Source organism: Homalodisca vitripennis, chromosome 4, assembly GCF_021130785.1.
Source record: "Homalodisca vitripennis isolate AUS2020 chromosome 4, UT_GWSS_2.1, whole genome shotgun sequence".
Classification (NCBI taxonomy): Eukaryota; Metazoa; Arthropoda; class Insecta; order Hemiptera; family Cicadellidae; genus Homalodisca; species Homalodisca vitripennis.
The window spans coordinates 148,196,514-148,318,409 of record NC_060210.1 but is presented as its reverse complement, the minus strand read 5'-3'; the positions used below and the strand labels follow the sequence as shown (position 1 = coordinate 148,318,409).

The 121,896-nt window shown below is 33.5% G+C and overlaps 2 protein-coding genes across 3 annotated transcripts; one reads left to right on the top strand and one right to left on the bottom strand.

The window, feature by feature from the left end:
• Positions 1-744: 744 nt before the first annotated feature.
• LOC124360292 (PAX3- and PAX7-binding protein 1) lies at positions 745-43,484 on the bottom strand. Its single transcript, XM_046813796.1, has 16 exons — positions 42,876-43,484; positions 40,159-40,355; positions 38,911-39,037; positions 34,668-34,770; positions 32,856-33,001; positions 31,716-31,792; positions 29,125-29,297; positions 21,600-21,789; positions 14,524-14,647; positions 10,877-11,053; positions 8,980-9,182; positions 7,628-7,778; positions 4,747-4,942; positions 4,021-4,222; positions 2,679-2,800; positions 745-1,001 (listed from the first exon to the last, which is right to left on the bottom strand). The coding sequence occupies exons 1-16, from the start codon at positions 43,063-43,065 to the stop codon at positions 956-958; spliced, it is 2,424 nt and encodes an 807-aa protein (XP_046669752.1). The 5' UTR covers positions 43,066-43,484; the 3' UTR covers positions 745-955.
• Positions 43,485-51,195: 7,711 nt separating this feature from the next.
• LOC124360291 (protein abnormal spindle) lies at positions 51,196-118,870 on the top strand. Of its 2 annotated transcripts, XM_046813795.1 has the most exons (16): positions 51,196-51,320; positions 55,139-55,208; positions 59,085-59,249; positions 64,193-64,405; positions 67,257-69,492; positions 74,091-74,177; positions 81,017-81,167; positions 82,750-83,015; positions 84,771-84,988; positions 86,393-86,515; positions 91,290-92,474; positions 92,718-95,075; positions 97,991-98,171; positions 101,610-101,794; positions 114,985-115,119; positions 118,110-118,870. In XM_046813795.1, exons 2-16 carry the CDS (start codon positions 55,170-55,172, stop codon positions 118,335-118,337), a joined length of 7,770 nt encoding a protein of 2,589 aa, XP_046669751.1. In that variant the 5' UTR covers positions 51,196-51,320; positions 55,139-55,169; the 3' UTR covers positions 118,338-118,870. The 2 variants fall into 2 exon arrangements, with proteins under 2 accessions (XP_046669751.1, XP_046669750.1); XM_046813794.1 differs by having other exon boundaries at positions 91,290-95,075.
• The last annotated feature ends 3,026 nt before the right edge of the window (positions 118,871-121,896 follow it).

Below are 121,896 nucleotides of genomic sequence, written 5' to 3'. Positions count from 1 at the left end.
AATAGCATTAACAGAATTAAAAAACTCATTCAAACTATAAATTGTAGAGTTTATCAACAGGCTGTGCAGTCTTTTCTTCAGAGTTTTAGAGTCACATGTTTTGAAGTTTTCTGGAAGCATGTTAAAGAGTCTTGCACCGCTATAGGAAGGCTTCTTGGTGTAAAGGGTTGTTCTATGCGCTGGAAGGGATATATCATTTGCCCGTCTTGTTGTGTAGCTTGTGACATGTGGCATAACAACATGAAAGGAACTGTGACTATATTTTGTACTGGTTAAAATACTATTAAGCCATTTTGTGCCTTAATGGGCACCCTGTATACTATTATACATTATGTCTTATCATGCGTTAATAACTATTTCTTTTCAAATATACTAAAATCTTTTGTAAATTTGTGTATACTTTTTTGCATACAATAAATTTAATTTAGTACAAAGCTTATTCTAATGAAGGAAAAAGGACGTCTATAGTGTTTATCCTTCATTATCAAGGCTGCTGATATCACCAGTCAAAAAAATATTAAAAGGTTTTTTCATGGAACTTTCAAGCCTGAATAAAAATTGACACTTTATTAAATGTTCAACAATTTTAACCACTTCCAGTAGAGCAAACTGAGGAGGAAAAAAGTCCTCAGTTATTCCAATCTGTCTTATAGCATTCACTTACCCGCCAAAAGTCAGTCTAACCTAAATAACAAAGAAGATCTCTTGGCACATCAATTAAATAAGGAAGAGTAAAGAAATCCATTGCATTGTTGTAGATATTTAATTAAAAATATCCTACAAAAGGGTGTCAGTAAATGTTTTTATGGGGACTAAAACAATAAATATAATTTACATAAATATTTACATAATTATTAAAACATCCATGCATTGAGAAGTACAAACTTATAAATAAAACATCACACTTTTTACAAAGAACATAACTTTGTTATGCAGGTGTCTGAGGGAAAGATGGTCAAGGCGCAGCTTTGAGTAGTCCACTCAGTTTTTCTAAGGCATCCCTGAAACAGAGGAGTCTTTCATCAAACTCATATTTACATGATCACATAAATTGTAACTATCTACAATAAGATAACCTTTTAAGATCCAATAAGAAAACCAGTTAAATGTGAGACAATCAGGTCTATCTTGATTTTTAACAATGTAAATCTATTAATTCTCTAATTATATTTTTGTCTGTCTTTATAAGTATAATTAAATCACAGTGAAGATGATATAAAGGTTAAAGACGAGATAATGATTAAAATAGGTTTGATTGAAAACTTTGACCTAAGAATTTGAATGTTTTATTTTAGAACAGTTCACATTTTTTCTGATTGTGTAGATACTGTACATTATTTTTTGAACATAAACGAAAAGGTAAGATGTACATTTATTAAACTTTTACTTTTGTTAGTTTCATTCAATTATGTTGTAAAGGTAATAAATAATAATGATAGGTCTAAAATTATTAGATAAGAAAAGTTCAGTTATGAAACATCTGCATACAACTGCATACAGTTCAAACAAATGCATACAGATTTTAGGATTCGTGAAAAAGCTAAAAGGGAATATGGGACTCAAACATACATTTCATTTCATTTAATCATTTTTATTTGCCACAAAAATGTACACCATTGACAAAGTATACAAAAAGCTTTGAAATAAATAAGACATCTGAAGAGGAGTTGTTGTGCTCAAGTAAGATGGTTGAGAAATTAATTAGCTGTTTTATTTAGTATTATTCGCTTTACAAAATGTCTCTTCAGAACTTCGAAATCATACAACAACGTTTACAGACAGTGATGTTGGAACTTTCATTACTAGTAATAACAAACTAATAATCAGATATGATTACTAAAAGATAATTTATTGAAAATGAGTGGGTGGGTTTATATGTTCCAACTTTTCAACTTGAAGTATAGGGATTCACTACCTGGCACAGTTCTTATTCCGTAGAAAGAGTTTTTGTTCTTTTTTATATGTAAAAAAATGCTGGAATAAATCATTATTTCATTTTCAGTGCCACGAGAGGAAAACTTTTCCACCACCACAAACCTCTCTTCTCATGGACTTCTTCATTCTCCACATTGCCAGTTCTTAAAGAGTTATATTATTTGAATCATTCAGATCTTTAATGAGGATAAAATTATTCAGTTTATGCTGTTTAAACCAAACATAAGCTTGGATTGTTCACATCAGATATGATATTTAAGAAAGAAATAAAAGGTGTAAAAACCGATATAAGCCTATAAATTAATTATATTACACCAATTCTGGAATCAATAGATTCTTAACAATATAAATTTATCTGCAATTTTCAGTATTTCCTCAACTCTTTATGCTCAATTAATAATACTTACTATTTTTTAAATACACATAGTTATTTGGATGAACTGATTCTAATTTAACATATTTAAGCAAGAAACATGTGTTAAGTTACAAAAATTAAAGAATTTTAGTGTTGTTTTGATTAAAATCTAAGGATTACATGGCTACAAAAATGCCTGTGTGAGAAAGATGAGGTAGCTTATTTATAATCCTGGTGTTTTGTGCAGGAATCTTGAAGCAACTATACTATGACCCACTGTAGCTGTCTTTGTATGATATATTAAATATTTAAAGTTGTGGAGTCACAGTTTGAGAGAGCAAGTCAAAATTTGTTTTAAATTTACATTCATTTGAGAAAAGGTACCTACCTGCTGAGTGGTTTATTGATGTCCAGCTGTTGAGATATTGTTTTAACCTGATTGAGAAGTGGCATCAGCTGAGATGGGGTGTGTCCGACGTGTAACCATACTCGTGGTAATACACTTCCGACCTGAAAACAACATTTTCTTAGACAAACTTCTAACAGTAAAGTTTATTAAATTAAATGCAATATACACAAAGCATTGAGAATATATACAAAAGTAAAGAAACATAATGAAGATTCTACAAATAAATCAAGAAATGTAAAAATCCGTCTTGACACTAATACCAAAATTATTTTATGTTAACAGAAACAGTTAAGATACTTGGTAAATTACTAATGTACTTGTACTTAATAAGTAATTGAAAACAAATCAATTAATCTATTGAATTAACCTTTTCACTTTGGCTCATACCACTAAAAGTAGTTATGTTAGTAAAATAAACTTTAAAGTATAAACTTCTCACTGTTGTGAACTAATGGATGTCAGTATACAGGGTGTACATAAAGTCCTGCACAGGTATAATATTTTCTGAACGATAACTGATAAATCAACAAGATTTGGTACATCAACACTACACCTAAAAATCTACTTTTTGAAGGAACTATCAGTTTTCTGTAATATCATGGGGACGTCCCGCAAGGAGTCAGAAGGAAATCTTAAATAAGAGCATAGGTCAATATGCACATCATTTTAAAGGGCTTATCTAGCAGAGTTTAATGCCGCAAACCGCACTCAAAAAGATTGATCCAGTACAAAATGGCGGCTGTTCAAAGGTTTTACTTGGTTACATTTTATTAGGAGCCATAGCCCCAGTAAAGCAACACTGCAACCAAACAGCACATAGTATTAGTTTTATGTTTATGACAAATCACCTGTCCAAAAATGAAATTCTCAAATAGTTTATTAGCTTCAAGGTTGAAACTTTATCGATTTGTTATTCATCTCAAGTAGGTCTATTGCATCAACAGAATATCAAATCGTTTCCATATTTTGAGCTTCACCTCTACCAAATTCACAGTATTTTAATAAATTGATAGGCTACATTACGGCAGCTACAGTAACACTGACAGTTGGATAAAAAACAATTTTGAACAATGTTTACTCTGGTACTGCAAATAGATAAATATTAATTTAGTTCCTTATTTGGCCGAGAGATTGCAGCACTTTTCATCACAACTGGATAAATATTTAATTTAATAAATGCGCAATATAGTGGACTACACATCATGGCTTGACGAGCTAAACAAAGAACTGTTATTGAACCTAAAATTAAGTATCTAAGAGGAAAAAAAATGTTAAATTTAAATTAGTGCCAGACAGAAATATTGTACCAATTTTTACTTACCATGTGACATTTGACAGCAGCCTCTGTAGCATCAGATATTCTGATTGCCATGAGAAGATAGCGGTTGAGCAAAGAGTCCAGTGCTATCTCACAGATAATCTCCTCACTCAGTAGACCCTGCCATCGCACAATGTTGCTCAGCAGCTTCACTGCACTGGCAAATTGACGTTGGAAGAAAGCACTCATCCGTCCATCCATTATCCTGAAACATAGATCGTCATTAACTGTTTGTAATGAAAGATATAATTTATTACTTCAATTAAGTAAACTTAGATTCCTCAAGATATATCAGTCACTAAAAGCAATACTAAAGAATAGTCTCAGTTTTTGAATTCTACATTTATGGATTGGCAAATTTGTAACTAGAAACGGAGCTTGCAAAATTTATTCTTTTGGTCTTTAATTTTTCAATCTAAAACTTGAAACAGATTCATAACCATTCAAAGTTTTTAATAAACACCAGGAATCTTGTTTTATAATAATTGGAATAGGATATGCATGGAAGCTTACATACAAAACACACATATACTAATCTGAAGCTCTTTACTGCTTAACTTCAATATATTGGAATTTTGCCTCCATATGTTTTAATATTTATTTTTTACACAACCAAACTAAGAATTGATTAACAAACCCAATTATACTTCAGCTTTAGACAAAGAAAATTAAATGATTCAATAATGTTGGAATCTGTCAACAATTAATTATTCTGAAATCATAACTCACGTCCGGGGATAAATTGGAATGAAGACATCGTTATCTACAGCTTCTTTCATCTTCTCTGCGATGTTGTTGATCAGAAGTGTGAATGCTTTGCTGTTTGGACCAAGTGTGGGGTAGTCTTGCAGCAGTTTAGTTACTATGTTTACAAGAGTTAGGCTTTGTGATCGTGACATCGGATCCCACTGAACTCCCACAAGCTCTGACAACAATAACAGTACAGCATAAACTACCAATTATCCAAGATATCAGACATTTATATCAAAGTAATAACTTAATGGGAATTGAGTAGGGCTGAGCCGGTAAAATAAATTCAATTTCAATATTTATACTTGCCATAATTTGCCAAAATCCCAATTTACTCATGAGTTAGTGCAATATTGGAGTACCTGACAGGGCCTTCCTGAAATTGTGTCAACTCATTTATCTGTGTAAAAACTCTTGTGGAAAGGTAATAGCTGTTGATGTTGGGGTCAAGGTCATGGGACAGTCCATGTGTCTGTGTTTTTGTCTACCAGTTTTGGTGACTCTTGTTAGAAAGATCTTACAGAGTTGAAATTTGGTACATTGATATCTCTTGGTCCAAGGAATAAAGAATCAATCCCATTGATTTTCAGTTCAAAAGGCCAAATTGATAGGAAAGTCATAGAGACTTAAAAATTTGAGTATAGTTTCCTTTTGATACAGTTGAAAATTACATTCATTTTGGTGTCAAAGGTTAAATGGAAGTTTTTCTGTTTTAACCCATGTCATGCAATAACCCATTTGTTACATTCTTTGGTTCCTTCGATACTACGTTATATCAGTTTATTTCAATATGTAAAAACTCAAAACTAACTGAAAGCAAGTTCTACGTTTATAAACAACTACTTTGGTACAATTTGCACAGTTAGAAAATGGGGTACGTTCTAACTGCATACTAAGGGCATGATGGTGGCTGGAATAAATACATAATTACATCCATGCTAAGTTTACATCAACAACAACATTTTTTTGGAATATTAGTATCTATTAGACAGTTTTGTTCAGTGGAAACACGTATATAATATATTTGATGGAGTTTTTTGTGTCATGTTTAAAGAATAATAGAAATAAAGTCAACACTTCAACTAGATAAGAATTTATGGGTAGTTGGGAGAGAAAAGATTTAAATTAATTGAACTTTAAAATGTAGTACATTAGACGTCCTAAAGAACCAAAAACAAAATTGATAAATTGTGCATGTTTGTTTATAATGATACTGAAATAAAATTCTGCTCATTCTGGCAACATTTGTTTGAGTAGGTTTTACTTCTTTATTTCAAATTGATCCCTGGCCACATCAAGAAATCACTCATTTTATTCAATCTTGACACAAAGTCCAGTTTATAAAACAAACGGTTTACAAAATATAATTAAACTTTAACTACGAGGGGTATCCAAAAAGTAAGTTTCCATTAATTATGAAAAAGTTAAAAAGACTCAAAAAATAACTGAAACACATTTATTCAACTTTTTACATCATACCTTATTTTTCTACATAGTTACCATCCCTTTCTAAGCACTCTTGGTATCTAGGAAGTAGTTTTTTTTATTCCAGCATCACAAAATTCACCCGCCAAATTTTTAAGCCAAGTATCCACCTCATTTTGAAGGTCATCGCTGTTGGCAAATCGCCGACCGCCAAGGTGTCTTTTCAGCTCCGGAAACAGATGAAAATCGCTAGGCGCAAGATCGAGTATGGAAGATGACCAAAAACATCCCACTTAAATTTCCTCAAAAGTTCCATTGTTGCACGAGCAGCGTGTGGTCGGGCGTTATCTTGAATAAGCAGAACCGTGCGCGACAAAAGTCCGCGCCGTTTATTCTGTATTGCCCGCCGAAGTCTGGTGAGAACTTCACAATACCTTTCTGCATTTATGGTTTCGCCACGAGGAAGATAGTCAATCAATAACACTCCACGGCAGTCCCAAAAAACTGTAGCCATTACCTTTCCTGCCGACTCAAAAACTTTGGCTTTTTGAGGAGCTGCCTCTCCTTTTTTTTGCCACACCATACTCTGGCGTTTGGTCTCTGGAGTTGAGTGGTGAATCCATGTTTCATCACCAGTGACTATTCTACTGAAAAGGTTTTCATCTTCATCGTCAAACAATCGCAAGAAAGACTGGGCAGCAGCCATTCGTTGTTGTTTATGGGCATTGCTCAATAAGCGAGGCACCCATCTTGCACACACTTTTGCAAGCTGAAGATCTTCTGTCATGATATTGTGCACAGATGACCGGCTAACTTCAACACTTGACGGCAGTTTATCCATAATTTCATCGAGAGTCACTCGCTTATCATTGTCAATAACTGCTCGTACAGCATTAATGACGTCAGGTTGCCGAGAATTGGCCGGTCGGCCACTACGCTCATCGTCATGAACATTTTTTCTTCCTTCCAAAAACATTGCACGCCAACGACGGACCATCTGAACGGACTTAACATGTTCACCATACACTTGACACAACTGACGATGAATTTCAACGGCAGTTTCGTTTTTTGGCGGTCAAGAAACGAATAACACTACGGACTTCGCAACTGGCGGCAGAACGCAGTGGAGTCTCCATGATGTTTGGGCAGCAACTGACTGAGAAGCGTGACAATGGGCTAGTGCGCCGGACCTGTTGCCAACCGAACCACGCTACATATCCCCGCCCACAGCTGCATGCTGTGTTACGTACGCGTCTTTTTACAGAACAGGGAAACTTACTTTTTGGATACCCCTCGTACATTGTGCCCATGTTTGATTCAGTTTACTGAAACTGAAATCAGGTTCATATTTAGTACAAGATCTTCTCATCCCTTCAAGTATGTTAGTTAGATTTGTGATATGCATTAAAATGGAACAATGACAATAAATACTTACGGTCTAACTTTGGAATGATTACTTTTTCAACACATTTTGGAACAAGCTCTAAATCAGGGTCTGATCTTAACAGATCTTCCGTCTCATTATCTCTAATGTTGTACAGCAACAGTTGTTGATTCCATCTTGTCTCATCTAAATCCAAACCTCCCTGTAAATATATAAGAATTAATTATTTATCTATTCAGTGCCTACATTTTAATTTTGTAAAACCTTTTTTTGTTGAAGACATTGAAGCTAGGACAAGAACAAATAGTTTGGTGACATTCTTAAGAAAAAGGTGCTAATGACGGTCTGATGTCGATGGATAGGAACATGTATACCTGTTCTATTCTATTTAATTTGACAATACCTTTAGTTTAATTTTACCACTAATATTAGCTACTCGCTACAAAATTACACTTACCAGATTGATGTTTACTCTATTCATCTATCCAACAAGCATCACTCTAAATCTCATGTAAATTTGAATATTAAATTTATTAACACACTAGCTTTGCACGCTTTTTGTAAGCTTTGCTCATATATGGGCACTTCTGGTTCAAGTGAATTATATTTCCAAAGCCAACAGAGTAGAGTTGCCTTGACGTCACAATCAAGAAAATCTGGCATAAGTATATTGTATACGTACATGTACTTTATTATAAAGTGATCTAACACTCAAGCTTGAAGTTCAACCAGAAATTTATTTTAAAGACAAATATACATCATAACTTAGAGCCTTCAAATAATGTTTGGCTGTTTAATATACATAACTATCTCGTAATTGGAGTTTATAATGTGCAGGCACTTTGGAAACTTTTATATTTTGCAGCGCTACCTAGTGGCGATTTACATCATAGGGTATACCCTTCTCCGTGGAAATATACACATATATACAAATTTTCATAATGATCAATCACATAATTTACGATTCAATAAAGGACATAACAAACAAACATTCATTTATATATATATAGATCAGTCACATTGGGCTGAGAAAAACTGTTAGTTATGTTTTGTCTTTCTAGCCCATAATTAGAAGCTTTATTACAAACAAATTTACAACTTAGATAACCCATATATTGATAAATGACAAAAGCAAAATATTTCAATTATCAACTAAAAATGACCATAATCCAGACTTTAATAAAGAAGTTAGCTCAGTTTGAATTTTATAAAATGAGGTTTAGATAAAATGTCAATCAATTTTTGATGGTACACTGAATATTATTCTGCCAAATGATTTTCATCATAAACAAATAACTTTTGTGTTAGGTAAAGAAATGTCTAATTTTGCAGTTTGCTTAATACCCAGTATTTTCCATCTTGAGGGTAAATAATTAATCTCAGTGTCAAATAGATTACTGTACCTCATTAAAAGGAGACCAGAATAATATTTTGAGTCTAATGAGAGGTCCTAATGCTTTAGGTAAGCACAGATGAACATATGCTTCACTATAAGCATCACGATCAGTTCGTTTCCACAAGTCAAAACGTTGTAGAACCCCAGGTATTGTTGAAAATTCATCTAGGGCATCTTCAAACACATGACGAGCATCATTTTCAATTTGTTCTGAAACAAATATTATCATAAAAATAAACAAAAATAAAATTAGTATAAAAAGTAGCTCTTTTATGATCAAGAGGTGTACAAATACGTCTCTTTATATTGAATAAGAATTAAAAGATTAGGTACAAGGAGTATTAGATAAGGAAAGATAACTAATTTTTTACTTAGGGTACCAAATGGGTTGAAAATGTAGAAGAAATTTTGGATGCCTAGACAACGTAAAAAATATATACTATTCAAAAAACAAATTATTATATATAATATAGTTTAAAGTCAAAAATATATCCTCTAATAAGGTGGTAAGCATACAATTAATAGAATTATGGAATTTATTTCTGCATCAAATCCAATAAATCTGTCAGTATCAGTTCTTGTTAGAAGTTAGAAATTATTGAAATTTGACACTTAGCCCTCGAATTACTAACCAAACTAACTAACTGGTAGCCTAATTGATTTAACATTTGTGAGTTTAGAAGTAATTTAATGTTTTGTGTGTTTCTTGTTATATTTTGTCCTCTTATAGGGGTTTGACACTTTCATTCTTGAAAGTTGTTTAGTAACTTATATAAAAACCTGAGTAATTTATATCCATCTATACAATTTTTGGGATCCAAAAAATATAAAAAATGTAAAGTTGTAAAAAGCTTTTATAGTTTTTTATTTCAAAACAGTTGCAATATAGTCTTAAAGTGCAGGGATTGCTATTTGCTATTTCTACGTATTTTGTGTAATACAACAACATAGTTATATAATGTTACTGGCCGCTAGAAACAATTTCCTGTTCCAATGTTACGTTTTGATTTTCACACTCATTGTTTGTGAGCTGTTTACATCTAATGTACGTGAGTAAAGCCGCTAGAAACAATTTCCTGTTCCAATGTTACGTTTTGATTTTCACACTCATTGTTTGTGAGCTGTTTACATCTAATGTACGTGAGTAAAAAAGTAAGTCATTCGGTTTGCTTGGTTCAGCTGGAAAAGAAACCTATTGTATTGTAATATTTCAGTGTAATAAATTTAGATTTATGTTATTTTGTGTATAGTTATAATTATACATTTACTAAAATATTGTTATAGCTGTTTATTTTTCATTACATTTGGCACAACAGTAATTATGTCTTATTATTTTTTCATCTTTACTTTTTAGATAATTTTTGTTGTTGTTCATGTTTGTTTTTAGTTATTTGTTACAAAGAACTTAGAGAAAAATTGTTAACAAATATTTACATAGCAGTATTTTACATGAAATGTTTTATACATTTATCTTCCCTATGGATGAACAAAACAATGAAATAGGCCATTTATAATTTCTTTCCTAAGCCACTACATAGTTTGGTTAAATTGGCAAGCACTTTTGGGTATGACAGATGCTGTAGTACTAAAAGGTTAAGACTCTTACTTCAGATACAGTTGTAACTACTAATTTAGTTTTAGCAATGACTTAATTTGTAGCTTTTTGAGTTAGTTTTAGATTCGGGTCTCACCAACTCAAATTACTTTCTAAATTTACTTCCAAAAATTGTGCTTCTGAAATTTTACAAATCTTTCCATTTGTTTTTTTAAATCTTAATTATAAATATTACTCTTGTTATATTCACAATACAAGATGTTATATGGAGAAGACATTTTAATTGACCACATCAACTCTTTCACTTAGCAACCTTTCATATACCTAAGCATCTGTTTCTTTATAATACCTTTCTGAGTTCTAAGCATTGCAGATTCCATTTCAGTAATTTCGTCATCACTGCTCATACCCTCTACATGTTTCTGTGTGGATTTTGCTTCCCGCGCCTTCATTCGACGTATTCTTCGGCCTTCTCTTTCAGCTGCTCTTCTTACTTGCAGATCATCCCGCTTAGTTGCAGTATTTTCTGAAACATACATACAATATAATAAACAATTTAACAATTGCAATTTTTATTATAAAACTCTTTTTAAAAAATACCGTTGGATTTTATTAGTTTAAAACGATAATTTTGAAAACTATTTTGTTTTACTTGTAGAACTGTATAACAATAAGAAAAACTTATTCAACTTAACTTTTATGTAGGCAAACATTAAGCTTATTACAAGTACTTACTTATTAAAGAACTTGATTATTATAATAATGAGTACGGGGACCAGTAAATGTTTTTTAATGTTTCATACATCTTTACTGTTCTTGAAGCAGTTACCTGCAGCAGACACATTACAGCGCAGAGACTGAGTTCATCTGTCCGGACTCACTCAGTACAGTCCAAAAGTGAAGCTAATGATTAAATATTTATTAGCTGTCTATCATTAAAAAAAGTATTACATAAATGTTTTAAAAAGTTCAAATTTATTACTAACTAAACAAAATTTCCATATAAATATTTTGAATTGACTATAACCAAAAATGTTAATGAAGGTCATTAAGTTTATTTATTACATCCAAAGCTTTTATACAAGAGCTATAAGGGGGTTTCCCAAGGCTGAGTACTTGGGCCATTTCTTTTTATTATTTTTACTAATGATCTCCCAACTTTCTTATCCAGTAAGTGTGTTTTATATGCTGATGACACAACACTGTTAAATGTAGGAAAAGATCTTAATCTATTACTCGAAGACAGTGAAACCGCATTTAAAAAATCTTGCATTTGGCCTGAAAATAATAAATTATTACTTAATAAAAATAAGACAGAAAGAATTGTTTTTGGGCTTAAAAACACTGAAAATAAATCTGTTAAACTCCTAGGAATACATCTAGACTGCAAGCTTGAACATACAAATCAATTGTGTAAAAAATGGGCTAAAGTTCTTATCTTATTAAGAAAACTAAAAACATGTACCAGTAAGGAACTTATTTTAAATGTTTATTACTCTTTTTTCACTGTCACCAATTATACAGTACAACTCTTTAGGGGAACCCCTCTGGGGCTCAAAGTTTTTATATGGTAAAAGAAGGCAATTAGATGTATTGTGGGAATTAGGGGCTTTGAATCATGTAGACCTCATTTTATTGATCTAGGTATTCTAACATTACCCTGTGTGTTCATGTTTCAGTCAATTATGTATGTTAAAAACCATGATGTAGAATATAATTTAAGAAATAGTAAACATATATACAACACCAGAAATAAAAACCGTATTCATGAACAATTTGTATGTGTAAGTCAGATGAAAAGAAGTTACATACATATTGGCATAAAGCTTTCAAACAAATTACCTCTAAACGTAAAGTATTTGTCTGTAAATAGTTTTAAATTAATTTCTAAGAAAAGCTTTTTATAGTTTAGACAAATTTTACAATGTTTCATTAGATAGTATATTACCACTTTGTTTCTCAACTTTCTTTTCACAAATTTCAGAAAACTTGAATTATTTTGTGTTTGGAATGGAAATGGTATCTGATGATAAGTTACTTGTCTTGATATAGACTGTATATATTGCCACCTGACACAGGGTTAAAATCATTTACTATAGCCAGTCACATGCTGTTATTGAATAGGGATATTTATTTTTTATTTTCTTAATTGTACTAGATGATTGAACATAATGACAAGCCTACACAGACTTAAATATAATATATTTATAATAATTAATAATGTTAATGATCATAATGTTTGTAACACTAAATAGAAGGCATGTGCATGTTTGCAATTATTATCTTTACTTTGTGCGAAACATTTCTGATATTTTGAGTCCTATGTGCAACCTGCTACTTATGTTTCCAAACTTCAACTTATTCAATTTTTGGTTCTTTTGGTGATTGTAATAATCCTCCATATTCAAAAATTAATGAATCTTTCACTAACATGTCATGTATGTGTGCAAGTTGTGAAATAAATGAAAATTTATTCATACAATATTATATGTACCAAATGCATTTCTTTGTATATTTTACAGAATTTGAAGTAGAATATGTGTATCATTTTATAATTTGTTTCATTGTAAAACACTCCAAATATTTTTATGCAACTGCACAATTTTTTTAGTAAGAGTCGTTACCACAGTCAATATAACTAGTTCCTGAACAACTGCTCCATCAAACAGCATTGTAAGAACCATTCCGCAGAGTTATATTATCAGTTAACACTAACTAACTTCTTCTATATATATATATATATATATATATATCTTGACTTTGACTTTGAATGTAGATTGACACAGAAGACTAATCTGGAACTCTTTGCTCAGTTGGTCTTGTTATACATGGGAGATATCACAATTTGGATGTGCCCTGTTAGTAGATTTTTATCCATCCCACAACAGTTTACTCGCAAACTCATCCTTAATAGACTTTCTTGGATTCCATTCATCCTAATGAATTCCAGTACCTGAACTGTCAAAGTGCCTATACTATCATCGTCCTGGATTTTCGCCAGTGAATAGCACATACAGAGAATTGCACTCAGAATGGTCCAAGGCAAGTACGAACACTCGAATAAGTGAGTTTCATGGCAAGGTGGGAGTTGGCTGCACAAAAGTGTCCTGATTCCATAATCAAAATCGTACTATACTCTTAATTGTACGCCTGATCTAATACGGAATATCCAATGTACTGTTTGTTATTGAGCACTCTTTCAGCCAGCAGGTCAGGACCTGACTGCAACAATTGGATGGCAGTTGTCACAAATAAAGCTGTAAATATCACCTTTCCTTTCTCATTAAATAGCTTTGGAGGTCATTCCTCAAATCAAATTATCCCTTCTCATCTGCAACTCGACTTGGTTGGAGGGTGCAATTCCTTCATCCACTTTGTCCCACTACACCAATACCAGAACTGTACAAATTAATGACGGGCAAATCCAGAATTTTATAATCTCAAATTAAAAAATTTATTAAAAATCTATTCCTCATTCTTTAATTTCAAATCCTAATGGCATTTTTTACCTTAAGTATGATTTACACAAAATGATCAAATTTGTTAAGAGACCGTCCAATAATATTAAAAGTATTCTAAGATACCACCATTTTAAAGGGATTTGCAGAGACTCAGAGAAATAGCTACATTTAAGTCATATACCCCCTATCTTCTACTTTAATTTGATATATTATAATACGGGCTGTTATATTATGTCTCTAATCTGTAAAAAAATTTGGACATACATCTTTATCACTTATAAAAAGTATTTAAACATGTTACACTTTTTCATGCAATTCATGACACAGCAAATCTCCGCCGATTTAATTGCTGAATCCCGCCAATCGATGCTCGAATCTGAATATTTGTTGAAGATTCAGTGGATTCGAGATTTGGCTTCAAACACCACTACTGTACACGCTACATTTCAAAAGCACGATAAGTCTAGCCCTCTAGCTAGTTCTTCTCAAAATATGTATTACAAAAATTAAGTATGGCTGTAGCAAGTTTACTGACTGGTGGAAACAGCCAATTCCTCAGCCTGATCACGCATGTCCTGACGTCGTCTGCTAGTCAGCTCAGAGGCCCGCCGTCGGTACAGACTCAGCAGTCTCTGCTCCATAGCCGATATAATCACCACCTGCAAATTAACTGCAATTAGTCTATTGTTTCTAAATGCTTACAATTTAAATAGCTATAACAAATAGTGAATAAGGTTTTATAAAAACGTCTTTTACATTAAAAATCAGAAATAAACAATCTGAAATCTGAGTTCAACAATATTAAATAGGTTACATATTGTTGCAACTGATTTTATATATATTCTGATATTTTTTTATGAATGCAATGTGTTTAACCATCTTTGTTATGAAGTCTACGATGCTGAGGCATCTTGTCAAGTTTCAAATCCTCCAAACAAACCTTTCTTATTAAACACTTTCAACCTCTTACTTAAAGAATCTCCCTTTGTTCCTGCTTGCTGGGACTTGCCTGTAATCCATGGATAGACAAATTACTTCTGAAGAGAAATATAAAAATTGATTTTATCATTTCCTTTTGCCCTAAATTCCAAGTACAAATTAAATTACCTAAAATAATTAAAAATTCATCTCTAAATTTTTGAGATCCTGTATTATTTATAGAACAATTTTAATAATATAATTGTAAACAGAGACTAGTGCAATAAGGGGTGTTGTATTTTAAAGGTAACATTAATGGAACGAAACAAATAAAATGCTAAAGTAAAGAACAGTTTTACATATGGGCGGCTGAAAGGCAAAGTGGTCTAAGTCACTTTTTTTGTCATTTTGAGTTATGGTCCTATATTTGGATTGCCAGCAGCTGATTTCATTTTATGGCAAAGAGACCCAAGTCGTAGTTCGCCTAAAAATCCGCTAGAGCGCAGAAGCTTACTGTGCCTGACTGATGTCCAGCTGTATATTCGTACCGGCAGAGTGGTCTAAGTCAGACTTCACTTGTCATACCAGCTGAGGCTTGAAACAGTTGCTTTCTTTTGCCAATTATTGTTGTGTTTTATAAAGTTCACGGTGATGGAAGACGATGATACACCTAGTGAGCCTAGCGTTTCTTCAGTACTCAGGATCAGATGACTTCCAACCTTCTGGTGAATTTAGTTCAGGTAAGAAATTAAATAATTATGAACCTAACCTCAAAACTTGTACCGGGCTGGGCCTAGATCTACACATTACTAGGTACTTTTTTTAGAGCGTACAGCTATAGTTCAATCTGTATAAACGAATATGTGTTTTTTTGTTACAGATGACTCTCGGCACTCTGGAAACCCTGAAAATTCTGCTGGTGATGGTGATGGCGAAGGACCATGATGAAATGATTCCCAGTTGCTGTTCAAGAAGAGCCACCCAAAAGGACAACGAAAAAACGTCAAAGAAGAGAAAGCAAGCGACAAATTAGAAAGAAGCAAAGGAATTCTGGTTCGTCCTATAAAACAGAGAAAGGTAAAACAGTTGTAGCAAAATTATTTAGAAATACTCCGTGCTTGTGCAAAAAGAAATGTGACAATAACATTGATGAAGAAACAAGGAAACATGCTTTTTCAGTTTTTTGGAAGTTGGGATCTTTCAAATTGCAAAATGCCTATTTGTGTGGCTTGGTTTAAGCAAGAAATCCCAAAATGTCGTCGGCCAAGGGATGGTTCCCGCCCAAACAAGAGCTCGTCCAACCATTTTTACATTCATAATGTGATGGCAACAACATCAATGTTTGTAGACACCTTTCAGATCAGCCACGGTCGATTGACGCGATCCTTGAAAGAAGCTAAAAGATGGAAAAGCACCTGGATTGGACGAACGTGGCTGTCATGTTCCAGCCAACAAAATTGCTGTTGATCGTATGAATGTTGTTAGGGAACATATATTCTCTTTTCCTGCGTACCAATCGCATTATTATACTAGGACTCAAAACCCTAACAGAAAGTATTTACCATCACACTTGACCATCACTGCTATGTACAAAGTCGTATTTAGAATACTGTAATGGGAAAGGCGATCCTGTCAGTGAGGCGTGTGTATCGTCGCACATTTAACACTGAGTTCAACTTACATTTTCATTCCCCTCTAAAAGATACTTGCGGAAAATGCGATGTGTTTAAAAAATAAATTGAACGTATTACAAAATGAGCAGGAAAAACAACATTTGAAAGCAATGCATGAACTGCATTTTAAGAAAAGCAGAAGCTGCTAGGTCAGCAAAAGGACGAAGACGCAAAGCAATCAAAAGATGATCCAAACTATTATGCGTTCACATTTGACCTAAGAAAAAGCTTTACTATTTCCTAGACTTACTACTGGTATAGCTTATTATAAGCGAAACATGTATTTGTACAATTTAGGGTGTCACGAACTAAAAAATGGGTTAGGGTTTATGTACAACATGGGACGAAACCCAAGCTTCCCGTGGTTCCCAAGAGATAGTTCCTGCGTAACCAAGCACTTGCTATCAAGGGCTAAAGATTGCAAACATATTGTTATGTACAGCGATACATGTACTGGAAAAAACAGAAATTGGAACTTTGCTCTTGCTATGCAAAAGTTGACACAGATGGAAACGTCTATCGATGTAATTGATTTGAAATACATGGTAAGTGGCCATTCATTTTTTACCAAATGACACGGACGTTGATAAAGGAAAAAATTCAACTGGCTGAAAACCCAGTAGATCAGATTTATCAAGAGAAGAACCTTTTGTCCTTTTCTACAAGGAAACTCTACAGAAAGATGTACAGTTTGAATCAGTGTCTCTCGCTTGGTTCGAAACAAAAGACAAAGAAAATCGAAAACAATGACCAAATACCTGTTGGGTTGATTGAACAAAGTCACTTGTACAATGCTCCCCGTCCTGTGACTAAAGAGAAGAAAAGGGATATGTTTAGACCTTTTGGACTATATTCCACCCGTTCATCATGAGTTCTACCATAACTTGATCACAGGTGGTGATGATGTTGAGGACATTGGACTTCTGGAAGAGGTGGCTGAACCAGAGCAAGACGAAAACATTGATTAAAAAAAAAATCATTTATCTGATGTAGGCCTATCATGTCTTTTTATACAAGTTGAACTGTAATAAAGTAAGCTACTTTTTATTATTACCAGTTTTTTTTTTATTTTTCATTTTTTATTTTTTTCAGCTAAAAGTATCAACTAACGTAAGCCAAAGTGATCTAAGTCACGTTTTACAGTTAAGTGGTCTAAAGTCCTGACTTAGACCCACTTTTACCCATCTAATTAATTAAAATTTGGTATTAAAACTTACTTAAGGTAAAGTGGTCTAAGTCAGTTTTTTTGGCTATAGCGTTAAGGAAAAACACGCTAAAAAAAGTTATATGCTTTAAAAATAAAAGATTATTGTACAAAAGTAACTAAAAAAATAATTGTTTAACTAAAGTCAGTCATTACAAAATTATTGCAAAAAATCTAAAACATCAATTATCTCAGAAACAGGTTTGTATGACTTAGACCACTTTGCATTTCAGCCGCCCCATATTGACTACTACAGAACTTTGTATTGTCCCAAATGCAACATTGGTTACATCTATCCAACACCATATTTACAGATGTCTTCTTGACAGCTTTATATGACTGGTAACTGTAAAATGCATGGTCGTTGTAGATTATTTTTGCCTGGAATGTGTTGTGATATATGGTTATTCTGAGGAAAAATCTTTGAAAATTACTTTGAACAAATACACTAAAGAAATACTCTGAAATTGATCCGATTAGTAAACAGAAATGACCGAGAGAATGCTAGAAACCGATATTTCATTCCAGGGATTGGCTACATTCTTTTCTAACAAGTAACACAGGAATTATAACTGAAATCGGAATCAACACCAACATTTTTGTACTAGAATCAGAATCAATTTTTTTCAGAATTTGTAGAATTTAATTTTTTTTTATTTAATTTTTTTTGAGAATCTGAATTTTTTTGTAACTATTACTATATAAGACTAATACTCTGATGAGATAACAAAAATAATTTTAATACAGACGAGGAAAAACTGCTTGTATTCAACACAGCAAACATAAGGTAAATAATTTTTTTACAAAATTTGACTGAAATTTGTAGTCAGATCATCTTTCTATTAAGTTAGTTTAAAATTAGTTAGATATGACAGTCATAGTAGCTAAAGTATTAACTAATTATGTTAACTCATTAAGGTCAATCAGATAATAGTTGGTTGTATACCTGAATTAGGATTAAATGGGTCCTAGATTCATTGTTCACAGTTTATCTTCAACCCTGTACTTTCCTCACTAGTAGTATAAAGAACACATATTTACTTTGAAGTGCACCAATTGATACTTAAAGCACGGTATACGGATATGTCTCTACTATCAGAATTGCACTAAATGCGGTATACAGGAATAATCCTTATTGTCTTATTTTGGTTTATTGTGTACATTATAATTCACAAAAATGTCAATATGCTTGAATGTATTGGTTTATAACTTTCAAAAAGCAAATTAGATTGCGTGTCATGCCAAAAATAAACCAATAACCAGAACTACTCTTTTATTGTTGGTTCATCTGACCATACGTGGCATGGCATACAGTTGTATCCAAACAGCAAGTGTGCATGTAAAACACTGTTGCCAGTACCCAAGGCCAAATTTTCTTCAGCAATTGAGGGGTTTATAGTTTTACATAAAATTCTTATTGCTTATGATCCAGAAAAACACAACAACAGCTCAAAACTAAGAATCAGTAAAGTGTTTTTATAAAAACTGTGTAAACAAACCTAGATCCTCAAAAAATTCATGTGGATTTACTTTGTGAATAAGGATAGACTCCTCCATCTTTGCAAAGTATTTAATGTTAAACCTTAATAGTATGCTATAACTGATTTAGAGGAAAAATCACTCTACCTTTTCAAAAAATGTATTCATACAATATAGTTTGAATACCTGCAATGTTTTATTGTTCACTAAAATACCATTGATTCAATAGCAAAATAAACAATCAAAATCTAGTTCTGTCTATTTTTATCTTTAGAATGTAAAGTTTTTTATATTTATAGCTGATTGTTTAATAATTTAACCTATACTCTTCTGTTGCATATAAAAATTTAAAACATCGCAAAATATAATAATCATCATTATCATCTGTTTTTGCTAACAAAATTGAAAACTTAAAAAACAGTCTGATACCGGCTATATAAGCCTAACAACTACGAATATTATAAACAAATTACCTACATGCATAAGAAACATTATTTCATTTTTTATTATTGTTACTAATTATATTAAACAATACTAGATGACTCAATGACTATTTTAAACAAAACCCTTTAGTTTTTTAGGGTAATTAAAAAAAATTTTCTAGATCTGAAAAGTAATTGATCTAAAAAAGATTAAGAAAATTTACAGGGAACCAGCTAAACTGAAATAAATAGAGATCTAGGAATGTGCATTATGTGTTACCATTTTTCCATTTAAGTGAGTCTTTCTACTTATCCATTATTTGAAAAAAAAATCATCAATACTAGTTGAACATCATTTTCATGCTTTTGTTTTTCTTGTATGTCTTGGTTGAGTATCTGTGTTTAAGTACAACTCTTGGGTTAAGTAAGCTAAATACCGTAACAGTTCTAGATTTTAAATATATTTCTATCCACAAATGGGATACAGAGAAGATTAAAATAGCCCCATGCACCACAGGCATCAGTCACTTACTCCCTGTTAGAATTCTTTATATGATAAATTCTCAAACTCCAATGTTACACAAAACTTCAGAAGAATGTATGTAGAGATATGTGTATTGTACTTGAGTTTTCAAGTAAGTATGTATGTCAATTGAACAACTGATCAGAATTCAATACAGAAAGTACAGTAAACACAGTAATATGGGCAACACAACAGAGAACTACTGCACTGTATTGACACAACTGATGTTGCATAAATAATGTATACATCCTACCATATAACTACAGAGGTAATATGTGCATCACAAGGTACAATTACACTACCATGGAGTGAAGGGAAGAAAAGGTGTTCAGGAAAAAGTCTAATAACTGATTTCAAATGTGATTGAATCCTATATAAGGGATTTCAGTGATACCCTACTGAAGACCTCAAACTTTAGTGCCCTATACAATAGGATGGAAGATATGATTAAATGCATAGATAAACACATTTTCCAATGATCTCCACTCACCTCAGAGATTCTGAGAATATCTCACTGTCTCTCAGATGTCACATAATGTTCCTGGAGTGTTTGATTGCTGTTGAAGATCATAAACTTCTTGGCCAATGCAATCGAATGGGAAAGTTTATGGTGATGGTAATATTGAAAAACAATAACCACTCATCTTAAGTATGCTAGGAGGATGGAATGGCCATAAATGTAATTTGTTTAGTAGCAGTTATATTAGGGACTACAAGCATAGAGTACTGTAAAATATTATAAGTAACATATAATATATTACTCTATGCTACAGGCTTCAAGATTTAGGCTGCCAGACAGAATAACACATTTTCCAATGACCATCATTGACTGTAGGGATGTTTCAGATCATATCACAATCCTCATGATATGCTTATTGGAGGCTATGTATTTACTTCAGAGTGCTATGATGCAGTAGTAGAAAGTGTGAGTGGAAAGTATGAGAAGAAAATATGAAAGGTGATCAAGTTTTCTCATAATGACAATCAACGATTACAGGAAGATTCAGAGCATCTTGGTGACTATGTGGGAGTTCCCAATGTTACTTAACTTTTTACTTGAGCCCACACATCTCTATATACTACAGGTTAATAAAGTTTTAAAAGAATGTACTACAAAGTATATAATAAAATGAATTTTTATATAATTTGCAATAAAATTAGTTTTTGTATTATTGATGTAATTAAATATTTTAACACTTCAAACATCTGTAAAGGTTTAAATGTTGAAATACTACCAGATGTACTAATAAAACAAGAATAAGTAATATAAATAAAAAAACAATACAGTAGAGTTATTTATGTTGAAGTAATTATAAATTCTACATGCTTGACTAGGTATGTAAGTGCCTGATGTAATGGCTAACCCCCCGGAAGACACTGTATGCTACCCACCTTCTCATCAAGACACTCTACCAAGTCAGTGACATACCCTCGCAAATCTTGGTAGAACCGGAAACGATCTGCTAGGGTTGGAGCCTCCTTTTTTATCTTTGTACACTCTGCACGCAAGTCTTCCAACTCCTTCACTTTCTCATCTCTGTCCAAGGTGTGCCTTCTGTGAACTTCTTTTAACTCTTGTAGCCTAACAAATATACACAAAACAATAATAACACTTACCATGAAAAACTAATTTATTAAATGATTATAACCATCACATTTATTTGATTGTTAATAATAATCCAAATTGCTAGCCTCCTTCCCTCTATTCACTTCAACTTCTTTCAGTTAGGGTCAGACTTGACAGTATCACTAATAGACATCTGTACATAAAATTTGAGATCAGTATGGTTGGTTGGTTGGGTACAAACATTTAATCTCGGTTTTTCACATAGGTTTTTTTTTGTATAACATAGATTTTAAACAAAAAACAATTAAATACTATTATAATTCTATATGAAAATTAAAATCTGACACCTTAATTATGCAATTTATAGCCTGTAAATCAATTCAAATCAGTTTTAACTATATTTAACTACCCCTCAAACAATCTCCTTGAATCGCCACGACAAAGATCTTGGCAATAAAGTTCAAAATTCTACAACTACCACCAAGTGCTATAAAATTGCTCTCTACTTTGTGATGCCATTACACAGTAATTTTTTGAACTGGTAATGGAAATGTACATTGGCAGTATTGTTTTTCTTGTAGATTGTTTTTATGCCTAGGGATGCCTTCTAGGAGTAACATATGAAACTTTTTTATCTGTCATTGACATTAATAATTTTTCAAATAACGCCATATTATAGAAAATTTTAAAATCTTAACAACGATGTATATTAATACGTGACAATTTTAATGTTGAAGATGGTGCTTATATTGGTTTCTTATTGTAATCACTACATTAAAAAATCAACAACCAATATTTATAACTTTTTATTCTGTGAGGCTTCTCGATAGCAAGCTTTTAATACTATTAACTTGCTCATTTAAGTTTCCCTGTTCCATTTTATAAGCATTTAGAAATTAATAAAAATAAGAGCTGATAAAACGTTTATGAAATACATTTACACAAAAAACTCTATATTTATGTTATAATAGAAAGGATTTGCTGTTGTAAAATTTACATACTTTAAAAAATAATTGTTGGATAAAATCTTATTAATACCATTGATTTCACTTGTTTTCTAGAGTTATGTCTAACTACAGATCATATACTAAATTACAAACAGTTTAATGCATTAAGTATCATTCGCAGATAGTAAGTAAAGAATTAATTTAATATAAAAAATATATTCCACTATTCTGTAAATTTTTAAATTTTAATTGACTGACCATATTAGTTACCATTCATACAATACCAAAGAATCAATCAAAACTGGAATCAAAGAGCTAATTGATTGTTTATGGCATACTGACTAATAAAATATAATAGTAAACATTTCTAGTTCATTATGCTTCACTTATTTATGAATAGAATCCTTGGAAGGGGCTATTTGAGAGCAATAAGATAAGAAAATATTTTAAAACTCTTGTTGCCTACATGTGAGATTAATGTCTGTTGGTTGTTTCCAGAGTTTAAGCTTTAATTGTATTTGTTGCATTTTTCAAAACAACCTGAGAAAATGCGATGCTGTTTAGTTTAGAAAAGCTCTTGTAAAATTGTGACAAAAGTAAGAAAGAACAACTAACCATGAGCAGTATATCGCATTTGGAAAATAAGTTTACAATGTTAAAATACTGTTTTTCAATGATACTATACGATCAAATATAAAATATTAGACGCCACGCCACGCTGCGCAGCTGGCGTCTTGGAAAGAGCCTGTCTATTCTCGAATCAAGATAACGGAGTTTGAACGTTAACTACAAACTAATACAGCTAAAATTACAGGAGTTAAGTTGGTTTATTTATGTGTTTAGATATGTAAAGTAAATTATTTACATACAAAAGTACCAATTTTTGAAGGTTTACTACTAAACTGCAACTTTAAAAATTAATTATTCATTGTTAAACCTGCCACTCGAGTTTTAAAACCTGTATAACAAATTATGATGAGAATTGGTAAAATATATTAAAACAATTTTTAATTTATTGCAGCTTCCTCTTGCAGTCAATGACGCGAGCGAGTCGCGCACGATGTGAGAGTAATGTCCAACGAACGGCCATGCTTTTTTGCATGACAGCAGTACTGGTGCGCTGTGGTTGACACACATACGGACGAAAACGAACATTGTACGCTTCTATATGTCTTGTCTTGACGCCTGAAACTAGTACTGGAGAATTTTTGAGGTAACGTTAGTCAGATTTTATTTGGAATGACCGATATTCGTAAAAGGTTAAATATAACCAATTTAATAATCTAATAGAAAGGAATTAATTTCAATGAGGTTTAAACATTTGTGTTTACAAAATAAAAAAAGACTACAATTTAACGAGACTGGTTTTTAAGCTAGGATCTTTTAAGCAGGGCGGCGTCCTCTCTCCTCTTCTGTGGAACCTGGTTGTGGACGACCTGCTGAATTCTTTGAATAGCAGCGGTGTCTTTGCACAAGGGTACGCAGATGATATTGTGATTCTTGTGAGTGGCAAGTTCAACACAACAATCACGGAACTGACCAATGCTGCTCTGAACATGGTGGGAAACTGGTGTGATAAGGTTGGCCTCACCGTCAACCCCACCAAGGCTGCCGTGGTTGCCTTTACCAGGAGGCGACAGATGGAGGGCATTGGTCCCTTTCTATTTAAAGGCTCACCCGTTGAGCTGAAGCCTGAGGTCAAGTACCTGGGCGTGATCCTAGATAGGGTTCTAAACTGGGGACCTCATCTAGAAAGGGTCATTGCCAGGGGTAAGTGGTCTCTAATGCAATGCAGACGTGTGATAGGTGGGCCCTGGGGACTGAAGCCGAGGCTCTTGTATTGGCTTTATGTTTCCGTTGTCAGACCTGCACTAATGTACGGAGCTGTCGTATGGTGGCCAAAAACGGAAACCAAGACTGTGGTAGCACGTCTGGCAGGTATCTAAAGGATGGCCAGCCTTGCTATCACGGGGGCCTTTCCTAGTGCGCCAGGCGCCAGGCTCTGGACTGTTGTCTTAATCTCGCCCCCCTGGACATTGTCATTCGAGCTATGGCCAGGAAGAGTGCCTACTGTCTTCAGCAGACGGGATTCTGGTCGGGCTGCAGAGGTGGGCACTGCAGAATTGGCACTCTGATACAGGAGGATGTTTTGCACATGATCTCTGATCAGATGCCACAAAAGTTTTCCTTTGACAAACCCTTTAGGATAATTTTGCCCTCAAGGGATGATTGGTCAGAGGGGAAGCAACCTCTTCCACCAGCGGAGCTCGAATGGTACACAGACGGCTCTAAAACAAAAAGCGGCACGGGCGCTGGAATTCTGGAAGTGAGACCATGTAGGGAGCTGGTGGTTCCTATGGGTCCGTATCCGACAGTCTTTCAAGCGGAGGTCGCAGCCATTATGGAATGTGCTCGTGAGAATCTTCGTCTGCGATATAGGGGCAAGACGATTAACATTTTCACAGACAGTCAGGCAGCACTGAAGGCGCTGGATTCCTGTGCAATCAAATCCAAACTGGTTTGGGATTGCTATCAGACCGTTTCCTCCCTTGCCAGAATCAACAATGTAACCGTCTGTTGGGTTCCTGGTCATGAGGGGATTCTTGGGAACGAAAGAGCTGATGCCCTGGCCAACCAGGGCTCAGCAACAATTATGACGGGCCCTCAACCATTCTGCGGTGTTCCAAGGTGTGAATCCTCTAGGGTTGTCTCGAAATGGATTCGCGCGGAGCATGGTAGAAGGTGGAGGTTGCATCCGGGTTTGAGAGTGAGTAGAATGGTATTACAGTCACCTTCCTCCAAGGTGGCCTCGGACCTTCTCTCATTAAACAGATCAATGTCTTCTAAGGTCATTGGTCTCATTACGGGGCATGGTCACCTGAAGAAGCATCTACACAGAGTTGGCATCCTTCAGGAGGATCCGCTCTGTGGAAGGTGTAATGAGCAGGAGGAGACTGCTGAGCACCTGCTCTTTGATTGCCCAGCAATAGCAAGAGAGCGGTATGCCATCTTTGGTAGCTTGAACAGGGGTGGCGAGTTTTCCCAGGAGGACTTGATAGGTTGTTTTCGGCGGTTTGTTGAACTGCTGAAGTTGTAGACTGGAAGTCCTCATGGTGTTTCCGGGGTGCGCAAAAGGCCCTTGAGGCTTAAGTGCATGGCAGTAGGCCGCCCCAGGAAAAAAAAAAAAAAAAAAAAAAAAAAAAAAAAAAAGCTAGGATCTAATTAGTTTTGTAAAGATAAACTGATGTTAAAAGGCTACTTTGGTATTATCTGGAGACCACTTTTGTGTTACCATAAATATGTTACTAGTAGTACCAGTTAAAGTTAACCTTTATGAGCGCTCACGTGATCTGAGCTTGAATTTGGGTATTATCTTGAGGGATGGCTTTCTTTCTCCGCCAGAAATGCGGTTTGGCGCTGCAGAAGACCGCACTGATGGCCAGTGGCATTTCTGATCAATCCTTTCCTGATCTAAGATCACGTGCCAGATTGTCCAATATGATATGACATCAAAAAAGTTACATGATCTGGAATCGGGCTTCGGAGGTGCCTTCTCGCACTCCTAGAGAAAAAAGAAATACACCCCTCGAGATAGTACCTAAATATAAGTGCAGATCACATGAGTGCTCGTAAATGTTACTTTTAACCTTTAGTAGTACACATGTAATTACCTACTTATATACCCTGATAACAATTAGTAAATAGAGACAGAATGGCCTCCGGATAATAACAAAGTACCATTGAAAGTAATTTTATTATAAAAAAGGCATTATACTATTAAATTTCATTTTGCTTTTTAAAAGACTTTTCATATTTTTTTATGTATATTTTTACAATAAATTTAATTTGTTATTTTGTAATTAAAATGGTTTTAATCAACTTCGAGACTACTATTTACTCATTGTCAGACTTAAACAGGAATAATGCTACATAGGTAAACGCTTTAAAATATATATTTTCAATGTAGTAAAAACATATATTATGTACCCAAAATTCTCTTTTTTTATAAATTGTTTTCTAATTAATTTTTCATTCTTCTAAAACTTTCTTTATCACAATACAAAGTTACCATACTGGACAATATGTATCAGTACAATATAATATATATATAATTCTATTTATAAATCTGAGAAGGGGAGTGAGCTGGTATACGCTGTCAATGGGTACTGAGGAAACCAACTTCTCATCAGACTACTAGTTGCCAAACTAACCCATAACTTAATTAATGAGCTATCCAGAACAATGTTTTGGTATAGCGCATTTGACAATTGATTTAAAGCTCAGACCAGAAATAATTTACATTTTATTTACAAACCTGTAATATATTTCTAAATCCACAAAAAAAACCTTCTAAAACTGTAAAAATACTAAACCTACTGTAACAATAACCAATTTCTTTATTTTGTAACATCAAATCAAAAATATATTTATTTCTATAGAAAAAGTATAACATAAATTACAATAAACTGTTAATATTTTATATACTTGGTAAGCATTAAGTAAAACCAAAATAATAACTAAAATATAAACAATTATTTTAAAATTAAACTTCAAACTTTAAAATAATTACAAAAAATTCTAAAAGAATTTTGAAACAATATTATGTCATAAAGTTACATAAATAAATGTGAGCTATGGGAAAAAGTACCCCCCTGCAAAGGTTTTGAGTTGTTTCCAGTTCCAAGAGCCTTTTACATACATTTAAGTTATAAACAAAAAATAAAGTTAAAAGAAAAGAACATAGAGGATACATGACAGCATAGTTAGACTTTGAATTCGAGTTTAGATCAACTGAGAACAGTGAAAACAAAAATTTTTTAAAATGTAGTAACCATAATAGAGACAGAGAAGAGTAATTTATTTAATGAATGATAACAGCTCAAACGATCATCACTCAACAAAATAATGCTGATACAACATAATAATAATGCTGATGGAACATACAATTTTAATATGCTCTAGCTTAAAATAAAACCAATAAATAATAACCATTGCTGCCATAAGGTGTGTTGTTGCATAACAATTCCCGTCCCTGCATACTGCTGCCCACAGTGCTGAAAAGCTCCAGAAACTAATGTTGAAGTACTGGCTCATCCTCAATACAGTTTCAATCTAGCCCCTTCTAACTATTACTTGTTTGGTCAACTCAGAGGCATTAAGGGGCCGTCGTTTTACGTCGGACTAAGTATTGAAAGAAGTGGTGAATGTTTGGCTCGCAGCTCAAAACAAACCTTTTATGAGGGCACCAGGAAGCTTGTACGATTGAATAAATCCGTTGTAAAGCAAAGGGACTATGTTGAAAAATGATGTAAATGTTTTCTACTTGATCACAATAAAAACTACATTGCGGATAGTAACTTACTTACTCTGGTAATTTTAATTTTAATAGATATAAAACAATGAAAAGTTAAAGAGACACTGTGAATTACAATTTTTTTAAATATAGTGTATACAGTAAAAACTTACTGTAAATACCTCGGTGTTTGATTATTGTAAATTTTTATATAAAATGTTGGATATTTTATTTATAATGTAAGGACTACACCAAGTTCAAAACAGTATTGAAAGTAGATATGTTGAACAATATTGTGTAGTAAAGGTTATGCATACAAACATTTTACATTTTTTTAAAGAAAACATGATGACTACATAATCTGTATGGATTGGAATAGCAGAAATTTTGTTCTGGCAACGCCCACTTCCCTATCAGAATGCTTTATTTAGTTCCTTATATATTTGTCAAAAATCTCTTACATCTAGTTTTTGTAAGCTCTGTTTACTTGCTTGTAGGAATGGAAATGAAGCATTATACTTTTAGATAGCTCATTTGCAACTATCGATGAAAGTTACTCATTTTCTCAACTATTGGTGTTTTAATTTATTTTTGAATAAATACTATCAGCTATATTTTGGGAGGCTACTTTTTTCTTAAATGGTTATCTACACTGTGTCATAAAATATTAATATCCAATAAATTATCCAATCATGAAGTGGTAACCATTTTGCAACTACTTGATATATTACATTTTACACTATGTTAGAAGCCAATAAATGAATAATCATGTACAATAACTACTATGCTGAAACGAGATAAAAACTTTACTGATGAAATACGTTTAGATAGAAAGTAATTAAAGTCCTTGAATTATGAATGAAAGTGCTGTAAATGTAGTATTTCTCTTTAAAATGTTCTACTGGTAATATCAGTTCATCTATTTGAGAGACACATATTACAGTTGGAATATTTGGAAAGATTTATCTTGGATTGTTGGTTCTTTAGCAATCACTTGTTATCATACTTACCTTAACCTTATACAAGGTTCTTACCACCACACAATTGAAAGCAGATTCTCCAAACTGCTGGCATAATAAGGTGTATAAAATGAGACTACTCGTACCGTACCTTTCCTTCAACCTGTTAGCAACTGACTGGGGGGAGGCAGTGTGCATGTCAGGGATGACTGGGGTTGCTGGGAGTGTCTGCTCCATGCTGACTGTTGCTCCCACACTCATGTCTGATGGCACTTGAGGCATGGTGTAACCGTAGTACATGGTCTCCTGCTGTGCTGCTGCTAACTGTTTTGTTACAAACGTCAATCAGTCATATTACTACATTGTTTGTTATTGCTACAAGTGAAATGGTCAAAAAACTAATTACATTTTCCAAGAATGTACAGCAGCTAATTTTCTATTTATTTCCCTCAATAATTGCACATTAACCCTGGATCCAGTGAGACGATACTGTATGTGATCCTTTATATTTGCCAATAGAATATTTTTTATAAATGCATAAAAGAAAGTACCAAAGGAAAGAAGAAAACCAAAGTGTAAAATACAAAAGTGGGTTAATACAGATCTAAATGACTGTAATAGAAAATAAAGTTTTTTAATGCGTTAGTTTGCAAATCTGTGACGCACAGGTGAATGATGAAAACCGGTACTGTAAAAAGACAATACTGTTTTTTTTTTTCTTTTAACTACTATAATATAATTGTATCTAGCAAAGTAGTATTTTGTTTGTGCAATTATTGTTTAGTTCTTATTACGGAAACCTTTCTGTTATTGAAAAGTATTGTATGTACTGAGTATACCCTAATAACATTTTCCTATGGTGTTATGTTTTATCCCATAAAAATAAACACCCAATACAAATTATTAAACTGTGTACAAAATAAATATAATTTACTTATTTACTACTTTTAATTCTATCAAATTGTTCATATTTTATAAAAATTATGATTACATTTTTTACTATAGCAAGGAGAAATTAAAAAAAATGTACATATATACAATTTTATATGAGGATATATAACAGATAGCAAAACCACCCTAGCCAATTTTTTATGACTATAACAACAAAATGTAAAACAGAGATTTCCATTTTACAAAATCATACTTTCTTAGTGTATAAGAATAATTTTACTTCATATAAACTGCTTGAGTGCCAAGAGCTGATTTAATGCCTCCAAGTAATTCTGAGAAGTGTTGAGAACCAATTAGATCAGCATTTTGAGTATTTATTATTCTGTTACTGAATGTTTACATATAGTATTGTACTTAATCTCATTTTATACATAATAAATCAAATAAAAATAGATAATCCATCCTGATTTAATTTATTACAGCTGGTAAAAGCTATTTGCCAAATATGAGAGTCAGGGTGGCCACTCAAAATTTCTTTTCAAATTCCCCGTTTTTCCCAGTCGAAAATTTCCAATTCTCTAGTATATTTTCAAACCAAATAAACAACTGTAATATTGCATTTAGCTCTTACGCAGAGTGCAACAGCGACAGTTCACCTTCACCAGTATTTGCGAGAAATCTACAAAGCTGCGGTGCTCTAGCAAAATTTGGCGCTAGCAATATGCGAAAAACTCTATGACGATTTATTGCTATCACCTATTTTAAGCTCCTTAATTTTTATAGTTTTTTCCTCTTAACATGTCTGTAAATTTACTTAACCTACCGAACTGTCAACTAGATTACCTTTACTGACAGGTCATTTTCTAATAATTGCTAGAGTGCTTAACAAAAGAAATCATGAAAAATAGTATCTAATTATACATTACCATGGATTGGTAATGTATAATTGGAAAAGCATCTCCATCTTTTGGAAAAGCATATTTTATGGCAAATGTTTTAATTATATGAAAATTAAATTATATAGAAAAACTCTCATGTTTCAATTCGACTTATTTTTTTATGTGACAAATTTAAAATTCACCAAATTAGAAGCATTGTTCCAATTTATTTTACTTTAAATCAGTTTCTAAACCATTTCACTAAATAATACTGCAAATACTATTATTTATTTACCAGAAGAACAAAAATAAACAGACTATTGACAGAGTAACAAAACAGCAACAATGGAAATTCAGAAAAATGTATTGCATCATTCATCTTTGCATCTTGTTAAAGACAGTTGAATATCAGAAAAATATCAAACTTACAAATTGACAGATCGATTCAACTATAATCGAATGCTACCAATGCTATCTATAATTGAATTTAAATTTAAATAACCCAATACTCATTTCAACAACTTACAACACTAAAAAGATTATATGAGTTAAAAATGAGAACACATAACTCTGCTAAAAGAAACAGATAGTGTTCAAAGCTATAAGATAACTAATGTATCTTATACATTTGCAATCAAATGAATTTCAGAATTAATTTGACATTATTATACAATTTAAAAATAATTCATATAATATCTTTGATTTCTTGTATCACTGAACAATAACAAAGTCTGAAAAAAATCCTGTACCTTCACAATCCTTCCATATGATAATTAAACTGAATGAGCAATTCATTGTAAAAATATATTGACAATGGAATCTATTAAGAGAATAAAGCAAACATTCATATTATTATTCTAAAATCCAGTAATTTTAGTCAGATTTATAATTAATGGTAACTACACCGATTTATTATAACAATGTTATATATTAAAATAATAGTTATTTAAAAAACCAGTTCCAATTGTGATACCTGAGCTCCTGTTACTCCCTTCCTTATTTGCTGTTTTTCCCACTCTTCTTCTTCTCCTTTGTCACTTTCCTCCGATCCTATACAATTTAATTGAATGCATAAACATACGACTCTTGACATTGCATAATAACTAAATGCATTTTCCATCAAATTTAAACCAATACTACATGCATAATATTAATTTGTGTGACCAACTGTTTGACACAGCTGCACTAAATATGAAATGGTGCAGTCAAATATTGTGTGACCAGAGTGTAAGATATCTTTGCACTGCTTAAGGCACAGTCCAATCATGGTGCAATCTTTATTTATGTGAAAAACATTGTGTGAATAAGTGTTTTCATACAGTTGTACTAAATTTAATACAAATGGTCCAGTCAAATATTGTGTGACCAGAGTGTAAGATATCTTTGCACTGCTTAAGGCACAGTCCAATCATGGTGCAATCTTTATTTATGTGAAAAACATTGTGTCAATAAGTGTTTCATACAGTTGTACTAAATTTAATACAAATGGTCCAGTCAAATATTGTGTGACCAGAGTGTAAGATATCTTTGCACTGCTTAAGGCACAGTCCAATCATGGTGCAATCTTTATTTATGTGAAAAAACATTGTGTCAATAAGTGTTTCATACAGTTGTACTAAATTTAATACAAATGGTGCAGTGAAATATTGTAAGACAAGAGTTTAAAATACTTTTGCACTAATTATGACATGGTCCAATCAAACATTGTGTTGCTAAACTAATTTAATAAACCAGTCGGAGTGCTATGGTTTAATTTAGAACAGGTCTACGATAGTGAAATTACTTACAAAATGTAAGCTTAGATAAACTGTAGTCATTCTTAGCAGTGGTTTTAATGCTGGTCAGGATTAACAAATAACACTTCCTATCTACAACCAAGCTTTTGAACCTCTCTAAGCAAAACATTTTACATGTAAAAAGTGTTATTATTATTAATATTGTAGAGTTAGAAACTTATAAGATCAATGATGAAACCTATCTTGTTTCTTTATCAAAAGGTGAGGAGCATTTAGATTTTACATTCTATGCTTTCTGAAATTGTCAATAGAATTTTGTTTTTAATTATCCAATACTTAATATTTACTTATTCAATCAATTCTGAATTACAGCTTACCCTGTTGTTCTATTGCAGCATTAAATGCCTCTCTCCGTCGTTCCAATTCAGTTGCAGCAGTATTCACTTGCATGTTGATACGAATATCATCATCACACATATCGTTTTCATCTTCTCTCACTAAACGGGAACCTTTCGAGTCATATCTAAAAAAAAAAACAGTTTTGAGAAATCAGTACATAAACTATATTAAATAACATAATCACATTAAATCAATACAAAGAATAATCATATAGATTAATGTATAGTATTATTATCAGTAAAAATTCATCTTACATCTAGATAAAGAGTTATACAGTGGAGTCCTGCTAATCCAAATCAATTGGGACCGAACTTATTTGGATTAGCTGGAAGACGGTAAATTGCAGTAGGAAACAGGAGAACAGGTTTATTGTGTTGTCATATCAGCATATAGTACTACATTAAGACACATTTCCTGACTACAGTGTACTCAACATGACATAAAATATAATGTACTCTGCACATATAACTGTTGCAGTAGTTCATTACTCATTGTTATGTGATAGTTCTATTGCTACGTAACGTGAGCAAAGCAGGACACATGATTACTGTTACTGTTCTGGCTCAGACTGTACTTCCCCTTCTTCAACATGTCAAAAATACACAATGCACACTGCTGTATTGGCTAAATATGCTCAGTAATCTCTGTATGAGACACAGTTCATAATCCTATTTAGTCTCATCCTCAGGTAAAAGTGTCACAAAATAAGTTGAATTAACTGTTGTATAGTTTACTTACTAATCATAACAACTAAGAAATTATCCTCTAATGTTAGTCCAGAGTCCAGGTAATGATTGCCTGATATTCAAAGCTCTCGGAAATCCCCATAGAACTCTTCTAACACCACTAATAAAAATGGAAAAACTTCCATTTGCCATATTTTGTTATGAGAAAAATCTAAAGACAGCCAAAAAATATATTGTATTGTTCATTAATCGGAAATGAGTACGAGGAAGATGTATAAAAATCCTTAAGTATAAAAAGTTATGATTTCAATTTTAAAACGCTTCAAAAATGATGATGTTTTAAATGAAAAACATCTTTCCTTTAACTTTACATAAAAACATTTAGGCCTAATTGCTAACAAACTCAGCATTATAATTTTATCATAAATATATTTTTCAAAAATTCACACGCACACACGAGGTATGTCCACAAAGTAAGTTCTGTTTGGTTATATAAAAAAGTATAGATAACATAACATAAAGTAAGAAAATTCAAAACATTTGTAAGAATTCCTTAGCAATAGCACTAATTGTAAAGTTACATTTTTCTTTAAGCTTCTCTTCAATTATGTGAACCAGATCAGCAGTAACCAAAGAATCACTCATAGCATTTTGTCCGTAAACATTTTGGCTACGAATTACAATTGGTTTAACTTTCTTTACATTTAGAAAACAAATCAAGATCTGATTATATAAGCTCGAGCATTTTCAGTTAATGCTGACATTATAAAGAAGCGCTACTAACCACGTGTCAGCAGCAGCAATCTCAAAATGGCATATGTTTCTTCTCCTTGAGTCAGAATAACAGCCGCGCATGTACGGAACTGCGATTGCAGCAGTGCCGTGGATAGAAATAGACAGAACTTACTTTTGTGGACATCTCGTGTGCGTGTGTTACACTAAGGAATCCAATCTTCGAAACATTGTGGTGTCGGAATGATGGCAAATGTCAGAAATCCTGTTATCCTTTCAAAAATTCTAAAGTCAATAGCAAACTTTAAACAAAGAATATCTCTAATGTTTAATCAAATAAATTCTTAATATATTTGTAATTTTTGCACTTACTTTGAATCTTTATCTTCAACAGGAATAAAATCTCCCATTTCACGTGCTTGTTGACGCCGTTTCCTTGCAGCGTGAATCATAGCAGCATCAGGAATTTTTCCACCTGGAAAATGAATAAATATTTATTTTTGTAATACATTTTTTTTAATTCATAGTGTCATAATTATTTATATAATTTGTATTAAGGGAAGCTGTCATTATTTAAGAAAAGTGTTATATATATTTTGCTTATAATACATCGTTCAGCTTCTTAAAAACAAACTGTAATATTTCCAAAAATATTATCATATTTGTGATTTGAGCACTGCATTCCATCTGGCAATTGAGCCTTAAATGCTTATCTTACTGTCCAGCTCAAGTATAGAAGCTCCAGGAGTCCACAAAAGTACAAGAATTACTACGTTGTTGTAACGCCCATCTGTAAATTGTTACTGCTAGCTAAAATATATGTTAACTATGAGTTCAGAATTAAAACAATTTATCGTTATTGGTTATGCAAAATAATTTAAGTTTATAACAAACACATTTTCTCAATTATATATATACAGGGTGTATATTATGTCTGGAAACACCCAAATATATCCTTTAATAATTTAAATATAAATTTGAAACCTCTTACAATCGTGATAGAGATTGGGCATCTACTTTTTGGAACAATGTTTTGTTATGTCACACCAACGGGGGACGTCCTGCCGAGGGTATCGTGAATATTCTTAATGGAAGCCTATACCTTGTGATACATAATTTTTAAAGGTAATAGCTTACTGAATTGAATGCCACAAACCGCATCTCAAAGGAATTATTCTATCAGAAAATAGAGCATTTTTAGTATTGAAAATTTACTGATGTTCAACAATGTAATTTTAACATGGTTCTTGCCACAAAATGTGTTACACTAATTTTTTAGCATTTTTTAAAATGTTCAATTAAAATAAAATAAACAATTTATTTTTAAGCTGGTTTCATTAGTACAAATTTACCAGTTTTTATTACAATGAATAAAACTTATGAGTCACTTTCTCTGATTACTTATGAATCTGTACTTGGTGTTTTTCCAGTCAGCAGGAAGGTTTAAAGAGACAAAGGTCACTAGCCTATGAGAAACATTATTGTGTTATTAATCATTCTGGTCTACAGGTTTCAGTTTGTTGAGCATGGAGCTTTCACTAGACAGGTCTAAGCTTGGGAATTACAAATGGACAAAGGTCATATCATTCCTGTCGAGTAATTCAGTGTCTCTGAAGCATTGCTGTCAACAAGTTATCTAATTACAGTAGTTCAGTTTTTATTTGGCATTTTAATGGAATTGTCTGAAAGAGAACGAATTACTCTGTTGATGATGCGAGGATATGGCGATCGTCAAAGATCTTATCGGGAAGTTTGTAATTTGTTTAATGACACTTTCCCAGAAAGGAATCCCATAAGTGTTTCAACAATATCAAAAACTATTGAGCGTTTTGAAATGACAGGGAGTGTACGTAATCGGCCAAAGTCGGGTAGGATACAATCTGCAACAGATGAAGAACATGCACTAGATGTTTTGCAAAACATTTATTGAAGACCCACATACATCGCTCAGAAAAGCTGCACAGCAACATGATATGCACCCTATGTCTGTGAGTAAGATTTTGAAAATTAATAAATACAAAACCATTTAAAGTTCATTTAGTCCAACAGTTAAGTGAGGATGATTACGACAGAAGAGTTGAGTTTTGTGAACTTGTGATGCGCAAATTGTGATGACAATAGAGATTTTTCTGACCAACATACTATTTTCTGATGAGGCAACTTTTTTCCTAAATGGCAATGTTAACAGGCACAATTGCCGTTACTGGGCTAGTGAAAACCCACATTGATTACTGAGTCCCATTCACAGCAACCACAAAAACTGAACGTATGGTGTGGAATTTTAGGTAACAAAATTGTTGGACCCTTTTTCATCAATGGAAATTTAAATGCCGAACTTTACTACAATATGCTCCAAAATGAAATAATCCCAGCTATTCAAATTGCATCAGGAGAATACTTTGATAATGTATGGTTTCAGCAGGATGGTGCTCCACCCCATTATGGGAGACAAGGTAAGAGAGTATTTGGATTTAAGGTTTCCTCATAAATGGATTGGCCGAAGAGGAGAAATCGAATGGCCTCCAAGATCTCCGGATTTGTCACCAATCGATTATTTCCTATGGGGTCATTTAAAATCCAATGTTTATAGAAGAAAGCCTCATAATTTGGAAGACCTAAGAAACAGGATTATAGAGGAGATTGCTTTGATAACTGAAGAAATGTTAGGCAACTCTGTCGAATCATTTTACACAAGATTGGCTCATTGTTCAAACCGTAGAAGGAACACAGTTCGAACAATTGCTTTGACACCAAATGCAGGTAAAACGTTTGTTGTAAGACTTTTCTAACAGCATACATTATTTTTTATTTGTAATAAGAAATCAATAACATAAGTATTTTCCATAATTGTACTGTAATAAAAACTGGCAAATTTGTGCTAATAGAACCAGCTTAAAATGAAATTTTTGTTTTATTTAATTGAACATTTAAAAAAATGCTAAAAAATTAGTGTAACACATTTTGTGGCAAGAACCATGTTAAAATTACATTGTTGAACATCAGTAAATTTTCAATACTAAAAATGCTCTATTTTCTGATAGAATAATTCCCTTGAGATGCGGTTTGTGGCATTCAATTCAGTAAGCTATTACCTTTAAAATTATGTATCACAAGGTATAGGCTTCCATTAAGAATATTCACGATACCCTCGGCAGGACGTCCCCCGTTGGTGTGACATAACAAAAACATTGTTCCAAAAAGTAGATGCCCAATCTCTATCACGATTGTAAGAGGTTTCAAATTTATATTTAAATTATTAAAGGATATATTTGGGTGTTTCCAGACATAATATACACCCTGTATAGTTAATCTAACCCATAAAAAACCAAGTAATTTAAGGCTTTGAGCCCAAAAACTGGACTTGAATATTATAAAAATAGAAATAAATCAAAGTTATGGAGCTGTAATTGTGCAGCTAGCCTCGTGTAGTACTGGTACAAATTACTGACTCCATGGCTAGCCAGCCTCTCACACTGCCCTTAGTCCTTTTTGATTGGTCATGGTTGCTGAGGTGATGATCACTGCTAGACCTGCTAAGCAGGTGACTGTCAGTCTTGTTCAAAATTATAGGTAGGTAACATCTCGGTCTGCATCCTCTCTCTATAGTTAAAATCATCTTCTAAATTTAGATTGTTTCTAAATTAATCGGTATATTATTTTTATATTAATTTAAAGACCAATTGTGTAAGTGAGTAGAGATTCGTACTTGAAATTATTTAATTAAATTCAATCGCCATGTGAGTAGTTTATTCACCTGAGTCAAAACCATCAAAAGTTCCAATTAATTATTTAAGTTGGATTAGTGGCATTCACAGTGTAGTAGATGGTAAAGAAGTAAAAACTACCTCCTATTTCGAACAGTCTGTAGCAGTAACTACCTAGTGATAACATTTGGTTATTCATTTGATTTCAGTAACATGCTCTTACTTTGCAGCAGTTACTGTGACTATTTAATTATTTTTATGCTTTACCCATTACGCTTTCAAATTTATAAATTAACTTCTTCGGATGATATAACCAACTTTGGACTAAATTATGAATTCCACTAACCTTCTCTTTGAATATTACTACTGCCCTTCTTCAGTATGAAGCTAAGTATTGTTCCTATATTAACATAGCTATGGTGTGAAAAGTTGATTCAATGCAAATGTTGAGTTTTGAATTTATCACTGGCTTTATTTATATCTCTTCAGACATGGACCTCCAGGTTTCAAGAGTCGAGTCTGTGACACTGTCAGATATCAGATGCTGCACTCAGCAAATTGTGAAATGGAGCTAAACACAACATTCGCATATTTGTGTGTTTAACATTTTCACTCATTTCTAATACAAAGTATAATTATTTTAGCGTTCATTAATTTTAGTTTCTGTATATTAACTGAAAATATACAGTATAAAATTAATTTAATACAGTATTAGTAATACAAAATTAACAAATATTTAAGGTAAAATTATTATAAGGCTATAATTTACAATTAGTATCAAAATTTTTACTATTCACTAAAATTAACCTACGAAACTGTTAGGGCATCATTAATTTAATATTTAAAAAAATATTACCCTGAAATATGCCCTTTCCCCAGATTGGTATTTTAATTTTATTGCATTCACTCACTTTTTAAAACTTGTTTGACATGATCAGGATGAGAAAATTTGTGTCCAGTGCCTTTTTCATCTTCAGAACTTGATCCGTCCTTCTCTGCCATTTCTGCTTCTCTTCCATTTAAAATTGGATTTAAGGGCTGAAACATTTCAAATTTGATTAAAAATTAGACAAAATAAACTTATAACCAAATGAAGGATGAGACCTTGCAGCATTAACAGGGTCATTCCATGTCAAATCAACCAATAAAAAATAGTTTTCAATTTGGCTGAAAATTGGTTTATTTGTACTCTCTAAGATCCTGAACTACAATACGATTTTTTTTTATCTATCCCCCATAGTTTTTTAGATACAAATTTTCAAATATCACAAAATGCAGTGTTTTTAACGTGTGCTTAAATCTAAAATCTGTTTATAACTATAGTTCTATTAGTGCTGAGAGATAGCTCATTTTAAAGAGGGTTTTACGGACTTAAATTTGATACCCAACTTGAACACTTTGGGTAAAAAGAAAATTTTTTGTGAAACTTTTTGATGTTTTAATGCATGATTATACCATAAAAAATTTCAGAGTGAGACCATACATAAGGAAGTTTTCAAATTTACATTCCTACCACAACTCGTTTTTATTTTATAGGTAGTTAGAAAAAAATTGGCATTTTTACAATCATATTCCGAGAACTTTGGACGAGCATGTACCTTCATTTAAAACATTTGTATCCTTATCACTTATAGTGTAAGGAAAATTTTAAAAATTATTGATATTCAAATATTTTTGATAATTTTTAAGTGATTTTAGAAAGGAATAGGTGTTTTACTAAATTATAAAAACATACTTGATGATCACTCTGCCTTTTACAACAAGAATTACAACAAATATTTGTTTGTAAGCACATACATAAAGATAGCTAGGGTTTATATTTTTTCAGCACAGAAATCCGTACAGTTTCTTAATATTGTAAATTTTCCTTATATTTACACTATAAATGATGAAGATAGAAATTTTTTTTAATTGAAAGTACAAGCTTGCCCAGAGTTCTTGGAATATATAAAAATGCTGATTTTGCCTAAACTTTAACTGCCTATTAAACATAAACGAGTTGAGGTAGGAATGTAAAATTTCATACATTTTTTTATATATATGGAAGGATAAAAATGTAGTTTCTTCAAAATTTGAGGTAATGACATGGCCTGAATTATTTTATGTGGAATGACCCTATATATTTTTGTAACATATATATCTTTCAATATTTTACTTACCAAATTATGTCGAATTTTGATTGTGAGTTCATCACTAAACGTTATTTTTTTAGTATTTTCAGACAAATCTACTTCCATCCCATTCTGATCATATTTGTCCTCTTTCTTCTTTTTTCTGTCCTTTTCCTTTTCTAATATTTTTTTTATCTTCTTGCTGTGAGAAGACTTCTTCACTTGAAAAACCTCCCCATCATCAGCTAAAACATATTCATAAACATATAAATTGGAAGCAAATGTTGGGCAAATTCTGTTAACCATTTTATATATATATATATATATATATATATATATATATTCATTTCAGTTATATAAATGCAAAAATTCTCAATTATAAACATTTATTAGACTTCTCGGTCCAAATGTCTTATAATATTTCTGCATTTGCTGACTTATGTTAATTTTGTTTGTTTGCTATATTATTTAAAATTATTATAACTTTTTGAAAACGGCAAATGCCGAAATATTAAAGGACATTTTGTCCGAAAAGTCTAATTAATGTTTATATATACAGAGTGATTTAACGAAAAGGTTTAAACATTTGATTTTATATTACTTACTTGCTCATTTATGCACCAAACATTTTCAAATTCGACACAATTAATAAAGTAGGTTTTAAAAATATTCTGTGAAAATTAAAGCTCCCTAACAATTGTAGAAACAAAAAGGTCACATATTAAAAATGTTACCATTTTAATTCCTATCAAAATTCATTTCTTGGATTACCTGATTTGATTACTGCGTTGAAGTTTTAAAAAACAGCTGTTTTTAATAACAACATTCATTGTTGAAAACAGCTGTTTGATTGAAGAAAATTGCTTGTGTTATAAAAACATAACGTAACCTCCTCCATTACAGTTTTACTGCTATTGAAGTTCAAGAAATGGCTTTCAATGTTGAACAAAAAGTGAAGTAAACTGGAAGTGTCATATAAAAGTACTCTAGAGGATCAAATGAGGAAAGAGAAGTACTAGTATGCACATCAATGATCCACTCTCCAGGTAAATCGAAATCACTGAGGAAGGTTGAACTTAAAACTGGTGTTCCAAAGTCTTCAGTACAGAGAATAATCAAGAAAAACAAAATTAAAATTCTGTCAGTGAAAAGGGGACTGCCTAAAATTGCTAATATACATGGCCGCAACATTAGATTTGCTCATAATTACAATCTCCCTTACCATCGTACAAAGCTCTTCAAGAAAAAGCCGTCATACCTTGGAACAAAGTTCTTCAATACACTGCTCAAGGAGCTCAAGAAGCTGCCTGATCCGGTCAATTTTAAGACTTTTCTGAAAACCTGATTGTCTGCACGGCCATTCTACACAGTTGCTGAATTTCTGAATTGGAGAACAAGCTTTAATTGGAATGAGGCCTTTCGTACTCAATGGAATACTGAATTCAGTTATGTGGGTCTGAAGATGTTCTCATTGAGTCTGAAAGGCCTCACAAAAATAAAAAACCTATATTATTGGAGTGTTTGTTTTAAATTAATATGAGTTGACGTAGTTGATTGTGTATATGGAAATAATTGTAAACTCTAAGTTATTTATTTAACTGAAATAAAAGTCTCAATTTTAAATAGTCTAAGTTGTAAATCAAAAATCCACCTACAAACTGTTAGCCTATTATTGATTTCTTTCATTTTTATATATAACATATTAACAACTGGTAGTAATCAATTGTTTTAAAATATTCATTTTTTGGTTTTAAAATTGAAAAAATAACAAAATAAGAGTAAAAAAAGACATACATTTTAATATTTCATGTTGTAGAGCATACTACTGTATCATAGAACAAAACCAAAAAAAAGTCGTGATTATTTTTTTACTTTTTGTAGATATCTCATTTTTCGTAATATACTAGGCCTACTCTGCATTTCGTTTAAAAACTTATTTAAATAACACTTAACATTTTTTTCTTGGCCCCGAATGAACAATTGACAGTTTTATTTATTTTTACATTGTTCCTAACCTTTTCATGTAGGTCTACAAATAAAAAAATGTCATCTAAATTGACTGGTAAATAAGAAAGATATGTAGGCTATATTTCCCACAGGAAAACAAGTTTTGTTTCTCACGGCTGGGCAATAAAAATCGTAATATTCCTAAAACTTTAAGACCCTGTAAAATCTAAACCATAAGAGATACAAGGAAAATATTTGGCATGGTTACCTATATAAGTGAATGGAACAACCATGCCATCAAAACTTTCAACAAAATCTGAGAAGTAACATTTGATTATTAAAAATGGCAGTCAATTTTAGAAAACTACACAACATTGCTTTGAAAGATGATAAGACATATTTTTCATTGCTTCAACATGTTGGAATCGTACTGAAAAACCCATTATGTGAAATTTGTGGGAAAGAAACAACTGTAGCCTAACTGTGAGAGGAGCAAATATGGTCGTCTTCAGTTTTCCTAATTTTGGATATAACAACTTGTTTGACCACTGTAAATATTAAATTCATATTTTAATTTAAAACATGTGAATTGTTATTGTGGACTATAGATACTGCTTGATTGTCTAGGATTTGAGATGCGAATATTAGGTATCGATGGTTACAGTCTTCGATATAAAAACCGGGTCCGCTTATCGTACCCTTCCTAGGTACTTAGGTACTTCCATAATCTTCATTGGGCCCATGGGCCTACTAGAGATCACACTGTTACCAAAAGTTTATAACATAGGTCTACTTAAAGAAATAGTCTAATTACTAACCATCATTCCATTCCTCTTCAAAACTAAGAACTGAATGTTTCTTCTTTTCTTTTTTCATTTTCTGTTCTGATGACTTGGACATAGCTTTCTTCATTTGAATATGAGTTTCTTCTAATTCGTCTCCTTCATTTTCTTCATTATCAAAATCCCTTCTGCGAATGTTACGCTTCGGTTTCTTCATGACAGACATTGTATGTAGGCTACAACTAACAAACCGTCAACACCGTTTCCCTGTAGCTTAGCCCAGCAATAAAATAAGGAAGTTTTAAAACCAAATTATTATTTTATCACACTATATTACACAAATCACCAATTCACTGAATATATTTTCCTTTCAATCAAAAATTAAAATAAATTAAACTGTAGCAACCTTATTCAGGAAATCAGCATAAATTAGAAAAAGACACAAAATCCACAAAAAATATCTGTATTTATCGCGAGCGATTTAAAAATATTCCAAAACAAGACTTCCTAAAGACGTCACTGATACTCCAATCCATTCTATCATCAACGATTAACCAAATCTATTGTTATTTACCCTATCCACTTCACAAACCATTGCATTCTCATTCCATCCAAACCCTTCCACTCTCCTGCTTAGTGCTTAGGTTTTACATATAATTATTATCATTACAATATTACAATACCAAGTTGGCTTCTTTCTGTTTTCTCCAAGAAAAAAAACACTCTCCATGGAGTTAAAAATATTGTAGTGCTGTCTCGGCCTAACGAGGCTTTCTTTTGGTTGTGACCAATGACGAGGTTGCAGGCGCTACTTCCAGAATAGACAGCATACACAACTTGCTCAGTCTGCTAAGATTGGCTAAATTTATAATCTAATAATTTCTGTATTCTAACATGTCAATTATACATAAGTTTGAACGAGGGATGGGCGGAGAGTAATTTGAGTTCTAGGAATCATGTTCGATGAAGTTAGTTAGCTTTCAGTGAGTTTTACCATGAGGACAGTTGGAATAGGCTGATTTAATATAAAGAACCCACCTAAAAAGTAAGGTATATGACTATGACTACAAGGCGGGACTGTTCGAAGTACGCTCAATCTTCCCATTACATATTAGTGTACCTTCTCTTCTTAGTTTACATTCCATAAACAAAATATAAAATTATTTTTTGTTTCTTTTCTTTTTGCACAATGTATGATATACATGATTTATTACTTGATATATCGCCATTACAGTAATAAAATTCTACGTTTTTTGCAATTTATCGCGTATACATGGTTGACCATACTAATATAAATTGTATTCTTTCGTCTAATTTCATTTTAATACCAACAATATGAGACAAAAATGTATTATTGAATACTAAAGACATATAAGTAAGATTTATTATTCAAAATATTACATTCATCTAAAATTTTTCAAATGAGAGCCCTTTTATACATGCGTTTTCGTACGGACGATAAAAAAACGCACGTTTTTAAATACATTGGACCATATGAGCGACTTTATGCACTGTCGTCCGTTTTTACAGCTCTTGCGTATGTCGCAGTGTTTTAGAAACGGACGTCAAACGCAGGGACGGACGTTTGCTCAAAGTACACGGTAGTATATGGCCGCATTTATGCAGACGCACGTCAAACGCGCGTTCCCCACTCCAAGCCGCAGTGCAGCCAACCGCCTGCACTCGTGTTTTCTGCACTGTGGTAGTTCTGCCAGGCTGTCACTTTGTCTTGTCTGACCACGTTTTCTTATGTTGCGCGTAGTTTAGTGTACAATGGAGGGAATTAATACAGAGTTATTAATGGATGAAGTTAAGAAGAGAGAAGCGATTTGGAATTCTTCTTCGGAGACTTACAAGGACCGAGTACTGAAGAAAAACCAGTGGTCACAACTATGTTCTTCTGCTCTAATTTCGAAGACCAGACTCCTAAAGAAAAGGCTGCAACATTTAAGTTGCTCCACAAGCATCACACAACTCATAATCTTCCCACAGTGGAAATACTTTCAGTGAAATGAATAATGGACCCCAGTCTACTCTGTTGTCTTCGCAGACTGCACCCATTGCACAGGTTCTGGAGAATTGCACCCGGAACATTGAAAGTCCTATTAGTTGTTCTAATATGTCAGTTGTAGACTCCAATTTTAGTGAAAATAACTTTAATTAAAATACTTGGAAGACATTTAACTGTAACTGACTTAATAGTAATATTGAATTAAATAAGAGAATAAAAATAGTAATTTTATTAATTATTGCCACCTTAAATCTCTATAAAATAATAATATTATTATTACAATAATATTATTGTGGTAGCACTGCTACCCCCACCATCAATCTTTTGCATACGCACGACAGAAAATTCAAGACGCACGATATAAAACTGAAACGCACGTTACAAAATTTACGGTCCGTTTTTTTAACGTCCGTACGAAAACGCATGCATAAAAGGGCTCTGAGTAAGGTAAATATAACTTATCAAATTACAAAAAAGATGCCAAATATAAAATCTACGTATATAGGTACCAACTCTTGGATTAAGAAGTATATATATGCGAGTGTGAAAATTAACCACCAAATCAGTAGTAGAATTATAATAATAGGATTTATTAACATGTTGATTATTTATTTCTGCGTTTAGACAAATAAAGTAAAATAAAGAATGAGACGGATCATGAGGTGGCAACTTCAACTGTTATGTTACAGCTATGACATCATTTAAATGCCTGGTTGAAAAAATGTTGCTGCTGACAATTTAACACGTGCCATAATTTTTAGTTCTATTAATGGAAAACTTGATCAGCCTAGAAGTTTACTTAATTTACTGTGCCATCCAGGTGAAACTTGAATGTATCACTGGGTCTGGGTAATAATTTACTGTACACCCTAGAAGAAATCAAGAAATTGTCATCTTCTTGTAGAGTTTGTGCAGAAGTAAAACTTAAATTTTTCAGAAATAAAGGAAAACTTGTTAACTCAACTCCATTTTAACGACAATGTTGACTTCAAAGGGCTCTTACCCTTTAAAACATCCGATACAATCTTATAACTTGTAGACGAGTATTCCAGATTCCCATTTGCATTTCTTTGCCCAGATCTCTCATCAAAAACTGTAATATCAAAATCTCAAGCAACTATTTATAAGATTTGACACAGCTTCATTAATTCATTTTTATTCGGCAACGCGATTGCCGCTAGTCGCACTACCCCTTACAACCCTCAAGGCAATGGGCAGGTTGAGATCTATAAAGGAATTATGCGGAAAAGATGAAGCCCTACATTTAAGACATTTTATTTATCCTTCAGCATGTTACATACATTGCAATATATATTGTCATTCTCGGTTTTTATCCTTAGGTATACTCAAGGATTAGAAATTAGATATAATACAAGTACTAATATTCAGATGAAATGTTGTACAACTTTTACAACTTCTTACTGGTACTTAATAGGCTACAACTTCATATCATATCTTTTATGGCTTTATAATATTCGTCTAATTTATAGAATGGATTTCTAGATAGCCAGTCATGTAACACTACTGAAAACTTTTTCTCTGCTAGATTTTGCCATGCAGCAGGTAGACTATTGTACATTTTTAAGCCCTGATACTTATGGTAATTCATGGTTCTAGTTAACCTATACCTTGGTAATTCAAGCTTATTACTATTTCTGGTGTTATGGTAATGCGTCATGTTTCTTAAAAGGTATTTGTTAAAATCTTTCTTAACTAAAAGTAAAACGTCAAATATATACAAATTTACAATGGTTAAAATACTGGTTTTTACAAAAAGTGGTCTACAATGAGTTAATGGCTTAGAGCCAGTTAATATTCTTACTGCTTTTTTCTGCAGGATTAAAATCTTCTCTATGCCTACCCCATTCCCCCATACCACTAAACCATACCTTATAATACTCTCAAAAAATGAGTAGTAGGCCATTTGTACATAACTGGTAGTTACATGATTCCTTAAATTAGCAAGTAAAAATATTACTCTAGACAATTTTTTACAAACACTATCAATGTGACATTTCCATGAAAGTTTAGAATCAATATTTATTCCTAACAAGGTAACTAGATTATTAACATCATGTTTTATATTTACAGATTTCAAAGAAACAAGTAACTTTTGAGTTTTATCTTTGTTTAATCGAAGGCCATTGATTTCAAACCAAGAGGTTGCCTCCAACAAAGTGCCCTCAGACAACAAATCAAGCTGTTCCATATTTTTATGTACATTAAGGAAAGAGGTATCATCAGCATAAATTGTGGTAAAGTTTAACAGATTGAAACTTAAGTCATTTATTAAAATTAAGAATAGTAATGGCCCCAAAACTGACCCTTGAGGGACTCCAATATTTATTTCAACAATTTTGGATCTCTTTCCTCCTATCTCAACTAATTGTTTACGATCTTTGAGATAAGATTCCAAGACAGCTAGGTTTGCACCATGAAAACCATAAAATTGCAATTTTGCCAACAATACGTCATGCTGCACAGTATCAAAGGCTTTGCTAAGATCACATAAAGTGACCTGAGCTGCACAACCGCCTTCTAAAGTTAATAAAATTTGTTCCACAAGAGTATCTATGGCCTGTACAGTTGATCTTCCAGTGCGGTAGCCAAATTGACTGTCACTAAATAGATTATGGGATTCAAAATAGTGACAGATCTGAATCTTGAGCACTTTCTCATAAATTTTAGCCAACACTGGTATACATGAGATCGGACGATAACTACTTGGTTTGATAGGATCCCCTTTTTTGAAAATGGGCACCACTCTACTTAACTTTAAAAAATCAGGAAATGTCCCTTCTATAATATTACGATTTATACAATATGTTAGAGGCTCCAATATTTCCAAAACAACTTCTTTTAAAAGATCACTGGACATACCATAAACATCTCTCGTTGCTGAACTTTTAAGAGATATAATTATATTATACACCTCATTCAAAGACACTGTACAAAAAGCAAAATTAAAAAATGACTTCATTGTAGTGCATGATCCAAGACACCTCACTGCTGAACTGGGAGAAGCATTCATTTTAGAACTGATTTCTTCCACTGAGGTTTTACAAAAACTGTTGAAGTCATCTGGTTGGATATTTGGTTTCGTATTGGTTGAAGAAGTCTTCCCTGCTGCTCTGTTGATGATGGTCCATGCAGCTTTACATTTGTTTGAAGAACTTTCAATTATTTCCTCATTTTTCGCCCTCTTGGCTTCCTTCAAAGCAGATCTATAATGGCCCCTCAAATTCTTCAACAGAGTTAAAAGCTGATCGTTTCCTTGTTTTCTGCACAAGTCTTTACACAGTAAAATATTGTTCTTCATAATAGCAAGCTGTGGTGTATACCAATTCAAACTTGGCTTACCTTTTTTGTTAAGCTCCAGATTAGACTTACACACCTTTTTTTGGAATGACTTTTCAAATAAAACCAAAAATGTATTGAAACATTTTTCAAAACAAATACAGGCAGACTCATTCTGTTGCAAAGTTGCCATAAAATCTTCTTTCGCCAACATTTTTCTAAACTTCACTATTTTGCTTTTTGTTATTGGCCTAAACACAACCTGCGTTTTATTTTTTACCAAGCCATTAGTGGACATACACAAACTATCTAAATATATTTCTAAATACAGAGCATCATGATCAGATAAATCTGGTCTCAGAATCTCACACTTATAATTTTGTAAATCTATATTGGTAATTATATTGTCTAAACAAGATTCACCTCGTGTGGGTTTGTTATTTGTGCAATACATATTATATTGTCTGAGTATATTTAAAAAACTATCAACACTATTTTTTTTTGAGTTAAAACGTCAAATTCTGCATTTATATCTCCACCTATGACAATTTTACATTTTAGGCCAACTAAGTATCTTAAAAGCACTTCTAGGGTTTGCAGAAAAATATCAGTCCTTCCCTTAGGTGATCTATAAAGCGAAACTATTATTACATTTTCATTAACGAGTTCTATACCAGTCACTTCAAAATGGAGTTCTTGACAATACATGCTTAAGTCTATTGTTTTAAAAATAGAATTGCTCTCAACAAAAATGCTCACACCACCATGGTTATGCTGGCTGCGACAAAAACTGTTTCCCAGTAAAAAATGCTCTGGAACTAGAAGCCCAACTTCTTCTGACTGCAACCAATGCTCGGCAATGCAGATCACTGTACAGTTATTCTCGTTGATCACCACTTCTAATTCCTCCATTTTGCACTTAATTCCTTGTATATTTATAAATAACAACTTAATATTTGCAGAATTCTTTACAATAGTACGCTCAATAGTATCTGTACACGCACTGCGATCTCTATTATGTACTTCCACAAACTGCACCCCTCATGAGAGAATGTTTGGACATCCTAGGCGATCTAGTAGCGGAGGGTCGACACCAACTTGGCTTATGAATCTGACCTAGCTTTGACGAAGCGCCATTATCGTAACTCTGAATATGACCCTTTAGTAGAAGACTTAACTATCTATAAAATATAAATTCTGATTATGCTTTGTTCGTCTTCCTGACAGTGAAGAAACTACTATATCAACAAGGCACTTAGCTCCTACAGATCACTATGAGTTATCAAAGGGCTCACAGAACATTCCTACTCCAGGGCAGAGTGAAGAAGACCTTACTAGAGATTGACCAGGTCCACCATCAAAAGTTATAGAGTCGTCTACACAACAACAGAACAAAAAATCCATCAGTCACCAACATCCTCTTCCTTGTGAACGAAAGAGCTCTTGAGTTAGACGTCTTCCAGCTTTTCTTATGGATTATGCCTTAAACTAAAAATAGCTGGTGATACATAATACATCATATATTAATTTGTTATCGTATGTTTCATTCTCTAAATGAACAATTTATTTGTTTGAATATTTTTATGAAATTCAAACACAGTAATTATAACTATTACACACTTTTGTTTGTTAACAAAAAAGTCTAATGATGACCGAAGACACAACCGCCTTAGTGGGCGTTGATTGTAATTTAATTGTAATAATTAAGTACTTAATTCTTAATGTCAAAAGGATTCAAACTCTTAAATAAGATAAGACTTAGCTAGGTTTGAGACAATGTCTGGAAACGCCCATGGAAAGAAACCAATCCAAAAACTCAAATATGGAGCCAACATTCAATTACAAAATTTTAGTTCTTATGAATAAATGTTGTTCGATTTCGCTTCTTTATTTACGTTCGATAAAGAAAGACATAGTACTTCAACCCCTTTACGTGTGATAAAAACCTCAAAAAAGATTATAGTCTATTTTGTATGAAGTACTTGATTGGCCCTCCTTAAACTGAGGGAAAATACTTAGCAAAGAACGTATAAATATTCTATGGTTGACAGATATTCTGTGGACAGTCACACAGATGAATAGAAGATGTACTTTAGTTGTGAAGCTTCTTTGTATTAAAGGCTTGTTGTAGTTAGTGTTGTGCTGTATAGTAGAAATGACCACCATAGACCCAAACGAAATTTATTAACAACAATATTTTTTTTATTCTTTATTGTAAACAGATGTACATATCGATGGTTGTATAGTTTCAAACATTTTAACACTATCCGTTGTTCTGAAAGGTCGATGCTTATCAGGTTACTACATGTTTTTCATAAGTAAAAGACAGAGTATTTCATGAATACCTAATGGGCTTGTATTTACTATATCTGGGTTAATTTCTAACTTTCATGACGTTTTGTAGTCAGCCAGGTTGTGGTAAATAAATTTAATAAACAAATGATTATGACCACGCGGCCCGTTACAATACTTGGCAACAGAGCCCCAGAAAATATGTGGGACTATGTTTGCCGATTATGTTTATAGCTGTTCAACATTGACTAGACAATTCGTAGGTCGTTTTACAACCATGAGTGACTCTCAGACTCTTTTGTTTGACTCACTTCTCATTATACATAGAGGTTTTCTTAACGCATAGATGTAAATGTCCATTTTGATGCACAATTTGGTTTACAAAAAGCCCCGCCTTAACCAATACACTGTAGGTTTAAGTAGAGTTTTTTTATAATTAGCATTCAATAACTTTCCTTATACAATACTTACAATTACACAATTCATAAGAAGATGAAAGCGATTCTAATTATATGACGAGAAAGTGTTATGATAAATAAACTCTGACAATAATAAAAATAGTACCTAACATTTTATATTAATGTAATTCAACTTTTTGGACTGGATTCATGGTTCTATGCAAATTTGAATATTGGATCTGCTAAATAGAAAAAAAATACTTGCAAAATCAAAGATGTATAAACCTGTAATCTTTGGTTGCTTAAAAACTATCCAATCAGATTCCTAGTTCAGCGTAAGCTTTAGTAAAAAAAAGAAGCCGTTGATTATTTTCAAGTTTAAAATTCAGTCGTTGTGCGTACTTCGGAGTGTGTTGTTTTATAAATCTATACTTATAATATAATGTAACTGGTAATTTAACTGAACATGTAATTTCGTATCAGGTAATCAGTTTCAATTTACCAACTAAAATATTACTTCAATTAATGTTTATCAATAGATTACTTGAACCATATCAATTAACTAGATATTTACTTGTTTTCGGTCTGCTATTTATTCCATTTTATAAGAATAATGTAATTGTTCTTTAACTGGCAGGACCTGTTTTTACAGGTTTAGCCACAACTGATCATATTGAAATTGAAGAAGCTGTCACATGTATTATGGACCATAATTATTCCTACAATGACTTCTAGGGCAGGAATTTAATTAACTGCTTAAATAGTGAAAATACATCTTAGCCCAATAATGATTAAGAAGGAAACATAAAGACATATGAATAACCATAGACAAATATCACTAGACTCACCATCACCAGATCATTAAAATGTTCACATTCAAAAAATGGTATAAAAGTAACAAAAAGGGTCCATTTGAAGTCATAACTCAAGGTGAAACCCGAAAAAAACTAAAAACTACTCAATAAAGGCATTTGCCACATTACTAGATCTGGTAAAGACATTACAGTAACATGTACTAAGTATAACTCTGCTAACAGCTTGGTATAAACATCACATTTGCTGCATTTCAGCACCTTTATACCTACAAAGTATAATCGATAGTGGTTACGTTGAACCTGAAATATCCAAAATATAAATTTTGGGTAGGGTACGATAAGCGGACCCGTTTTTTATATCGAAATTAGCAAACGATATTACTTAATCATAACTATCGATATAATATATCGATGCTAATTAATTATTTTGAACAATTAACTTAAATAATCTATATCAACAGCTGTAAACACTTTCTGATAATACACGTAGAGTAATATTTACATTTTACTTAAGTAACATTTGATTATTAAAAATGGCAGTCAATTTTAGTTAACTACACGACATTGCTTTGAAAGATGATAAGAAATGTTTTTCGTGGCTTCAACATGTAGGACTCGTACCGAAAAACCCATTATGTGAAATTTGTGGGAAAGAAACAAATGTAACTGTGAGAGGAGCAAATATGGTCGTCTTCAGTTTTCCTAATTTCGGTTATAATAATTTGTTTGATCACCGTTATATTAAATTCACATTTTAATTTAAAACATATGTTTGATATTGCGGACTATAGATACTGCAATATATAGATTCAAATTTGTATCATTTATAAGTTAGCGTATTTATATCGATTGATAGTCTAGGATTAGAGATGTGAATATTAGGTATCGATGATTACATTCTTCGATATAAAAAATCGGGTCCGCTTATCGTACCCTACTCTAAATTTTAAACGAGGTAATCAGTTCTTGTGCAATCATTTCCATACACAGAATTAAAAAAAAGAGAGAAGGCTTTGTAATGAACTTGAAAGTAAAGTTAAATATGAGTGCCAAGAGCCGATTGATCTGAGCCTAGTTATTTCTGAAAAACGCAGAGAGCCGACTAGATCAGCTTTTTGAATATTTATTATTCTGTTACTAAATATTGAGACATGGTTTTGTACCTAGTCTCATTTATGTATAATAAGTCAATTAACATAGACATATCTTTATTTGATTTTTTACAGCTGGTAAAAGCTATTTGCCGAATATGAGAGACTACTTTTTTGCTAATGCATATATTCAGTATTTTGCATTAATATACAAGAAAAGTCATAATCAGTAATACAGAGATACTTATTTTTTTGAAACTTGATCATTTATATTTGTTCCTACTTAAGTTACATAGAGAACAAAGAAAAAGTTGTATACAATTGTTTTAAGATGAAAAAAATATCTTTTTATCAAGACGTAAAATATTTTTTTAAATATAAATTTTTGTATAAAATTTTAATTGAAAGTTGTTTACTTGAAACAAAGTAAAATCGTGTAAGGAATTTGAGTAATGGCTGGCCACAAGTACAATGGCGATGTACACATGTTATTCGTGTCACAATGTGTCAGATACGTTTATCCTTCTAAATAGTAACTAAATTATTTCAGAACTTACATTGAGAGGTTTCATAACTGATGAATATCGATTGATCGAAGATCATGAATATCGATGGTTTGATTGTCGTGGTGGCTGCTTATTATACTAAAAATATACAGAAACTTAAAAATAAACTCCACAACTAATTAAGATGATTTTAGGGCCCAATTAAATACTTGAGATATTCCACTTACTGTAAAAAAAATAAATAAATAAAAAACAAACAAAAACAAATAGATGGTATACTAAACATTCCAAGTAAAGCAAGTATCAATCAGGACACAAGAAAGAAACCCAAATAGGACATACAAAACATTTACAGTGGGAATGCCAGGTCTATTAATCTAAAATAGCCAGAAGTAATAAGCTTATAACGAAAAGATAGTGTTTATAGGTATAATTCAAGAATCATGGCTAAAGGAAAGTGATATTTTGTAAATAATATTACAAAATACCTGCAGTGTTTTAGAAATGATGGATATGGTGATATTTTATGTTATACATAAGTCACCTTCATTTAGTACCATATTAAGCTATAATGAGCAGTCAATTAAATTATCAGCTTTAGAAATAAATTGTGTTAGTTTTCCTATAAAGCTATATAATATAGGCTATATGGTAAGCCTACTAACAATAATGTACGTAGTCAATTTTGGCAGGATTATATATTTAATAATGATAAAGGTTATTCCTTAATATATAGTAATTTAAACGCATATAATCTCTATTGGAATCATCAAAAAGCTATTAAAAGAGGGAATAACATTTTTAGGCCTCATTGTAACATGTTTTATTATGTTAAATGATAACACTTATTCCACCCACACTGGAATTTATCAGGAGTAATCTATACTGAGTTGTCATTTACTACACCTTAATTATATTTAATTCTTAGCAGTTGGGAAATGCAAAAAGCCATAGGTAGTAATCATTTTCCTGTTATTATTTATTTTAATATGTCAGGTCTGTTATAATTTTAGTCCTCGCTATGGAAGAAGCAAGCAGACTTCTTAAATAGGAATATTAAAAAGCAGACTGGGAATGGTTCACTGAAGCAATTAAACAGGATATTAATAGGCTGAATGTTAAACCCAATAATACCAACATAAATTATTTTTATAATATCATATGAGATGATACTGCCACTTCACCATTACACTATATTATTGTATTTTGTTGTCTAGGTGTCTCTGATATTAGGTTAGTTTTGAACTTCTTTCTTCACCGAATTATTTTGGATCTCTTCAGACCAAAATAACTCCAGATTCCAGAAGTCAAGTCTGAGTCAGTGTCAGATACCAGACGCTACAATAACAAGAAGTTGAACTGGAGCTAAAATTAAAATTTAATTAACCCTTCCTATCACAGCTCGTTGTCATAAAATTATTATTTTTGATATATAAAAACATAGCTGAATTAACCTATACTTATAAGATAATTTAGTTATCATTTTCGTATGTTATTGTTCAGTAGTTTAGATAATCAGAAATACTGATGATTTGATTGTTGTGGTGCCTCCTAATTTTACAGCCTATTAAAAATAAGAATACTTCTATATTATCCGGTGGCCACAATTTATGGACTGGTTTTTCTTGCCGTGAACTAGGAAGAACAGACTTTTTTAAACTCAAGAGTAGCCTGCATTTGAATTCAATGATTCATGCTTTTAATTTTTGATAACTGCGCATTCAAGTACATTAAACATACCCAAATTTGCCTTTTGAAAAAATAAAGTAATTGTTGAATTACAGTTTTGTACGTATAACAATAATTCATTAAACAGTGAAATTGAAATTCAGAATACACTGATTCAATTTTTACTGTTCTGTAATTTTTAAAATTTTGTTTTTTAACAGATGCAAGAAAAGAATACAGCTATCTATCATCATGTCTCAGAAGAGGAAACAAAACAATGTTGCGTTTTCAGTAAGTTCTGTCACTTGTTGTACTGTTTACGGTAGAAGTAAGGTAGTAGATTACAATAATAAAACTTAGAGTGGGTACATCAGATAATGTGTCATATAGCCTGTTGCTGAAATTGCATGCAGAATTTCATGTCTATCCATAAATAATTAAAATGAATCATGAAAATTAAACCGGACGTTTTTGGCTAAGTTATCTGATGTTGAGTCCATGTGGAATTTTGCTCTTTAAAACCAATTGGTGTGCTTGTTCTACTGTTCTGAGGTAAATTGGTTTTGGATTTTGATGTACTTGCTGAATAGGTTTGACTGAATATGTATTTTGAAAAGTGTCATTGTGATTTAGACCATAAGTGACAATAGTTTTCTTTAAATCTTGGTGTTTATAATCTAATTGGTGTCCTGTCATTCTTGTTCTCAAGGTATTTGTAGTTGAGCCAATATAATCTGCTGGATATTTTTTACATTGAATTTGGTAAATCACATTTTTAGATTCAAAAGACAAGTTGCCAATAATAGGATATGCCTTGCTTGTTTTGCTACCAGTGAATTTTGAAGAATTTAGTAACATTTTACAATCATACATTTTGGTTTGTTACATGGATGTGATCCTTTTTGTTTTTGTATTGTTTTTTCATTGGTCATTTAGGTTGACGAATCAATTTTTAAGAATAGGAGGTCACTAAAGATTATTCTAGGAGTTGTTTTGAAAATATCAATAGTTGAACTAGAATTTTGTAAGGTATTAAATGCTATTTTAAGAATATTATAAATTTTGTGAAGCCCTGGATGGTTTTGAACTATTAATTTTGGATCACTGTTTTCAAATTTAGAATGGTTTTTTTCTTTACATTAAAATTGTTTTTGAGTAATTTTCTTGGATAACCTCTTCTTAAGAATGCATTCATTATATCATCAATGTATTTTTCCAAGTCAGTTATGTTACTACATAAATTTTGAGCTCTGCAAGCTAAACTTTTTTGTATATTGCTCTTGATATGGACTGGATGACGGTGTCATAGTTTAAATACTCCATATTATTCGTTTGTTGTACGTTTATTTTGCTTTTTAAATGTCCATTTTCAATAAATACTTCCATATCTAATAATTTAACTGATGTTGAAGACGTTTAAAATTATTTGTATTTTAGTTTGCTAAAATTGTTTAAATGTGCTAAAAAGTTTTGTTAAATTATTCCTTTATTCCTTTCATGAGTCCAAATAAGAAAATGTCATCAATTAAACATTTCCAAAATATAGGCTTGTAATTTTGACTGTTGAGAAAATCTGATTCTAGTTTTCCCATGAAAATATTGGCATATGACGTAGCCATATGGCTGTGCCTTTTTGTTGTAAGTAAAATGTATCTTGAAAACTGAAGCAATTCATTGTAAGCACAAAATGGATTAATTTTGTAATAAATGAAGTACTAGGTTTTATGTCAAGTTGTCTTTGATTAAGATAGTATTTTACAGCTTTAATTCCTTCATCGCGTTCTATGTTTGTGTATGAAGATGTAACATCAACAGTGACCAATATTGCATTGTTAGGAAGAGGTTGGGGTACATTTTTAAGTTTATGTAAAAAGTCATCCAAATGTTTTATGAATGATGGTAGATTTTGGACCATCATTCATGGACTAAAAGTCCTGTAGCTGGTGATCCACATACGCAGAAATTCTTTTTCTGTAGGTGATGAACAAGAAGATACTATTGGACGTCCTGGTGGACGTAATTTTCTTGTGCAATTTTGGAAGAATATAAAAGACTGGTGTATTTGGATGTTGTGGTATCATCTTAAAAAGTGTAATTTTAAAGATATTTTAAAATGAAATGCAGAGTTTTACGAAAATTAAAATACAAAGGAAAAAAGATAATAATGAAATTCTTTTTTTGTTTTTGTTCTATGAAATACAAAAATGGGTACAAATCTTCTGATTTAATAAAACACATTTTCGGATTGTTAAATAAATTAAAAACAATCACTGATTGTTCATCCTTGGTGATTCTTCTACCCTCAATTATGCTCAAATCGTCTAGTGATTGAAAATGATGAAATGATCTTGTTCCAGGTAAAGTTTGAACATCTTTGAAATGTCTTTTTAGAGTAAAACGAGTTAGTTCAACTTCTTCTTTAGGAATAAAGTAAAAACTGATATTTTCAATCTTGGTTTTGTAAAAGTCAAACAGTTCAGTCACTGTTACTATTGGTTTTTCTGATGATTATTGAAGACTTTTCCTCTAAACTGAACATTTCACAGTATCCCATATCCCGCCACATTCCATTTTAACATATCTGGTGGCAAAATTACCACTAAGGTTTAATTTCAAAATCTCTTTCATTTTGACATAGGTTTATGAAATTGTATTTACTTTTATTCTGGGAAGCACACCCACTACTGAAGTAATGAATCTCTTTGATGTGTGGATAGATCTCTTTCAAAAAGACAATCAACATTCTTTGGAAGTGGTAAACCATATTTACATCATATTTGAAGTCATAAGATATGATGCATAGAGGTAGAACAACTGGTTTGTCGCTTGCATCCTTACAGTTTATTGTTACAGGATGGATTGTGAATAAATCTGAAGTACAGTGGTAACCTTGGGTTTCTTCATGGAATATGAAAGCATAGTTTTCACTAAAATTCTTTGAAATGACAGCTACTTCAGGAAAAGTGCTTTCCTTTAAACTTTTAAAAGTTGGTGATAGTGATTTAGCAATGTAAGAATGGGGTATTAATTTGGTTACTTTTTCAATTAAACATTGAATAAATTTATCAACAGAGCTTGAACACTTTTTCATTGCGGTTTGATCTGTGGAAACCTACTGACTGTATTGAATAATGTCATCATCATAGTCTTCAAACTTTGGCTATAAAAGGTAGATAAGGTTGTCTTTTGATGGACATTTATCACAACGCCTTATCATACGTTCTCTTGGGGTTTCTACATGAACCATGTATGACATAAATTCTTGTAATCTAACACTTCTGTACAAATTCATAATTAAAAAACACACACTTTGATGGTAAAAGCAAACCACATTTAATGAGTTGAATTTAGTTCTTAGTTACAAAAGATCCAACACATTTTTAGAAAATTGTTCAGTACTTATTAGTATAGATGTTTTGTTTACATAAATTAAGAGTTGACACTCACTTTGTGTAGTTTTCCCCACACTGCACTTTTCCTCCATTTTAGATTTATGTACTATTATCACCAAAGCACAGGTAAAAATAGTTATCATTGCACTCACTAGTTAGTTTAAAATGGCAATACCAATTATTCCACTAATAATTAAAAAATAAATAAAAAGACTGATATGTATAATTGGTACTATGACCTTACACTGTCAGTAGTAAGAATCTAAAACCCTACAGTTATCAGGATTAGCCAGACAGTATAATTTGTTTTCGTGTGAGTGAGTAACATATTGAGATGTACTCCACCTCCTCTGTAATATATGGACTACTCCATCTCCAATCTCAGTAATATATGGACAGTCTATTCCACTTCCTATCTCAGTAACAGCTATTCCATCTCCATTCTCAGATGAATGATCACATTAATTGAACTTTAGGTGTGGCTTTATGGTTTGAGTGTGGGGTTAACAAGTTATTTTAGAAAGTTAGTGATTTTAATATAATATTTTAAAAACCAAGTGGACTGTATAGCATGAGATTTTCCTTTCTAAGAATCTTAGATTTTATTTAAGTACTAATTAAAACATTTTAAACATTAATTCCAAGAAAAGTGTATCATTAATACAATAGTATATCCTATATAGTTAACAATGATTGCTCTTATTTGATTTAAGCTTAGTTACCTAAATTTTGTTTCGTATTGATTTTTCATTTAACATTTTTGTTTGTTTTGTAGGTAATCATTTCACCTGGTAAGCGTCAAAAGAATGAAGACGAGGAAATTGTTGCAATTTTGGCTCCTTTTAACCCTTTTCCTAAAGTATGTATAGAACATGTCAAGATTAATGAAACTGCTACAAGAGATGTTATTCTGCGCAATCCTACAAATAACGAAATTAATGTAAGTTTTGTTAGGATCTGTATTGTATTGGAGTATAAACTGCAAACTCATATTTTAGAATTTAAGCTGCTATTGTGTAAGGAATCTAAAAAGCACAGAAAGTGTTTATTTATTTTTCAATGTATAAAAGAAGCTGGACTCATTTACTTTATGTATAATCTGTTTTTGTTAAGTTACATATTTTGTTGTTAACCCGTTTCATTATATAAATTTCATACTGGCCACAAATACCTGTAAATGTGGTCAGTTATTTCTGAAATTAATATTTTGTTTGTATGTGTTTCAATGAATGGAAATAAATAATTATTTCATTTGGGGAACTTACAAAAATGTCTTGAGTAATTTAAAATGTAATATTTAATTATTTATTATTTATAAAAATTCTTCTAGTTTTCAAACAATAAAAGTTATTAAATAATGTACAGTGGAACCTCGATAAGTCGGATTAATCGGGACCGCGGCCGATCCGGGTTAATGAAAATCCGGGTTAGCCGGAGAATTAGGTAAAAAATAATAAAATCCGGTATACTTACAGATAAACTCCATTATAATTGTAAAACATCAAACATATGCACATTTAATTATTATTAATCCTTACATTTATAACTGTTCATTTCCTGGTAAAAAAACTCAGTTAGCTTTGGTTGTGCCACAGGGATGCTACAGGTCAGGGAAATCAGGGAAGTCAGGGAAAAGTCAGGGAAAAAAAAAACAGGACTGGAAATCAGGGAAAAGTCAGGGAATCCGGTCTCAAGTCAGGGAAAAGTCAGGGAATCCGGTCTCAAGTCAGGGAAAAGTCAGGGAATTTCGACGTTGGTCAGGGAAAAATATAAAATCCCTTTACACAAATAAACTTACTGCCGCAGCGCCGAGTCCAAGCCTGCAGACGACGCGGCGCATGAAGCAGGCAGCCGAGGTGGCTCGGCTGGCTCACCCATTAATTGCCAAAAACCCTGGGGATTGCGTCGAAAAAAGTCAGGGAAAAATGAAAAATTTGGTCTGGAAATCAGGGAAAAGTCAGGGAATTTCATTATTGGACTCCTGTAGCAACCCTGTGCCAATGTCGTCTGCAGCTTGCGTGCTGTGCGACCCGCAGTCTCTTCAACATGAGCAATTCAGCCGGCGATGTTTCTGCCTGCCGCCCGAAATAAACCATTAGTTCGTTTAGTTTGGTCACTGCATCTCCATGACTCATGACTGGATCTTCAATGTCCCCGTCTGCCTCCTCAGCGTCTGATTCATTAGCATCAGGTAAAAACGACGCGGTCACTTCCTCGTCAGTAAGTGGCTCATAGCCTCCGTTATTGTCTGCCCCTAACCACAGAGTAATGTCATTTTCATCGACTTCAGAGCAGCCATCAATATTTTGGAACATATCCAAAAGTCTTGGGGCTTTTGGGAACACATGACATCGTCTGGAGAGTCATTTTCCATATTACAGTTCCCCACTGGTTGAATTATATTTTCAGGCAAGTCGCATACACCCTTCCACAGTTTTTTCCAAGATTTAATTAAGCTGATTCTAGTCACTTGTTCCCATGATTCTGCAATCATGTACATTACAGTTTTCACATTAAATGTTTTCAGAATTTTGAGAAAGAGTAGAGGAAATTTATGCTTCCCCGAAGCATTACTGCAGGCCATTATTGTCAATCGGGCTTTGCTTTTTTTGTATCCCTTTGCGTCGTTTTCAGTTTTTGAGGCCAAAGTTTTGCTCGGCAACATTTTGTAAAACTGACCGATCTCATCGGCGTTATATATTTGATCTGCCGTTAAATTTTCTTCTTTAACAAAATCCAAAAACTTGTTTTTTTAGTCATCAGCAGTGCTGTTGTCCCCAGATAGACTTTCTCCTGTGATAGATAGTTGGCGAATACCATGCCGTTTTTCCACCTATCCAACCATCCTTGACTCGCAGTAAAATTTGGTTCACAATCAGGCAACTGTTTATTCAGCTTGATTGCCTTTTCTTGAATGATAGGCCCAGACACTGGCAAACCACGTTCCCTTTCCGCACAAAACCAAACATACAAAGCGTCGTCAAGAGTCTCGTTTTTAGCTTTCTTAGCTTTGCACCGATTGCCAAAACTGTCTTTTGTTATCATCTTGAAACAAAATTCTTCGATTTTTGTCCTATTTTTTTTCCAATCCGATACTGTAGATGTACCGACACCATAAGATGCTGCAATTGTTTTTAAAGATTCGCCTTTATCAATCCTACCTAATGTCTCTAGTCTCTTTTCCATTGTCACTAAACATTTTTACGTTTTGTTGCCATCGCGTAAATAAAAACAAACGCACAACACAAATGAAGCACACTATCTGAAGCACGATTGCAGAACAGAAGCAAACAATACAGTACACTACACACACAACACGGGCACAAGCGAGCGGAGCGAGGTAGGAACGGTACTGAGGGGCCAGGCGTGGCGGTAGCGTGGGAGAGGATTTGGGGAAATATGCGTCTGTTATTGTTTCTGAGAACCCGGGACAATGACCGCCACTCGGCCGCCGTGTGCCATGAGTCACACACTCACTGTCGTACAGTCCCATCAAATACTGATGCTACATCGATTCACGGATACTATACCACTAAAAAATATTACGTTTTTATTATTGAAATGTTTGTCTGATTTTTTATTTTTGAATTGAAAATCGGTCCGGGTTAGCCGGACTTCCGGGTTAACGGGGGCCGACTTATCGGGGTTGTACTGTTTGTATATGTTATTGATAAAGAGGGTAAATTCAGGTTTTAACAAGATAGCTTTAAAATGAGGATGAGCGGAGTTACCCTTACCAAATTAGAGGTAAAGGTCTTCTTTTAGGTTTAAAGGAATAAATTAACATAAATGAAGTATTTTGTGCCCACTTTGCACCTTATAAACTAAAGAACCTCTCCTAATATTCACTGTTGGGATAGGTAAAGAAGCTTTCTTACCTTATCAAAACTCTTTTATTATTAAATATAATCTTTATTTAACTATGAGAAACAGAATATCTCAGAATGGTCCTCAGACATTTAACATAATGGTTGGTGAGAATTAGTTGGTATTTGCTACAAGTACCGGGAAGATGGGGTAGAGAGAATTAATTACTCATGGAATAAATTTTCGTAGTAACAGGATTTTTTTCTGTTCTGTATCAGCAAATAAATCTAAATTATTGTAAATTTAACATTCATGATTAAGAAAAATATTATATTGTATTGTATAATAATTGTTATAAGAGTTAGTTAAATTTTATGCAAGGATACTCATCAATTCAGTTAGTTCACTGGCCATGTCACCAGAATTTCATTTTACTTAGACCCAGAACACTTAAAATCAGTTCCAAACAATACATTTTCTTTGACATGATCTGTAGATTGTTGGCATCTGCCTAAAAATGCTATTAGGCTTGACATACAAGTGACATTTTTATCATACAAGATAAGTGGAATGGTGCTTACCATTACGCTATATGATTTCAATGGTTTTTATTTACCACCAGAATCTTTGCTTATGTTACACATGTGTAAACATGTGGCACTACTGTGAAGTCTTCACACCACTTATATCTTCTCTCTAGTCCTCTAATTGTGGTGCAATACCCACTTTTTTCCTCTACAGTAAATTATTGAAGTGATTACTTCTTTTGGCTGGCTATAGATGTATGTTGTGAACCAGGGGGGGATTCCATCTCATGTCACAGCACGCATCTTTGCTCTGTAGCCGCTAGGGACGAGACTATTGCGGTCATTTTGATGTCAGTGAGTTTCGCCATTCCTTACAGTGGCTATTCAGCCATGCTAGTGAGAGGTTGTAGGTTACTGTTGCTCCTTGTTGAAGTGACTACTTCTTTTTGTGGGCTATGGGTGTATGTTTAAAGGATTTAAAATAAATTGATTAGGTCTTTTCTAGTTAAGAAAGCCATAATGTAATTTGACCCTGGAAGAAAATTAGTCTTTCTGTTGATTTATAATTATAACTTTTACTCAATTACATTGGGCCGTACTTTACATTCACTTAAAAAATAAATTACGTTAAAACAGATTTTAACACAAATTTTACTGAAGAAACATCAAAACCACTAATTTGACTTTTTAAAAGATAAATTGAGTTTAATAATGTCAAACAATAAAACATAAGAAAATTGAGATATGGAACAATAATAGATACTGTGTTTACAAAATATTTGGCAAGATTTTATTCCAGCTTTGTTACTTCTTAATTCAGTTATCATAGAACCATAATTTCATTTTTAGAATATAATAATAATGATAATGAAAATGAAGTAATTATTTCATAAATACAAGATTGTAGTGAAAATGATACTGACCAAATTATAGAAACTAATATAAACAATAATAAGGAAAATGCATAATTATGACACTTTAATAAATGTATGTACATTAATATTTAGAAGTCAGTGATTATTGTGAAATGTAAAAATTACAAAAATATGTTTAAAAATATAAAAAACTTTTTATGTTAAAGAATTTAGTGTCTCATATTTTTTTAATATAAAAAATAACCATTTAATAATTAGGAAACATACTTTTTTGAGATATATATTCACAGTCTGTTATAAGATGTATTCACTTCCGTTGGTCAGTCCCATGACTGCCTTTCCATTTTTTTGTAGTTTCAAAAATTTTACCTTGTAAAGTGTTAAACACATCACAAATCAATGGGGGTCATCCTAAAGCTAAGTACCTGAGCCTCTTCCCATGTCCTCAACACACAAGGAAGGTATTGGTTAGCCAAATTGAGAACTAGAGGGTACTGTCTACTTCTGAATAGCATTATGGTTTATATGGTAATCTGGATTAGATTAAAAATACTAATTAATGCCACTTTTTATTTAAATTAGGTAATTCTTCTTGGTGATTACATAAATGAACTATTTTTAATAAATATAACTATTTTATACTGAAGCAGTTATGTATTCTACTTGTACTCCAGGTGGAACTCACAAAACTGCCGAGCAGTGATAGGGGGTTTGAGTGGAGTTCCACTCAGTTTACACTACCACGTCAGTCAGAATCTACTCTCACAATACACTGGACACCGACACTGTATGGAAGCTGGCGGGATAATGTCAAGGTAGTGAACAAGAAAAACTTGAAGACTATTTCTGAACTAATATTAATATCTTCTACTGAGGAACCTCCAAAGGTAAGGAAACAATATTGTAATTCAAATCTAATTTAGAGTCATGAATTTTGTGTACTTATAATAGATTACTCTTGTTTATCAATGTATAATCATAATTGTATTTTATTTTAGATAAGTTGATTTTCACTCTGTACTACAATTCAATCAATTGTGGAATCTAATACTCTAACTATGATCCATATTATTTTTTGAGTAAGAAAATTGTACTTGTAATTTCTGTTTACTGACCTTCTTCATATATTACAACAAAAATGGAAAAAGTTCCACAATATCATAACTGGGACTAGACTTGTTTGAAGCATGTCAGTTATGAAACAAAGAAACTGTTGATTGATTAAAAAAAGGCTGGGTTTGAAAACACTGAGCAATAAAGGTCCTGCCTTTTTGTAGATTTTCTTGGACACAGCACAATATAATTAACTCAAAGAGTGTTTGTGAAATACCGGAAAAGACAGGTGATCCAAAACAAGTGTCATGGAAAACATGAAGTGTCATGAAGGTTTTGTTTTTTCATGGCAACATTGTATATATAGTTTTCCATATAATTTTCATGGAAAATTTGTACATATAGTCGTGGAAAATCAGATAAATTAAATTTAGAATTTCTGTGTGAACCCTGTTTTGGGGTCCCACATGAATTGTATAGAGCTGTTCGACTAGTATCTTTGCATGTCTTTACTATAAATTGTTTGGAAAACTATGATATCACTTATCTGAACTCAACAACTCTCTACATAAATATTGGATACCGAAGCATATCGACTGTAAACTGTGATGGGCCTGGTGCAGTGGAAAGAGTTAGGTTGTAAATACAGTGACATATTCCAATGACTGTCACAGATTTTAGTGATTTTTGCGAACTCATCAATTCCAATATAAATTTTTCTGTTAGTTCTACAGTTAGTGTTTGTGTGTGCATATATATACAGGATGTTCACAAAAGCGTGTCACAAACTTTTGTGGCTAATAGTACTCATCATTTCAAAGAAAAAATGTCATATAAACATATGTCAAGAAATGCCTCGTTTAGCCAGTAGCTGCCATTTTGTATTTTTATAAAAATTTATTATCTCTAAAACTAGTCAAAGTAAAGAAACCAAATGTTACACATAGGTTTGAATAGTGATAAGATTAAATATTCAAAATTTAAAAATTGTGTTATTTTCTTTAATATTAACAAAATTACGCTTGTTGAAAATTTTTTAAGTCAAATAACAAAAAATCCAATATTGATATAATAAATTTACTAGACACTAATGATTAGAATTAATTTATTCCAATTCCAATGGAAATCAGGACAATAGGATGGATGTTGCAACACTGGAATTTTCTTATCAGCTAAAAACTGCTGAACCGATAAGGTGGTATGGATTGGTGCAGAATCTATGAGTTGTTTTTCCACAATTCGATGTTGACTTGATCAACAATATCTCGGGCAGTTAAACGATTTTTTTCCACGATTTGGCTAATTCTTTGGATGTTTTTATTGGTATTTGCAGTGCAAGCTCAACTAGTATGCTCGTCATCTTCCCACTTCTTCTTGGCCTTCACAAAACTGTTTGTGCCATTCAAAAACATATGCCCGAGACATAGTGGAGTTACCGAATACTTTATGCAACATATTCAAACACTCGGTAGCTGTATTTTTTTCTAAGTTTAACAGAAACTTGGTCACAACATGCTGTTCAATCTTTGCACTGATAATTTTCCCAGCAAATGATTTTCACTCAATGCATTTATTTATTATGTTATTTTGATATCCACAGACTTATGAGTACCTGAGGAGATAATCAGTGCCCTGTTTACCCACTTATCAGCTCACCAATGGCAAGCTGAGATTGTCTCGTTTTCAAATAGCCTCTTGTATATATAAAAACTCCAAATTAATGGATTGTAGCTGTTATTATGTAACATAAAGAACAACAGATGGATGTTATGTCATAAAATATATACAGTAGAGTCCCGTTAATCCGACGTAACTGGGACCGAGCCCTATTCGGATTATGTGATTGTTCGGATTAGCCAGAATTACAGAAAAATACGGTTTTAAACTTGAGATGGGTCTATTTTGTTATAGAATTATCAACATTGTTTATTAAAACATGTTTTCTGACTGTTGCATTGTATTTCTTGACAAATAAACGTGTTTGCGAATACTACGCACATTTACCGTATTTAGTGTAAGAGTTCTATTGTTAAGCAATGTGAGCGTACTGGATATTGTACGGGTCCACGCGTTCAATAGTTGTACGAAACTAAGCGTCATCCAATAGACTTTTCAATGCGACAGAAGACAATAACTGAATTTATTGTCTTTTAACAATTAATATTGTACTCAATAATAATATCAGTACTGTACGTCCAATTTTTGTTTGATTTCACTTCTTAATACAGTAATTTAACTCATACTTAACCTATAAGTTTCAATTTGGTACTGTATTTAACTCCATTATTTATGTACTGTACCGTACACAATTTGTCTTAATAAAATATTGTATGTCTATTTCATTAAAGTTTTTCTTTGTTTATGTACGAAATGATGCACCCATTTTCATTTTTTATGTAATTAGTTCCTATAACTGTTTATTATCGTTATAAATAATTCCTCCTGGACCTGTTCGGATTAACCGACGTTCGGATTACACGTGTTCGGATTAGCGGGACTCCACTGTAGATATAAACAATAATATAAAACGCTCATCAACAGAGATATTTATTAGATATATTATTTTATATTAATACACTAAACATTTATATTTTCATTCTCTTTATGTATGTAAATTGCTATGTTCTAAGGCATCTATTTACTAAACTAAGTAAAATGCTAAAGTATTACTAATCTTTTTTACAGGTTTCTAAACGATGTCTTCGGTCTCAAACTCAAAGCACAATCTGCAGAAAATCTGTGAAGCCTTGTAAACAGCCTAGCTTATCAAAACAGACGGGCTTAACATCATCTAAGTGTGTAACAAACAAAAATATTGCTGAAAACAAAGAGAATATTGAAACTTTGGAATCCAATAGAGAACAATACACAGAAGAGAAACTTCAAAATAGACCTTCAATTAAAATCAGGAAAGATCTTAAGCCTGCTGTTGGCCAAGAATTATCACTTATATGTCATGAAACACTACGAGAACAAAGATCAATGGCTGTGCCTTCCACGATTACATTTTCTAAACAATGTACTTCGTTACCTGATAAACAAATACTTAAAACGTCATCAGTATTTCCTCCTAATGTAACTGCAGATGATTCGAAACAGAAGTCAATTGCACATTCAACCCCAAGACGGACTACTTATGAAGTGTTAGACCCAGTTTCTTTTCGTAGGTCAACTTATTCACTGAGAAATAAACAAGTAACAAATATAATTGGAATCGAGCAAGAAAAACAAATATTTGAGAACATAGCAAGTCCATCAGGAATATTCAATGAAAGTCTTGAAATAGCAGCCTCAAAACTTGTTGAAAATGAGGCAAGCAAAACCGTTTGTTTAGCAACCAAAGCTAAAGAACCGGCATTGACCAAAACTGTTTCTTTAAATACTAGGAGAATAATTACCAACAGAAATGAATTTTCAGGAGATACTTTTGTTATTTCTAAAACTGTTTCACCTGATGTAACTCAGACTTGTGAGAACACATTAAGGCGCACAACTTATGAAATAGTAAGACCTATTTCATCTAGTAAATTATCAAGTAAGTTAAGTGCTATCAGTGAGAATTTTATGAATGTTGAGCAAAAACTCCAACCAAGACTGTCTTTAGAAAGTGTAGGAAGCTCAGATAATCTGTATGATAGTTTAGAGAATGCAGAACCAAAGTTGGGAGAAGAAAACTTACTAGCTGAACTAGATGATTATGATTTTGAGAGAATTTCTTTAAGCTCACAAAATGATAAGTGTGATACACTAAAATCTTTCAAAACATTTTCCGATGATATTGATGATTTTAATAATATTACTTGCTCTTCAAGAAAGAGTGTTAATGGTTTATCCGAAGATAGCTTGTCTCCTAAAGTTTTACTGGTGGATATTAAACGATTGTCAGATAAATTCGATATAAGCTTATCAAAAACAGTCAAACTCAATAAGACGTATACACCAATCACATATAAACATGATGGAGGATTATCTATTGATCATATACCATTATCACTCTCCAATAAAACCTACGAGTTTAAAAGTTCCAACTCTTCAGTTTCTGAGAAATCAAAAGTATATGAAGAATGTTCATCTGTTTATCCAAATACTACTGAAAACAAAACTATGACTGTTAAAGCTATTCAAGACCTTGATAAGCAGTTTAAGCTGGCTGATTTTGATACTTTTGCCTCTTTAGAGAATAGCAGTGAACTTGATCGTTTGTCTTTCCTTCAAACAAGACCAGAAATCAGTAAAGAAACAAAACAAAGCTCAGCGCAAAACTTTTTGGGTACAAATACGATTGTTGATCGTTTAAATGAAAATATTGTAAATAATAGAACTAATGACTTCAAAGAAAATATATATTTTCAAGAACTGCCTAGCAATTCATTATATAAACAAAGCTATGATGGAGGTAAAAATATGGCTGAAAACAATAATTTTGATTTTGTAGTAAAAGTAGAAAAAGCGGAGTCAACAACAGACACGTCTGCATTTCCTATGGAATCATCATCACTTTCCATAGATATGCAGCCAGATGCTTCCAGTACAATAAAACATGAGCCAGTAATATGGGATATTTCTCCTCCAGTGAAAAAACCCTTGCACATTTTACCAGATAAGAAGAGTGTGTTTAAGAAGTCTGTAATAACGATAAAATCAAGTCCAAAAGTGAAAAAAGTGGGTCATATTGTAGCGAAAAGTATTGTGCAACTGAAAAACCAAATCCCAATAAAACCAACTACCACTCAAAAAAAGCCAACTGATAATAGTGAACTTTCTACTGAAGTGTTTGTAATGCCTTCAGTAACCTTAAAAAGATCCTCTGCATCATTTCCAAAATTGAATAATTCCCCCTCAAAATTGCGAAGAACTACTGAGGATGTCAAAGTAAAAAGACTTTCCACACCATCTCTAAGAAAGTCCAGCAGTATGTCTGGTAAGTTTTTAAATTTATGATTAGTTAAATAACTTCAGTTAATTATATCTATGAATGTAATCTAAAAACTAAACATGTTTGTTTTAGAGATGTTAGAAAAATTTGCATTATTTTACATAATATACCACATAAGTTTTAACAAAATGTCTCTGTTTTTCTACATATTTGCCAGTTTTGTGAATCTCACCATTTTAACCTTTCCAGCGTTATTGACGCGGATCCGCGGAGGGCCACTACAAGCTCGAAACGTTATTGCCGTGGATCCGCGTTTTTGCATTCTTTATTTTCTTACTGCTATGTTAGTTGCATATTTTGCTGCTAGATGTTTCTAGTATTCATGCGACATACAAACGGTTTGCCCCGCCTCGAATTATATTACAATGGGAGTGGCAGTGGCTTCTAATTGGCCAAACACTGTCTAGTGGGCGTGGCCCCAGCGGCATCCACAAAGTCATTGCCGGGAGCTCCCGTCAAGGCATCTAGCCAGTTAGTTAGCGAGAAGCGTCCGGTACTCGCACATGTATTTCGGTTATCGCTAAATTTTCTGTTGTGTCCTAATCTTTTTAAAGTAAATTATTAGTATTATATACAGCAGTGTCCAGTGTTTATTTAGTGTTTTTTTACCATTACTCGTGTACAATGGTGAATCCAGACGATTCGGAGTTTGAAGATTTTGTTACCAGTGTTATGGACAAGACATTGGTAAGTGAATACGGAGACCGGATTGGAAAGTGACAATGAAGACATTTTGCTTCATAATATAACTGATAGTGAAACAAAGTGATAATGATGAACATCTATCAAGTGGTATGGAGGAGGCGAGAGAATCTCGCTCTTAGTCCTATTCAGCTGCCCGAGCAAGAGTTGGCGCCTGAGCCAACCACATCTGCAATGCTCACACTCACTCCAACCACCCCCCCGCCGCCTTCACCGTCTACACTCACACACTCGGGACCCGCACTGTCGACACACACTCCACCCACACCTGTACCGCTCACGCCGCCTAGACATGTACTAGCTAGACCTGCACCTACCACATCCACACCATGTAAACGGCGTAGACATACCCAACCTATACAACCAAGACCTGGGCCTGCACCTAAACGCACACGTCAATATAAGAAAAAAGGGAAGAAGAAACCAGGAAAGATGATGGCTACAAGGATGTCACTCACAACGACCCAGGTCCAAAGACATCTATACCGATTTTCAACATGAATAAAGGTATAAATTTACCCGAATCTTTCAACTCTGATACATCTCCAATTGATTATTTTTCTTTGTTTTTTAACGAAGAGATCAGGCAGTACATTTGCGACGAAACAAACCATTTTGCTACCAAGCGAATAAATGGACCTTTGACACCTTTATCTCGATGGAAACATTGGACCCCAATTACCGACACTGAACTAAAAGCATTTTTAGGTACAATCTTGAACATGGGCATTATTTCCCTTCCAAACATTGAATCCTATTTCTCCAAAGCTGGGGAGGCAATGATTCCGTTCTTCGGTGATGTCTTTTCGCAACGTGAGTTTTTTTGAATATATTTTTGGATGCTTCACTTCAACCACAGTCAAGAGCGAAATAGACCCAAAAGTTACCTTATACAACCAATAGTAAGTCATATGAAAAGATGTCTGCAAGTTGTTTTACACGCCTGGGGATTTCGTCGCCGTGGATGAATCTACAATATCCTTCAAAGGTAAAATCAGTTTTCAGGGTCTATAATCCCCAAAAACCTGTTAAGTTTGGAATCAAATTGTTTGTTTTGTCAGATTCAAATAATGGGTACATATATGATTTCATTCCATACTTTGGAAAAGAAGACTTGATTGCCAACAGTCCACTGCTCAAAACCACACAAATAGTAAAACTCCTAACTCAATCTGTTATTATGAAGGATCCAGCACAACCAATTACAGGCCTTCACGTATATACAGATCGTTATTACACCAGTCCTGAGTTAGCAAGTGAGCTGTTAGCTATGAAGTGCTACACAACTGGAACGGTTATGACAAATCGTCTAGGACTGCCAAACAACACGAAAGAAAAAGGAAAGCACCTAGAAAAAGGACAAATTTTATCGGAAAGGAAAGACAATTTACTTATCTTATCTTGGCGAGACAAAAGAGTAGTGAACATGTTGAGCACTAAAGGAAAAGGAAGCGTAAATGAAATGACTGAAGTGCCAAGCAAGTGGCCTAACAAACCCCCGACAAAGAAACCAGATGTAGTGTTAGACTACATAAAACATATGGGAGGGGTCGATCGAAGTGACCATTTTATTTCCTCGTAACAATTCATGAGGCGTACTAGGAAATGGTACAGAAAAGTATTTTTCTGGCTATTGGAGGTATCAGTTGTGAATTCGTACATAATGTACACAGAAGTTTCAAAAAAAAGAGACTTGAAGCCGATGTCACATGTGGAGTTTAGACGCAGCCTTGTGCGTGACCTTGTATCCGAGCGAATGGCTCACAGACCAAACAAAAAGGCGGTCCGGGCGCCCTGCAAAAAAGACCGGAAGAGGAACGGCTAACCGGAAGGCATTTTCTCAAACAAAGGGGACAAGAAAATGGAACAGGTGTGTTTGTTTGTAAGAAGAAGGGTCTACGTCGAGAAACACCTACGTCTGCAAGACCTGTCCTAATGAACCTGCTCTCCACCCAGATGAGTGTTTTGAACATTATCATACTAAACAAAACTTTAGTAAAAAATAAACACTCTTTGTCTAATTTGTATTTTCTAATTTTATTAGTTTGTAATAAAGGCTAGTATATGTTTATCTGTAAAACTGTGTTTCATTCCAGTACATCTTGAATAAATAATAAAAAATTAGTGACAAATATACAGCTATTCTACGATATTCTCAAAAGTTAAAAATTAGCCTAGCAGAGCCAAAAAGGGCTAAACAAATTTTATTTACCGTTAAAAAATCTCTATTTTGACATAAAAAAACAAAAAAAAAATTTTGACTTTACACATTGGAAATAAAAAAAAATTGTAACGTAATCAAAGATCAGGTCCAATTTTTCATGACGCTTAAAGGGTTTAAGATCTCTGGTAGTTTTTTACATACATGTCATGACAGCTTGTTGCCATGTTGCTAAAGAAGGTCATATTCTGTCAAATATTCATAATTTGGACAAAAAAAAATACCACCATTGTTTACTCTCAAGTATGAAGTGAATACTAAGCATAGTATCAAGAATTTTGCTGTCGTTAAACACATGGTAATAGACAAAGTCAAAAACCATTTTTAAGTGTGTGTGTGTGTGTGTGTGTGTGCGCGCGTGCGTGCGTGCGTGCGTGCGTGTGTGTGTGTGTGTGTAAATGTAAATAAATAAACACATACGGTCATAGATTAAAAATACATGTAAAACAATATAATTAAAATTTCATTTCATCCTTTCATTTCCATAGTCTCATGGAAAGAGCCAATGAGTGTGGTTGGTAGTTTTCTGTAACCATTTGCTACTTCAATGTTCTTTATTGCAGTTTAATCTTTTTTTTAAATTTCTGATATATATTTAATAATCTTACAACTCATTGCTATTACTAATTCCAACCTCTCTGGTGATGTCATAAAAAAGTCACTGATCACCTTTAATTAGGTCACAAACAGTTTGTTGCAATATTATCATATATGTGGATGGTTAAAGTGTGAACAAAAATATTTCAGTTTGAAACTATCCAGTGCCTTTTAAAGGAAAAAGAGATCTGTGTAGTGGTAAAATGACCAAAGTCTAGCAGCTGTACTTTTTATAATGATGGAAAACCGTTGGTCTAAAACAGATTTTTCAGTTAGAGCAGACTGGATCTACTCTATTTAAAAAATATCCAAATAGACCAATTCATATTTTACTTAAATATTAGGCAACACATATAGTGAGTAAACAACAAATTCATATGTAACACAATTTTGGGATATTATAAAACGCAAAATGGACCAACCTGTAAAATTTCCCTTTTTTTGGAGCTTTGCTGAAATATTCTAAAAACAAAATACAGAATGGGTCAACTTTATTACTAAAATGGACTAACCCACATTTTTGAATATTTTAAAAATTGAAATGCAATGTTTACAGTCAAAAACTGAACAAACATATTAATCTAAAAAATTTATTCAACATTAAAAAATTTGGCAGTGTGCATTCGATTCACATACTTAGTTTTTAACAAAAGTAGTGATTTTTTAAAACTTTGGCCTTAAATCTCTGAAAACTTGGATTTTAATGTTGGTACACTTTGCATTAGACCATTCATATATCATGTGCTAGTTTATGTAGTTTTACATCTAGTTCCACTTGTTTTAGCCTAATTCAAACCATTGAAATGGCTGAATCATACATTAATGTAGAAATGAGAAGAGATCTCCACAAACACTATAACTAGTCATTTAATGTAGTAGGCCTATATTATATGCAGTAACAATAATCTAGTTTATTTTCCACTGATCCTTGTTGGTAGTTAATTTTGTACAAATGATAGTACCACACGCAGTGTTTATTTTAGTATTTAAATAATTAAACTCTTAATATTCTTAAGTTCAGTCTGTTAAAACCTGTTTTGTTACCAAAATATTCCTTTTTCAGGAGGATGTCAAAGAGACACTGTAGAAGTTCCTCGTACTCTACCAAAATTAGGCAGTTTCTCTTCAAGGAAACGGAAAGTTCAAAAAGGTTTAACTCAATTTTGTAACATATTATATGATGTAAATTCAGTGTGTTTATGACTTTCTGTATGATTTATAAAACACTGCAAGTAAATGGGATCTAAATACTCTAAGTACACTAGGAGATTACACTTCACAGAATCTGCCAAGAGGACCAGCTTCATTTTTCCAAAGTGAGGCTGGAAGTTGGTTGGAAGTTTTTCTTACTTTGGACCAAAGTTGTATAATGATCTTCCTGAGTTTTGAAACAGCTTTAAATTTAAGCTTGTCCTTTCTTAATGATCTAGTGTAAGAGTACTGTTAATTTTAAATGTTCAGTTTACTCTTTATATTAGAAAAATATGTTTATTCTATAAACTATTTTTTTGTTTAACGAGGGCTGCTATTTATATTTGTGGCCTAAGAATGAAAACACAAGCATTTAAAGACAAAATCTATTTTATTGTTTTTCAAAATATTCTCCATGAAGATCAATACACTTTACCATGCGTTGGAACCAATTTTCAAAGCATTTTTTCCACTCCAATTTAGGTACTTCTAAAACATGGGTTTTTAATACAGAAACTGCTTCTTCAGGTGTAGAAAACCGTTGTCCACGTAGTTTTTTCTTGATGTTCGGAAACAAAAAGAAATCATTAGGTGCCAAATCAGGGCTGTACGGCGGATGACCCATCAATTCAATGTTTTGCCTTGTCAAAAACTCCATTGTTTCAGCCGATCGGTGGCAGCTCGCATTGTCGTGATGCAGAATGATGCGTCTTTTCTTTGACTTTTCCCGAAGTTTCTCAATGACTTCTGGCAAACAAATAGTGGTGTACCATTCCGAATTAACCGTCTTACGTTGCTCTAATGCCACAGTCGCCACATGACCGGTTATGCCGAAGAAACAGGCAACCATTTGCTTTGATGTGCTTCTTCCACGAACAACTTTGGTTGGATTTGGCTCTTCTTGAAAGACCCATACGGTAGATTGCTGTTTTGTTTCAGGATCATATGAGTATATCCATGATTCGTCACCTGTGCAGATATTATAAACTGCTTTTGATGCACCTTGAGCGAATTTCTGCAACATTTTCTTGCACCAATCAACACGAACATCCTTTTGCGCGTTTGTCAGGTTATGCGGTATCCAACGTGAACAAACCTTTTTCACATGCAAATGTTCATGCAAGATCTTATTGATGCTTGTCTTACTAATGCCTAAAGAAGCCTCAATCTCGCGATATGTTACATGACGATCATGTTTTATCAGGTTATGCACAGCATCGACGTTTTCTGGCACAACAACCGTTGTTGGACGACCTTCACGGGATTCGTCCTTGAGTGATTGTCGGCCACGATTGAATTCGTTATACCAGTTTTTAATGGTGCTGTAAGAAGGTGCTTCATTACCATATAAGGAATTAAGTTCATCTAAGCACTGTTGTCGTGTCAGGCCACATCGAAAGTTATGAAAAATTATTGCACGAAAATGTTCACTAGTTAATTCCATTTTCTCCTAAGATCACTTTTTCAACGTGCTATCACTAACACTAACAACAATAAAATGACAAAATGTTTTCGTTGAGGTTATGTTTAACAATGTGAAGGTTGCACTGGAAACATCAGCTGGTGCCTAGCAGCAATCAGTGTTGCCAAGGCCAGAAATATAAATAGCAGCCCTTGTACTTTGGCACAGAATTCCAGGTAGAAGCTTCAGAAGAAACTAAAATGGATGAAAGAACTAACTTGTATCTTATTTTATCTTGATAAAATAACAAAATTCTGTTAATCTCATTTGGGTTTAGAAATTATACATTTCTTCTTCTTAATGGTTGAGAATTTTTAAATTGCTTAGCCATTCTTCATGTACTGCAGCGATGACTGTGACTTCTCAAGAAGTTGCTGATAAACATGGAAAACTAATCAACCAGGCTTAATCTATGAATTAGGCAATGTTGCCTAGTAACTAGTTATTACATAGCTACTTCCAATTGTCTTGAAAAACAAACATAAGTTGTTTAACACGTTCGCTACCACCATGTTTTTTTTTTTTTTTTTTTTTTGCGTTGGGGTATTGGGGTGGATTCACAGATCCTCACACGTCAACCTGAGCTTATTGTGTGCCCCTTTGATGTTAGAGGGGTAAGCCTATCTTTGTGCCCTTAATTAGGCTAAGAAGCTTTTCCCCGATACTGGCATCTGGTTCGTCGCCTGGTTGTTTATCACCGAAAAGAGCCCTTCTCCTTGCTCCCAGTCTCTCACAGTCCAGTATTATGTGTTTTGCAGTCTCTTCAGACTTATTGCAGAGTCTACACTCCGAGTCCTCATTTCGTAAAGCTAGAGTGTTTAGGTGTTTCCTGAAGTGGCCGTGTCCAGTGATCAAGGCAATCACTTGCTTGACCTGATCCCTGCCCAGCCCCATCAGCCATCTGGTGAAGCCGGAGCTAGAATCAGTAAGCAGTCTTTTGCCGAGTGCTTGTCCTTGGTGACTCTGCCACCGCAAGCGGTGTGTCTTCCTGGACCATTTGTTTATACTTTGGTAAGCAGCTGACTTGCTTATACCACATACCACAACTCGGTTCTGGACCGGTGTATGGCATGCTTGCTCCGCTTTTGGCAAGCCTGTCGGCGCATTCGTTGCCACCTATGCCTGTATGGCCCGGTACCCAACCAAGACGCACAAAGTTGCATGATCCAAGCTTGCAGAGAGTGTTGAAGCACTCCCACACAAGCTTGGATGAAATGCTGTTGGAGTCAAGAGCTTTAAGAGCTGCCTGACTGTCTGACATTATGCAGATGTTCTTTCCTTGGTACCCTCTGGTGAGGCCTAGGTTAACACAGGCCAGGATACCATAGATTTCGGCTTGAAATATGGAGCAGGTCCGTCCCAAACTGCCGCAAAGGCAGTTCTAGGGGATTGACTAAACACTCCATATCCGGTTCTGCCCTTAATAAGCGAGCCATCCGTGTACCAGACAAAGCTCTTTCTTATTGTTGGGATGTTATCTTGCGATTTCCACTCATCTCTGGAGTAGAAGTCAACAGAGAATGGCTTATTGAATACGAATTCCGTTCTCATTATGTTTGAGACCATTTCGAGAATAGCGTTTGGGTTTACAGCTTCGGTGATGGTGCCGTGGCCCGTTTTAGACGTGCCATTCCTCCACAAGTCAGCAACCATCAGCCGATAAGCTGACTTGCGCGCTTCAGCTTTTATGTAGACATCAAGAGGCAGAAGTCCTAAAGCCACCTCGAGGGTCGCTGAGGGACTGCTCCTAAATGCTCCGGTTGCAAAGATTGTGCCAAGCCTTTGTAAGCTTTCAAGCTTGGCTTTAGCAGTTACCTGATTCACCTTTGTCCACCAGACTAATGAACCATAATTGATTTGAGGCCTTACAACTGCTTTGTAAAGCCATAGTGCTATATGGGGTTTTATGCCCCATGAGATTCCTGCAAGTTTCCTGGACGTCATGAGCGCCCACTTTGCTTTGTGCAGGATATTGTTAAGATGATCATTCCACGTAAGCTTATGGTCTAGAGTCAGTCCTAAATATTTTACTGTCTTTGACCACTCAAGCTGTGTGGATGCGAGTTTCAGCCTGGAAAGAGACTCTAGGTTCTTTTTCCTAGTGAATGGTACAACTACTGTCTTAGAGGGATTTACTTTCAGTCCCTCTCCATGACACCAGTTGTGTACCACCATGTTAAGAAAAGTCGTATACCCACAGACCAGCCGGCTCAAATATGCGCCGCTCGGGGCACCTCAAATAGACTGACGTCCCATATTTGCGCCGCCGTTTGCATGCCACTATTATTGCCATGAAAAATCACTGGTCTATTTTACAGGCTTGATACTTTTGTATTGGTCTATGGGGATGTCTGGCTCACATGTGGGACGCTTGGTCTCTGGATATCTTAAAAATTACGTCCCGTACAGTTGGTAAACTTGTTCATTGCAGCCTACACTGTTCTTTTTGTAAACGTCACACCACGGGCTTCTTTCTTCTGAACTACGGTTGAGGTTAAGTTTTGTTAGTTTTTAGAAACTATTGTAGAATAAAATGGAACAAAATAAGAAACGTAAGCTTGTGTGTACTGACAGTGAAATAGATCGTGAGCTGAGTAATAGTGACTGTGAATCTGACTTAAGTCTTTGTTTTCATCGGATGGACAGAGTGAGTACATTCCGAGCTCTAATAGTAGTGATGATAGTAGTGTAGTAGGGCAAAATGAATTGTTTGACATTGAGGCTAATGAAATTGTAAATAACTCCAACATTGTCACTGATGAAACTGAACAGTCTCAAAATAGTTTGGCAGATGACTCTAACGTGCAGTTCGTAACAAATTAAGTTCAAAATGCCTACGTTAGTTCAGTTGCTTGTTAGACCCACACAAACAATGTTCCTCTAGTTCATGAGTTTACAGGTAAAGAAGAAATACACTAACAAACAACAGATCCCGTTGAAGTTTTTGGTGCTATTTTTTACAACGTTCTCCTAGAAAAAATTATCACTTGGACAAATAAGAGAGCATCAATCATTCGAGGAAATCCTCTTCCTAAACATGCATCATTGAACGTATGGGAGGATGTCAATATAGAAGAACTTAAAAAGTTTTTGGGTTTGTGCATGTTGATGGGTAATGTAAACTTACCATCAATAAAGCACTATTGGTCCAAAGATAGCCTATACGAACATCCTACTTTTGGGCGGACAATGCCCCGTAACCGTTTTGAGTGCATATTAAGATGCTTACGGTTTTATGATCCAGACACCGACAACACAAACAACAGAATGCATAAAATTGAAAACGTAGTAGACCATATCTTAGCAAACTGTGCTAGAGTTTACAGCCCTGGTAAGTCGCTTTCATTGGATGAAGCTATGGTCCTGTTTAGAGGAAGACTGTCGTTTCGGCAGTATATAAAAAATAAAGCAACAAAATATGGGATAAAACTTTACGAGCTGACTACATCAGAAGGATACATTATAAATATTATAATTTATCAAGGAAAGGGGACTCTGATGGACACAGATAAAGGCCACTCCTTTGAAGTGGTCAAAAAGTTAATGAAGGACCACATTGGCAAAGGCCACATACTTTTTCTTGACAACTTTTACAATAGCGTCGAGTTAGCGGAGTATCTCATGAACAACAAGACCAACATGAGTGGTACTTTAAGGTCAACTAGAGCTGGTAATCCGGAGGTTGTGGTTCAAACAAAGTTGAGAAAAGGGGAGTCTATCAGTCGCCAAAAGGGCGATGTTACTGTTATGAATTGGCGTGACAAAAGAAATGTGTTAACCATTTCAACATCGAATGGCCCTGAGATGGAGTTGGTAACAAACAAAAGAGGGGAACAAACAATGAAGCCTAGCATGGTTGTTCGTTACAATAAAGGCATGAGTGGGATCAATCGCAGTGACCAAATGGTCTCGTATTATTCCACTCCCAGAAAGTCTCTGCGATGGTACGTCAAAATTTTTTTCCACCTGCTAGACGTCTCCCTGTCGGTGTCTACATTTTCTCAAGGCTTGCCACCAAAACAACCTACCTGAAGTTTAGGGACATCGTAATAGAAAATTACATTCAGATAGAGCCCATGCCAAGGAATCCTCGCTGCAGCCACTCTTCACAATCTGCCCATACTCCCGTGAAGCTGGAAAAGCGTCTGAGATGCCATGTTTGCAGAGAGAGAAACCAGAAGAGGAAGCAAACATTTTATACTTGCTCCGTCTGCAGAGACTCAAATAACAAACCATTTGGCCTATGCATGCCAACTTGTTATAACCAGTGGCACAATAATTAGACTATGAGTGTGTGAGCACTTAAATATAATGTAACGTGGTACATTCTGAATATTTGTGTAAATTTAATAACTTATATAAATGTTCACTTATTTTGTAAGATAGTTATAAGATATGGGTTAACAGTCGTGTATTATGTATTGTAGAGTAAAAAGAATCCCATTTGTGTTTTGGTACCACGAAATAAATAAAATAAACTTTATATCTACTTTATTTTCTTATATTCTACTTTTTTAATTTCTAAAATTAAAATTCTTTTAGGCCTATAGCCTAATAAGATATGTATAATAATACATTCAATGAACTTGTATTTATGACTCTGTTGTTTGAGCTTTTGTACCATGAATTAAAATACTCTCATAATAAGATATGCATGTTTGATTGAAACTTACCCTAAAACCTACAGTAACTGAGCAAATAAATAGTGGCTCACATATGGGACGCTTGGTCTATGTTAAGATTTTGATGCTATAGACCGAGCGCCCCACATATGCGCCGCCGTAAAAATTATGCAAATCAGCAATATATCAAATAAGAACAGTACATACATACATTTTATGTTATTTTGTTGAATTATAGCTCAATTCAACAATATTTTATCCTTGGTCTGTGGTTAGTCTCACACCAATTATTCTCGGTCTGTGTAGAACAACCACATTTTGTAACGTTGGTCTATTACGGTGACCCGGGCAGCGCAAATATGCGCCGCCTGGTAGCGAACATGTTAATACAGCGTATGTATGAAATGCATTAAAGTAATTAGCACCCTATTTTTATAGTGAAAATTTGCCTGAAGCTGAAGCTCTTCTCGACTACCATTGAATATAGGCAGCCACCATCACCAGTTGTAGATTCATCCATAGATCTGGTAACTCCAGATCCCTTTCTAGCTGCATACAGTATACACTACCAGTTTAATTATGTTTAGTGGCAGAATGGCTACCAGTGAGGAAGGACGGTTATCATCTCCAGCTGTAGATTCATCTATAGATCTGGTAACTCCAGATACATTTCTAGCTGCATACAGTATACACTACCAGTGTAATTATGTTTAGTGGCAGAATGGCTACCAGTGAGGAAGCTGAAGCTGTCCTCAACTACCAATGAAGATGGCCGGTTATCATCCCCAGCTGTAGATTCATCCATAGATCTAGCAGCTCCAGACCCTTTTCTGGCTGCCACCACATTGAATCCTTTCAGCGAAGGGTAATTTTAAAACATTCTTTCGGTTTGTTACCTATTTTGTGTGTTTTTTTTTTTTTTTAGTCAAAACCTAGTTAATAAAAAAAACTTTATTATATCTTAAAAAATAAATTTTTCACTTATTGGGCAGTTGGATTCCAGAATTATAGTTAAAACAACATTCTGGATGTAGTAACAACAACAACTGGATATAGTAACAATATAGAACACAAAAATTCCATTGTTTTACTAATTATTTAAGTACCTGAAATCTTTAAAAAATTATCCTGGTTTTTTTTTTAATGAACAGCATATGCAGTTTTGTAGATTTTTAAAGTTTACTTTAATGATGACAAGTAAAAAACAATGTTAGAATAATTTATTAACAGCATAAAAACAAACTATTGTAGTAATCTGTTTTTGGTTCTGACATAAAAATTAGTGTTTTATTTTAAGGTTTAACCTCAAAATAATACAAGATAACAGTTTAGGAAAAAATTGTTTTATTTGTGTATATGGAATGGTACAAATACTTAAAAAAATGCCTACTTTTGGGGAAAACTCTAAATGTAATTTGACAAGGCTGTGAACACACACACAGGCTGAGGCTTAGCTGTTTCCTGTACATGAAAGAGTTTTCTACACAATACAGCACTAAAGTAAATATTTAATGTTTGTTTTGGTAAACATTTTTTATAAATTGCCTAGTGTATATATTTTTGCATTGATTTTAAATAATACTTAACACATTCAAGTCTGGGTAATAAGGGTGTTACCCTTGGTGTCAAATTTTTTCACTTATTTTTACATATTATTACTAAATATAATGGTTTCTATCGATAAAACAGATTCTGTTTTTGAAATTTAACTGAATTGCTGTGGAAACATTGTTACTACCAGTGGTAACCTATTCCTCAACTGACACCTAGCATAATGATGAAACTTATGGTTATCTAGAAATTTTATTATTATAATGCCATTTTTCTATGATTATAATGCAACTCACAAAGTATTCAATCATACCAATTAATATTATTTCATCGACTTAAACATATACTATATTAACAGAGGAGTTCCGTAAAAATCTGCATAATGTAATCTAAAGTCAATAAACGTGAAAATAGTATTTAATCAATGCATACACAAGTACTGTATGCACAGCACAGTATTTAGCAAAGCATCTCACAAAATTGTGAAAATTGATGCCAGTTGACTGGAACAGCTAATTGCATAATAGCTTTAAATGTATTCTAAAATATTGATGAAAATCAATTATTTGGGTCAAATTTCTTGACTTTGGGAGCAAAAGTCATTTTGTGATTCTTAGATATCTAAAAAACTTCTCATACCGATAAATATATTATTCAAAAGTAAAAATTTTGGAGGGTTAAAAAAGCAGTCCACCTGAATGTGTTGACTTAGAATTGTTCAACTCTTATGCATGACTCAAAATTGAATTGAGAACTCTTACCATTTTAATTTATTCACCTTTTGAAAAATAAATTTCCTTACCAATGCCTTTGTTGCTGTCTATTGAACAATTTATACAACACGTGAGTTTATTAACAATTTATTTGTTGGTAACTTTGGGAAAATCTGATGGTAGGGGGCTCTACCTGAGTGAGGAATGGCTCCAGGCTCAAGAGCAAGAGTTAATTGACTGGGCAGGTAGAATGTTACGTCCCCCTGGTGAACTAGAGCTGGATCGTGAACACGCTCATAACACTCTCTACAGACTTAATGCACTGCGTGCCACGGCCTTCAATCTGTTGATAGCACCTGAGACTGCCATGCCTCTCAGCAAAGTCAAAGTGGCAGTAGACAAGAAAATAATCTGTATTCGGTCAGATAAGCAGCTGCATGTAGATTTGGGTGAGTTTTATCTTTACATACTTTTAGTTAATTTTTAAATCTAATAAGTAACCAAACTTAGATATTATTAATCATTGTGACATCTAAAGGAATACATATTTTTAACCAGTTAATCATTTAATGTCTAACAACAATTTTGTTAAACAGTTTAAATAAAAACATATAACTTTAAATTGATAGTTTAAGTGAGTTGCAGATGTATATTGTTCGAAAAGAGGTGTAATGTAGAAAGTTGTATTAGATAATGAAGTTCTCCGGCTTTCGAAATCATATATCATAATAATTACAGTTCAAAAGTTTTATTGTAACTTTAGTCTAGAACACACAAGAAATCATTACCGCTGTACACAGTGAGTTGGCGAGGAGGGGGCTTGTTTGTGTCAGTGATTGCTGTATTACCATATTTTCTAGAAGATTATGCATATACACCTAGATATTTATGTAGAAATATTGCGTTCATTTTGCTATTTCGGTTGCCCATAAGTGTAGCCATACACATCTCTCTCAGCTCAGGTTTAATTATAAGTAGTTGTCCTCTCAGCTTGGTAGACCATAGCCAGTGGCCAGTAGGGTTGGTTACACGTAACCACTTGGCGCTTGCGCAACCATGTACGTCACTTTGACTCGTATTTAAATAGCAGTATTTGATCTTCGGTTCTTTAAATGACTGAGATTTAAATTAAATTCCCAAACAATTTACACAGTTTATTAGCTCAAGGTTAAAGCTTTAACGACTGGTTATTTATTATTTGCTCTTAAACGTACCAAGTAAAATGTAATTTTAAGTAGTGGGTTGACCTATTTTAAAATTATTTTTATTTTCAGAGTAAAAATACAATCAGTCTCAAGTAGTTCTCTAATATCAACAGAATATCAACTCGTATTCATATTTTGAGAGACGATTTGTAAAAAAAAAATCCAAAATTTTGTTTACTATGTTATGTGCTGAAAATAGAAAAAAATATTAATTTACTTATTTAGTTACTATTTGGCCAAGAGATTGCAGCACTTTCCTGCTACAACTAGATAAGGATTGAATGTTATATCTGTATAACATATTGGGTCACATATAGTGGCCTGACGAGCTGAGAGGACAATCACACAAGTTCAAATCCGAGTTCAAAGGGATAAATAGTAGTAATTGAAATACCATCAAATTGAGGGAGAGGAGTTGCCAGAAGAATCAACCTCATTTAATAATGAACAGAGGCAAATGGAAAAGCAAAGTGAACCCTTCCCCTCTCGACTACAGTGTGATCAGAATTACGAAGATTGTCTTCAAATGGAACACGATTGAAAATTATTTTGGAGGAGAATATTCTTAAAGACAAGAAATATTGGGGGATGTCGAGGGAATGGAATCTGGAAATGTATATATATATATATATATATATATATGTAATAATCAAATAAATGTATGCAAATTATACAAAAAACCTTTGTGGAAATGTTACAGGACAAAAACCACTAGTATCTATCAGGCATGTTATGTTTATTGCATAAAACAGCCAATTGCTATATATTGATGTTCTATCCTAGCTACATCTCAAACTTTTATATTAACGTGTATACCATTTTTAATTTTTATATTAATGTGTATACCATTTTTAACTTTTATAAAAGAACTTGGTGGTAAAGTGGTGCAATATGCTATGGTTATGGCTAATTGCAATATATTATTTGTTTCTCCTTTTCTTGCATAACCAAAGTGTATATTGATAAGAAGTTCTTAAGATTATGTATGTTATTTGACAGGTCTCCAAGACAAGGTGATCAGTTTGCTGATGAACTATAATCCTCTGTGGCTTAGATTATGCCTGGAAGCAATATTCCAGTGTACAATAGACCTCAAACGTCACTCTGATTCTGCTGGTTTGATTAACTTTATACGTAAGAGAGTGATTAGTGACGATTTTATAAAGGAATCCTGTTCCCACCCATCTATACCCTACATGATGTTACCTGAATTTGAGGTAAATTTATAATACAATTCTTTAATTAATTATTTGATCATCAAAACATTAGTTTTATAGCTAAGCTTCTATAGCTTAGCTATAAGCTTATATTTATATAGCTTAGTATAGCTTCTAAATCGTACCTAGCTTTAAATTTTGATATCAGTTTGAAAGTTATTAAGATTACCTCTACTGTGATTCTAGTCTATAAGTCCTTAAGTCTGTAAGTTCATTTTTCTACTAAGAATCCATAATATCTAGAGAAATAGCTCAGGTTTGTGTGTTTTCTCTAAATGTTTAGTTTACTTCAACTTAGGCACTATAAGATATATAGGGTATTTCAGACCACCCGTCTCAATTGTCAAATGGCTAATTTAGAGCTTTAGTTCAAACGAATTTGTGTCTAAATTAGCCCCAAAGAATTTGTTTAACATAATGTCAACTCAGTAAAACATAGAATGTCCGAAAAACAGAGGGTCCCATGTCCAAATCTTAAAACTTTCAAATACAAACACATGACATGTTGGTACATCATATCAAAGGTCTTTCTATTCTAAAAATTTTAGTAAAGACAAAATTGAATTATCTATTCGTATCAAAATGGTGGTATAAGGTTTATAGAAAGTAGTGTTTTTTGTTGTTGCTACCTCTGTGATAGGAACCCATACCAAAATAACAATTTTTAAAATACTTTATGACACAAGCTTTTAAATAATATCATGCATAGCCGTATTTTTCATGTTTCTATCATTGTAGAATTTACTGTTAAATTTTAAATGGAAGGTTGGATTACGCCATATTAAATTGAAAGCTGTACAAAAGTGAACAACTTTCACATTTAAAGCACTTTTCTATCTCTAACTATTACAAAACTGCAGCAAATAAACTCTATTTATGGGTACCAAGTGAAAGACAATTAAGAGGCCAAAAAGTAAAATTTTTAAATCTTTATTTACTATGTTAGCAAATCACTAAAGGAATAGAAGGCTCCATCCCGCTACAGCCACGCTGGCCGACATGTGTTCCTTTCTTGCAGAGCTTACAATTATATAATGTTTTATCGTTTGCCACCATGCTGGACATCGCAGGGCCAGATACCACAGGTTTTACTGTAAAACATAACCTACATGTTAAGTTATTTGTGGTTTGACTACTAACGTTATTACTAAACTTTATTGCCCAATTTTACAAATATCCTTTATGGAGAAATTTGAAAAGAAGCCTTGCCTCCAACTCAATTTATACTGAATTTTTGGTGGCAAGGACGCCTCTTATATGTAAGTTAGTGTAATTTTTTGCTATTTTTATTTAAACAGTTAACAATAATAAAAATTGTTATGAGAGATCTGGAATGTCAATATCCAGTACTGTTCAAACTGATGATAAAAATAATTTGATAATTACTTATTTTATGTATTTTAGGACAAAATGAAGAAATTTACCTTATACAAATTCTTGGTCCTGGTCTATCTTTTGGATCTTGTCAAAAGAAAAAAAGTAATTTTCCATGATCCATGTCTTTTTAAGAAAGACTCCAAATTGAAGGTAAGTCATTAATAATTGCAATTCCTTTTATATTTTAATAATTGTAACTTTAGTTTAGACTAATTCATAGTATCATAATTTAGAAATATGTTGGATAAACCAATGAAGGCTTAACAAAATCTATGTTTGGAATTGGATTTAGTAGGATTCTTAAATGTTTTATGAGGAATTTTGTAGGTCATTAATTTATTTTACGTAGAAATGCTTTTATGGTCACTTTTAGTCACACACACACACACACAGTACTAGAAATTATATGCTTAATTTTATTAATTATAAATTAATTTCCTTCAAAATACATAATTTTTGAAACTTTGTATTAAAGTTATTGAACATAGATTTAACTTTTACAAGGGCTATCCAGAAAGTAATAGTTCTTTTGAAATAAGAAATAACAGAATGAGAGAAACAACTTGTATTATAGTTTATATATTTCAAAGCTATCTTGTTAAGCTATTTTTCAACATAATCCCTGTTCTAATTGAGGCACTTATTTTAATTGGCAATTAATTATAAGTTTTTTAATTGTAGCTTTGAATGAATCTACCTCCTACAATACGCTGCATTGTGAGCCAGGTCTTCATCGATGGAAAGAGGTGATAGTCTTGTGACTTTAGATATGCATTGTATGGAGGATGATAAAACATCTCCCATTCAAAATCATCCTAGAGCTGTCAATTACAATGGACTGTCTGGACGTGCACAATTGTCAAACAAAATTTTGTCCTCATATTTACCTGGCACTAATTTTTTATCACCTGCTATAGTTTCTGCAGTGTTTAACCCTTTGACGGCCACGGGCCGATATACTGGCCTCTCGAATTTCTTTTCCGAAACGGCCGTGAGCCGAGATATCGGCATAGAAAAATCAGTTCGAAAACGGCATCGCGCCGAGAAATCGGCACCCTTCATTTGATTTAAATTATTCCCTTACCTCTTTATTTTCGGTTTTGTAATATAATATCAAACGAAACGTAAAACATATATCCTTTCAAATTATTATAATTATTAAAAATGTTTTTACTTTTTTTTTGTTCAGTAGAAAGATGCAATTCAGAAGGCAGTGACGTGTCAAACAAGATGTTCGGTTCTCTTTGGTAGCAGCTGTTTGTTCGTTGTGGCTTTGTACACTTGGTTTTTGTTCTTAGACGTTGTAATGTGAGGTTATGTTACATTTGCTGTGAAGTTTAGTAATGTTTCTTTTCTGGTTTACATTTAGCAATGAGTAACAAAAGACGTCGTGAAGCATCGCCTGTAAGTGAGGACACATTGTTTTCCTGTCTTCAAAATGCTAATGTAAGGACTATAGTAATGACACTTCCAATTATGATCTCTTTTCTTCTGAAGACAGCACTAGTGACTTTGGACGATACGGACGATGATCCTAACGTTCGATCCTGCCAATTTAGGACCGTCTACATCACAAACCAGATTTGGTCTGCCCCTACAAACTAGGCCTAGATTTTTTGATGTGAGTTCTAGTTCTGATTCTGAGCAAAATGTTAGCTTAGGCCCTAGTGTAAACAAATATTCCAAGGCCTAGAGGTAGGCCTAAGGGTAGTACTAATGCTACTCCTAATGATAGTGACTTAGCCTATTCTCCAGAAAGAATATGGGTTCCTGTCAGTGAAAATGATGATTCATCTATTAGGCCTAAACATGATTTTTCATTCAATGAATTCCTGGTCCAAGACATTGCCCACACCTCCAGACTCAGCTCCCATTTATGTATGTGCTGCTTTTTCTCACTAATAACCTTATTGAAAATTTTGTTACCGAGACCAACCGCTATGCTCAAGATGCCATAAATAGTAGTGGAATGAACAGGGTATGGGAAAAAGTTTCTTTTTGCGGAAATGAAAGCTTTTCATAGCAGCAAATTTGAATATGGGACTGAATAAAAACACCTTCTATAGATATGTACTGGAGCTCTTCTTCTTCTCAGGTTACACCCATGGTATTCTCGATTGTTCAGCAGAAATAGATTTGAAGATATTTTAAGATTTTTTTCATATGGTTGACAATAAAAAATTGGCAAAAACACGGTACCCCATATTATGACCCCCACAGCAAAATTTCAGCCACTTGTAGACCATGCTAATAGAGTTTTCCGTCAATATTATATCCCTAACCAGCATCTAAGCATTGACGAGTCTCTAGTTGGAACCAAAAATCATACCCAACTATTGCAGTTATATGCCTAAACAAAAAGCACCACAAATGGGGGATCAAACTTTGGGTGCTGTGTGATTCCGTTCACAAATTATTGCTTAGCATTCTTTTGTTATAAAGGAGCTAAAAGCAATGAAGACCAGGAAAACATAAGAAAAAGAGGTCTAGCTTTTACTGTAGTTACAAAATTATTGGACATGGGGAACTATCTGAACAAGGCTTATCACTTGTATACTGATAACTTTTTCACGTCCATTCCTCTAATTGAATATTTATATCAAAAAAAATGACATTTGTAACAGGTACAATCAGGAAGAATAGGAGAGGAATCCCTGATGAATTGTTAGGAAAATACAAGGTAGGGGATAAAAGATACATGAGGAGTAAGGAAATTTTAGGTTTAGCTTATAGAGAGAAGTCATCTCAAAAAAGTCAGGTGATTCTTGTGTCTTCTGATAGCAAAGCTGCTAACGTACAAGTAAGCAAGAATAAGGGAACAAAAGTGGTAATAAAAACAAAACCAGACATGATCCACCAGTATAATAAAATTTATGGGTGGGATCGACACCACGGACCAGATGTTATATTCATATCTAGACGAGAGGCGTACCGTAAAATATTGGCGTAAGATCACATTCAATATTTTGTCTAGAATGATTTTTGAATTCTTATATTCTATACAAAATGAACTGCAAAGACAAACCTAAGTCACGTTTGAATTTCACAATAAATGTTATTGAGACACTTGCTCAAGACTGGCTAATTGCTAAGAACATTCCAGCTAATTTAGGAGGAGGTGATGGCCAAATGCCCCTTAGTCGGTTTGGAATGGATAAGATTCCTGAAAAGAAAGAAAAGAATTGCTGTGTCTGCAGTACAAAAAATCAAAGAAGGAGAACAAGACTGCATTGTTTAAAATGTACCAAAGGAGTACATGCAGAGTGTTTTCCATAAACACAAATGTGCATAAAGAAGCACAAAAGACCGTGTAAATATTGTATATAGATTTGTTAACTATAATTATTATTACTATACATTTTTAAATGTTCATGTATAAAGTGTTTGAAGACAATTGTGTAAACAAGAGAAAACTATAAGGTGACCATTGTACAGTAATTCACATGGCCTATGGACAAACAAGAAGTTACAAGGTAAACACTTGTTTATACCAAACTTTCATGTTGATTCGCATGGTGTGCTGTGTTGTAGTTTTCTATAAAAATATTTCTAAAAAACTTTATTTCTGAAGATATCCATATGATTTTTTCTATACTTGTTTGAAAAATATGTATACTTTCTTATAATAATAATGGTTTCCTTGAAATAAATTTTTTTTTTATCCTAGTTGTCACCAATCAAACACAAAAAATAAAAAAAACATCCTAATTTTTTGAAAAAAATAAATAAAAATAATAATAATAAAAAAGTTTAATTGTTACAAAAATATATTTTGATGCTTTTATATATACTACTAAATAAAACAAAACAAACATCACTAAGATACTACTATTTATAGATGAGTTACACCAGTGATTTGTAGGAGTGTGTCAAAAGTGCCATTTTTGAGGCTGGCCTTTTTGGCAAGTAATCTGGATATAATGGCTGGGGTGTTTAGAAGTACAAATGAATTTATGGCTTGGCCTTCAAAGGGTTAACAATAACTTTCTGCATTTATTGTCGAACTTCATTCAAGGAAATCAAGGTATTTTTCAAACAAAAACCTAATTACTAATCATACTTTACAAGTGATTGGATTTTCAATTGTAGCACACATTGTAACTGGTCACAATAAGAAAAGTAGGAGGTATACAACTTCCCCCCCCCCCCCCCCACACACAACCAGAGCTCTATGTGAACTGAGCGTAGTAATCTTTTCTTTTTAAGATGGAGGTCTCTTCCCAGTACCATACTAATCCCAAACGTTTGTTACTTTCTGGATAGTCGTCATAATATCAGCAGTTGAACATAATAAATTAAATTAATCACTAAGTGGCTTGCTAAGCACTTATCTTTAAATTGGCTAGACCAATGTGGGTTCTTTTACATTTTATGAAGACTGAGAAAGTCATTTATAAAAATTGGATAAATTTCCCGGATTATTTTTATCTTGGGAAAATGATAATGTTTGTAAACATTATCAAAATTTATATAACACAGCTGTTGACAGTTTCAATTGTAGTTTGTGAAAAAGGTTGAAACATTAGTTTACGTTAAAAAAATTTTTTAATAAATAAATAAAAATTTTTGTAACATGCCAACAACAAACTCCCCCCCCCCATATTTATTATTTTAAAAATTGTAATATAATAATGACAATTTTAAACTCCAAAGTAAAATTTGATTTATTAATATAAAACTAGCATTTCACAACTCTGTACAATATCATATAAACTATTTGCTGTTTCTTCTCAGGATGTGTGTTTCTTCCTTGCCTTTATTTCTCAGAAAGCCCTGTATAATAATACAAACAGTATCAAAGTCCAAAATATCTTAGGTGACATAGAAATTTTATAAATATATTAATAGTGTAGTATTAGATTTATCGTATTTAATATACAATTGATTTTACATTTAAATTCAGACCTGATATTTTATGTTTCAGTCCAGCAAAGAAATTTTAATTGAGTTCAACAAAACCTTCATCGCAGGTGCTGGAGACATTACCAAAGTATTACGTATGAAAGGATATGAGGTGTCTCATTGTCAGACCTATCTCCACGAATTTGATTTCACTTTAAACAACAGGAGTGAACTGAGAGATGGAGTGAGACTAACTAAGCTTGCAGAAATACTTGTTGGGGATAACTCATTGTGCTCTAAGTTGAGATTACCGGCTATTTCCTCTCTACAGAAGAAATTTAATGCTGAGGTGGCAATCACGGCCCTCAAGAATGCAGGGTATGACCTTCCTCAGAATGTAAGTGCAAAAGATATCACTGAGGGTCATAAGGAGAAAACACTTTCATTTTTATGGCATTTACGGGGGATTATTCAAAAGCAAGCAGTCATTCTTATTATATCAAAATGGAGAGAAACAATACTCCTTAGACAAGACAGACGTAATTATCTGAAGATAAGGAATTCTGTCATAAAAATTCAAAATTGGTACAGGAAAATGAAAAATTTAAAACGTTCAAATGTAGATATTGAACAAGGGAAAAGAGAAAGAGAGCAGTTTTTAAAACTTAAATCAGTTGTTTTGATAGTGCAGCGAAACTTTAGGATAAAGAAAGAAAAAAAGGAGAGAGAAAGAAAAAACAGTGCAGCTATCATCATACAGAAGTGGTACAGGAACAAAAAAGATACTCAGAAAGCAAAGGATAAACTCAGAGAATTTAAAAATGCAGTGGTAAAAATTCAACGAGCATTTAGAAGATATAAAAATCAGCAAGAAGGTCAAAACTCTGAAGAGAGAATAGAGTTTATGAGAACTATAAAGGCAGTACATGTAATACAGAGAAAATTAAGAGAAAAACTTTGCACTGAAAGAGAAAGAATGAAGTTTCTTAAGATTAAACATGCTGCACTGGTGATTCAGAGAAGATTTAGAGCTTATTTACTAGCAAAATGTGAGCGAAATTCTTTCTTGAAGTTAAAATCTGTAGTAATCATAATACAACGAAGATATAGGGAGAAGAAATTGGCAAGAAAAGAAAGACTAGCTTTCTTATCTATAAAAGAAGCTGCAATTTTTGTTCAGAGAAAGTTTAGACACAACAGACTAGCAAGACAAGACAGGCAATCATATTTGTCCATGAGAGAAGCTGTAGTATATATTCAGAGAAAGATTAGAGCTAACAGATTAGCCAGAAAAGACAGGCAATCCTTCATCTCCATGAGAGAAGCTGCAGTTTATATTCAAAGAAAGTTTAAAGCTAACAGATCAGCCAGAAAAGACAGACAATCCTTCATCTCCTTGAGAGAATCTGCAGTGTGCATTCAGAGAAAGTTTAGAGCCAACAGACTAGCAAGACAAGACAGGCAATCATATTTGTCCATGAGAGAAGCTGTAGTATATATTCAGAGAAAGATTAGAGCTAACAGATTAGCCAGAAAAGACAGGCAATCCTTCATCTCCATGAGAGAAGCTGCAGTTTATATTCAAAGAAAGTTTAAAGCTAACAGATCAGCCAGAAAAGACAGACAATCCTTCATCTCCTTGAGAGAATCTGCAGTGTGCATTCAGAGAAAGTTTAGAGCCAACAGACTAGCAAGACAAGACAGGCAATCATATTTGTCCATGAGAGAAGCTGTAGTGTATATTCAGAGAAAGATTAGAGCTAACAGATTAGCCAGAAAAGACAGGCAATCCTTCATCTCCATGAGAGAAGCTGCAGTTTATATTCAAAGAAAGTTTAGAGCTAACAGATCAGCCAGAAAAGGCAGACAATCCTTTATCTCCGTGAGAGAATCTGCAGTGTGCATTCAGAGAAAGTTTAGAGCCAACAGACTAGCAAGACAAGACAGACAATTGTTTATTTCTTTCAGAGAAGCTACAATGTATGTTCAGAGAAAGTTTAGAGCCAACAGATTAGCCAGAAAAGACAGGCAATCCTTTGTGTCAATGAGAGAAGCTGCTGTGTACATTCAGAGAATGTTTAGAGCCAACAGATTAGCCAGAAAAGACAGGCAATCCTTTGTGTCCATGAGAGAAGCTGTTATGTGTGTTCAGAGAAAGTTTAGAGCCAAAACTCTTGCAAGACAAGACAGAAGATCATTTATTTCCATGAGAGAAGGTGTTGTGTACATTCAGAGAAAGTTTAGAGCTAACAGATTAGCCAGAAAAGACAGGCAATACTTCATCTCCTTGAAAGAAGCTGCAGTGTGCGTTCAAAGAAAGTTTAGGGCCAACACACTAGCAAGACAAGGCAGGAGATCATTTCTTTCTTTGAGAGATGCTGCAATTTATATTCAAAGAAAATTTAGAGCCAACAGATTAGCCAGAAAAGGCAGAGAATCTTTTGTGTCTATTAGAGAAGCTGCAGTTTATATTCAAAGAAAATTTAGAACCATCAGACTAGCTAGACAAGATAGGCAATCATTTTTGTCCTTGAGAGCAGCTGCAGTGTATATTCAGAGAAAGGTCAGAGCCAACAGATTGGCCAGAAAAGACAGGCAATCCTTCATCTCTATGAGAGAATCTACAGTGTGCATTCAGAGAAAGTTTAGAGCCTACAGGCTAGCAATACAAGACAGGAGATCATTTCGTTCTTTGAGAGATGCTGCAATTTATATTCAAAGAAAGTTTAGAGCTAACAGACTAGCAAGACAAGACAGGCAATTGTTTACTTCTATCAGAGAAGCTACAATGTATGTTCAGAGAAAGTTTAGAGCCAACAGATTAGCCAGAAAATGCAGGCGATCCTTTTTGTGTATGAGAGAAGCTGCAGTATTTGTTCAGAGAAGGTTTAGAGCCAACACACTTGCAAGGCAAGACAGGCAATCTTTCATGACCATGAGAGAAGCTGCAATGTGCGTTCAGAGAAAGTTTAGAGCTAACAGACTAGCAAAACAAGACAGGAGATCATTTCTTTCTTTGAGAGATGCTGCAATTTATATTCAAAGAAAATTTAGAGCCAACAGATTAGCCAGAAAAGGCAGAGAATCTTTTGTGTCTATTAGAGAAGCTGCAGTTTATATTCAAAGAAAATTTAGAACCATCAGACTAGCTAGACAAGATAGGCAATCATTTTTGTCCTTGAGAGCAGCTACAGTGTATATTCAAAGAAAGTTTAGAGGCAATAAACTAGCAAGACAAGACAGGCAGTCTTTTGTGTCTATGAGAGAAGCTGCAGTTTATATTCAAAGAAAGTTTAGAGCCAATAAACTAGCAAGACAAGACAGGCAGTCTTTTGTGTCTATGAGAGAAGCTGCAGTTTATATTCAAAGAAAGTTTAGAGCCAATAAACTAGCAAGAGAGAACAGGCTCTCTTTTCTGTTTATTAAAGAAGCTGCAGTGTGTGTTCAGAGAAAGTTTAGAGCCAACAGAGTAGCAAAACAAAGCAGGCAATCTTTTCTAAGAATGAAAATTTCTGCTTTGTTAATTCAACAAAAATATAGAGCAACTAGACTAGCTAGAGAAAATAGAATGGCTTTCTTAACTATGAAAAACATTGTTATAGTTATACAAAGAAGATTTAGGGCTAATTTATCAGCAAGATATGAGAGGCAACAATTTTTGGCATTAAAAAATGGAGCCATTTGTATTCAAAGAAGATTCAGATCGTATTTAACTGCTAAAAAAGAGCGTCAATATTTTATTAATTTAAGGTGGGCTGCAGTTGTAATACAGCGCAAATACAAAGCAATGTGTGAAACAAGAAATGCACAGGCAGTTTCGGTTGATTTGGAAGTTCAGAAGAGAGCGAATGCAGCTCTCAAAATCCAGGTAATAATTTTTTATCTTTAAAAGTTTATGTTGTGCAAACCATATATATTTATACTAATTTCAAAACCATTATTTTATAATTTTAAATTTATAATCATACACAAACACATATATTATATATACATATATTGAACTAGTTACCAGATGTACAATGAAACAATTTTGGAGTTATTGAAGCTAACCAGTCTTTATTGAATAATTCTTTGTGATAATTACGTATTATCAACAGAAATGTCCTTTTAAAAAAAATTGAAAGTTTTTTTAGCATTATTTTATTATAGCATATTGTGGTGCTTCTCATATCAATTTCAGTACAATACGATTTTATACATAATTTTCTAAAGATTTTTTTATTGTTTCAACCTTATTGTACACTGTGTTTGAGTATTAATTGTATGAAAATTTTTTACATCTGTATATTAAACTGTTATAATCATAAAGATATACACCCCATCCTTTAAGCACAAAACTTAATAATTTAAAAAACTAACCGAATTTTAAATTCTAAATTTAATTTTTTGTATACATTGTTAACCCATTTCATAATGAACTTAACAGCTTATTGATTATTTGTCATTATGTATAATCAGGATTTCCTTAATGCAAACTAATTAAGAAAAATCAAAAGACGCCTAGACAAATATTTTATGGTGATATTTCAACGTGTAATAGTCTAGAGAGAAGTCATATATATAAGTGTGTATATATATATATATATATATATATATATATATATATATATATATTATACCAGCTGTGATATGGGAAATAATCTAATTTTTGTTTACTTCACAATCATTCTGGTTGTATAAATATTTCTTATATAATATATAAAATTTCTTAATAACAATATTTCTTATGAAGGAAACAGGATTTTTCCGGACATTTGCCATCGTTCAGTGAAACAAGAAATCAGTAACACTACGTTTCGAGATCTGCAATCTGATCTCTTCTTCAGGTAATAACTAACCTAATACATAATTACAAACTGGGTTAAAATAAACAAATCATACCAGAGTGTTGTGGCACGCCTAAGTCAGGAATCACAACCACCATGTTGTTTGTCAACTTCACTAACTCTAAAAACATGCACTTAATAAATACTATTCACAACACTAATCATTAATGGTTAATGAATAATGTGGTTGTGATTCCTGACTTAGGCGTGCCACAACGCTTTGGTATGATTTGTTTATTTTAACCTAGTTTGTAATTATGTATTAGGTTAGTTATTACCTGAAGAAGAGATCAGATTGCAGATCTCGAAACGATGGCAAATGTCCGGAAAATCCTGTTTTCTTCACAATCCTTCCATTGTCAAAAAAACCTATATATATATATATATATATATATATATATTATATAGGATCATGAATTGTGAACGGAAGCCCTTTTTGAAAATTGTTTTATTTCAGACACGTGTTTCGGTATAAACCATTTTCAGTGTGAACATTAACTTCTAACTAAATAAATAGTTTCGCTCAGGCATATCTTATTGAACTGTATATCTTCTTTTACCTTTGCTAACTTAAGTTAGAGGTATATGTATTAGTGGACAATGGATTGGTTGTTAGTCATATCTGTTATGTGTTATGTAAATAATGAATATATATATTCTAACATAAAGATAACCCTATAATGTGGAGTTAATAACTCCATGAAATTTCACAAACATAAACCTAGAAAATATTAACTGAAACCACAATTTTAGTAACAAAATCATAATAATTTGTTAGTTAGGATATCCATCTACAGGTTTCCTTACACAAATTACATCAAAACGCTTTCAAAATCTGTAATTTTCAAGCTGTCCGCTGTAAATAGATGCAGCAGACTTGTGGTGATATATGAATGGAAATATAGAAATAGTAACTACAAGCAAAATATTTATTTTTAATTCTACGATAATTTGTTAATTAGATTATCTGTTTATTATTTTTCAATCAAAAATTTTGAAAAAAAAAACACATTTCATCAATGAGTAATTTGTGTGCTGCCGATTAGCTGATAAAGACACAGCAAGTCTCTGCAGATTCAATTGTTGAATCCCGTTGCCTGATTCTCGAATTTGAATCTTTGTTGAAGATTTGGTGGATTCGAGATTTGGGATTCAGCTTCAACTTATTACTATAATGTTTTGAAGTTAGAAAGATTATCTATTTTATCCAGTAATACAGTGGAATGTGGATCGTTCAAAGTTTTGTAATTTAAAATTATGGATAATTTGACCTTTTCTTGCTATTTTTGTTATTTATATTATGTACAATATTAAAATGAGGTAGTTGATTCTAATTTTGTTCCGGATAATTCTATGACCACCATTTTCAAAGCCAAACTCTAAAATTATGAGTACATGAGACAACATTAAAATGCATTGTCTTTTGTATTTGTCTATAATAGCTTTACTCACTGTGCACAGGCCATGGCCATATTGATATTGATTTGGGTGACTGATGAGTTACGTGATGTGATGTTTTACATCCATGCCGACATGCTACCCACTGTGCCAGTTTAATTTCCACAGTTAGCAATGTGTTGATCTGAATGTGTCCATTCCTTCCTTGTCACTGTCAGGATCTTAGGACCCCTTCTCACCATGTCTTTGTTTAGCAATTACTGTAGCGACACATCTTCAAAAAGAGTGTGTACAACCTGCAGTTAATGATTATCTTAATGTTAATGATTATGTTTGTTAATGGTTTTGTAATACAGTTCATTATATGTGCAGTATCATGTATCCATTTTATCTGTTCTAAAGTTTTTTTATACAAATATGTATCAAGTAGTTTAAATAATTTTTTCAGCCATTTACTATAAGATTATTTAAAGTACATGAATAATTACAAATTTTCAGTTCTTAGATAAATTATTTATCAATGTTTGATTTTATTTAAAAAATATGTGCTGGCTTTCAGGCAATTTGGCGTGGCCGGATGGTACGCAAGAATGTGGTTGTTCCTCGGCCAAAGATACAAACCAGTGACATGGAAAGAGCTCGTGTGCCTCTTGCCATCCGTGGTTCACATATCCTTCAAGCATTACAAGACTTTCCCAAGCTGTCTGTAGCTCAAATGCAGAGAACATTGTACAACTTAGGTCAGTTAGGTGCTATTTATATATTTTTATTTTAAACTGTTGTACTTCTGAATTTGTATAACATTTACCCTTTTCATCCTCTATATTACCTATGTTAGTAGCACAATAAAATATTCTGTAGTATATTTAAACTATATTCTAATAGTACATTGAGTACGTAAATCTGTTACTACTGTCCAAATTTGTATTTTTACATGAAATTTACATCTAAAATGTGAGTTGGATAAGGAAAGTGGTGTAGAGATGTGGAAAAGTATAAAATAGTGCCAGGACCTAATTAAGGGGTCTGTTGATGGTAGGCTTAAATTGATTTGGTGCCCCTCTTGATGTTCTGAGTGCAGTTTTTAAATATATATAAGGTTCTCAACGAATAGCCAACGATACAAAAACTGAATACACGGCAGCTCTCAATGTGGGCCATGTCTTATTATAGTAAATCTGCTCTAAATCAATTATTTATTATTCGATTTAAATAATTTTGGTGTTATTAGATTTGTGATAGTATCCTCTAAAAACCATTATTTTTGTAGGTCTTGAGAAAAATTGCTGGTTTTTTAAGATATTCTAAGTTTTAAACGTTTTAATGGCCGCCATTTTGAAAATCGTAATGATAATTTCATTATATGTTTATCACTAACTGGCCTTAGTATTATTAATATTTGAACCAAATTTTGTATAATTTAATTTATTACTTTTTTTATAAAAACACATACATACAGACAGATGGGAAACTAAGCATCAGAGACCCATGTTCATATGGTGAAATATGTTTTTCTTGACCTGAGCAATAACGTGGTATACCTATGTCCAGAGAGTTACGGGACACCCTATATAATAAAAACCCCATCACAAAAATTATAAACAAATTTTAATTCAATCATTTTTCAGTTTGTTTTTATACAATAGTTTTTTTTTTTTTTTATTCCTAATAATTCCACTATTGCATCTAAAGAATGCCTTTCATATAGTCACTCTCAATAAACAAAAGGTAAGAATCTTAATTTTGTCCTGGTGTAGGGTTAATCTTAAGAAATCTTTCTCACAACCTGGAGTAGAAAAAGATCCTTTCTTCACTGTAATTTGTGACAGCCATAGTTAAGAATATTATCAGGGCTACCTCAACACTTGGGAATATTGACTTTATTTTCAGAGTTTTTAAGTATTTTAGTAGTCAGTTGGCTTTAGTAGACCAACCCATATTTTTTTCATCCTATTTTGTGTCAAAACTTGTAACATCTAAATTGTCACACAAGGAGGCATGAAGGTACGAACATTCTTTTAGAAATAAAGAGTCTAATTCTGAAAAATAGTCATTCAGCAATGTTTTTGAATTCTCTCTAATAATATCTAATATAAATCTATTTGTTTCGTTTAGATTCCAAAAAAAAAAAAAAAAAATTGAAGAAGTCTGCAGGACGATTTAAATAGATTTCTTCTTGCTAGTTGACCAATGCATGTATCAATTCCATTATAATAACAATTGATTATAACCAATTTTCTTCCATAAAGTTCGAGTGTGTCCTTCTTTGCTCTCACAATTAAGTATCTTCAATTTCTTTTTTCCATGCTTGTCTTTTACTCCTTAAATTTACACATTAATTTTGTTTTACTTTCAAATTTTAAAAATTATAACTTCTTCATGCGCCTAAAAACAATTTAGACGTTTCATACAATTGAGCAGCCTAATCAAAGTCCATGTTTTTAGATTGAAGTCTTACACTAATGTGTCTGAAGTTGTTGGGCCTCATATTGAGTTTCTTTGCTATTATCTTCAATCAAAGTAATGTCTAATAAAGCTACAATAATTTGTTTATAGCATTTGTGCATAGCCTTACTTACATCGCCATGTGCACACTATCAGTCTTGAAGAGAATTTTGCTGTTAATGAGTATCAAAGTGTGACAAAAGAATTCCTCATCTTTTGGTTGAAATATGAAAAAAATTGTACAATTGTTCTAGTGCAAAATATTCAATAGATTCTATGAATAATATATAATACTGCTGTCCCAGTAGCAGCTGAACTTACTAATCGTGCAGAATGAGTTGTGGTAGTGTGCAAGTGAATCAAGCTCTTTGGTTCTGTTTCATTTGCAGGCTTTTATAGCAGCCAGGCATGTTACTAGCGTTGTCATAGCTTTGTTCCCTGTATTTATTAATATTTAAATCTAAGTTTCAAAAGTAGAAACCACAGCCTTTTCCATATCTTCTCCTTTGTGACTACAATTTGGAATGAATGTTAAAAAGTGTTTCTTAGGTGACCCATCAAGTGCCACATAACAAAATGTCAATTGGTCCACATTTGATAAATCAGTAGTTTAGTCAACAAAAGTATTTTGGCTTCTTAATATCTGCCACAGTTTTAGTTTGTACATGATTTGTTAGTTGTAAAGTAAACAACTCTTCAACTATTGTGGAAGATAAGTATGAAGATGTTTCTGTAGGATAAAATTAATTTCCAATATGACTGACACTGAAATTTTCTCTATAAAAAGGAAGTTCTTGAAAGGACACGACTTCAACAACCGCCAGCTATATATTTCTCCAATACTGTAATTCTACTTCATACTGTTCCATTGAATTTGAATAAATTTTCTGTAAAACACTTATTTGTACTAAACATTTTTGCAGACATTTACTATGTTCAAGGTTATTGTCATTATCATTAATATTATGAGAATTCTTCCAAGCATTAAACACACTAGTGCCCAAGGTAGTTGTTCCTCTCCTTGGCTTTTTCTTCTCTTCGCCTAGCTACATTGGTGTCCTAGGCAGCAGCCTTTTCAGCCTAATGAATAATCAGGCCCTGAGAAGTGCATACACAACGAAGACAATAATGTTTCACCACCTCCAATTTTTTATATAGTATGATATATTAGTTACTTAAAAAACATTTCTGTTCAGTCCTTCAAGCAACAACAGTTGCAAATGTAATAGCACATAACAACAATTGGAAGAAACAGGCTGATTTTGTAATATGCCCATTTAAATAAATGTTACTCTTATTTTCAATGGGTAATGTACCAATTTTCAGCTTCATGAAAATAGCTGATGGCAGAGATGCCAGTATGCTATTAATAAAATTAATATTATGGTTTTCAATATGGATACCCTCGATTGATAAACTCCAATTGTACAATTTCTTTATCTAAATTGCTCTAATATTATCTGTATTGATTAAAATTGTTGTGGTGAATTCATATTTTCCAGAATCCAAGCTGTTTCAAATCCTACAAATTATTTACAAACAAGTTTTTGCTTTAATGTTATACTTTTTTCAGTTTGTATTAAGCTATTTTTATTTCTAATGCTGCTCTATATCGGTAGATTTCTGTTATCTATTTTTTAATAGTAGTATTTAATACCTTAATTGTTTAGAAAATACTACTTGATATATAATCTACCATGTGTAATGTTACAGTATGTTAATGTCTGTTGCAGATGTTGTTACATCATTGACAGCTAACCAGTGTCACTATTTTGTGAGTAACGGGATAGTTAAGATCTTTTATAACTATGTCGGATGTATGAACAAGGCTTTAGGCGTCGATCGTTGTATCGAACTTATACTTCTCATCTTAATCAATGTCTACAGAGCTCCACAAACTGCAGAACAAGTTTGGCAGGTTAGTTTCCTAATATATAAAATAAGTAACTTATATCTGTAGATTTTTAATTTCTCAGAATAATTTTAATAAGAGCAAAGGTTTAATTTATTGATCAGATAATAATTCAATTTAGTTTCCTAATATATAAAATAAGTAACTTATATCTGTAGATTTTTAATTTCTCAGAATAATTTTAATAAGAGCAAAGGTTTAATTTATTGATCAGATAATAATTCAATTGTTTGTTTATCTAATATCTTGTTATCTCTGATGTTGAATCACATATTCTGAACATGATCATGTTAGTAATGAAGTACGAAGGAAAATTCTGTTCAGTAATGTTCTCACCATTGTTTTTTTCTTTTTTTACTTTACAAATCAGTCACTCAGACATATTATCACAGGATAACAGGAAATATGTGATAGTCTTGCAAGTTATAGCAATGCAGGTTAAATAAGTGTAGATTAGTGCAGTCATAGAGTAAAACAGTGAAGAGACAAGAGCAGATTCTGTCCAGTGTATTTATTTTTCTGGTGTATATGTAGAGATCAAATCAGAAATCAGAAAACTTTATTCAATTTCATCAAGAAAAGAATAGGTGCAAAGTATTACAATATGAAATAATTTACATTACATGTCATGTTTTAATGAAAACTGTTTATTGAAGTCTTGAACTCGTCAAGGGTGTAGATGGATCTGTCTTTGAGCCAATTTAGCAGTCTTCTTTTTAAGGTTTTGGAGTCACAATTTTTGAAGTCTTGAGGAAGTAAGTTGAACAGCTTTGCCCCAGCGTAGCAAGGTTTCTTGGAGAAAAGTGCTGTCCTGTGTATCGGTAGGGAGAAGTCATTACCATGTCGCGTGTGATGATCATGGACAGCACTCATTCTGGGCAAGTTCCCACGTGAGGCTGCGTGATTGATGACCTCGATGATGTAGATGGACACCACTGTGAGAATTCCAAGAGACTTGAAGGCTTCTCTACAGCTATCCCGAGGTTGAAGACCAGCCATGACCCGAACAGCACGTTTCTGCGCAATAAGGACTCGTTCAAGGTTGTCCATTGTAGAGCCTCCCCAGAGGATTATCCCATAACGAAGGTGGGATTCAAAGATGGCATGATATGCAGTTTTTGTTGCAGTTGATGTGGCTACTGCCTTGATTCTCTTCAATGCAAAAACTGCAGAATTGAGTCTAGAGCATAACTGATCTGCATGATCTTTCCAGGAAAGACATTCGTCCAGTATAACACCCAAATGTTTGGTTGTCCCAACCCTTTGTAAGTCTGGAGGCTCAGTCAACTCATCTTTCAGCCTTCCCAGTGCTAGGAGTTTTGTCTTAGAGGAGATAAAAACAAGATCATTGCTATCACAATACTGTTGTGCTATGCTCACTGAAATATAGGTGTTAATATCTAAGAGCTCAGAAGAGTTACTGCCAGTCAACAGGACAGTGTCGTCAGCAAACATGATTGGATAACATTGATTTTCAAGGTATTTTGGCAAATCTGAAGTGAAAAGTACAAACAAGACCGGGCCCAAAACCGAACCTTGAGGGACACCTCGTTTGACCATTTGTGGTTTGAACCTTACAGTTCTCTCAAATCCACACTGCACTTGTTTTATCTCGACTATCTGGTATCTCTCGCTGAGATAACTTTGAAACCACCTCAGTGTGCTTCCCTCAAAGCCCAGAGATTCGATCTTTTGAATTATTAATCTGTGGTCTAGGGAGTCAAACGCTTTGCTGAGGTCAAGAAAAACACTTGTAACAGTGATTCCTTTCTCAAGATTGTCTATAATTTGTTCTACTAGGTCAATTAGTGCACTTGTGGTTGATTTTCCGGATATGAAACCGTGTTGTCTTTCAGGTAGAAGGTTGTTGATATTTAAGTGATCCAAGAGCCTTACCAATACTATTTTTTCAATAATTTTAGAAATAGTTGGAACAAGAGATATGGGTCTGTAATTTTGAACCTCCTGTTTGCTTCCATTTTTGTGGAGAGGATACACTTTAGATGTTTTTAATTTTGTAGGAAATTCACCCTGAGACAGAGACTTATTAATGATGTTGGTAAGAGGCTTGCTAATCTCATTAATACAAAACTTTATCATCTTAGAGTTAATACCATCAACCCCCGCAGACGATGTTGATTTCAGCGAAGAAACAATATTTAAAACCTCCTCATGTGACGCAAGCGGCCAGTTGGCAAGTGTTTCTCCTTGAAAAGAGTTATTCAACTGAGCAACATGTGATCTTCGAGTGTTAGTATTGTGTAACAAATTCTCAGCTGCAGTGGCAAAAAATGTATTGAAGTGTTCAGTTACTTTGTCAAGATCACTGTCCACCTCTCCTGAAATTTCCAGCCGCCAAGTGGTCACTGGGGTTTCCGTAGAGGATGATCTCTCGTGGTTGATGATGCTCCAGATGGCTTTTGATTTGTTGTCGGATCTAGTGATGAAGGTCTCATTTGCCTCTTGTCTTAAAGTCCTCAGTTTCAGGTCGTAATCCTTCTTCCTTTGAAAGGCAATTACTTTATCCTCTTCTCTTCCGCTTGACATAAAGCTTTCTTGAGCCTCAATGAAGCTTTTCCTGAGCTCTATAGCATCTGGATGGTAGGTTACTTGAGGCTTGGTTCCGGTTGGTTTTCTTCGAGACGTCTTAAGAGGACAGGCAATGTCCAGAGCAGCTGAAAATGTGGCTATAAAGTTAGAGTAGGCACGTTCTGCACTATTTTCTTGGTAGACTCTTTCCCATGATTGCAGTGCAAGCAGGCTTTTCAGATGTGAAAGATTGTCTTCATTTAAGTGCCTTCTAATTGAGGTTGAAGACTTTTTAAGGCGAGATGGAACTTCCAAGAAACACAGCTGTCCAGTATGATCAGAAATGCCTGTGTTACTTGAACTCTTACTTCATGAGGCTTTAGGTTGGTGCATACAAGATCGATGGAGGTGGCAGAGGTACTAGTTATTCTGGTAGGGGGTAGTGGTAATCTTGAGATATTCAGAGAAGCAAGCATTTCACATAGAGCCGTATTCTCTCTTGAAGTTGTTAAGTTGTTGATGTTGAAGTCTCCGAAAATGCAGATCCTACTGTTGTTTGTGGGTATTTTCTCTAGTGCATCAGCTAAGTGCAACAATGAGATGTCAAGAGAAGCATTCGGGGGACGGTAAATTCCAAGTATGTAAAGATGTCTTCTCCTATCCAAAGTTACCTTTACCGCACACATTTCGCAACGGAGCTCTTCACAATGGCTGCTTAAGTCGAAACATTCTGCCTCATTAGCCATATTTTTGCTTTTGTATATGGCCACACCCCCTTTCAGGTGATTTTCTCTGCAGTATGCAGCAACCAAAATGTAATTTAGCAGGCACACGTTTTCCAGAGTAGTCAGATTCAGTCCATGTTCTGTGAGTACAACAAAGTCGGGTTTATCCGAGTCTAAGAGATGGTTCAATCTGTCAATTTTATTACCAAGTCTGTCAACATTTTGATGAAAGACTACTGTATTCTGCCGTGATGAAAGACTGTTGTGGCCCAAGTTACAAACGTTTTGTCTCGAGTTTTTTTCTCTGAATGGGGTCTAAAAAATGCTGAATGTTGTGGGACTCGATTGGTTTTATAAGGGGTGGTGTGACTAGGGTTTGGGTGGAAGTTTCTTCAGATCGTGGAATATCTTGCCTGAGTTCAGAGTCATTGGACCGTTGGCAAACAGAGATTTTGTTTTCTTGATCCTTGAGGCTGGGATTTCTTGTAGTTGACACATTTTCCATGTTTGAATTGATAGCCCAGGAAAATCTCTTCGTAGGTATAAGAGAGGAATCATTTCTGAACGATAAAGCATCCTCAATATTTTTCAGAAAGAACTCCTCTAACGTCTCCCCAGATGCTAACTTCTTTGCTGTGTAAGGAGGTAAAGGCATCTTTTGTCCAAGATTGGTCCCTTGTTCTTGTGAAGAGTTTTTGTCCCAGTTCAGTTTTTTAGGCGAGGTTTGTCTGTCTCCTCCTGTTTCGACCTGAGTCAGTCGATGTTGGTCTGTCTTCTTCTGTTATGGATTGAATCAGTTTTTTCTGTGAGGTCTGTCTGTCTCCTCCTTTTATGGATTGAATCAGTTTGTTAGGTGAGGTTGTCTGTCTCCTCCTGTTTCAGCTTGGGTCAGTTTCTTTGATGAGATTTGACTGTCTAATCCAGGTACATTCAGTGTCTCGAAGGTATAAGAAATTGGAGATGAAAGCAGGTTATTTGAAGGGGGACAAAGAATTGAAGGTGTTACAAATGTTTTTGGACTGTACTGCTCCTGTGGCATGTCATGTTTGATGTTTTGACAAATGTTTAGCTTAATTTTTGACTTTATGTTACCAAGAAAAGATCTTAGGTAAGCCCTTGCTGCACCTTCCAGATCAGAGATCTTCATTACAAGTTCTTCAGATTCAGTCTTCACCAAGACAGTCATTTTGCCTTTCTCATTGACCTGCAAGCTTAAGCTTTCCTCTCTAGCAACCAAGTCAACAATCCTTGTCCTTAGACCATTTCTTTCAACCTCGTCACAGATAGCTTTCTGACTAAGCTCATCTAATTTTGTGGTTAACCGCTTAATTTTGTCTTCAAGTTCAGACTTTTTGGAATTTAAGTCAGTAATAGTAATGGAGTAATGATTTTTTTCACTTTCAGCTTGTTCTAGCAAGTCCTGATTGATAGAGAGTTCTTTGTCAAGTTTTTTGTTTAAATAAATTATGTCTTGTTGCAGATTATGATTTTTCTCAGTTAATTCATGAATAATATCCTCAGCTGCTTTTAGTCTGTCTTCAATCTCCAATATGCCTTCACCTGCTTTTGCCTTAAGTTCATGTAATTCTTGTTTTAAAAGCATATTTTCATTCAATAAAGCATTACCTACCTCAGCAGCCAGAGTGAGTGACGTTTCATGATCCAGGCTATCTACTACTTTTAAGTCATGAATTTTTTTCTCTAGGTCAATGATATCATTGCTGACATCAGTTTTGTTTAAACAACTGTTACACCTCCACAAGTCAACCTCAGATTTTTCCATTTTCTTGAGCCTGCTGTCTGGCCAGTTTAGACATCTGGAGTGATACCAGGATTTACACTGCCCATTACAGTATATACCAAGATGTTTGACTCCTATAGAACAAATTCCACAGGGGTATTTGGACATAGTTACAACAGACACAGATTCAAAAAAACAATAGTAGTAAGGGTTATGGTTTTAAAATTTGCTGTTTATCAGTTCTGCAACTTGTCATGCTATACTGTAAATATGCAATATGGAACGGTATTGTAAGTAGCAGTTAATGAAATGTTGAGTATGACAGATGGTAATAAAGCTACACCTCTATGCAAATAATACTGTATAAGAGGCTTATATATTAATGATCCTATTAACAATGTCAAAACTATGAAATCAGCAGTACAATACAATAATTCTTAGAGTATTATTCTGCAGTCAGTTGAGAGGTGTTGTGGTGGATCAGCACCGCTTATGGATTGTGCAGTACAGCAGCTGGCTGAATTGCTGTAGGTCAGCGCTGACAGTGCTGACAAAGTGTCTGGGTCAGTGCTCTAGTTACAGGTGGCCAGGCAGCTGTGTGTCAACACTTTGCGATGTGGAAGTTGGATGTGTGTTTGGATCAGGTGACGTGTTCCAAACCAATTGAGTGTTGGCAATTCCTGTGATGTCACTGTATATGATTTGTTTTCTTTTAGCTGTGATTAGTTAAGCTTCATTGAGTTAGTAGCTTAGAAATGTGTTAGTTTTCCTAAGCAAGATTAGTCCTCTGAACTTAAGAGGTATAATTATCTGTTTATAATAAAATCTTGATGTTACAACCTATTAAAAGTAGGCCAGAGCTCTTGAGTGTCTGAGTTATGTTAATATTTCTTCAGAATGGTAAGTGATTTTTTAAGTATCTTAAAAAAACGGACCAGGGCAGGGCCGTTCGTGTCACTGCTGGCTGCCCCTCCTCCAACCATTTCCTTTACGAGGGACGTCATACGCGATTCGCTGACTGGCGGTTCATCCACAGGGCGCGGCTAAATGTTCTCCCCCTCAACGGTTGCAGACGGTGGGGTGCCGGCGACCGCCGGTGTCGCCGGTGTGGCCGTCATGATGAGACCACGGCACATGTGCTTTGTCACTGTTTGCCTACCATGTCCGTGGTCTCTAAGCGGCATGACGCGGTTCTTGACCACCTGATCGCTGCAATCCGTCCGTCGCCGGGGGTGGAGACGCGCCGGAATCAGCGTGTCCCTCTGGATCGCCTGCTGGCCAACCGTGAGGTCCCGGATGACTTGGTACGCCTCCGTCCGGATGTGGTGGTCATCGATGATTCCCGCAAAATTATTCGAATTGTCGATGTCACCATGCCCTATGAGGACGGTTGGCGGGCTATAGTCGAGGCGAGAGAAAGGAAACACGCCGCTTACGCCCCGCTCGCCCGGTTCCTGCGCTCCGGCGGCTTCACAGTAACTGTGGATGCCTTTGTCGTCGGCGCGTTGGAGGCTTGGGATAGGGCTAACTGGGACACTCTGGCTCGCCTGGGTGTCTCACGGCAGTACGGTGTCGCCCTTTCCCGCCGTTGTGTCTCCACAGCGGTCCAATGGAGCCGGGACCTCTATGTCCAGCATGTGACTGGTGTGCCCCAGTACCGTCAAACTCGGGAACAAAATCTTGACCAGGATCGGTAAAAAATTGTTGTTAGTTAAGTATCGATCCTGGTTTGAGAAGCGTTTGATGCATGTATTTATTATAGCTTTTAAGTCGTTTTTTTAAACTTTTGTTTAACTTTTAAATCGCATGTTTTTTATTGACACTTGCATGTGACGTAGATTTTAGTATTTTAATTGTTTTAACCGTAGTTTATAGCATTGTTAACAGAGGCCTTTTAGAGTTTATATTGTTATCGTTTAAATTGTCTATTGTTGTTTATTAAGTCATTGTTATTGTTATTATTTATAAGATTACATCGTTAACTAGTTATAGCAACTTGCATGTTGCACCTGATCTGTACTGACATGTGAAAATTAATTAAATTGAATTAGATGATGGAAAAAAACAATAGCCGAAAAGATGAAAGGCCCATAATATGACTCATAGTACTTGGTGGTGTTGATGAGAATAGGAACTTTTGTTGGTATGTCCTAATTCACAACAAAAATAACACTTTTCCTGGAGCTGATTAACACTTGTTATGCACTAGTCGGCCATGTTGGATTGTTTTTCAAACCTTCCAAACAAACCTACAGAGTTTTGCACGTTCCATAAATCAGTGTTCACTGGGTCAAAATTGTTAGTACTATTTAAAAACAATGTCAGTAACTAAATTACTAGGTCTTATAATAGAGGAGTGTCTCAGCATGTAAATATGGTAGACCACAAAATGACTTCTGGTCTATGTGAGAACAATGTCACATCTTTGTGGCAAAACAGTATTGAAAATTATATATGATGCGCAAATTGCCCTATACATTAACTACATATATGAAAATACAACAAAGAATAATTTTGATAAAATATTGTTATTACAAAAGAAAGAATAATTCAAATTTTCATTATAATCAATCAGTTAAATTAAATTTATAAAATTTCAATGTTTTTACTGTTTATAGACATTACATTTATTATGAAACCATTTTATTTTATGACAAGCAACCTAGAGATATATGTTTGTACTTATGTTGATTTTGATTTGATTTGAAGGTCTATGTGATGACTACATGTTTAATTACTAACAACTCTAACAAAAAGGGGTTGCAAATTTTCTGTATAGTTTAAAACTGATGATTGTATATTTAATGTCATGGTTATACACAACATGTAAGGGGGAGGCTCGGGGAACTCATGTCCCCCTCCACCCCACCAGACTATGTAAACATAAACTTCTTTGTTTATTTCCATCCTATAGGTCAACCGCTATTAAAGAAACCTGCGCAGAAGCAAATTTCTGGGCAGTAACCCCCGCGCAGGAGGGGCCCCCCTCCGCCGGGGAGTTGGGGTGGGGAGTGGGACCAGCACCTTCTTGTTTCTGTTTATCAGCTGTGTGGATTGTATCTCGTTCTCACAGTTTTGTTTACACTGCAGCTACTTCATCTGTTCTATAACTATATATTTTTGTGTGTAGGCATATACAGGGTGCGGCAAAACAAACAGTGCAGTTGTGATGGGCTTCTACATCCGCTGTGGTGGGGGTAGGAGCCGGGGAGGTCACTCACCCCGTTTTCAGTCGTAGCAATGGTTTGGAGCGGAGAGCATCGCGGCTTTGCCGTTCGCACGTTTTTTGAAAGTGGCCGTTCTTACATCACGACTCAACGAGCGTTCCGAGTGCACTTTAACATTCCGCGTAATGATCCCGTTCCACATCGCAATGTTATTGCAAGTTGGGTTCATGCGTTGGAAGAAACTGGTTCAACACAAAGGCCTAAAGGTATGGGAAGACCGAAAACAGCGAGAACTCCTGAAAACGTCGCAGTAGTGAGGGCAGCTGTTGAACAATCACCAACACGCTCTGCCCGGAAACACGCAACTGCGTTAAACATGTCTGATCGCTCTGTTAGGAGGATTTTACACAAAGATTTATTCTTCCACCCCTATAAAATTATGTTGGTTCAGAAGTTAATGCCTCCAGACTTTCAACACCGCGTGAATTGCGCTCAAGAAATTTTAGAACGTATCCCACCAAGGTCAACCTTCTTCAGTAGTGATGAAGCCCATTTCCACCTGTCAGGTTCGGTTAATAAACAGAATTTCCGTTATTGGTCGGACAGAAACCCACAACAAGTTAATGAGCGACCTCTCCATTCCCCGAAAGTGACTGTATGGTGTGCGATTTCCAAATTTGGTGTTATTGGACCCTACTTCTTTGAGGAGGATGGGCTTACAACAACCGTGACCGCTCAGCGTTACGTTTCGATGCTGCAAGATTTTTTTGAGCCAGAATTGAATCAGTTGGTTGAAGAACAACATCTTGAGGATATTTGGTTCCAACAAGATGGGGCTACGGCCCACACAGCACATGTTTCAAGGACGAAATTGCGGCAGATGTTTCCTGCGCGTCTCGTGTCTCTGAGGGGTGACCTGCGGTGGCCTGCAAGGTCACCTGATTTGAGCATTTGCGATTTTCTCCTGTGGGGTTATCTCAAGGACAAGGTTTTTCGGCATCGTCCTCACAACTTGGAAGAACTCAAGATCCGTATTAGAGAGGAAATCACCGCCATTCCAATCAATATGTGCCAAAATGCAGTGGAAAACTTCAGAAATCGTGTACATCAGTGCATTGCTTCTGGAGGATGCCATCTTTCTGATGTGATCTTCAAATCTTAACAGAAAAAATGGGGTAATGTACTTATTCAAGCAAAACAAACCACATTTTCATAACTCGTACCGATTTTCTTTAATACCACTTCAAAACTGCACTGTTTGTTTTGCCGCACCCTGTACAAGTGTAGAAGTCTAAGCGTAAAATATTAATTAAACAGATTAATGTAGCCATAGATGTATACAGGAAACATTGTTATTTTGAGGTTAGCTGTGCAGTGGCAGTGGCCATTAGAGATGTGTCGTTCAATTCGAACGGGTCAGTCAGGTGAACGAGTGATCCAGATCAGAGTGTTTCAAAATACCTGTTCACCTAGAACGTTTCGTTCAATTTTTCCTGCCAACTGAATAAGTTTGATACTTTTTTCAAACCAGATATGTTATTTTTAATGGTCGTTAAAACTTACAATATTATTATTAAGTTCATTTAAAAGCTCTTATCCATGAAAAATAGCTTAACATCATAAGGAACTAACTAAAACTATAGTTTATGAATTAGGTTACACTAGGTCCTCAAAATTGTTCAGTCGTTACTTTCGTTCACTGCTAACCGATTAAAAATAAAACCGTAATCGTATAACTCAACAGGGGGACTAGGGAGTCTCCTCATTTGTAGGGAATAACCTTATTTATGATAAATCAAAGGCATATCAATCAACCAAGTCCATTGATTATAAGTATTAAACATTTAAAATATTTAGCAATGTATCTGGTAACTTACAATATTACATTTTTTAAATATTTTGTAATAGATATATTTCCATTTACTAGATTCCTGAAATAATACATTTATTGTTATATATCTATCCATTCACTGAACGATATGCTGTTTCTTCCTCTATTCGAATATTTTTTAATAGCAGATTCTTTCGTTCACTCAGTCATTACATCCAGTCGTTCATTCGTTCATTTTGTTCAGTCAGCACGATGACCAGTAAAACACGCTCTAGCGGGAAGGCTTAGTAACTTTGTACTGACCGGTTCAACTGAACGGATCGCAGCAGTGAACGATACCGGCTGAGCCGGATTAGTCAGCTGATCAAATAGAGTGAGCTCCGAGCAGTGGTGGAAATACTTGAGGGGCGGCGGAGGGGTATTTACCCCACCCTGCGTGAACTCAAATCAACCAAGGTTTTTTTGTTAGCGGTTTACCTATAGCTACTGTACTGTATTTTGTAAAAACTACTCTGAGCTGTTACCACTCATTTTACAATGTTTCTTTTGACTTATATGGGGGCACTATCTATCTCATTAATTCATTTCACAACACTTTCACTCATACAACCTATTTTCTTTTAAAAACATTAAAAAAACTGCATAGATTTGACAACAGACATACAAACTTAACTCACAGTCTAAGTTCTGTATTTCATATTTAGAATTCTTTTGTAAATGTTGAAATTAAAAATTGAAATGGGTTTATTTGCCACTAAATGAAAATACTATATAAGTAATAGGTTTTACCTGCTGCATATATTATTCTTAGGTGAGGAATCTATTTATGTATTTTGATACAGTCATGACTTCTTTTTCTGAAAGGTTACTTGAAAGTAACCCTGTCCACTCCTTGATATCTAGCACATTATTATTTAAATTTTCATTAAATTTGTGTAGACTGGTTTCAAATTTCAACCATTTATGGTGTAAAAATGGTATATAGGTGTTTAATAGGCTCACCTAAACATAGTCCAGGACTATTCCTCCATTATTTAATTTTCAATTCAGCAAGGAGGAGGAAGTTAGAATGGACAGGTTTAACATTTGTATGTCATTCCTACAGCAAGGACCGGAGTCAGGCCAGGAACGATTATTAAATAAATGCAGATGACTTAGACCGAACTGGATATTTGGTCAGCTGTTCGGCCCTGTATTTACATTGTTAGTTCTTCAACAATTGATATGAGCAAGATATTTTATAAACTTTCAATATTTTTAATTTCCAAATAAACTTTGTTCAAACTCTTGTAAATATGTATTTTAACTTGGATTATTAAGTTAAAACTCTGAAAAACAATAAATTGGATGAGTAAGAAAACCCTAATATTAATTTTTTTTAATGTCTAATTAGACAAACTTCCACACAGTCTTCTTACTTCCAACCCTGTCTTTATTTATTCCCCACACAGTAAATTGAACAGGTCAATCCTGTTACTGGATCAAAGAAACACGTTTCTTAAGCCCCTCCTAATTATCTAGTATCAGTCCTTGCCCTCTGATTGAGCACCCAGCCTTTCAGGCATAGTTTACTCACTTATGTCAATTTTTTAGGAACTAACAGCGTAATACAGGGCAGAGGAAAACAGCTGAGCCAATGTCTTTTGTCTGGTTCGATTTATCATCTACCTTTGTTAACTAATCGTTCCTGACCTCACCCCCGATCCTTGCCGTAGGAATGACTAACCTGTATTAAACCTGCCCATAGAATTCTAACTTAGGTCTATAAAGATCATTACTTTTCTCTTTGCAACATAGTTTTACTTAGAATTGTATCATCAGTTTAATTTAATACATAATGTAACAGAATGTTATACTGCACAAATGTTACTGTTCTTCAAACCTTATAAAATACCTAAAAAGATCAGTAAATAAGATAAACATTTCAATTTGCTACCTCCTTTAGTGACGTTATTTTATACTGTAACAACCTGCAACATAGTCGCTATTTATCTTTAGTACATTTTTATTTTGTGTTTGCAATGTTTTCCAGTAAACTAAAATGTTACTTTAAATTTTTATTTTATGAGACATTTGTGCATTATCTCAGTGAAATTTTAGGTAATAATGTATTTTTAATTGTTCTGATAAAACATACTTTGATTTTAGATCTGTATTTTGTTATATGTTCAACCATAAGGAATTCAACATTTTTGAACAAATATTTTTTGTAAGCCACACTTTGTTATAATAGTTTTTGTGCGTTATTAGAAAGTGGAGTTTTATCTCTATAAGAACTATAATTTTTATCTATAAATGGAAACTATATACAATAGTTTTAGAAAATGGTGCAGTTATATTTTACTTTTTTATTAAATCATGGATGGGACTTAGGGGGAAAAAATATCCTGCCACTGAAAGGTTAAACCCTAAAACTGGCAATCACCAGGTATCTGGTTCATATGCACATCATTATATGTGCAACTCGTGAATAACTAATTATTCACCAATTATGTTTTAATTCTAACAACTGTAAAGAATAAGATCCAGTCTACATATCGATACCGGTTTCATTGCTCTGCTTTTATTTGATTTTCTCTATGTAATGTTAAATGGAATTCCGCTCTAGTATGTCAGTAGTCAGTTACTGTGTAGGTTTTCTTCTTGTCATGGAAGTGTTAGTTAAAACGTTTAGAGGTATACGTTTTAACATTTTCTTGTGAGTTATATTACTCACAAGAAGATGTGTGAAAGCAATACTCAAACTTTAGGCTTCATAAATTTCAGCAAATTTTCACATGAATAGCACAGCATAGAGTAAAACAGACAGGTTATGGTTTTAACATCAAAACAGATAATATTAGTGTATGACATGTAATTAACAGAAAATATTTAAAAGGTGGTCATATGACCTCTGAGGAACATTTCTAATAACTCTGTGCGAGAGCAAAGAGCTGGAATTAATAATGGGTTCAAAATTCCAAGTAGCATAAATGAAAATAGTGGAATTTCTTTTCTTCTTTAATTGTTTTAATAACAGTTTTCCAAATTAGATTTTACATTGTTCTAAAACTTGTCAAGTTTCAGTATCAAGTTGAGCTTTCTTTATGTATGAAATTGTTCTAGTTACACAGGCTTCTCAATTTTCTTTTTTGTTTAGCTCAGGCCTATAACATTGCATATTAGCAATAACTTGAGGTGTAAAATTTTATGTGTGTTGGCAGGATACATTAGAGGCCAATGGAATCACTCACTTGGTGGAACTAATGTTGAATTTTCGACTGGAGAAGACATCAACAGTTTTCTGCAAGGCTTGCACCGCTCTCTGGCTGTTTGCTCAGGACCCAGCTAAAGTTAATGTGAGTTTATAGCTGTATAAGTTTTTTGTTGTATGTTCTTCAAAAACATTAAAAATAAAATGTAATCCCCTCCTTCTCTTTCACACTCCCTCTCTCCTCACCCTCTCTCTGTCTGTCAGCCACAATATAAAGCATACCCGAAAGATCGTATTGTTTTAATATATTTATAAAAAATATATTAGACACCCAACTATTATTCAATTTTTATAAAAATTCCAACGGTTCTTTTTCAACAAAATCTGTCAACACATAAGCGAGCAAGACCACTTTAAAGATATGTTTGCATAAGCCAGGAGCAACAAACAACTGATATTTCTCAACTGTGACATGTTTGGCGCCAAACATTTCAACAGGTGATTGTAGACCTAAATACAAGACAAAAAGTTCATATAAACATATGTCTGGAAATGCTTCGTTAGTGAGATAAGGCCAGTAAAATATTTCACCCAGATTTTCACTCCAAGGATTAAATGAATCCGACAAACTATTAGAACAGTAATTAATTATTTAAACGTTCATATGAATTATGACTTAAAAAATTAAATATACTAGGTCCCAGAGCTGTGAGTCCCTTAAAATAACTTGCTTAAAAAACAAAATGTACTGTCAAAGACATGTTTTTTACATTTGAGGGCTATTGAAGTTTAAATGGCTAACAAATGCATAAAATCCATGAACAAAAATTGTTGAAAAATTTATTCTGAGAAAATGTATGTGGACAAAGTCAATAGCAAACAAATTATAAAATTAATCTATTCAAATTTAATGTAACTTTTATTACTCTCCAAAAAAGTAATAATACACTTTTATCATAGTAAATGTTTCAAAGATTAAGCAGATAAATTTAATTTAACATCATAATACTCTTCTAAATAAAACATAACTAATTTAATTATTTATAAATAAGGTTCGAAAATTATACCATTACAGTCTATATACTTCTTAACACGCTTCTGAATATTTTGTCACTGTTGCTAGAACATCTTTCATTTTCTTTGTGAGGGCAGCAGCAACAAAAATTTAAGTAATCAGTTGACCTCTTGTATTAACTTTCACTTTTCATCTAACCCCCTATTCAATAGTCCAGTGGGGTAAGGTCTGGAGATCTTGGCGGCTCCTTCAGCACCAATCAGTTTGCCTGCAAAGTGTTCATTTAAAAATTCTCAAACCTTGATGAGCAGTATGTGGAGGAGCGCCATCATGTTGGAAACACATGTTCACTCGTGTTAAAAGTTGTGTATTTTCCACGGAAGTAAACAATCCATTCTGTAAAAATTCCATGTATTTTTCTGCTACAAGTTGGTTCTCTAATATGAAAGGGCCAATTAATTAATCATCTACAAAATTGACTGAAAATCTGTGCTTAAACTTATTGTCCGTGGTAGAATGAGGATTCATCTGACCATTGATGGAAATTCCTGGTGTGTTAACACCATCACAAATAAATTTAGCTTCATGAGTAAAAAGTATTCTTAGAAAATACAACAGTTTTGCCCATTCTTAGATCAGTCACATCTCTAAGTTTTTTAATTGCATAACATGCTGAATTTGATTTTCCAATTAATTGATTGATGTGCTTTTCCCATCTTAAATAACACAGAGATAATTGAAAGTTTTAGAGGAAGTTAATTTATTTTCTGAATGATATTATTTATATTTGTTAAACATTTGATAAAGTAAAAGTTAAGTATTGATGTTTTTTTTTAAATATTTAATGAAAGTTTCTTGTTCTTAAGCCAGGTTAATGTTAAGTTCAAGTTGTCTAGTAATTTTTGAGATACGTGACATCTGCTCTGGGACTTAATTAGACTTATAATGCCATCTGCTGAAAGAATGTGCCAGGATAGTTTAGCTACTTGGCCAAGTCATTAATAAAAATAAAAAGCAATATTGGTCCCAAAACAAACCCTTGAGGGACACCTCATATAGCCAATACTACTATGACTAATCTCTTCTACCTGACTGTGGCCCCTCAAACACCATAGTGTTCCAACGTATTTAATAATATTTCCTGGTCAACACAATAAAAAGCTCTCCAGAGGTCACAGAACAGACCACAGACTCCATCTCTCTGGTACAAGGCGGCCAGTGCTGTCAGTTGAACTAGTGATGGCATCTGATGTTGATAAATGGGACTAGAAACCAAACTGATTTTTATTTATTATTGAGAATGATTTCAGAAAGTATTGAAGTCATGACTTAACAATTGTTTCTAAGTCAGTTTTTTATAAGACTGAATAAATAAAAATAGGTCTGTAATTTTCTGCAGTTTTATTGGAATTTTTGTTTTTAAATATTGGAGTTACTATGATCAACTTGAGACATTCAGACAATAAAATGATTAAATGGTATGAGCAGTATAAAAAGAATTTCTGTCAGAGAGCTTATTTTGTGTGTTACAGAATCAAAACAGTACCACCAATATCTGAAAGTCAACTCGGAAGTAGGAAAGTATTTAAACTGACTATATTATGCCACCACTGACTGATTAGATACATAAAAAAATAATCATATAATGCTTTCATTTGCATGGACATTTATTTGGAATCACCTCAGTCAGTTGTATAGTCTAATTACTGGTGTTAATAGTTATCACAATATAATATACAGTAATATTTCGCTGTCAAATTCGTCAATTTTTACCTTTGTTAGATATCCAACAATGTACTTGAGAGATTAATTGGCAAAACCAAAATTGTGCCATGGATGTATAATAAATGTATAATACTTCATTAATGTATAATAAATACTGGATCGATACCTAATGTATTAAAACAATCTGCTCCTGAATATTTAGCATCCTATCTTACCAACTTGGCAACTAGATGGCAAGTCATGTAAGACCCACCAATGTCCCATTGATAATTGATGCCTGTATATGTGTAGTCTTTGATATATTAATTGTTATTAGGTGATAATATCATCAGACTATCCTATTCCAAATAAAATGAATAGTCACAATTGTTTTAAAAATCTTTCTTTGTTTTTAGGTTATAATGAGTTCATCAAAAGTCGTACACACCTTAAAGTATATTATGAAGAATTTTGAGAAGACAAAACAGAATGTTCCTGCTACCTCAAAAAAACTTGTGTCAACTAAGAAAAATGCTGTCCCAGCAATGGTTCCAAACTGGGGAAATTATTATAATCATCCCAGAGCTTTTAGTGATAAGACTTTTGCATTTGAATCTGTGACTAAATTATTAAAATTAATTTGAGTTTTCGCCATCCTGATATTGTATAGCTGTATAATATGCATGCATTTTACATCTTCCCTAGTTTTGTTAATTTGTAAGCAGATCTTATTGTATTGACTGCATATTGTAGATTGTACAACTTATAGTGTCAATCCTATTTATAATTGTTTAAATGTATGCTGATGATGATTATAAACTGTCAGTGAAGGATTTTTAAAGTTATGTTTTTCTTATTGAAGCACAAATGTTTCATTTTAAATTAAGAGACCATCTTTCTTAAAGAACATTACAATTAATGTGATTATATCACTGTTGCTAACTATTTTAGAAAAAGCAACAGATTAATTTATTTTAGCGAACTGTATATCTCTTCCGGATCATAACATTTATGAAGTGTATGTGTGTGTTCAAATTCTTGCAATTAATATGACGGTGTTAATGTTGGATTTTAAGCTACTTACTGTTTTAAATATATAATTAGACATGTGTATTCATAAGATCTGAATTGTTATTTGTATTGAAATATATTTATATACTTGTTTGCAGTTTTGAAATGTTTCTTTTTTTACTTAATGTTCCCATTCCCAAAATTTTGAATTTACTACTCTGACCACTAGATCGCAGGAGCAACATAGTTTCCTGTTTTCTACCGTTCCTGCAGCCCGATGGCCCAATCCCCCTCCACTCCAAGTACCGAGAATTAGTTATCTCTCCCACCTGCTCCTCTCTTTGTTTGCTTATTTTAATAGGCAATTATTCACAAAAGCATATACGTTTAGCCCATTAACGCTATCCCGACTTAAAAGACTATATAATCCAGCGACTCTAAGAATGTCCATGTAAAAGTCAGTACAATTGGTAAAATAGCTTATGCATGAAAGGAAAACAAATAAACAAAGGGACTTTCACAATTATAAAATTACTAGCAGTTGTCCGCGGCTTTGTATCCAATTTCTTAGGTTTTGCACCTGTATGAGCACTTGTGGTTCAAGTGAACTATATTTCTAACACCAATAATGAGTTTGTCTTCTTGCCACGATCCAGAAAATATTAAACAGTGTATATGTATCGCCATTTTAATTTACTCTGGTCTCAATATTTTCTCCCATAGATTTTGCCTTTTAAGAAAATGTATATACTACATATACAGCTCTGAGAACCCTACTTGTGTCAAAAGACAACTGACATAGGTTTCATAACAGCTTCTAAAATGTAAAGTAAAATTAGACTACTTTATCTTTTATATCTGCACTAATAGCATTTACCTGCTCTTCTGCTCCTTTCTCGCAATTTAGTAGGCATTGTACGTGTATGACCACTGCTGTTTCGAGTGAATTATATTTCCGCTGCCAATGTTGAGTTTGCCTTGTTGCCTCTATCAAGAAAATATATATCACAGATTAAAGAAGCCTACTTCTGTCTAAAGGTTTTTTAACATACTTTAAATGTATAATAAAAGTTAGATAGTAACTTTGTCTTCTATATGATACTTAATATTTTCTAAAGATGTACAGTTAAAAGTACGTTAACAATGGTACTATTTAAGTGTTTATTTCTTTTAGAGAGTTTACACACACTTGAAAATAGCTGTTAAATTAATTAAACATATACTTGTACTGCCACTAAACAAAGTTTACGCAGAACAGTTCATTACTTTCAGACTCTTTCAAATAATATTTCACAACTTTAAGAGGCTAAGATGGGATTTTTAACTGCTTAAGAGACCTGTGGAGTGTAGCCCGGAGAGATTTTTGAAAATTTAATAGACCTATATTCATTCCAGTGATGGTAAGAATGTCAGTGTAAATTTTTAATACAATCAGTTGTATAGTGTGCATGTGAAAGCAAAACAAAGGCACTTTCGCATTTATATTATTGACGTGACAACGTCTTAAATTAGGTTGCGGCTCGGAGTCGCTCATGAAAAAGTGTAACGCCCGGTAACGTTACGATGCCCGTCCAGTGGGTCCGCCGCACGGGATAAAGCAAATAACTATGTTTATTCGTGAAAATGTGGAGTGCTTAGATTCGTCATTTACAACAACTACAACAATAAAGGTAAATAATTGTACACTGATATTTCATTATCGTAAACTATGATTGATTGATTAATTGTTAGATTGACACAAAAGTTGAGAAACTGAGTTTATAGGTTATGTCATACTATTGACAAATGTTGATAGTGTTAAGTAAATTATTAGTTTAAATCACTCTGCAATCAATCGTAATTCAGTCGATTGAGAAGAAACAGCGCGTATTGCTAGTCAAACATTTAAAATAACAAATTATAACCTCTAACCTGTCATAACAGTGCGACCAAACAAACGAACTAAACCGACCAATCACCACGCGCGGAGTTAGAATTTAACTGTGTTTAGCAAGAATTTCAAATTCCAATTTTAGTAAATGTTTTATTCAACTTTACCATTTACAATAACAAATTTTAATTAATTTCAAATTATGTACAATGTTTTAGTAAACAAAATATATTTCTATAGTTAAAATTTGCGCAATTCTTATTTTCATTCAATTCCTTGTTCCTATTGTGCAATTTAATAATATTCATATCAATAAATATTCTACCGAGAAAAAGACGTTGTCACGTAAAATCTTCGCCCGTAAAACCGACTTTACAGGCAACCATAATTTTTTTTAATACAGTTAGAATATTCTACATAGCAAGAACTAAATAGTTGTAGCATATTCTCAAATCGAGGGGAATAAGATAAAACTACTTAATTAAATTATTACGGTCTGGATTTGTGTAGTGTATTATAGGCACTTGGTATTTTCTAAGTCTAGTAAGTTATAAGGACACACGCTCCATGATGGTTACAGCAGGAAATAGGGCAGTGTTAATCTACTATTTGTCAGTCATCTAGGTGAAAGTATGCCTTGTACTTCGCTTGTGGAATCTTTTCCGTAGTGTCTCTCAGACACTTTATTTACCACTGGACGTAAATAAATTATAATAAAATGAGGGAAGTAAGAAGAGTGTAACCTCGGTAACATCACTGTTCTGGCACAGCGGCTTCTACCGAGCGTCATAAGAATGGCGGAGCCCTCACTAGCTATTCTCCACAGCCGCTGAGTTAGAAGTACTCACTTATACCTCTTTTCTCTCATAACTCTTATACAATAAGGTTATGTAATGTTTTATTTAATTGTTATGCCTCATGACTGCTTTATTTTTATTATAAATGTATATGTTAAGGTATAGTCATAACAATGTAGATAAACTTCGACATGAGTTTATTTCAGATGACTTTTATATTAAATTGTTATTTATTGAAAAATAGACTTTTATTACAATGATTTTTGCTTAAAAATATTTTTCTGGCAATTCTCTGCTAATACTTGCTGATGTCTTTAATTCCAGTCTTCTATTGACTACAGACATTCTTTTCTAAGTAACTCACTTTCTATTTTAACTAAGTCCTGATTTAAGACCAAATAATACTCTACAGTTTTTGTCATGTCGCAATGGTTCTTTTTATTCGTTCAAATATATCTTACATCAAAGTTTTAAAACCTTGTATACTTCTGAGTTTTTGTTTATTTTGTTCATCTTTCATGGTCA

Excerpts from the sequence above, each read along its gene's own strand:
- LOC124360292 (XM_046813796.1), bottom strand. The coding sequence starts at position 43,065 with ATGTCTGTCATGAAGAAACCGAAGCGTAACATTCGCAGAAGGGATTTT. Across the intron at positions 9,183-10,876 it reads AATGCTTAGAACTCAGAAAG|AACAAATTGAAAATGATGCT; the intron begins GTATTATAAAGA and ends TATTTGTTTCAG. Across the intron at positions 2,801-4,020 it reads CTGCTGTCAAATGTCACATG|GTCGGAAGTGTATTACCACG; the intron begins GTAAGTAAAAAT and ends TGTTGTTTTCAG.
- LOC124360291 (XM_046813794.1), top strand. The coding sequence starts at position 55,170 with ATGTCTCAGAAGAGGAAACAAAACAATGTTGCGTTTTCA. Across the intron at positions 74,178-81,016 it reads GAAACGGAAAGTTCAAAAAG|TGGCAGAATGGCTACCAGTG; the intron begins GTTTAACTCAAT and ends AATTATGTTTAG. Across the intron at positions 86,516-91,289 it reads AGAAAGACTCCAAATTGAAG|TCCAGCAAAGAAATTTTAAT; the intron begins GTAAGTCATTAA and ends TTTATGTTTCAG.